This window comes from Poromitra crassiceps, assembly GCF_964638095.1.
Source record: "Poromitra crassiceps genome assembly, chromosome: 4".
Classification (NCBI taxonomy): domain Eukaryota; kingdom Metazoa; phylum Chordata; class Actinopteri; order Beryciformes; family Melamphaidae; genus Poromitra; species Poromitra crassiceps.
The window spans coordinates 33,207,054-33,337,822 of record NC_139626.1 but is presented as its reverse complement, the minus strand read 5'-3'; the positions used below and the strand labels follow the sequence as shown (position 1 = coordinate 33,337,822).

General features: G+C 45.0%; 5 protein-coding genes and 1 long non-coding RNA gene across 7 annotated transcripts in view; 4 read left to right on the top strand and 2 right to left on the bottom strand.

Moving 5' to 3' along the window:
• Positions 1 to 6,278, top strand: part of LOC310775754 (butyrophilin subfamily 1 member A1) — a gene marked incomplete at its 3' end in the record, with an annotated part of 6,776 nt that extends 498 nt beyond the window's left edge. The window contains exons 3-9 of the mRNA XM_083635891.1: positions 29 to 136; positions 229 to 381; positions 1,040 to 1,180; positions 2,451 to 2,502; positions 2,851 to 2,877; positions 2,990 to 3,016; positions 5,707 to 6,278. Of these exons, the coding sequence (XP_083492017.1) occupies positions 29 to 136; positions 229 to 381; positions 1,040 to 1,180; positions 2,451 to 2,502; positions 2,851 to 2,877; positions 2,990 to 3,016; positions 5,707 to 6,278 (1,080 nt within the window). The remainder of the gene's footprint in view (positions 1 to 28; positions 137 to 228; positions 382 to 1,039; positions 1,181 to 2,450; positions 2,503 to 2,850; positions 2,878 to 2,989; positions 3,017 to 5,706) is intronic.
• A 3,021-nt stretch (positions 6,279 to 9,299) lies between these two features.
• Positions 9,300 to 55,258, bottom strand: itgb4 (integrin, beta 4). Of its 2 annotated transcripts, XM_083635565.1 has the most exons (41): positions 55,020 to 55,258; positions 49,524 to 49,603; positions 46,805 to 46,887; positions 45,301 to 45,399; positions 43,276 to 43,480; positions 41,412 to 41,508; positions 41,155 to 41,326; positions 38,754 to 39,017; positions 38,137 to 38,226; positions 37,816 to 37,938; positions 35,273 to 35,440; positions 34,766 to 34,842; positions 34,412 to 34,623; positions 33,399 to 33,502; positions 33,060 to 33,288; positions 32,779 to 32,904; positions 32,527 to 32,633; positions 31,162 to 31,195; positions 30,731 to 30,925; positions 30,525 to 30,628; positions 30,102 to 30,160; positions 29,707 to 29,730; positions 29,460 to 29,608; positions 27,356 to 27,535; positions 27,114 to 27,262; positions 24,878 to 25,085; positions 24,449 to 24,766; positions 23,116 to 23,399; positions 22,816 to 22,996; positions 22,536 to 22,673; positions 20,660 to 20,842; positions 20,067 to 20,195; positions 18,677 to 18,847; positions 18,043 to 18,228; positions 17,392 to 17,526; positions 16,576 to 16,725; positions 16,278 to 16,466; positions 14,212 to 14,367; positions 13,599 to 13,763; positions 12,258 to 12,377; positions 9,300 to 10,383 (listed from the first exon to the last, which is right to left on the bottom strand). In XM_083635565.1, exons 2-41 carry the CDS (start codon positions 49,594 to 49,596, stop codon positions 10,247 to 10,249), a joined length of 5,973 nt encoding a protein of 1,990 aa, XP_083491691.1. In that variant the 5' UTR covers positions 49,597 to 49,603; positions 55,020 to 55,258; the 3' UTR covers positions 9,300 to 10,246. The 2 variants fall into 2 exon arrangements, with proteins under 2 accessions (XP_083491691.1, XP_083491690.1); XM_083635564.1 differs by lacking the exon at positions 17,392 to 17,526 and having other exon boundaries at positions 55,020 to 55,138.
• Positions 55,259 to 63,949: 8,691 nt separating this feature from the next.
• sap30bp (SAP30 binding protein) lies at positions 63,950 to 85,531 on the bottom strand. The gene is made up of 10 exons (XM_083634643.1): positions 85,421 to 85,531; positions 82,629 to 82,747; positions 80,653 to 80,697; positions 78,800 to 78,842; positions 71,559 to 71,647; positions 68,568 to 68,659; positions 68,238 to 68,350; positions 67,789 to 67,847; positions 65,564 to 65,651; positions 63,950 to 64,849 (listed from the first exon to the last, which is right to left on the bottom strand). Exons 1-10 carry the CDS (start codon positions 85,509 to 85,511, stop codon positions 64,671 to 64,673), a joined length of 918 nt encoding a protein of 305 aa, XP_083490769.1. The 5' UTR covers positions 85,512 to 85,531; the 3' UTR covers positions 63,950 to 64,670.
• Positions 85,532 to 87,361: 1,830 nt separating this feature from the next.
• Positions 87,362 to 93,565, top strand: mrpl58 (mitochondrial ribosomal protein L58). Its single transcript, XM_083634656.1, has 6 exons — positions 87,362 to 87,546; positions 87,625 to 87,649; positions 87,752 to 87,811; positions 88,340 to 88,422; positions 90,926 to 91,095; positions 93,423 to 93,565. Exons 1-6 carry the CDS (start codon positions 87,367 to 87,369, stop codon positions 93,505 to 93,507), a joined length of 603 nt encoding a protein of 200 aa, XP_083490782.1. The 5' UTR covers positions 87,362 to 87,366; the 3' UTR covers positions 93,508 to 93,565.
• Positions 93,566 to 95,664: 2,099 nt separating this feature from the next.
• cdr2l (cerebellar degeneration-related protein 2-like) lies at positions 95,665 to 123,177 on the top strand (the record flags this gene model as incomplete). Its single annotated transcript, XM_083634470.1, has 6 exons — positions 95,665 to 95,793; positions 107,302 to 107,414; positions 114,655 to 114,803; positions 115,957 to 116,121; positions 120,029 to 120,236; positions 122,377 to 123,177. Exons 1-6 carry the CDS (start codon positions 95,718 to 95,720, stop codon positions 123,175 to 123,177), a joined length of 1,512 nt encoding a protein of 503 aa, XP_083490596.1. The 5' UTR covers positions 95,665 to 95,717.
• Positions 123,178 to 130,684: 7,507 nt separating this feature from the next.
• The window catches only part of LOC310775967, a 5,632-nt gene continuing 5,547 nt past the window's right edge, over positions 130,685 to 130,769 (top strand). Inside the window, exon 1 of the long non-coding RNA XR_014552683.1 lies at positions 130,685 to 130,769. This exon is cut by the window's right edge and continues 192 nt beyond it. This is a non-coding gene — a long non-coding RNA (uncharacterized lncRNA).

The following is a 130,769-nucleotide window of genomic DNA, read 5'->3' as shown; positions in this document are numbered from 1 at the left end:
CACTCATGTAGAACTATTTTGACCCCAGAGGTCGAGCGTTCTCGGCCACATCTGGACCAGCAAGGATACCTGGCCTCCCAGCGTGTGTCGCGACTTCATCGTGGAATGGGCCGCCGTGCTAGAGAAGAGAGTACAGGTACGTCTTCTCAAAGTCAACCCACAGTACCTTTGACTTTCTAGCTACTACATGTACATGTACACATTCTCCCTCCCTGTGTCCTTCTGCAGCCCAGGATCACCCCGACCGAGTACGAGAAGCCGGAGAAGCGGGACTGGAAGGGTCACCTCCTCTGCATGCTGGAGTCCGGGGGCGAGTGTGACATGGGACCCCACAAACGAGTCATCATGGAGTGGACGCGGGATGTGAAGAGCAGGCCCGAGGTGTGTAAGGGCTGTAAGGGCTGTAAGGGCTTTGTAAGGGGTGCCATAGTAGCCTATGTAAACCCAGCCCCCACGTGACCTGCTCTCTCAGTTCCCAGTCACTAGTGACTGAGAACAGGTCTGAGAGCAGGTCACGTGGGGGATGGGTTTACCCAGGCTAGTGCCATAGGTGTTGCCTTTTTAGGGGATACCTTGGTGATTAAAGGCGTACCCAGCTCACTTGCATCTGACGGAGATGATTAAGCCAAGCCCCACCCCTTCATACAAATGTCTTGTCATATTCATGCTGCAGCTATGATAATGATAATAAGGAATAGACACTTGGAAAAGGAGTATCACTGAATGTGACAGATTGCAATGATGACGACAAATTCTCACCAACGATATAGTTCCCCATGTCCCAAGTGTTTTCCTTTGTCGTGCCAAGGGTTATAAAATTAAGAAATTATCTCTTTTGCAATTATCCTCATTATTTGACCTGCTCTGTGCCCTAGCCTAGATTATAACCATGACTCTGCATTATTTGACCTGCTCTGTGCCCTAGCCTAGATTATAACCAATCCAGTCCTTTTTACCAGTTTAAAGCACTTTTTGGCACCTCCGCTGTCTGCCTCAGTCTTGTGAATGGTCCTTCTGCTTGCCTTGTCCTCTCTGCCAGCCCACTGTGTGGCCAGGAGAGCCTGTGCTGATGATGCTGGATGACCTGGAGTTCCAGTGGAAGAGGGGCTGCCTGCCCAGCTTGCTCCCAGCCATGGAGCTTGTCATGCTGGCCGTGTTGAACTCCGACAGCCCCGATCAGGTCTGGTTGCTCTGTTGCAATATTTCAATCAATCGCATTGGATCAACTTGTTTTTTTGCAGCTTTATTTGAATGGGTATACACCAGAGATGGAGGGTGGGTCTGCTTCCAGGGTCTAAGGAGAAACGGGTTTGTCTAAGGAGAAACTGCTTTATCTAAGGAGAAACTGGTTTGTCTAAGGAGAAACTGGTTTGTCTAAGGAGAAACTGGTTTGTCTAAGGAGAAACTGGTTTGTTTAAGGAGAAACTGGTTTGGCTCCATTGCTTGAATTCATCATCAGTCATAGGATAAGCACTGAGAGGATTAACTTCCTATGATTGAGTCTGCTGTCCTTGTGAGAAGCAGTTTGATATGTACACCTTTGGAGTGACTTATTTGCAAAGTGAGAACATTTCGGCCAGTTCTCACATCTCCACGGGGCTATTGTAGGCTTACAACTTGAGTTTAGGGCTATCTGACTGACCTGCTCCTCCCCCATCGCCCCTCCCGAACCCTCCGATCCCTCTTCCACTGCTACCCTCACCATCCCACCATCCAGACCCAAAAGCTTTGGTGACCGAGCATTCTCCAGAGCAGCACCCTGACTTTGGAACTCCCTCCCCCAGACTGTCAGAGACTCACCCTCACTCTCCACTTTCAAATCATGACTACAAACCTACCTGTTCTCCCAAGCTTACAACCTGCCCTACCCTCAACCACCTCCTCCACCCTCACCACCTCCATCTCTCCTTCCCTCTCTCCCCTGTCCCTCCCTCACGCTCCCTCCCTCCCCTCTGTTTTCCATATATCCTGACTAGACATCTCAATAGTCACTTGTATCTGTTGCCTGTTGCCTGTTCTATCGACTCTTACTGTAAGCGGCTTTGGGTCATTGAAAAGCGCTATAAAATAAATTAATTATTATTATTCTGATTAAATTGGGATGAGGTTATGGGGAAAAGGTTAATCATACATCTGGTATGGTATAGTATAGTATGGTCTGGTATAGTATAGTATACAGTAGTATAGTAGTATGGTATGGTTATGGTATGGTATGGTATGGTATAGTATAGTATACAGTAGTATAGTAGTATGGTATGGTATGGTATACTATGGTATGGTATAGTATTGTATACAGTAGTATAGTGGTATGGTATGGTATACAGTAGTATAGTGGTATGGTATGGTATGGTATACAGTAGTATAGTGGTATGGAATGGTATGGTATGGTATGGTTATGGTATGGTATGGTATGGTTATGGTATGGTATAGTAATGCAAATGTGTTTGTAGGAGGATGTGACCAAACAATGGCTGGTGAGGAAGCAGAGGAGCCAGAGGACTGGTGAGTGACTATTGTTTGAATGTCCTTTGATTGGGGAATCAAGTGTTCATAGTTTTCAGCAACAAAACAATTCAAATGAAAATAGCCACCCTTTGAAATGTGTGAATTGGCATTGGTTGTAACAGGATATGTGCATAGCAGACAGTACAGAGTGATCCTTGGTTTAAGCAATCAATCAGCAGACAAATTAATCAATCGATGTCTTAGTGAAAACTTGATGATCACAGCTAATTGGTGCTGATAAGTGATTGTAGGAGAGTGCATACAGGCAGGCTGGCAGAGGGCCATGTGACAGGATGTGTGTGATGAATGAAACCTTGTAACCACAGTGTTCACCACTTCTTCCAGATGCAATCCGCTACATCCCCCACAGCGGTAGGTGGAAATACGGACTACTGATTGATAATCTGGTATTATTTAATAATTTAACACGCTCTGGTAATGTTTTTTGATGTTTTCCAAATGTTTCTCCTTCCTTTATTTTCAGTGTGGAATTGGATTTGCGATGCTGCAGGTATGAAAATCATTCACCCCTAAACCACCTCCTTTTGCATTTGTAATTGTAATCTACATTGTGTTATTAACATTCATGTTGCATTTACTAACATACATTATATATATATACAATATATATATATATATATATATATATATACAATATATATATATATATATATATATATATATATATATATATATATATATATATATATATATATACATATATACATATATACATACATACATACGATACGATACGAAATACTTTATTAATCCCCCAGGGGGGAAACTGAGTGCCACCATACTGTACATGCAAGACAAACAGACAATGGTAAACAGTAAAGACAATCACAGTAGACAAAAAAATAAAAATGAATACATGTCTCAGCAGTACAAAAAAGAGGAGAGCACATTGCCAAATGAGGCCAACCAGGTTAATAAGTCCAATATTCCATGATGCCACCCACTGCAGCAATCTGCAGGCTAGAGTGCAGCAACAACATAGCAACAACAAGCAGCTCAACGACAATAATCGTTAAAAAACCTCACAGCAGCAGGTACAAATGATTTTCTAAATCTCTCTGAAGAGCACCTAGGCATAATAAGCCTGTCACTAAAGGAGCTCTTCAGGTCACTAAAGACAGCCTGCATTGGGTGATCCTCATTGTTCATGATCCTCCTGAGCTTCCGACCCATTCTCTTCTCCAGGATCGTCTCAAGGGAGTCTGGCATCACGCCAATGATGGATCCGGCTTTCCTGATCAGTTTGTTGATCTTGTTTTTATCCTCGGTTTTTAGACCGCTCCCCCAACAAACAACAGCATAAAACAACACACTTGCTAAAATACTTTGATAAAACACATGGAGGAGGGACCTGCTTACATTAAAAGAACGGAGCTTCCTAAGAAAAAACAGCCTGGACTGTGCCTTTTTAAAAATGGCACTGGAGTTCTCACTCCAGTCCAGCTTACTGTCCACCAGGACACCGAGGTACTTGTAGGAGGAGACCACCTCAATTGCCTCACCATTGATAAGAACAGGAGTTACTGGGGCCTTTTTCCTTCTAAAATCAATAATAAGCTCCTTGGTCTTGCTTATGTTTAAAATAAGGTGGTTGTCTCCACACCATTTCACAAAATGGTCTACCTCCTGTTGGTAGGCTAGGTGGTTGTCGTTGGTGATGTAGCCAACAAGTGCAGAGTCATCTGAGAATTTTTGGAGGTGGCAACCGGATGCTGGACTAAGCCTACAGTCTGAGGTGTAAAGTGAGAAGAAAAAAGGGGGAAAGACTGTGCCTTGGGGCGCACCAGTATCGGTGATAATGGTTTTCGAGATATCGCCACCGATTCTCACAAACTGGGGTCTAGATGTGAGGTAATCTACAACCCAGGCAACCATGCTGTTGTTTATACTAAAATCAATCAACTTGTTGGCTAAAATATGAGGCTGGATTGTGTTAAAAGCACTAGAGAAATCAAAAAACATAATTCTAACAGATGCACCAGCTGTCTCTAGGTGACTGTATACTCTGTGGAGCATATAGAGTAAGGCATCGTCCACTCCGGCGTTTTCCCTATAGGCAAATTGCAGAGGATCCTGGAATGCAGAAACCTGCTGACTAAAATGCCCAAGAACAACTCTCTCGAAACATTTCATAATCTGGGAGGTGTAGTGTAGAGGTAAAAGCACTCACCACCAAGGTTGCGTACCATCAAGGAGACCTGGGTTCATTTCACAGCAGCGGTACTTCCGGCTTGGTCAGACATTCCTACAGACACAATTGGCCATGTCTGCGCCTCCTCTATTCATGGGGGAGGAGAACTGGGAGGAATAGTGTGATCCTCTGACGTGCTACGTCCTGCCGGTGAAACCCCTCACTGTCAGGTGAAAAGAAGCGGCTGGCGACTGCACATGTATCGGAGGAAGCATGTGCTAGTCTCCAACTCTCCCCAGATCGGCAGAGGGATTGGAGCAACGACCAGGACAGCAGGGGGAATTGCCCAAGTACAATTGGTGGGAAAAGAGGGGGGGGGGGGAACTTGATTAAAAAAAAAAATAGAAAAAAGAACATTATTGCAGTTGTTCTTGTTCCTTTAACATGAACTAGGCTCTCTCTGTTAACGTTATTATTCATGTTTAATTCAATTAAATGCATTCGTTAATTAAGCAATATCACACTTGAGGTCGTGCTGTTGTTGGCTAATATCGGCACTGCTGTGATTCGGTCAAAGATAATCACAGCAGTGCCGATATTAGCCAACAACAGCACGACCTCGAGTGTGATATTGCTTTTATACAACAGTTCTATTAAACAAAGCTGATTAAAAAAATGACAAAAAGCTGAGAAAATATATGATTTCTCTATTTATTCCTCCGCCAACAAAAAATAGTCCCCACAGCTTTCTGCTTTGCCGAAAATGTAGCCTAATCAGCCTAATTAACTGCAGGCTGTCTACTTTACTACTGTCTACTCTACAGCTGTGAAGCGTTTTGTTGATTAGAGCAGCTGTGAAGCGGAGTGATCTACACACAGTGAAGCGCCAGTGCGTTATCATGAAATATTGGCACTGGTAGGATCCCTCTTGTCCAATCAAATTGCTCGGCCGGAACTACCTGTTATATAACATGAGTTAGTTAGTGTATTCTCATGTCAAGTGTTTCATCTCTTTCTGTATTTTCTGTTCTGTCACGGTCACCCCACAGAGGAGGTCAGCCTGGACTCGGACACGGCCAACGCAGACCTGATCATCTCTGGCGACGAGAAGCGCGTCCGCTGCAGCGTGGAGCGCCGGGACGTGCCGCGGTGCCCGCGCCCGTGCCCGCGCCGCTTCGACGGCTGGTGGTGCGCTCTGGGCCGCGGCGGCTACGCCTCCGGACGCCACTACTGGGAAGTGGAGGTGGGTGAGCGGGACTGGCGGCTGGGTGTGGCCAAAGCCTCCGCGCAGAGGAAGGGCTTCCGCTCCCTCAACACAGACACGGGCTACCTCACCCTCCGTCTGGAGAGGGGCACGGAGCTGAAGGCCCTGACAGTGCCCGCCACCCCGTTGGCGCGGAACCTGCTTCCCAGGAAGGTGGGGGTGTACCTGGACTATGAACAGGGCCAGCTGTCCTTCTACAACGTGGAGAAGCGCTCACACCTGTACACCTACAACGAGAAGTTCACAGAGGAGCTGTACCCGGTGTTCGGGACCGTGGAGGTGGTGAACGACCTGGTGATCAGGCCGGCAGAGGCCCGGCAGCCCTGCCTCTGCCCCGGGCCCTGCCTCTGGAACTGAACGCCTATAGCTCCATAGCTCTTCAGCCCTGAATCCCCAGCTACCCAGCCAGGCCCTGCTCTGCCTCTGCTCCATTGCTAGCAACTGTCTAAAGCCCAGTTTACACCAATGATTCGCAATGAGATAAACCCATTTTAGAACGTTGCAGGGAAAGGTTGCAGTGTGCGGTGTAAACTGGACTGTCTCATCTCCACTCCAGCTGGCTGATGGCGTCGCAAGCAATTCATCTTGTCAAGTGGCAGGGGCTGGTCGCAAGTGTTATGTTCAATACACTGCGGACCACGACACAACAGCAGGTCGTTGCAAGTTTCAACTCGTCTCATCGTGAATCTTTGGTCTAAACTGGGCTTAACTCTCCCGGTGGGTTGCCTTGTCAGACTAGGAATAAGAACAGTCATCGTTCTGCATTACACTTTGAGGCCATTTACAACTGGCATTAACATGTGTTTTCTGCCATCAGATTACAATCAGATTGCACTCGACCACATTAGCCTGATTCCATTTACACCTGGCGTTAACATGCGATTTCTGCCATCAGATTGCAATCTGATGGCAGAAATGGGTGTCCTCTCAAGTTGCTCTATCCAGATTGAGAGGACACATTGCATTTACACTTGTGTTCAATGTGTACACAATGCATCCCTGACCGCCTCCGGAGGTGGTTTGGCCGATCAGATTGCAATCCTTCTTCAATGCATTTTGGGGGTGTTTACACCTGTACTTTCAAGTGATAAAATACAATCTGATTGCAATCTGATCAGAGAAAACACATGTTAGCGCCAGGTGTAAATGGCCTCTTTGTTACTCTGCCTTCATGGGGACGTGTGATTATTTGTGCTGGGTGTAAAGATGAATATTGTCGCTGTCAGGTAGGAACTAAGAGAAGCAGCCTTGTTTTCAGTGGGATGACAATGCATTTGTTGATTGATAGAGAATGGAATTTTAACCATTCTACATCCGCTAAATGTAAAGATAACAGCTGATATAGCCTAAACCAAATGAACTTGAAGCCAGGAGTCCAGGAAGATGTCTTATAGAAATATATTTAATCATTATTTTTATTGCTTTGTTACTTTTCAGATCACTTGCAAATGTAAACGTCTGAAGTTGAAAGTGTGAAGGTTCTGTGAAAGAATGTGCGAGCAGCTACTCAAAGTCTGCATACAGTTCAACAGTGTGTTGAGGATGAGGGCCTGCTGTGCTAACATATACAGGCACAAGAGCACAGACGAGGCAGACAGCATGTGAACAGCTAATTCTCCATCAGGCTTGCTGCAAACAGTTCTGTCATGTACTAGCTTGGTTTTTGCAGTTGTGTTTATGTTCATATTGATATGTGCGATATGGCAATGGTTTTCCCCCCCAAACATCAATAAATGAACAGTAAATGGCCAGTCGATCTTGTCTTCAGTGACACACAAATCAATTTATTTCAAATGTTTATTAAGTGCAATAAAATTGACATACCAGATAAAAAACAAGACAATGAAAACTGTTAAAAAGAGTAACTGATACATGTTGATCGAAAGTACAGAAATACTTTGCTGTCTGTTTTTGTTTTTGGCGAAAAGTTCATCCAGTTATCCGCTACAGGTTTTTCCCCCACAAAAAATATGCCTCACCATATTTGACATGTAAGGTCAGTTTTTTTTAACAAAGCACAGCATTTTGAGTTAAAATACAGTCTGAGTTGACCATAATACACAATCTTTCTGTCTTAACATACAGTACCATTTCTCACAATACTCTCGGCTTACAGACTGAAGAAATGCATGTGAAAAGTATCCAATGTAAGATTGTTGAAGCAGCAGTGTACCACATTTTGAGTATAAAATATGGCAATATGAAATGTAAAAACATTTGACATCTAATAATAATTTGTGTATTCTAAAATCATGCCCCGTGTTTGTCAGTAGGAAATGTGCGTAGAATATAAACGAGTTAGACGAGCACAAACTTGTGTGCAAATATATTTGGCATCAAATTCAATCAGTCTGCTTAGGTAACAAAAAAGCAGCAAAATCTTAAGTATTTATACACCAGTTTATGTCGACTTTATAATACAAATCTATGAACAAAAATCTCCAAATAAAATCACTTACACGCATCTCTTGATCGCTTAGGAATAAATCGATGCTGAACATGATAATCAAACCATGTTTAGGTGAGTGAGTCATAGAATTGGTACTGGAACGTTACAATGTGATCCTGCCCTCTGTGGGTCCCACAATCTAGTCAGTCTCTCCTGCACACAGCTAATCTATGAAGGATGAAGGGAGGTCTGATTGGTCCAGATCTCTTACGATGGGTGCATCTTCCGAAGTCTGAGACATCCGACTCCCCTTCCTCATCATCAACTCTTCTTCACGCACGCACATACACACACATCGCTCCCATACAGGAGGAAAGGAGAAGGGCAGGGGAGGTCACTTTGGATTACCAGTCAGATTACGGCACTGGTCCTATTTAAAACCTCAGTGTGTGTGTGTGTGTGTGTGTGTGGGTGGGTGTGAGAGCAGATATTAACCAGCAGAGGCAGTGGAGTGTAACCAGGGTCCCCACATTTGCCTGGGTCCAGACTGTTTATCAAATCTGCCGACTCCACCGAGTTGGTTGCTTTTGGTCTGGTATCGTGACATGCAACAGCGAATTCCTACAGTAAATTAAAAAAGAAAGAGACTTGTCCAATGAGCACCGAGGGGGACTAATGAGTAGTCAATCAGCGTCAATAAACGGGCGGGATAACGCCGTTGTCAAGTGCGTCGGACCTAACAACAATGGAGACCGCGATAGACGCTGCTATCAAGGCTGTTTTAATTCAAAAATTACTAATTACTTTGAAATCCAAACAGCATTCTGCTTCAAAGATATTTTATTCAAAGGAGAGATGTTTTTTTTTCCATTCTCCCCACTGGATTATTCAGGCGAATACATTGTTGGTCTCTAGTGATTGGTTAGGACATGTTGGTTTCTAGTGATTGGTTAGGACACGTTGTTGGTTTCTAGTGATTGGTTAGGACATGTTGTTGGTTTCTAGTGATTGGTTAGGACATGTTGTTGGTCTCTAGTGATTGGTTAGGACATGTTGTTGGTTTCTAGTGATTGGTTAGGACATGTTGTTGGTTTCTAGTGATTGGTTAGGAAGGACATGTTGTTGGTTTCTAGTGATTGGTTTGGGAAAATCAAATTCCCCTAGGGGATTTCCTCGATGGACATCGGTTAGAGTGGAGGCAATGTCAGACTGAAGATGGAAATGGAGTGTAAGGAGTTGACAAGTGATTCTGATATCAGGCTATTCCCAAAATCTCCAAACTGATCAATGACTTTTCAAGGATACATAATAGAATTTCCATGTAATGTGAGGCGGTGACTCTGAATCAATACCAGAAATGATTACTACACTGGACAAATAGGACACACCTCTTTACATTGAAATAAAACATGAACGTTCCATAAAAATAGAAATATTAATATAAAATGCAGCACTAAAAAGCAGCACTAAAATCCAATATAAATGTATTACGTGGAAGGTTATGCACGGGAGATTACTCTAACAATTTCATTACAGACAACAAAATTCCATTACTTTTCGCAGACATTCAAGGATTTGACTAACTCCATGACTTTTCCAGGTTTTCCATGACTGTGGGAACCGTGTGTAACGCTGTATGATTTGGGTAGTGGTGGTAGGGTGACTGTTGAATGCAGTAAAACAGAAGCAACAGATACCAATAACAGACAAAAACAACATAATGTTTGAAATAAGCCTCATGTAAGGAGGCGGGACAGCGGCGGACCGTTTGTAACAGACTTGACCTAACAGCCACCTCTCCACCTCTTCCTCACATGGGAGCACTCTTTATTTTGCCGCAGGATCTCCCACCGTCCCACCGTCCCACGCACGCTGACGCCCACAGCTTTACCCGACACTCCGGGAAGATGGTCCCTTGTGCGGACGCGGGTAGCTCTTAGGATTCGTAAAAGTGCTCCATCTTCTTGGTGACAGTGGTTCCTCCCACCACGCTCCTCTGCACCACCTCCCGGGTCACCTGGCGCGTCACCATGCCACTGGTCTCCGTGTGCTGCGTGCTCATCATCATCCCGTCTGTCACAGGGGGAAGAGAGGTGCAGTTTGAGTGCCTAGTTTTGTCTAGGTTAGTGGTTCTCAACGTGGGGGTCCGGAGACCACCAGGGGTCCTTGAGGGGGTTCAGGGGGGTCCCCAGCAAACTGATGAACTTTTAAACTTCACTATTATTTCAATTACAACAAGTTAATATGATCATAGGATGTAGAAGAATGACTCTTTCGGTCATAGTTTCACTGTTATCTCTCTACCTATAATATAGATAGTCATGGAATTCTGGACAAAATCACATCTGACAATAGAATTTGTAGTCCCAAGAGTGAAAATCTGAATTAAAAAAATCTGAAAAATGGGGGTCTGTGGCTCTAATGCATACTAAATTAGGGTCCTTGATAGGGTGGGAATTTCATCATTTTAGGGGCAAGGCCATTTGCCCTTCGGCATCACAATTTTGTGAAGAGCGGTTTCTCTGAAATGTGTTAAAATGAGCTAATTACACATCATTTGCATAAAATGAGACCACTGACACTTTTAAAGCAACTGACAGTAGCAGGCTGGTAGCAGTGCAGCCATGGCCTCCATTGCCTCTGTGAAATTCCCAGCCTGGTCCTTGATCTGAAAAGTGAGAATCCCTGGTCTACTGTAGGTGTGTGTAGGTGAAGAGTCAAAGCATCTGGTCCAGGTGTGTGTAGGTGAAGAGTCAAAGCATCTGGTCCAGGTGTGTGTAGGTGAAGAGTCAAAGCATCTGGTCCAGGTGTGTGTAGGTGAAGAGTCAAAGCATCTGGTCCAGGTGTGTGTAGGTGAAGAGTCAAAGCATCTGGTCTATAGGTGTGTGTAGGTGAAGAGTCAAAGCATCTGGTCTAGGTGTGTGTAGGTGAAGAGTCAAAGCATCTGGTCCAGGTGTGTGTAGGTGAAGAGTCAAAGCATCTGGTCTAGGTGTGTGTAGGTGAAGAGTCAAAGCATCTGGTCTAGGTGTGTGTAGGTGAAGAGTCAAAGCATCTGGTCTAGGTGTGTGTAGGTGAAGAGTCAAAGCATCTGGTCTAGGTGTGTGTAGGTGAAGAGTTAAAGCATCTGGTCTATAGGTGTGTGTAGGTGAAGAGTTAAAGCATCTGGTCTAGGTGTGTGTAGGTGAAGAGTCAAAGCATCTGGTCCAGGTGTGTGTAGGTGAAGAGTTAAAGCATCTGGTCTAGGTGTGTGTAGGTGAAGAGTCAAAGCATCTGGTCTAGGTGTGTGTAGGTGAAGAGTCAAAGCATCTGGTCTAGGTGTGTGTAGGTGAAGAGTTAAAGCATCTGGTCTATAGGTGTGTGTAGGTGAAGAGTTAAAGCATCTGGTCTAGGTGTGTGTAGGTGAAGAGTCAAAGCATCTGGTCTAGGTGTGTGTAGGTGAAGAGTTAAAGCATCTGGTCTAGGTGTGTGTAGGTGAAGAGTTAAAGCATCTGGTCTAGGTGTGTGTAGGTGAAGAGTCAAAGCATCTGGTCTAGGTGTGTGTAGGTGAAGAGTTAAAGCATCTGGTCTATAGGTGTGTGTAGGTGAAGAGTTAAAGCATCTGGTCTAGGTGTGTGTAGGTGAAGAGTCAAAGCATCTGGTCTAGGTGTGTGTAGGTGAAGAGTTAAAGCATCTGGTCTAGGTGTGTGTAGGTGAAGAGTCAAAGCATCTGGTCCAGGTGTGTGTAGGTGAAGAGTCAAAGCATCTGGTCTATAGGTGTGTGTAGGTGAAGAGTTAAAGCATCTGGTCTAGGTGTGTGTAGGTGAAGAGTCAAAGCATCTGGTCCAGGTGTGTGTAGGTGAAGAGTCAAAGCATCTGGTCCAGGTGTGTGTAGGTCAAGAGTCAAAGTATCTGGGATTCAATACAACTTTGCAAATACAAATGCATGCCATTTAGATGATGTGAAAGACCTGAGAAGTAGGGGTCGTTGAACATGGTGTGGGAGACATTGGTTCGGGTGTTGACCTCTGTCGGCATGTGGTACTCATCTCTCCTCGTCATTGATTGGTTGCTGTATTGAGACAAAGCACCTAATGGGAGGAGGAGAAAGGAAAACAAGATTTTAGCATTGACTCTAAGAGGTTGTGGATCTGAGATGACGCTAACACGGGAATCCCACTGGTTGCATTTGCGTTGCGTTGCGGCTGTGCTCCGGTTTTGCTACGTGCTCTGTGCTCCGGCAAACACTAACCGGCTGCGTGCAGAGCACGTCACGGCTCCGCTCCGCCAGACAGCTAGAGTGACGAGACCGACAAGTTCTCGCGGTGAAATCGCGCGAGACAATTTGTATGTGGGATAAATACAACAACAAACAGGCAGAAGATCATTGTTCCCAACTGGCGAAGCAGAGGAGGGGTGGACTTGCTTGGTGTTGTCCTTGTAAAAAGGATGTCGTGTCATATATTATTTTGTGGTTTTCCACTTCAATGATTAACTTTTCCTCATACATGTTTGTCCTCTGGCTTGATATTGAATGCTATAAAACACCTCTGCCCTGTTGATTCCATGCCTGGCTCCGCCCAACTTGCTGCAGCTTTGCTCCGACATCCGTGGAAAATAGAAGCCTTGCGTATCTTTTTCGGAGAGCTCCGGATCGTCGGAGCTGGGACGGAGCGGAGTAGGTGGGAGTTGACACAATGATTAGAGTGGAAACATATCGGCTCCGAAGCCATACCGCACCGCAGACGGACCGAACACGGACTCGTGGAATGTGGCCGTAAGTGTTAGCCTGGTAAACCAGCCAGTCATGTGAACTCACATTTCATTTTGTTCTACCAGTCCATCTAGCCTCAAGCCCTGGGAGGGTGTTTTCAGGAATTACAAAGTGCTCTAGCCTATCAGCGAGCCGCCTCCTAGTTGACATCGTAACCGGCCAATCAGGAGCGCCGCTGGCAAAACAGTAATGGCTGCCTCCGTGGATGTCCGCATTGAGCAGTAATGTCAATGTGTGTTGAGTTTAAACAGCCATAACATGCAGTTATTGCAGAAATAGACTCAATAACAACAATTAAGCAAGTACAGGAGTACGCAACAGCTGAGATTCTCAGCAGAAAATGTGTTTTTGCCGTTCCCCCGAGTGGATTTGGATTTGACTGGATCCAACGCTGATTCGCTGAAGGAGTTGTCTGTCAAGGCAAATAGGCAAGTGAAAGTTGGAGGCCAGACGGTCTGGTAGAACGAAATTAAATTTCACGTGAGCGGCTGGTTTACCACACTAGCCAAGTGTGTTTCCTCAGTGGAATTCTTCTTACTTCCGTCCTGAGACTCAATGGTGATGATGCCCTCCCTCTCCGGGCCGAAGCCCTGCGTGGTTCTGGCCTGAACTTTGAACTTGTAGGGCACGTTCTCCGTCAGATTGGGGACCGTCAAGCTGGTCTCGCCGCTGTCTCCATTCACCTGGAAGGAGCGCACGTCTCCTGGAGGGAACAGGGAAGAAAAATGCTTTGGACCTTTCAAGGACTTTCCAGGTCCAACTCCTTCAGATTCAAGGAGGCATCACAGCAAAGTTTGAGACATGGACAAAGTTATATTACTCCAACAGAACTAGCAGGCTTTACAGAAACTCACAGACACCCATTAAAAAGAGAGAGAGGCTTGAATGTGTGAACACTTCTCAACTGTGCTGTTATGTAAAAAGCTGTTATATAAAATATATATTTCTCTGCTTGCACAAAATATATAAACTCAAGCACTTTCAATGACCCATGTCTATTTATGTTGATTTTCAAACATTTTCAAGGCCTTGATTTCAAGGACCAGTGAAAACCCTGCACTATTTTTGTAAACATCAAATTCAGAAATTGTACAATTGTAGACTTTTGCCCAAACAGCAATGTGTCTGTTGAAATATGTCTCATGTCTCACCTCCACCATGCAGCTGTTGGCAGGTGACCACGTAGCCCAGGATGTCTCCGTTGGGTTTGCGGGGTTTCTCCCAGCTGAGCTGCAGCGCGTCGGGACTCAGGGCGGTGAAGACCAGCGGGCCTGGAGCGCTGGGCGTGCTCAGAGTGAACGGAGAGCCTGTGTGAAGAAAGGGTGTATAGGATAGGATGGATAGTATATTAAAAACTATAAACTGATTACATATTATGCTATTTGGTGGCTACTTTTATCCAAAGTGATAAACTGTATTTTCCCATCCTTATATAAAAGGGAGTAAGTGGGTTCTGCAATTTTGGTCACGTTTTGGTGGTCATGTTCTTCTTCTTCTTTGGTGTTTTATGGCAGTTGGCATCCTTTCTGTTGCATTACCGCCTCCTTCTGGACATCCATTGTTTCCCTAAATTCTGTCCTTCTGGTCCTCTTAGGTCTCTTCTTCTTCCTCCTCTTCTTCTCATTGTCTTATGGCAGCAGCATCCAGCTTAGTGGAGCATTACCACCACATTCTGCTCCCAGTATGGATCAGACAATCAATTTATAATCTAAACCCCTAACACACTCACACACACACACACACACACACACACACACACACACACACACACACACCTAAACTACTTGATACGCTAGTTAAAAAAACTGGGTTCGGGTTAGATACAGTATATGTAAAAGAGCAGGCGAGGCCACGCAGCAGCCAAGCTGCGGGCGAGGCCACGTAGCGGCCAAGTTGCGTATTTCATTTATATATTTTCTTACTGCATACAGCTTCAAATCTTTAAGATATTTTAATATCGCATGTAAAATACATATATAATTCAGAGTACCTCATTCATTTTCATACTATGTTCTAGTGTTGAAATGGTTGGTTGCATTATATTTAGTGCACCCAACTTGTTAAATTCCTATTTGCACCCATTTATCTTTGCTTTATCCTATATCGACCCTTTTCACAGGAACCGTTTTGAGGTGCTAAAGCAGTAAGTAAAGCAGGGGTAACCAGTAACATTAATGATGGTTCCATTCCATTTAGGTGTTCCAGTGCCAGGGCCCTCATTAATGTTATTGGTTACACCTGCTTTACCACCTCAAAACGGTTGCTGTGAAAATGGCCTATTATTTGCTGCTGCATCAATATTACTCTATCCACCTTATTTCTAGCTGCCATGATGTCTATGGGTGCTTCTAATAGACGGTTTTAACTTGACCAAAAAAAAACGTCTATGAGGGTTTTACAGCAGAGCCATTCTGCTCTACAGCCGTAAGGGTTAATGTGTCACTTTTATAAGTTTAGAAAAAAAAATTGACGGTCAAAGTAACCATTTAGGTTACTCTTGTGTGCAAGCGCGCGGGAAGTGGGGAGCTGCCGGGGCTGCAGCCCCTTCTGGTGGTGGCCTCAGCCCCTGCACCTTCCTGACGCAGCCCTATTATCTATCTGCAAAACAAGTGCCAACTTCACGCGCAAAGCGCGCCGCAAGTCCGGGTATATGCGTCAGCCCCCCTTGTGGGAGATAGCTTCCCGCGCGCCTGCTTGTGTGCTCAGTTTATCAAAATAACGGCTATTTAGAAATCTGGTTTTCATTTTCAGCTTTATTTTATGCATTAAATGTCGTTCGGGTGCTGGGATAACATAATGCATTATGGGTAGGGGCTAATGCTAGCGGCTAACGTTAGTTACTTTACATGGCAGTAAAATGCCACTGAATGACCAAATTGATTTAACTTTCGAGTAACACTGTTTCCATACGGACCCCCAGCGTTGGTTAGTTGTTTATAAGGTGACTATATTTATAACGTTTATAACGTACTCCGGTTTCCGGTTTATAATTTGGGTCTGAATACAGCCGAATATAACAAAGGAAATGGCAAGCTGCAACAATCAAGTCATGTTAAACCGGACCTTGTACCCATAACTATTTTACAGTGGGGCATTCAAAAATAAGGTGGATAGGGATCATTGAAAGTTCTAATCCAATCTACAGAGCTACATATTGTTTTTATAGGTCACGAAACACTAAGGTGGAGTGAAAAGGCACAGGCAATCAACCTGGTACCTGGCATGGGGCTGAGGGGACTCTTGGGGTCGACGGCGGACTCGATGGTGATGACTCCCTCCCTCTCGGGGCCCCAGCCCTCCTGGCTCTGGGCCTTCACCTTGAACAGGTAGGAGTGGTTGGGCAGCAGGTCCTGGATGATCACAGAATTCTCTGCCGGGTTGCCCACGTTGATGCGCTTCACGTCGCCTGGGAGGGGAGGAGAGGACACATCAAACACACACACACAGAAAGGAGGAGATCCCAAGGCACTTTAGGGAATAGATGAAAACAAAGCGAAACATGCAGGTGAATGTACCTCCGTTGAGCAGCTGGTAGAGAACGCTGTAGCCCAGGATGTCCCTCTCACAGTGGGGCTCCTGCCAGCTCACCTTGAGGGCGGTGGGGCCCAGGGCGGAAAACACCAGCCTGGTGGGGGTTTCTGGGATGCCTGGGGAGAGCCTTGTATCTGGGGTGGGGGTGCATAGAGAGGAGAGGGGTGAAGAGACTGAGGGGTGTGGTCAGTATAAAGAGGTGGTGCAACTCTGGATGGAATCAGAAGAGGGACAGAGGAATACAGTACTGTCGAGAGCAAGGACAAGACAAACAGAGGGATGGAGAGGCAGAGAGGTACAAGTCTGAATGGTTTAGCATTAACGCATCACAGCGGTGTTGTGTCAAACAGTGAGTCAGATTGCAGACATTTAAACTTAAAAATCACTAAAAATCACTGGATTGGATGTATTCCAGGCCAGAGAGCAAGTAACATAATGCAGAGTCATAAGGATAATTTCAAAAGAGATATATAACCCATCCGTAAATCATGTTTATTATAGTCTAGTTTCCAACTATAGGCCTAAACAAGGATAGTAGACATACCAAAGACATATAAACATCGGTAACAATACTATATACTATGTACGTTGTTATATACAGTAGACGTACTTATATAAACTGGGCGATGCATCTTTAACAGGCTGCACTGCAGATTGCAATCACTTTTTGGCAAACACTTTTTGACAGAGAATCACTTTTTGGCAGCTAATCACTTGTCTTTTTGGCACAACACCTGCAAGGCAAGCCCATCCAGTGCCCTCCGTGCCTGCCCGTGTGTGCCTGTGTGCTGCCCACTCACCCTGCAGCACCCTGTCCAGGTTGAGCAGGGCTTCGTTGACGTCCGACGACTGGGTCCTGGCCCTCGGACCCTGAGACAGGCTGTAGCTGAACTGGCTATGAGAGCTGCTCTCAGTCCCACTGTAGCCAAAGCCACCTGAGGGCGCATTGAGCCCAGCGGATAGAAGTGGTGCAGAGGAGAGGAGAGGAGAGGAGAGGTAGAGCAGGTGGAGGAGAGGAGAGGAGAGGAGAGGTAGAGCAGGTGGAGGAGAGGAGAGGAGAGGTAGAGCAGGTGGAGGAGAGGAGAGGAGAGGAGAGCAGGTGGAGGAGAGGAGAGGAGAGGTAGAGCAGGTGGAGGAGGATCCAAAGATGGAAGAGGAGAGAAAGTGAAGAGTGAAGGTTGAGAGGAGGAGAAAAGGGCGACAGTCAGCATAGCGTTTGCAAAGTGTGTGTGGAAAAGCTGCTGTGCAGCCAACAGCCCCCGTCCCCTCTAACAGATGTAAAGCCTGCTGTGCAGCCAACAGCCCCCGTCCCCTCTAACAGATGTCCAAGCCATTGGCCACTCAGATAGCTTCTCCCCAAAGCCAAATCTCTCTTTGGCCAGAAACGACACGGCCGATAAAAAAAAATGTACACTTACTTTCGGAACAAATGAAAATGGTCCAAGCCTTACCGAGATCCGGGAACTTGCTGGCCACATCGCCCATGACGATCGAGTCCCGGATGTTCTCGTCGGTGTAACCCCTGTTCTCCGAGCGCTTCCTCATCACCACTTCCTTCGTGTGCACTCCACTCATCATGCCGCCCTCCATCATACCGCCTCCGATCATCATGTCCTGCCTGCGAGAGAGCGAGTTCCCTACATGGGAGGAGGAGAGAGGATGAAGATCGGTGGTGAAGGTGATGGGATGATACGACCACGATACAATGCAATAAATAAAAGTGCAATGACAATGACAGTGGCATTGTGCAGAATGATGTTTATTTCTGAGACACAAATCTTTCTAGCAATGGCATTAGCTTGCTAGATTGTAAAGAATTTTAAAATGTCATTGCAAAGGGGCAATAATGTAATTTCAATGGAGAGTTTTTATTTTTGTGTCTCATTTGTCCAGCAGAATAAAATGGAGCCAATAGGCCTATTGTGATTTATTTTTCTGACCCACATTGTTGTATTGCAATATACAGTATTAAACTTCAATATACATCATTATACTTCATATTACTACATATTAAACTTCAATATATCGTCTCATCCCTTTTAAAGATAGATAATGCCTGGATCTAACACCTGGCAACCATCTTACCTTGTCCCGACATGTAGGTGGTTGTTGTCTCCATGGTGGTCATGGAGCCTCCTGCCCCTCTGTAGTTGGAGCTCAGGGTGGACATGGGAGAAGACGACGTGGACAAGTTGCGCGACACCGAACCCCCCGGAAAAAGGAAATTCTGGTCCCACTTCCCGTTCAGGATGTGATCTGTAAAACAGCACAACGGGAGCCGGAGTGGTCAGCGGAGAAAAATCTGAAAATCAGGCCTAAATCAAGCATTCCCAAATGATTTAGACTAGAGGATACAAATGCAGCCACAAGGGAAGAGAAAAAAATCACAGCTGCAAGAAAAAGTGTCATCACACAACGCGCCCTGCAAAGACGGGGATGTATGTACTGTATGTATGTGTATATATACTGTAAAGTAGATCAACCTGCTACTTCAACAGCCGCACAGTAAATAAGCATTGACATGTACAGTACACCTCCCCAACAAGCCTCCAGATCGCCACCTCCCGAGTGGGACGGAGAGAGGACAGACAGAGCAGGCACCTGGGAAAGCCTGCCCGTGATCATCAACTGGAGGCGGGGCAGTTGATGAGTGTGCCCCCAGTGTGCCCCCTTTGTGGGCGGGTCGTGGGAGGACCCGGGTGCAAAGGCTCAGGGACAGACGGGACAGGGGACAGGGACGAAGACTGAATGATTAGCCAGCTGACGATGCTTCCCCACAGGATCAAAACGCGGAGGCAGAGAGAAACGGCGACCGCATGCCTGCTGGGCGGATGGGGGGTGGGTGTTGGCGTGGGCTTCACCTGGCTGGGGTGTTTGGGCACGGCCGGGGCGGGGGGCCTCGTCCGAGCTTGTCTCTGTATCGGTGCTGACCCGGCGGATGACGTCCACGGCCTTTCTCCAGGACACCGCGCGGAGATCCAGCTTGGACCCCACCAACTTGACATGTTTCCAGCCTTGTTATCGGGGTAGGAAGTGGGAGGGGGAGAAGCAGGCGGAGGACAGGTTGGTAGGCAAGATGGATCAATGGCGCGGTGAAAGGTTCTTTGATAAGAAATGACTTGAGCAGGAAGCTATGATATCCATATCATATATCCTGGAATAACTCGATCCACATTGACAGTGATGGCTCACACTCCATCTGAATCCTCCAGACAGACAGAGGCCTGGCAGTCACATGCATACAATATGTACACAGCCAACAGAAGGGTCCGAATGTTGCAGGATAATGAGTTTACACTATCTCAAGTCACTGTGTATGTGTACCGACTCAAGTCCAAGACCCAAGTCCTAGATCTGTGTACAAAAAGATTGAATGCAGGTATTGTATCGTTTGACTGGAGACGTTTCGATACTACTTGGTACTGGGTTATTTTTTGGAGTAGCGATACCCACCCCTAATTGGCTGTGTACCTACCATCCCCAGAGACGCTGGGAGTCTTGGAGCTTGGGGGAGATTTCAGCACCTCGCTGCTGTACATCAGATAGCTGTCATACTCATCTCCTGCCTCCGCATCCACAATAGGGATGTCGGGGATGATGGGAACTAGGGACAGAAAGAGGAGAAATAAATCAGCATCAATTAAGTTCAATACAGAAAGAATGTGTGGTGAGAATAGGATAACAGACTATGAGCCATGAGTGATTGGAATCCTTACTACACAGCAAGCATTTCATGGAATGAACCCAATGAACCCAAACATGAACTCAAACAAGCAATATGATTTTATGGCACAGTATTGTTTTAAACAGCTTTGCAAACTGTTTTGAACCGATATAAGAAAGATATATAGGTGCCGATTTCACAGAACGATGCAGGTAGCAGCTCTGCTCCAACTGTGGATGTTGTCTCAACTTTCATATCGGCGCTATATGGATTATGGACACAGGTTTTCAATGTCGGCGCAGGCTGTCGCATCGACATCTCTTCCAATATAAATGTTTGCTGGGTACTCTTTTGAGGAAGACCCAGACTCAACAAATCCCCTGGATGTTTGCCCCCACACTTACTAGACAGAGGCCTGGCAGGCTGTGAGGCCAGGTTGATGGTGGCGTCTCTGAAGGGGCCCCAGCCCACGTTGTTCTTGGCCCGGACCTTGTACTGGTAGGTCTGCGCACTCTGCAGGTTCTCGATCAGCAGCATTCGCTTCTTAGGGCTGTCGATCTTCACTTTCTTAGCTGCTCCCGCCGGTTCTGTGCAGAGGGGAGGGACAGCGAGAGGCCGAGTCAGGATGTCATGCAAGTCACATGATGCAAGTCACATGATGCTACAGGAGACCATCAGAACTGGAAATTGATGATGCTTAATTTATGCTTAATTGATTATGCTTAATTGATGCTTAATTAATGCTTAATTAATGATTAATTGGCCATGCTTAATTGATGCTTAATTGATACTTGATTGATTATGCTTAATTGCCACTACAGGATGATGATTAAGAGGTATGAGGTGGTGTGAAAGAAAAACCATTTCAGCAGACATCTGCGTAACATTCATTTGTATGTAACCATAGACTGTATACAAATATGGATGTAGCCACCGTGATGTTTCGAGTTTGGCATTTTCGCCTTTTCTTTTTTTTCTTTTTTGCCAGATAGAGCCGCAGCACCGCCTGCTATTAGTCTGTGATCGGTGACCTGCAAAATCACTGGACAGGCGACCTGCCAATCACGCCCCCAAGGCATAGTGTGCTTTATCGTCTATTTGACTCTAAATGGGACCATAATTAATCAAATAAACATCAGGCTGTATTGAAGAAGACTTGAAACTAGTGATTGAGAACATGAACTTACTAGGAAAGTGTTTACTGAGGTCATTAATCAAGTGAGAAGTAGGGTCATTTTCCCATTGACTTCTATACAATCAGACTTCTTTTTGCAGCCATAGACTGTATAGGCCACATGAGAAACCCAGATTGTTGCCGGGGGCCGAACAAATATTGTCATGGCGTAACCCATGGATGGGCAACTTTGATGATAGAGAGGGCCACAAAAAATTTCCTCGCTACCAGGTTTTGCTGAGGGCCGAACGGCGCCAGCGTGAAAGATTTGGTGCAATTGAAGCCAGGTTTAGAGGAATAACTCATTTTAAATTAACAGTTGTTAATATTATATCCTTTTCTATTTTATCCTTTTCTCACTCACTCCTATGTCACCACCTGCTCTCAGGGCTTGAAATTAACTTTTTTGACCACCTGCCAATATGGCTGCTAGATTTTAAAGTTACCAGCCAATTAGAATTTCCACTAGTCGAAATGTTTTTCTTGAAATAAACCAAAATATGAGTACGGTAAGTTAATTTAAGCATAAGTATCAGTAAGTGGCCCGGGATGATCAAAGCCTGTGTTGAGGGTCACACGAACAAAAATGCACTCTTGAAGCTAAATAAATCCAAAAGCAATGAGTTAATTATTTAAATTTCTACTTCAATGTAGCCTTTTAGTCATAAAGATTATTGAAAGATATTCCATATTCCAGACTGAAATGCTATAACAGAAGTGGAGTATTGGCCAGAATGACATGAACATTTGGACACTTATTCAGCGGGTATCATCATGTTGCGTTCAGGTGCACTGTAAAAAAAGACAAAAAAAAGAAATTGCAATTCCATCGCGGGCCACACAGGTGGCGCCCGAGGGCCACATGCGGCCGTATTTTGCCCATGTGTGGTATAAACATAGACTGTCTAAACATAGACTGTCTAAACGAGTGAGTTATATACAAATCCACCTCCCATACAGATGTAATGAACAGTGAAATTAGCTATAGAGACCAAAACCATTTTTTGAACCAGGCTGTAAACGTTTATTTCTGCTGTAACGTCGGGCATTTTAACATGGGGATTTACTCGCTTTTGCAGCAAGCCTCAAGTAACTCAGTAACTTACTCATGTCATCATCGATGGGCGTGTAGATGACCTCATAGGCTGTGATGTTGCCGTTGGTCTCCGCAGGCTCCGCCCAGCTGACCTGAGTGACGGTTCGACTGATGACGTTGAAGGCCAGGCGACCAGGCTCCCCGGGCGCTGGAGGAGGTCAGAAGATGGGGCTAAGTCAAACCTGTTTTCTCTATGGGATCAGTGTGTGCATACACTTCTGACTTGGACTGCCCTGTGTTAACCCGCAGACATCTGAGTGAACTGTCATTTGAGAGTCCACAATAATTACCATCTTCCAGAGTCTGACAGGGGATGATGTCGGTATCGCTGCCATCTCCCACAGCGTTGTAAGCACAGACACGCATTTCATAATCGCAATAGGGGTACAGGTTGGTCAGTTTAGCCTGAGTGGTCTTCACATCTATGACCTGGGCATCTGTGTCTGAGTCACCATAGATCCAGTACTTCACCTAGGAGGCACAAGCAGACAAGAGGACATGTGAGCAAGGACAAGGCCGATTTCAAATAACACGTTGAATCGCTCGAATTGATGTTGAACAAACCCCGCCTTGAGTTGACATGAACACACCTTGTAGCCCAGGGGGTTCCCAGAGGGTGGGTCCCAGTTGAGGCGGATGTCTCTGGGGCCGGTGGCGGTGGCCTTAGGGTTAGCTGGGGAGAAGAGAGGACCCCCGGGGGAGGTGGCAAAGCCAGGGGAGGTGGCTTTCTGGTTGACGAAGCCCATACCCATCTGAGGCATCTGGATTTCATCGTCCGTAAAGCCAAAGCCGGGGGAGCTGCTAAAGCCGGGGGAGGTGGCTTTCTGGTTGACAAAGCCCATGCCCATCTTCTGCATCTGGGCCATCTCTGGACCTGCAGGAGGTGGTGGTGAGAAAGACAATAGATACATAATTATAAAATGTAATTGTGAGAAAAATGGCAGTACGACATCAGCACACATAGATGAATGAATTAATTTATTAATTTATTTCCGACAGATGTTAAAAAACTACACAATGAACAGATAAAACAACAGACAACTGACAACAGACTGTGGCTGCTGAGTACAGACTGACAACAGACTGTGGCTGCTGAGTACAGACTGACAACAGACTGTGGCTGCTGAGTACAGACTGACAACAGACTGTGGCTGCTGAGTACAGACTGACAACAGACTGTGGCTGCTGAGTACAGAAAGGTGTTTTTCCCTGATGCAGTCTTAAACCTACAGGGGACAACATTGATCTCACCAGCTCTAGTCGATTACCCATGAGTATCACTGATGAGTTTAAAATAGTTTTTTTTATGTAGTTGGGGACAGAGCCAAACAATATTCTGTGGGTGAGACCCACCTTAATATGCCTTACACCCTGCTGTCAATTGACAACCATTTTAGTTCTGTCACATGGGAGCGGCCAACATGGGTACAAGACGCAACTCTTATCAATTTATTTTGAGATGTCTGTCATTTAGTTTTGATGTACTTGGGGGTACTGGTATACCACGCCGTACACGCGTAGTCATAGTGGGGTTGCACTAAAGTCATGGTCAACACTTTCAGGTTTTTTGTGTCCAGAAAAGAGTGCAGTGTGTAGTTGTATACCACTGCTGAGTGGAGAAATTACAAACCTACTGTATGTGCAGGACATGTGAAAATGGCTTGTTCACCTTGTTAACTGCTTTTACATGTCCTAATATATATACCTTGATAGAAATGCACAAAACCTTCATTTTCTCATATTTTTACATTAAAACCCCATTCATTTTCAACATATCTGCATTGCATCTACATCACATTGCCAGTAGGCATACATACAAATTCCAAACAAAAATATCATCACCACTCTCTCTCCCATCATATAAAACTTTAAATCTAGGTTTCTGCTTTTATGACACACAATAGTATCTCCATCCTCTCTTACCTCCGTCCGTGACATTGACCAGGGTGGTCTTCCTCTCCCCGACCGAGGCGTTGCTACTTGGGTCAAACAGCTCCACCTGGAAGGTCTCCGTCTGGACGGGTCCGGGGTGCGTCCGCGGGTCGATCACGATGTTCTTCTCTGACTCTCCGGGAGCGAACTTGAGAGGGCCGGAGAGCTCGAAGCGCTGGGCCTTCTTGGTGCGCCACTTCACTGTGACCGGGATGTCCTTGTTGCGAGTGCGGACCACGGGGATGTTGTAGGTGGGGTCGGACGTGGTGAAGTTCTGTGTGGCCTTCTTGAACATCATCACACTGGGCTCTGGAGAAAGAAAGATGATCCAGAGAAAGAGAGAGAACTTTAGCGATCATGGCTCTGGCTCAACACATCTCTCTAAAACACATCGGTGTAAGACCTCTTGCATCCTTTCACCTGGCTGATCTGTGATGGTGACAGTAGTTCTAGGGTAGCGTCCCAGCTTGGCACCCTGCCGTGGGTTACTGAGGTCCAAGACGAACTGCTTGACCTGCTTGTCCTCCAGGAGGCCATCTTTCTCCCCCAGCTCCAGCAGACGAACAGGCACTGTCTTCTGGGTCTCACCCGGACCGTAACTCAAGTCTCCTAACACAGTCACGTAGTCCTGTAACACATTAAGCCAGATTAGGGTTGGATTGCTGCTGACCGGTATTTTACCAACTAGGTAAAAATAAGGCAGAATTGCCTCTAAAGGATCGTTCATACCAGGTGTATTTGGAGTGGTTTATTTGAAGTGGAGTATACTACATACTCCTTAGGATGGTTTATTTGAGTATGTTCGGACAAAGTCATTTGAACTGTGGTGCGGTTCATTAGGAGTGGGCAATACAAAAAACAAGCCTAAAACACAAGGTTTTAGGAGGAGACAGATGCTTGGGCAGAATCGCCTAAGAAAACGAACCAAGGGCAGTCTGGACTGATGCTCATATTCAGCTATTTCCTCATGTGTTCTTAACTGGTATGAACATCAGAGAAGGCAGATTACTGCAAAGACCACAGACCATCATGTTTAGTCAAAGTTACAGGGAATCCATGTGGTTTTGTTTACAAGACCTGGTTTTCCTTCTAATTGGGAATTGTAAACTGAAACAAACCAAAAATGGTTCAGAAGGAAGAAAACAAACGGTAGGTGTGGTCACACTCTAGGTAGATGTGTGCAAGGGAGTTGTACCAAGCGGCAACCTCGGGCTTGGACAAATTAAGCCAATGCGGAAATGCAGTTCCTTGAAAGGCCACTTGAGGCTGGCTCCAAAAGGGAGTCAATTCCAATTCATTCCCATGTTAAAATGCCCGACTTTACAGCATAAATAAACATGTTTACAGCCTGTCCAAAGGTAAAGCATCAGCTTGCTTCAGGCACTGATCCCACACCGAGACAAGGTGCAAAGGTTCAAAAGCCTTTATTTTTCTAGGGCATGAGAAATTAAAATGAAATGCCGACCGGTTTCAGCCACACAGGGCCTCCTTCAGGGTGTGTTGGAAAGAAGTGTTTACAGCCTGGTTCTTCAGCCACGCAGGGCCTCCTTCATGGTGTGTTGGAAAGAAGTGTTTACAGCCTGGTTCTTCAGCCACGCAGGGCCTCCTTCAGGGTGTGTTGGAAAGAAGTGTTTACAGCCTGGTTCTTCAGCCACACAGGGCCTCCTTCAGGGTGTGTTGGAAAGAAGTGTTTACAGCCTGGTTCTTCAGCCACACAGGGCCTCCTTCAGGGTGTGTTGGAAAGAAGTGTTTACAGCCTGGTTCTTCAGCCACACATGGCCTCCTTCAGGGTGTGTTGGAAAGAAGTGTTTACAGCCTGGTTCTTCAGCCACACAGGGCCTCCTTCATGGTGTGTTGGAAAGAAGTGTTTACAGCCTGGTTCTTCAGCCACACAGGGCCTCCTTCAGGGCGTGTTGGAAAGAAGTGTTTACAGCCTGGTTCTTCAGCCACACAGGGCCTCCTTCAGGGTGTGTTGGAAAGAAGTGTTTACAACCTGGTTCTTCAGCCACACAGGGCCTCCTTCAGGGCGTGTTGGAAAGAAGTGTTTACAGCCTGGTTCTTCAGCCACACAGGGCCTCCTTCAGGGTGTGTTGGAAAGAAGTGTTTACAACCTGGTTCTTCAGCCACACAGGGCCTCCTTCAGGGTGTGTTGGAAAGAAGTGTTTACAGCCTGGTTCTTCAGCCACACAGGGCCTCCTTCATGGTGTGTTGGAAAGAAGTGTTTACAGCCTGGTTCTTCAGCCACACAGGGCCTCCTTCAGGGCGTGTTGGAAAGAAGTGTTTACAGCCTGGTTCTTCAGCCACACAGGGCCTCCTTCAGGGTGTGTTGGAAAGAAGTGTTTACAACCTGGTTCAAAAAACAGTTTGGGTCTCTATAGCTCATTTCAACTTTCAGGACAACTGTGTGAGGGGTGATTTTTTAAATAGAACTCACCCTTTTAGAGTCAAATAAACGATAAAAAAGAGTATGTTTTGAGCGTGATTGACAGGTTGCCTGTCTAGTGATCGCGCAGCTCCCTGATCACGGACCAATAGTAGGCAGCGCTGCGGCTGCAAGTCTACAAACCAATGGGCTACGTCCTTCTTGTCTATGGTTTGCACATGTGGGTGTAGCTCACCTTCTTGTCTATGGTTTGCACATGTGGTTGTAGCTCACCTTCTTGTCCTTGGCCGTGAGGTCCCGTGTGCAGTAGGTGACCTGTGTGCGTCCATCCTCTATGATCTCTCTGCCGATGGGGATGTTGGCCACCCCGTCCTGCCTACTGTATGTGTAGGCCGGCTGGAGGAAGGAGAACACACTGGTGGCTGTGGAGAGGAGGGAGGAGGGAACCCATGAGAGCCATCCATTGCAGATATCACACATACCATTATCTCCACAAGAAAGCTGAGATTTCTCACCGTGCTCTTTGATGATGGTGATGTTGACAATGCGTTTTCCGATCGCAGCGATGCCCAGTGGCACGTCCACTGCCTCCACCTTGAGCTGCTTCTTGTCATCGTCTTCGTCCTTGACGAAGAGCGGCACGTGGACGTCCACCGACTCCACGCCTTCCTGGAACTCCACTGCCCCCGCAGCCTCTGCAGAGGGGGCAGAGATACAGGCATGCAAGCCACGCATACGCACACACACACACACACACACACACACACACACACACACACACACACACACACACACACACAAACTCAGTAAACACTTTCCTAATGAGTTGATGGTCTCAATGGCCAGTTTGAAGTCTTCTTCAGTACAGCATGATGTTCACTTAGTCATTGTTCCATTTAGAGTTCATAAAGCAGAGTATAAAGCAGACTATGTTTTGGGGCGTGATTGAGTGGTCGCCTGTCCAGGCAGGACCAATAGCAAGTGGCGCCGCAGCTCTGTGGGAAACTGCTAGTCTCGTGCTAGCTGCTTCTGCGCGCTAGCTGCTTCTGGCTCCAAATAACCAAGATGGCGACAGTCAATATACCAAAGTCAAGGCTTCAAAACGGGAGTCCATAAATGAATGGGTGATGTGTCCATATTTCTATACGGTCTATATGATCTACTACACCCACAAACATAGCCACATACACTCACACACCTCTGTCTATATACAGTCTATATGATCTACACCCACAAACATAGTCACATACACTCACACACCTCTGTCTATATACAGTCTATATGATCTACACCCACAAACAGTCACATACACTCACACACCTCTGTCTATATACAGTCTATATGATCTACACCCACAAACATACTCACATACACTCACACACCTCTGTCTATATACAGTCTATATGATCTACACCCACAAACATAGTCACATACACTCACACACCTCTGTCTTATACAGTCTATATGATCTACACCCACAAACATAGCCACATACACTCACACACCTCTGTCTATATACAGTCTATATGATCTACACCCACAAACATAGTCACATACACTCACACACCTCTGTCTATATACAGTCTATATGATCTACACCCACAAACATAGTCACATACACTCACACACCTCTGTCTATATACAGTCTATATGATCTACACCCACAAACATAGTCACATACACTCACACACCTCTGTCTATATACAGTCTATATGATCTACACCCACAAACATAGCCACATACACTCATACACCTCTGTCTATATACAGTCTATATGATCTACACCCACAAACATAGTCACATACACTCACACACCTCTGTCTATATACAGTCTATATGATCTACACCCACAAACATAGTCACATACACTCACACACCTCTGTCTATATACAGTCTATATGATCTACACCCACAAACAGTCACATACACTCACACACCTCTGTCTATATACAGTCTATATGATCTACACCCACAAACATACTCACATACACTCACACACCTCTGTCTATATACAGTCTATATGATCTACACCCACAAACATAGTCACATACACTCACACACCTCTGTCTATATACAGTCTATATGCTCTACACACACAAACATAGTCACATACACTCACACACCTCTGTCTATATACAGTCTATATGCTCTACACACACAAACATAGTCACATACACTCACACACCTCTGTCTATATGCAGTCTATATGATCTACACACACAAACATAGTCACATACACTCACACACCTCTGTCTATATACAGTCTATATGATCTACACACACAAACATAGTCACATACACTCACACACCTCTGTCTATATACAGTCTATATGATCTACACACACAAACATAGTCACATACACTCACACACCTCTGTCTATATACAGTCTATATGATCTACACAGACAAACATAGTCACATACACTCACACACCTCTGTCTATATACAGTCTATATGATCTACACACACAAACATAGTCACATACACTCACACACCTCTGTCTATATACAGTCTATATGATCTACACACACAAACATAGTCACATACACTCACACACCTCTGTCTATATACAGTCTATATGATCTACACACACAAACATAGTCACATACACTCACACACCTCTGTCTGTGGCCACAGTGTAGTAGCCCGGCACCACTTTGAGGTCTTGGAACTTTCCGGACTGGACATTTTTCTCAGTCAGCTTGACAATATCAGGGTAGCTGGAGCGAGGAGCGGCCAGGACAGTGTCCACGATGGTGTGGTCCTGCCTGGGGAGCAGAGAAGAGAAAGACCTGTAAGTTTAGCGGACCAGAGAAGGACGATAAACTCTGTTGCTGTCTTAGTGTTGCATTAATCAGAATGTTACCTTTTGCCAGCATTTCTTTGTATTCTGCCAAAACAAAAATATGATTTTGGATGAGAGAAAGAATGGAGACTTCATTCTTATTCCTATTCTGATTAGTGAATGAAAATTCTGCAATAATTTAAACAAGATAAGATGAGAGAAGCTGAAACTTAAAATTATGTGTGTGGGCAAATTAGGCTGTTGCAGGATAAATTAATATAAACAACAATGAACAGAGCAAATGGGGGTTATATAAACATATAAATATGAAGAACTACAATATATAGAAATTACAGCATCTGTGCAGGATGTGCACAGATGCTGTGGTTGTGTCATACCCACACAAAGTCTATAGTAGAAGGTCATATATATGTTCATACACATTACATGTATGTAATTTGCATGTAACTTCTCACCTGAATGCGGTCTTCTGAACTTTCTGGGCCCCGGGAACCTGCTTGTACACCTCATTTAGCTGGATAGAAGAAGACAAACACACAAACACAAACAAACAGCTCATTTAGCTGGATAGAAGAAGACAAACACACAAACACAAACAAACAGCTCATTTAGCTGGATAGAAGAAGACAAACACAACATTCAGTGATCTCTGTCATCAGTTTTGAAGTGGCAGAGCATCAAAGGCCGACCTACTGTACCACCACCCACCCACCATCGCAGACACACTCACGTTATCGGACACACTCACCCAGGGGCGTGGGAAGTGGGGGTGCTTAGGGTGCTGCAGCACCCTCTAATGTTTTGCATTGGAATTGCAATGTCAATTAAAAAAAAGATTAAAATGTGTTTTATATGTCCACCATCGCAGACACACTCACGTTATCGGACACTTCCTTGCGGAGTATTTCGGTGTCTCTGGATTCAGGGCGGGTCAGGTTGTCTGAGAACTGCCTGTTTAGACGGAGGGAGACGGGGAACTGGACTGGAGTAAATGAAAATGGGAGACACAGAAACAGAGAACTTAGAGTTCACCATTCACATTCAAACTCATCGTGGAATCATGACTATTGGGAGGATCACTCACTGCTCTCTTTTGGGTTGGGCTGGATCTGAGCCTGCGGGTGTTTGGGTCCTCGGTGTACGTTGTCGGTGACCTTCCAGCGGACCACATCGGTGCCTTTGAGCGGGCCTGTCCTCACCATGGGCGTGTCCAGGTGGTCCGAGGTGAGCAGGGACTGGCGGAGCAGGTACTCATCCTCCTTGAAGCCAACCCTGCGTCCTACAGACAATATATCATTGGATGAATCCTGCTCAACAGTTAACAAAGGGCTAGATGGCAGGGTGGAAGATTTCAAATGTTATTGTCATAGTTGGAGTAGATTTTCTTCATTGCACATGCTATATGGGCTTGGTGCATCAATGTAAGACTCTAGGAACAGTAGTGCAAAAATAGGAATATACTGCATGTGGACATACATGTATTATGTGGTTCATATTGAGTATAGCAGGTCTTACCTCCCCCACAGCAAGGCAGCAGGGCAAGGCAGGCCTGTGACAAGAAAGACAAGACAGACGTCATTAATTTCCTCGTGACATAAAAATATGAATCATTTGTGTGTGTGTGTGTGTGTGTGTGTGTGTGTGTGTGTTAGGGATGGGAAAGTTGGAAAAAGTCTGACTGTGCAGAATTATGTTTACTTCTGAGCCACAAATCTTTCTAGTGATGCCATTTAATTGGCTCGCTAGAATGTAAACAACAATTTAAAGATGTGATTACAAAGTGCAAATAGAGAGATGACCACAGCACTGACAGCAGAATAACATGGAATTCATTTTGCTGTCCCACGATACGTATCGTCACTTTTTACCACGTGCACAGCACGCTGGTCAACAGACATTTCATGGTGCTTTAATATCCTAATACTGAAATACATTGTACTTTTTCCAAACGGTTCCAAAATACAGCGACAGCAATGCTGTTAAAAAAGTTGTATGTACAGCACAAGATGATATTATCCTACAAGAAACACACTGAAACACATTGATAGAGCACATAATAGGGCTGCATGATACATGGGCTGTCATGGTGATGTTCAAGTGTATTACACTTGAATATGGGGGGGGGGGATGTGTCCTTTATCTCACCCTGTTATATCTTTGTTTTCATCATGACACTATACAAGAACTAACACAAATTGAATGGAATAACTATTGTCACGATTTTGCGTCACTCCATTCGTGGCTGGACCCCATCTAGCCACAACCCAAGTAAGCCTGCCCCCACGGTTGCCACACGACGCACGTGGTCCTGGGCTGGATTTGCCCTTGTTTCTATTGCGATATATTGAATTTGGAAATATGGTACCATCCTGTGTGTGTATTTGTGTGTACCTTGCAGTACCACCCCATGTGTGTATTTGTGTGTACCTTGCAGTACCATCCCGTGTGTGTATTTGTGTGTACCTTGCAGTACCATCTCGTGTGTGTATTTGTGTGTACCTTGCAGTACCATCCCGTGTGTGTATTTGTGTGTACCTTGCAGTACCATCCCGTGTGTGTATTTGTGTGTACCTTGCAGTACCATCCCGTGTGTGTATTTGTGTGTACCTTGCAGTACCATCCCATGTGTGTATTTGTGTGTACCTTGCAGTACCACCCCGTGTGTGTATTTGTGTGTACCTTGCAGTACCATCTCGTGTGTGTATTTGTGTGTACCTTGCAGTACCATCCCATGTGTGTATTTGTGTGTACCTTGCAGTACCATCCCATGTGTGTATTTGTGTGTACCTTGCAGTACCATCCCATGTGTGTATTTGTGTGTACCTTGCAGTACCATCCCGTGTGTGTATTTGTGTGTACCGTGTGTGTATTTGTGTGTACCTTGCAGCAGGCGCAGTATTTCCAGCAGCAGAGCAGCAGGAGACCCAGCAGCAACATGAGGAACATGATGAGCGGGATCAGCCACAGGAAGCCAGCGGGGGGACAGTCTAAAGGGACGGACCAGCAAAACACTACTGTCAGGACACAACATTACACACGCCAGCTATCTCAAAGGATATAGCAACTTCCATGAGAATATACTGTACATATACTGTACGACACAAGGAAAATAAAACCTCTGTTGCCGCTCACCTTTCTTCTTGAGCACCTGAACCTCCAGTTCTTTGACGGTTGGGTCTTTAGGGTAGTCGACAGTGTAGTAGTATGTACAGTCATCATCCTCGTCACGGAAACTGCACGAGTCAATCACCTTGTCCGCTGCAAACACACACACACACACACATGCACACACACACACACACACACACACAGAAAATACATTAAGTCTAGAATAGATTTGTCATCACTGCCTATTCCAACGGAGGATGAGGTGTGTCTCTCAGCTCACGTTCCCCCTCCTCCTCTGTGCTTACATTCTTTCAGTTCGTCCACCTCGACGATCTTGAAGGTGCACTCTTTACACTTAGCTTCCTCCTTCCTCTCTCCTGTCTTCCAGGCCTGACACTGGACACAGCTCCTCTTGGCCTCGCAGATGCCGATCTGGGCCTGGAAGTTGGCCTCGCAGGTGGAGGTGAGCCCCATGCCGGAGTCCTGACATGCACAGCGGCCGCACACGCACTGACCTCGCCCGTTGCAGATGCCCTTGTGCGGATAAAGACACAGTCAGGCATCGATTGGAGACATCAAGACCTTTGAGAGACGATGACCTTCTTCTCTTTGTCATGGAGACCGGTGTGGCCTGCTCCACTCACCCCCTTGCTGTCCAGACAGGTCTGGTTACTCTTGGGACACTCACAAGCCAGGCCTTCCCAGCCCTCGGCACAGGAACACTGGCCCATGAGGCAGGAGCCGCGGTCTGATGAGATCAGATGAAGGTGAAGGAGATGAAAGGAAAACATTTGCAGCAGTCGAAATCAACCGTGGACAATTTGCCATCCGGCTAACACTGCTGCATTTACAGTAATGTGCATTGTCTCTCAAATAAGGAAATAAATTAAAATTAAAATTAAAATACAGAAAGAAAGAAAGAAAGAAAGAAAGAAAGAAAGAAAGAAAGAAAGAAAGAAAGAAAGAAAGAAAGAAAGAAAGAAAAAGAAAGAAATTAAGAAAGAAAGAAAGAAAGAAAGAAAGAAAGAAAGAAAAAGAAAGAAAGAAAGAAAGAAAGAAAGAAAGAAAGAAAGAAAGAAAGGTTTTTTCCCTTCCGTTTTCCTCCCCGTTTTCTCCTCAATTGTACTTGGCCAATTCCCTGTCCCGGCCGTTGCTCCACCCCAAGGATCACATGTTCCTCCGCAGGGTGAGACAATGGGCCCTTTTCACAGCAGCCATTTTGTGTCTAAAAGGCAGGGTAAACAACAGGTGCAACCAAAACATTAATGAGGGTCCCAGCACTGGATTGGAAGTTGGAAACCCTCATTCATATTTTGATTGCACCCATGGACTGCTGCACCTGTCTTTACCCTGCCTTTTAGACACAAAAACGGCTGCTGTGAAAACGGCCCATTCTATAATCCTTGGATTTAGAAAAACCTCTCAAAGCTAATTGGATGAACTCGTGGTGAAAAGCGGACATGTTGGAGATAAAAGTCTTCCATCCAAAAACAGCAACATGCAATAAATGAGAGGAGTATTAGAATGTGAAGAAAAGCAGTGAAAATACAGCGTGCGTGTATACAGGGATGTGCAGAAAACTAAGTGCTTGCAGTCACAATACAGGTGGAGATGGTTAGGTCATTTCACACACACACACTCTCAAACTCTGTCTCACCGTTGCAGAGAAATCCTCCGAATCTCTGGCACTGGGTCCTGTCATACTGGCAGTAGCGGCCCTCGAACTGCTCGGGGTCGTAGCACACGCAGGCTCCACACTGGCAGTCCCCACGGCCCGAACACGGCTCCGTCACGCCGGGGCCGGGAGCCAGACACAGGCCCGAGTCCCTGCTCGACACGCTGGCCGAGCAGTTACAGAATGTGCTCAGCCTGCAGGAGAGGGGGCATGGAGAGAGCGGGAGACAGGACGGTGGTCGTTAGTCCCGCAGGCTTCAGTGCGCTCGTGCCGTTATTTTGAAAATGGTAGTCATCATAGCCTCCAGATAAGAGGAATGGATCCTCATGGTCTCACCAGCCTTCGTAGCACCGACACTTTCCACACACCAGCTCTCCGTTGCCGTTGCATCTGGCTGCTTTAGGAGAGGGCGTCTGGAGGACAGACATTAAGAGGAAGTAAGTAAGTCAACTTGATTTATAAAACCAGAGTTACAAGGTGCTGTACAATCAAAACACAAACATTACGAGATGAAATGAAATTAGAAATCCTAGTTTTGAGCCTGGATTTTGGGACAGCCAGAAGGCCTCGGTCAGAAGACCTGAGAGAGCTCTGGCCTCTGTAGCCAAGGGACACAATCATTCAGGTCAAAGAGCGGCCAGACAGTGAAGTGCTTTATAGGTGATTCAAATCATGTTCAAATCAACACAGTCAACACAGGTGTGAATCCATCAGAAAGGAGTGTGTGTGTGTGTGTGTGTGTGTGTGTGTGTGTGTGTGTGTGTGTGTGTGTGTGTGTGTGTGTGTGTGTGTGTGTGTGTGTGTGCGTGAGTGTGTGTGTGTACATGCGCGCGTGCGTGCTACCTGCTCACAGGTGCAGATTGGACACAGGACTTCAGCCTTAACGTTCAGGGCGGTGCTGAAAGTGGAGGGCTTGACTCTCATGGTCCCCTCTTTATCATCATGCTGCATCTGACAGACAGGCTCCTCGTTCACCATCCGCTGGGCCTTGAACCGCACCTTGAACTTGCCCTGGGGAACACGCACACAAAACGTTAACGCACGTGTGTGTGTGTGTGTGTGTGTGTGTGTGTGTGTGTGTGTGTGTGTGTGTGTGTGTGTGTGTGTGTGTGTGTGTGTGTGTGTGTGTGTGTGTGTGTGAGTGTGTGCGTGTGCGTGTGTATGAGTCTTTGTGTAGTCATGAGTAGGGTTAGATCACACATGGGCAAAATGCGGCCCCAGGGCCGGACCTGGCCACTGGACCATCACAATCCGGCCCCCAAGGTCCTCAAAGAACTCCATAAAACTCAATAAAACTCAATAAAAGGCAGAATTATGTTAGTAAATCTCATCTGCTACGGCCATTGGATTTGTATCACTATTATATCATGAGATTAACGAGACATTACCACCAATCACAATGGGAGAGAGGGTTAAAAATAGTTAATTAATATAGTTAATAGTGTTGGCAGGTATGATCTGCAATGTGTGGCCCTTCACTTATTTTGATGTATGTCAGTATGGCCCTCAGGGAGAAAAAACATTGACCCACCTCTGGGTTAGAGCTATATTGTGGAGGTTGTTCCCTGACTGCCCACCTCTGGGTTAGAGCTATATTGTGGAGGTTGTTCCCTGACTACAGCTACATAAGAACAGGCTGTAACTCTGGGTTAGAGCTATATTGTGGAGGCTGTTCCCTGACTACAGCTCCATAAGAACAGGCTGTAACTCTGGGTTAGAGCTATATTGTGGAGGTTGTTCCCTGACTACAGCTACATAAGAACAGGCTGTAACTCTGGGTTAGAGCTATATTGTGGAGGTTGTTCCCTGACTACAGCTACATAAGAACAGGCTGTAACTCTGGGTTAGAGCTATATTGTGGAGGTTGTTCCCTGACTACAGCTACATAAGAACAGGCTGTAACTCTGGGTTAGAGCTATATTGTGGAGGTTGTTCCCTGACTACAGCTACATAAGAACAGGCTGTAACTCTGGGTTAGAGCTATATTGTGGAGGCTGTTCCCTGACTACAGCTACATAAGAACAGGCTGTAACTCTGGGTTAGAGCTATATTGCGGAGGTTGTTCCCTGACTACAGCTACATACAGGCTGTAACTCTGGGTTAGAGCTATATTGCGGAGGTTGTTCCCTGACTACAGCTACATACAGGCTGTAACTCTGGGTTAGAGCTATATTGTGGAGGCTGTTCCCTGACTACAGCTACATAAGAACAGGCTGTAACTCTGGGTTAGAGCTATATTGCGGAGGTTGTTCCCTGACTACAGCTACATACAGGCTGTAACTCTGGGTTAGAGCTATATTGTGGAGGTTGTTCCCTGACTACAGCTACATAAGAACAGGCTGTAACTCTGGGTTAGAGCTATATTGCGGAGGTTGTTCCCTGACTACAGCTACATACAGGCTGTAACTCTGGGTTAGAGCTATATTGTGGAGGTTGTTCCCTGACTACAGCTACATACAGGCTGTAACTCTGGGTTAGAGCTATATTGTGGAGGTTGTTCCCTGACTACAGCTACATAAGAACAGGCTGTAACTCTGGGTTAGAGCTATATTGCGGAGGTTGTTCCCTGACTACAGCTACATAAGAACAGGCTGTAACTCTGGGTTAGAACTATATTGTGGAGGTTGTTCCCTGACTACAGCTACATAAGAACAGGCTGTAACTCTGGGTTAGAGCTATATTGTGGAGGTTGTTCCCTGACTACAGCTACATAAGAACAGGCTGTAACTCTGGGTTAGAGCTATATTGTGGAGGCTGTTCCCTGACTACAGCTACATAAGAACAGGCTGTAACTCTGGGTTAGAGCTATATTGTGGAGGTTGTTCCCTGACTACAGCTACATAAGAACAGGCTGTAACTCTGGGTTAGAGCTATATTGTGGAGGTTGTTCCCTGACTACAGCTACATAAGAACAGGCTGTAAAACCTGCAATGACATTTTATAGAGTGGTGCAGGAATGAGTCCTAAAACCCGGAAACGTGTTCGCATCCTCGTCTCCAAGTCAATGAGTTTTTTGAATGGGGTTTTTGGTTGGAAGCCCTTTAGTAAGGTCTGTGGTGAACAAAAGTGTATGATACTTACACTTTTTGTTCAGCAAGATCATCTTCACGGAAAACGACTTCATGCATTTGTCACTTCTAGGCTGGATTATTGCCATTTTTTGCACTTTAGATTTTTTGTAATTTTATCTCTTGATTTGTCTTCGGATTATTGATGTGAGCGCTACTGCATACGTACAAGTCAAATTCCTCTTATCTGATTACATAATAATTCATTCTCATGAGTATGACTTTCAATGGAGTGTTTTGCATGAATGAACGATGGTCTAAAGAGCGGTTGAACCCTACTGTGTTTGTGACTGTACGAACAGCTGTTCCACATCTTACTATTTCTCCAGGCTTGATTTTAAAGGCTCCATACTCCACGACCTCACCGCTGCTGGACAGGAATTCAGCGTCGATGGCCTTGGGCCTGTCCTCCGCACGCATGCTCATCTTAGATCGGATGTTCTGGAAAAGGACACAGGATGTCGGCCACAGAAGTTGCATTTGTCAGGGTTTGATCACAGCAATCTGGAATGTGGATTCTCTCTGCTTTCAGTCATGCAGCTGAATCAATGGTTAGGGTTAGGTTTAGGTTTGGGGTTAGGGTTAGGTTTAGGGTTAGCTTTAGGGTTAGGGTGCAGCTGAATCAAGGTGGCATTTTACCTCGAAGGCCTTCTCCATGACATTCAGGATATTAGAGGAATCTTCTTGCAGCAGACCGACCTCAGCAATGGGGAAATACTGGTGGAGTTTCTGTGTCACATAACAATAATACAACAGAATTATAATAATTAATTATAATTAATTATAATACAACAGAACGTCCACGTCCTAAATAGTCAAGTGAACTTCTGACACTCAGGGTTCCCACACCTTCTTCTACATCCAATTCAAGGTCTTTTTTAAAAGGACTTTCCAGGGGCAATTCCCTCTAATTCATGGAACCACCATGGCATACAGTAGTTTGAGACACGGATCACGGTTAATTACTGTTACAATGCTTCTTTTTATCATGAGAGCTAGCAGGCTTTAACAGAAGCTCACAGACAATGAAAAAGAATAATCTGTGAACACGTCTCAACTTCCAAGCTTCAACTCTCTCTGATGAGTCACACATAGTCCACACATAAATCACACTTACACCTCACATCGTGCAAACAGACATGACCCATGTCTATTTATGTCTATTTTCAAGAAATTTCAAGGCCTGGATTTCTTTCTCAAATTCACAACCTTTCAAGGCTTTCGAAGACCCGTGTGGGTAACTAAACCCCACTGACCTCGTAGTAGGTATAGGAGTGGTTGGTGATGGCGAAGATGGGGATGATGTTGTGCTTGCCCAGCAGGCGGACCAGCGTGGGGACAGAGGGGTAGTCCTGCCTGGTGTCCTGGGTGTATCTCTCCTGGGCGTCCAGGTGGCAGCGTTCGTCGTTGCGCGGCAGGATGCCCGACAGCACGTTGGCGCCGTCCGCCTCGTAGTGGAAGGCCGACTCAGTGGAGAACACCAGGAGGTGCGTGCTGTGGTTACGCCAGCCGATCTTATCCTGGGAGAGAAGAGCGGAAAGACACACACGCGGAAAGACACACACACACACACACACACACAATTATCAGAATGGTCGCCAGAATAAAATGTCGGCATTGTTCGTTTCTGCAATCCACGGATACGTAAAATATCACGTTTCTGAAAAAAAAAATACGTTGCATATCCCGTTTCTCGATATGTGTATATCAACGTCATAGAGTCTGCTATGGAAATAGCGCGGTGGCCAGTAAGAGTATTACGCCTTGGGGTAGGGGTGTGTGCGTGTGTGTGTGTGTGTGTCGAGGGCGTAAACACTTGCCTTTCATACCGGAGGGCCGTCTCCATTTCAACAGCAAGTCACATTGAACCTTTTTGTTACTTGCCTAAACAAAACCAAAGTTGTTCTAAAATATCTGGGACCTGTTTTTGGCTACTTTGATGAGGTTAAGAATGACAAGTGACTGAGGTTAGAGGTGACGGGGGGCTCGCCCGTCTGGTCTCTCATGAGTCGTGTTTCCATTACCCTCAGAAATGCGCAAAATCTAAATATCGCAATAGAAATTGGGTAATGGAAACACGTAAATTTCGAAAAACCACCCAAATATCGCAAAAAGTTTTTGCGCTCTCATGAGGTGGTTTTTCAGATGTGTCGATATAGCAGTTTATCGCAAAAGTGTAATGGAAACACATTTTCCGCATTTGCACGTCATGTGACCCATTCTCCTTTGGAAAAGCAGCGGAAAATGAAGGAGAAACGGTTCGATAAGCCATGGCAAAACCTCCGCAGCAAGTGGAAAACTTTGAAGCAACGCTAGCAGAAAGACGAGTGTTATGCAAAATAAATATAAAATAGATAATGTTTAATGGCAGAAATCGGTCCATGGTGACAGGCTGCCTGTGAGCGCGCATTTGGCACAGCGGCGAGATGAGGTGATGAAAAGCACACACCGGTGCGGTATGTGCTCCTGACTGAAGTGAATACAGTGACTGTGAGTAATACATTACACACGTTTCAGGTGCAATGTTATAATTATAATACAGAACATTCTGATTATTGAACCAAATCAGCCTTTTCCCCCCTCCATCTCTAAATCGGACCAGTTGTAGGGTATTAGGCTACATTTTTTCCTCTGCCTGTCGCGCTCACTGCATTCACCGCAGCCAGCAACATTTTGCGACTCTTTTCTTTTGAATTGATAATCAGGCTCGTTTATATGCGTTGTAACTTCATGTTGTGATTTGCATTGACCATTGGTTGGATTTGAGCATGCAGGGGACGGGATATGGGGCAGATCCCGTGCGTAATCACTGTGGCAGCTGCTGGTAACGGGAAGTGCGTTCAGGTGTGTGCGCCGTCACTCAACTCAACTTCAATGGAAACGCCTACAAGTCGCAATTGTACATTGTTGAAGTTGTAGAAATATCGCAATTATTTTGCGAAAAACTGTAATGGAAACACAGCTATGGACCCCTTGTGTGGGATCCCATGCACAATATCTTTTACAAACACAAGCACTTTATGCAGCTGGTAGCACCATGTTGTAATGTTGAATTTCAATGATGTATGTATTTTTGTTTATTTGTTTTTCTTTTCTTTTACTTCCTGTGTCTGGGTTTGTTTTTCTTGTCCGTGTATTATTGTTCTATAAAAATGTATAATAAAATATTGAGGGGAAAAAAAACTTTACCAAAGTTGAAGTTGTTTTATTTGCGTTTAACATTGTAAAGGCGGTGTGGTTTTCAAATTAATTGCCGCTTTGCTTCAAATTCATGTTGAGAGAAGAGAAAAAGGCCGACGTTTTGTTTCAAATTTACGTGGAGGTTGTATGCATCCACGCAGATTTTATTTATTCATTTTATTTATTTATTTATTTGATTATTTATTCTGCCGATTGGGTTGCCATTATAGATCCTACTAACCCAGACCTGGGCATTATGCGGCCCAGGGGCCAGGAGCGGCCCTCATGATGGTTCTGCCTGGTCCAGGAGGTCTAAGACGGAGTGATTTTCAATAATAAATACTGAAGAATAAGTGCACAGTATGTTTTCTATCATTTCTTGTCTATAATTTAATCTAGTTACAAAATTTGAGGTTACGGCATGACAATACTTCTTTTGGCCCCCCAGGATAAATGATTCCCCAGCCGTGTACTAACCCCACACACTCCGGCCTGCAGTATGGCATCAAATCCGCCTTCAGGAGCGTCCAGGTTGCCAGAGATCCTCTCCTTCTGCAGCTCGCTGGTGAAGAAGTCCGTGTCGGAGGTCAGCCTGATGACGTTTTCGAAGGAGAAGGGCGGGTCGCTGTCGGGCCACGGCTGGCGGAGCCTGAGACAGGCAGAGAAAAGTAATGGGAGCAACATGCTGGATGAAAGCACATTTGCAGGCGTTTGCATCAGGTTGTCCTTCTTACTTCTCGGGTCTCATGTCAGTCTGGGGCTCAATCACTTTGTCCACGAACTTTCCGAAGCCGATGGTGTAGTCGTCTGACAGCTTCTCCACCAACGAAGCTACGAGGAAACACATCCACCATCAGCGTCACAGCATCTATAAGAGAGGCAAAGTGACCGCCTACTTCCTGCTTCAGCACTGTACCAGAGATTTTCATCCGCCATTTATTTTCCCATACACATTTCGTAAAATGCGTATATAAAATAGTTTTACTGGTTCAAACCAAACGGTACAGATATATTTAGAAACAGGAGAGATCGCATAACATTTCACTGGGACCAAAACATTTAAAAAAAAATGCGGGTTTAAAGAAAATATTTCTTCGATGTTGTTTTTTTAAGTTTTGGTCCAAGTGAAATGTTCTATGGTCTCTCCCGATTATAGCGTTAGCTGAACCGTTTGGTTCAACGAAGTACAACTATTTTATAAGCATTTTACGACATGTCTACGGGAAAATAAATGGCGGATGAAAATCTCTGGTACAGTGCTGAAGCAGGAAGTGACGTTCCACTTTGGCTCTCTATATGCAGGATTATATAGGTGAAGAAAATCTATCCTCAACAGTCATCAGAACAGGGTTCTTCTCACACCTTCTGAAACATCCAATTCAATTACTGTCAAAGGACTTTCCAGGCCCAATTCCCTCAGATTCCAGGACCCAACTCAGCAAAGTTTGATACATGGATCAAGGTGAATTACTGCTACAAAACTGAGAATGTTTATAATGAGAACTAGCAGCTCTACAGAAGCTCACAGACAACAACTAAAAAGAGTTTGGGCGAGACAGCGCATGAAACAAGGAGACACACATGCAGGCAGTGGAATGAAAGTAACCTATATTTAACAACAAAAAATCGAAATAACTTCCATTTCTATAAGGCTACATTCACACAGCCATCCTTAGTGCTTGAATCTAATCTTTTTTCCCCTAAGTGACTCAGGTCAGTCTTTTTCATGACTGTGTGAACAGTACAAGTCACATTGAAAGTGACTTTTTTAAAGACGACCTGGGCTACTTTCAAATGTGGAAAAACATCAGATTCGAATCTGATGTTTTGGAATGTGACTCCGGTGTGAACAGACATCTGGCCCATATCTGACTTAATGCTTCAATGTGACTTTTACGCTATCCCAGAGCGACATTCGTCACTATTCTGCGCTGGCGGGAGGAGGGAGGACCAAGCGGGCAGATTGTGATTACAAACATGGAGGACAGCTGCGAGGGAGCTAATCAGTGGAGGGACAGTGAGGTTTTAGACCTTATACAGTATGTATAAGCAAGAAGTAGCTGCTATTGCTCCACAAAATGCCATAATTAAAATTTTGGCTCTCTTTCTCCTCCTACTCGCTATCATCTGCTCCTGTATTCGCTGGCTTCCACTGCACAATAACTTGTAAATTAAACCGTAAACAACAGATGAAACAACATCGTCAGCTACCTCCATGTTTACTGCTGTCTTCTTCCGGGTTTACGTAGAACAGCAGTGTGCTGCATGTGACGTTATAGTTGTTCTTCTGTGTATGCGGGTCACTTCAGGTCTGCGACCTGTTCACACTGGAGTCTGATATGGGCCACTTTTAAAAAGTCTGTGTGAACAGGCACACACAAAAATCTGATTCAAGCACTAAGTCAGATTCAAGCACTAAGGGTGGCTGTGTGAACGTGGCCTAAGAGTTGTTTCTATTCTTGCACAGAATATATAAATTCAAGCACATCTCTATTTTCAAAAACTTTCAAGCCCTTGATTCCCCCCCTCAAATTCACAAAGTTTCAAGGATTTCAAGGACCTGTGGGAACCCTGTCAGAACCTCGTCCCGTCTCTCACCCAGCTCCTTGCCCATCCGCTTGAGGTTGTCCAAATCGTCCGCCATGGAGTTGGAGAAGTCCATGAGAATGTAGAGGTCCAGGGGGCCCTTGGTGGGAGCGAACACCTCCATGTCCACCACCTTCTCCTCCCCCGGCAGGAAGGACATGCTCATCTGCTGTGGAGCCATCTGGGACTGCTGGAGCTTAACGTCAATCTGCCTCGCCTGAGAATGCACGGGCAGGAGGTGTGGGGGAGAAAAAAGATACTTAATACAACATACACTAAAATACAATCAAACGTTTAGGCATACCTGATTGAATGTTCTGTTTTTCATCATCTGAAAACCATTTTGACCTAAAGGCGTATGTTTAAACTGGCAGTGTAAATGCAAAACCATAAAGAAAAATGGTTTCACTACAATGGAATGGCTACTATGGGGACTAACATCACACATGAATACAAATTGGGGCAATTGAATCCCCAAGAGTCTCAGCTTTCCAGTCACCCAAATTATGTCATTCCAAGAAGGTTTAGGGACCCCAGTATACAGAAACATTCAAATACAAAATAACACATTTATACTGCATGCAAAAAAAAAGCATGGTTTATTTTGCCAAAAACTGCATGGTATTAGCATAAAGTGTTCAGAGAAGGGAGAAGCCAGCACTCCAAATGTCTTTTCATATGATTTATTTTCCTCAAACCTGGGCAGCAGACAACAGACGTTTCAGTCAAAGACCTTCCTCAGCGTTGTTTATTAGCATAAAGTGGGCATGTGTGTAAAGGGGAGAGTTGTGGATACCAATAGAACACATTCTCATTCTCATTCAGATTTTTTTTTTACCTTTATTTATACAGGGGGAGTCTCACTGAGAGCAATGCTCTCTTTTTCAGGAGCGCCCTGTTCACATTCACAAAACACATTCACACCTGGAAGATGAGCAGTACAACCACAGTCTGATCTGCTGGCCACTGATCAGCTCCACTGGAGCAGTTGGGGTTAAGGGCCTTGCTCAAGGGCACCTCAGTGGTGGTAATGAGGGAGGAGCAAGCGCTGCCTTTTCACTTTGCCCACCCAGATCGATCCTGCCGGTCCCGGGGATTGAACCGATGACCTTCCGGTCACAAGCTCGCTTCTCTAACCTTTAGGCCACCACTCCCACCAAGGGACCTCTTTGAACATGGTCATGCCAATGTTTCCCTCAACAAAATGTAGCCTAAACTTGGATCCTTATTTAGCCCCCTTCAAGCCAGCATGACATGGTTGGCAGAACTTGGCAGCAATGGATGCCTCAGATCAGATCAGTCACTGTAGCAGTAAACATGAGCCCGGGACAGCCTCTGGAGGACACTTATGTCTGCCATGGACTTTAAGAGGGTAGACTCAATTGGGGCATGGTGGCACAGTGGTAAGCGCTGTCGCCTCACAGCTAGAAGGTCCTGGGTTTGATTCCCACCTGGGACGCTGTGAGCGCTGAAAGAGTGCGTGCCCGTCCGCATGTCCTCGAGTGCCCACCGCCCGGGTGGGGTTGTCAAAAGGGCCTTTCTGTGTGGAGTTTGCATGTTCTCCCCATGCCCCCCTGGGGGTTTCCTTCATATAGGAACCCCACACCAAAACATGCAATATCCTGGTCGCTGATGTGGTGCCTCCTCTGGTCGTTAAGGGCGCCTGTTCGGAGGGAGGGGAACTGGTTGGAATAGCGTGATCCTCCCACGTGCTATGTCCTACCGGTGAAGCTTCCCCTGTCAGGTGAAAAGAAGCGGCTGGCTAACTGCCCATGTCTCGGAGGAAGCATGGAGCCAGTTTCGGCTCTCCCCAGATTGGCAGATGGTGGAGCAGCAACCAGGATAAACAAATTAAAATTAGCACTAATGGGGGATAAAAATGGGATAAAAAAATCTTGAGGAAAAAAAAGAGGGTAGACTCAATGTAGTGACATCAATTATTTCAGCCACTAGGGTGAAATATGTCCTCGCCTACTTGCAGATTCCGCCTATGAAAGAAAGTAAAGCCATATAGGGTGTAAAGATGGAAGGACTTACGCTCTCGATCTTCAAGGTGCTTTCAGATGTGATCGCTGCTCCAGCACTGCAGCTACTTTTCATATTGTCATACAGGTCACAGCGGGGGCCATTGAAGGTCTGGGGAGACAGGACATTTCATCAGCCACATCTTCCTTCTTTCTCAACAAGACCTTGCAGGAAAAATACTTTGTAGAATCACTTTGAATTCAGCCTGTAAGTTTTCTTGTTTGATGTATATTAGTTTGAAGGACATGTTTTGTGTAAAAGCCTTACAACCCTTAAGGAGATTCTTGTCTCTGATTACGCAATAGGTTCGAGGTGCAACACAGCCATTATCACAGTGAAGAACGCCCTCTTATTACATCATAAGTCGAGGACCCTACCGCTGTAAGGGAAGCACCCCGGAGAAGCTTTGATTAAATATATTGCTTATATTTGAGCAAAGGTATTCAATATGATGAAGAATGTATGACCACGTGCATAATCATGTAATGGGAGCGATATGTAGATGGAATGTCTTAAATATATTTTTGTGGTTTTATTTTCATATTGTGTGTTTGACACACTGCTTCACTGTTTATACTGTATATAACGTACCTTTTAAAAAAGTAAATGGAAAATAACTAATGACAAGCTGCTGATTAAGACAATAAAACATTATGGGGCTGTTATCCTAGACTCTGCAACTCTTTATTTGAATATTATAATTCATTTTACAGATGTGAGATGTTTTTGCCACATAAAGGGCAACATTTCCATCCAAGGCCATCATTTTAGTATTTAAGTATTGTCCTCGGGTCAATTTGACCCGAAATAAAAGGTTTTTCCATCAGAAATGTGGTGTTCTTCCATCAAATTGCCCGAAAATCACATGGGTGGTTCAATACTATGCCCTTCACAAATAAACTTTATTTGACCTCATTTCATTGAATTCAAAATAGTTCCTCTTGTTGTCTGGGTCAAATTGACCCGGTCTGGTTTGACTGTTTATAAAAGCACCATGAAGTATAAATGTTCAATTGGAATTCATGGTCAATAGAGCTCGCTCTAAAATCATTTTGGTGTGATTTTGATGATATGGAAACATGGAATTGATGCCAAACATGGAAATGATGCCATCAAAATGACATCAGTTTTGTAATGACCAATAAAATCTTAAAATTGGAAGCCTTACCTACAAAAAACCCAGAGAAAGTAATGAAATGCATGCTTTTTGTAAAAAAAAAAAAAAAAAATAGCTGGAGGGCCAAAAATACTTTTTGGGCTTTATAATGGGGATTTTTTTTGGGGGGGGGGGGGGGGGGGGGCTTTATAATAGGGATTTTTTTTTCTGATAACGCACACAAAAATCAAAATTGATCAAACTCAATGTTGGTGCTAATCTTTTAGATATACCACACTGTACCACTAAAAAAAAAGATCACTTTGCATGACATGAGTTTGAGGACAATACGAGGGTTAAAGATCTGAAGTGACTTCTTCCATGTTCAGTTTTCTAGCTGTTCCCTGCTCTCGCTCTCACCTCGTCAGGACAGTAGGCGCAGCCTTTCCCGGCCTGGAGGCACACAGAGCAGGTGCTGGCCCGGGCTGCCAGGCAGTAGTTGGCTGTCGGGGGGAGCGGAGTCAGTAGAGTAGAGTCAGTAGTGTCACAGAGGCAGGAGAGTCAGAGTCAAACACATGATTCATAGCTGGAATACCTGCGGTAACACCCAACGTCTTACCCTCACTAGAGGTGGGAATAACCGACTCGCAATACGCGATACGCTGTCCACGACAATGATGGTACCACGATTCTGCGATACATTGCAAGACAATTCATCTACGATACATCACAATATCTGTGTAACTGATGAAAGAACATCCCTAAAAAAGGAAAAAAGTAGTCATTTAAAGCAGTATTTATTCACTGCATTGTAGTGTCAGTTTGACAGACTTTGACAACTGACAACTGACAAATTGTTTCATCAATTTACAACAAAGTGCATAGAGTCTTAGCTTAGTAGTGCCTCTTCCTCTCTCTCACGCACACACACACACACACACACATGCACACACACGCACTCACACGCACAAGCAGACGCACACGCACACACACACACACACACACACACACACACACACACACACACACACACACACAGCAACTTGTCCATGTGTGCCTTCATTCCAATGCAAAATAGTCATAAACTGGCAAAAGGCCGAACTGCCAGTAAGCATAACAGTTCTTGAGTTCAAAAGAAGGGGTATCCGGGTATTGTAGCGGTAGATTCCCTGCCTACCAATACGAGGGTCGCAGGGTCGCGCCCCCGTGTTACCTCCGGCTTAGTCGGGTGTCCATACAGGCACGATTGGCTGTGTCTGCGGGTGGGAAGCCGGAATGAGGGTATGTCTCCTGGTCACATGCTGCACTAGCCCCTCCTCTATTCGGTCAGGGCGCCTGTTTGGGGCAGAAGGGAACTGGAGGGAATAGTGTGATCCTCCCACATGCTACGTCCAGCCGGTGAAGCTCCCCGCTGTCAGGTGATAAGAAGCGGCTAACAACTGCATGTGTATTGGAGGAAGCATGTGTGTCTCTCTGGCTCTCCCCAGACCGGCAGAGGGGGTAGGGCAGCGAAAGGGGCAGCAGGGGGAATTGGCAAAGTACAATTGGGGAGAAAATGTGGGGAAATCAGAAAAAATAAATGTTTAAAGGAAGGATACAACTAAAACCTTTTCAATCTGTGCAAATTAAGTTTACAAAAAAATAATAAGTGAATGAAAAAAATACTCATTTACCATAATCAACTTGTTTTCCGTAAGCCTGGACACATTTCAGTGCTTACCAACTTGTTTTATGTATCGATATTAATAATGTATTTGAAGAGGAAGTATTGATATTCTGTCCCGCCCCTAATTCTCACACACCCCTGACTTGTCATTTAGCCTTCAGTAGTCTCGCTTGCCAGACTCTCTCCCTGCAAAGGGGTGGGGGAGAGTCTGGCTGGTAATAGCTTCACTGTGGACTAGTGGGGGAAAAGGCTCTGTTTAATACCTTTACAGCCATCCACCGAAAGTACCATGCAGGTTGGCTTCATTGCACAACATCAATCGTTTTCAGCGTGTAGCAACAAGCTAGCGGCTAGCGCTGCTGTTGTTATTGTTTCAAAGCGGCCGGCGCAGGCATTTGAGATCGGCAGATTCGACACGCACAGCAGCAGAGGCATTTGAGATCCACAGATTCGACACGGAGGGAGCCGAAAGGAAATCCATAAATGGTCGCAGCCGGTCAGGCAGAGCGGGTCGGAGCCAATTGGAGAGCTTGCAGGGAGCAGAATGGGATTACCATCCGGCACCGACTGAAATGGTCGGCACCAATGGGAGAGCTAAGTCCACCAGGCTGCTTCAAGCCAGTCAGACTAAGGGGCACTTTACACGAGGACGGTTTCCTATGGTGACGGGGAATTATTTTATCGTTAGTGCCTCCCTTTTAGACGGCGACAGCGAATTTGCGCTTAGGAAACGACACATTTTGAAACCACCCTCCAGAGTGGAATTCTTGGTGACGCTCCCCGCTGAGCGCTCCATGTAATCGCTTTGACCCGGCTCATTTCAGGAACTCTGACGTGCCTGCACACGCGACACACGTGATTACGTCATTGCCGTGCGCGAGTTACACAACAGCATCAGTCAGGAAAACAACACGAAGAGACAAAGTAGTCGGACTTGCTTTTTGCTTTCGCCATGGCTGTGATTCTGTTCAAAGTTTACCGCTGCTGTGAGAGAAGTGTTTAAAAGGAAGTCGCGGAAGTATTTATAGGCTGACCCGGCACTCTCCAAGTTGTGGAGCGACGAGCAACGCCCCGTTGACCATCACACTGCCACCTAGCGACCTGGCATGTACATTACGGCGTTTTAAAAATTCAACAGCGCTCATGTAAACAGGGAGAAGGTGTGAAGGAAAAGGTGTGAAGGAAACGATTGTGTCGTTTCTTCCAGAAACTGTTCTCGTGTAAAGGGCTTCTAAGCCTTCAGTAATGTCTGGTCTGAGCTTACCCTCCTCTACATGTCTGCTTCCTAAATAACAATGACTCACTCTCAACATGTCTTTAAAGTGTAAACAAGCCTGCTGACCTTGGCGAGAAGACTGTCAAACTAAATTGAGTATATTACCAAATCACCACATCTCTCTAGCTATTGCTGCACTGAAGAACATCTCATGTATGAACTGTAATGAGAAAGGGTTCGTGATGATTCCTTCTCACCATTGTCAGCACAACAGCTACTCAGGAGGACGGCAAGAAGCCCCACTGAGAGATGTAACGTCCATCTCCCCATCGCCTTCCTGCAAAACAAACACACATGAATTTACACTTACATTATTAACACATTACAGCAATAGCAAAAACAAGTTTAATGCATAATAAGTTCAAATCTACTTCTTCGTTGCAGAGAGAGAGGGAGAGAGAGAGAGAGAGAGAGAGAGGGAGAGAGGGAGAGGGAGAGAGGGGGAGAGGGAGAGGGAGAGAGACTATTATTCCTCAGTGACCTAAAAAAAAAAAGAAACAATGAGAAGCTTAGCCGCAGACAAACTACCCCCACTAAACACAAAGACCACTACAAACTACCCCCACTAAACACAAAGACCACTACAAACTACCCCCACTAAACACAAAGACCACTACAAACTACCCCCACTAAACACAAAGACCACTACAAACTACCCCCACTAAACACAAAGACCACTACAAACTACCCCCACTAAACACAAAGACCACCACAGTATGCAACATGAAATGTCTCAGTAATTGTCTCTGTGGGCAGATAATGGCATATGCGCCATCGTGCTTACCAGGCTACCATCATGCTTACCAGGCTACCATCGTGCTTACCAGGCTACCATCGAGCTTACCAGGCTACCATCGTGCTTACCAGGCTACCATCATGCTTACCAGGCTACCATCGTGCTTACCAGGCTACCATCGAGCTTACCAGGCTACCATCGTGCTTACCAGGCTACCATCGAGCTTACCAGGCTACCATCGTGCTTACCAGGCTACCATCGAGCTTTAAAGGCTACCATCGTGCTTACCAGGCTACCATCAAGCTTACCAGGCTACCATCGTGCTTACCAGGCTACCATCGTGTACCATCGAGCTTACCGGGCTACCATCGTGCTTACCAGGCTACCATCATGCTTAACAGGATACCATCGTGCTTACCAGGCTACCATCGTGCTTACCAGGCTACCATCGTGCTTACCAGGCTACCATCATGCTTACCAGGCTACCATCGTGCTTACCAGGCTACCATCGTGCTTACCAGGCTACCATCATGCTTACCAGGCTACCATCATGCTTAACAGGATACCATCATGCTTACCAGGCTACCATCATGCTTACCAGGCTACCATCGTGCTTACCAGGCTACCATCATGCTTACCAGGCTACCATCATGCTTACCAGGCTACCATCGTGCTTACCAGGCTACCATCGTGCTTACCAGGCTACCATCGTGCTTACCAGGCTACCATCATGCTTACCAGGCTACCATCATGCTTAACAGGATACCATCGTGCTTACCAGGCTACCATCGTGCTTACCAGGCTACCATCGTGCTTACCAGGCTACCACCGAGCTTACCAGGCTACCATCGAGCTTACGAGGCTACCATCGAGCTTACCAGGCTACCATCGTGCTTACCAGGCTACCATCATGCATGAAAATGTGGTGTTTTGTGCCTATAACTCAGAGAAGGAATTTCTCCTTGAGGCGAGAGTGACCTCCCCTTCTAGGCACCAAAAACACATGGGAACAGTAACGTAGCACCTCGCCGTGAACTTGAGCAGGTGTGTTTGCATGCATGTGAGGGTGTATGTGTGTGTGTGTGTGTGTGTGTATGTGTATGTGTATGTGTGTGTGTGTGTGTGTGTGTGTGTGTGTGTGTGTGTGTGTGTGTGTGTGTGTTCATACCATAAGCTGTCACATAAATCACTGGCCAGGTTGGGTCAGTGAAGAAAACAACAGAACAGACTTGACCTGTGAGCCGAGTTGAGAAAAGACCAGAGCCAAGAGCGAACACTAACACTGACACTGACACTAACACTGACACTGACACTAACTAACACTGACACTAACACTGACACTGACACTGACTAACACTAACTAACACTGACACTAACACTAACACTGACACTGACACTAACATGGACACTGACACTAACACTGACACTGACACTAACACTAACACTGACACTGACACTAACACTGACATTGAACTGGAAGGGAGGCAACTGTGACACAGCAGATTCATGTTACTTTTTACTCAGTGATTTTCAATCTTTTTCGTATCAAACACCCTTAATTGAATTTCATCCACAATCCAAATTACAGCCACAGGGTCCCATTTGATGAGATTTTGTCTCTCGAACCAAAATCAGGGAATATTTATATTATATATTTATATATATTTTCATTGTCAGATTTGATTTAGTCTAGAATGACATGACTATCTGTAGATTGTAGGTAGAGAGATAACAGACTGTATTGTAGGTAGAGAGATAACAGACTATCTGTATATTGTAGGTAGAGAGATAACAGACTGTATTGTAGGTAGAGATAACAGACTGTCTCTATTGAAGGTAGAGAGATAACAGACTATCTGTAGATTGTAGGTAGAGAGATAACAGACTATCTGTAGATTGTAGGTAGAGAGATAACAGACTATCTGTAGATTGTAGGTAGAGAGATAACAGACTATCTGTAGATTGTAGGTAGAGAGATAAGACTATCTGTAGATTGTAGGTAGAGAGATAACAGACTGTATTGTAGGTAGAGAGATAACAGACTATCTGTAGATTGTAGGTAGAGAGATAACAGACTGTATTGTAGGTAGAGAGATAACAGACTATCTGTAGATTATAGGTAGAGAGATAACAGACTGTATTGTAGGTAGAGAGATAACAGACTATCTGTAGATTGTAGGTAGAGATAACAGACTGTATTGTAGGTAGAGAGATAACAGACTATCTGTATATTGTAGGTAGAGAGATAACAGACTATCTGTATATTGTAGGTAGAGATAACAGACTGTATTGTAGGTAGAGAGATAACAGACTATCTGTAGATTGTAGGTAGAGAGATAACAGACTGTATTGTAGGTAGATAGATAACAGACTATCTGTAGATTGTAGGTAGAGAGATAACAGACTATCTGTATATTGTAGGTAGAGAGATAACAGACTATCTGTATATTGTAGGTAGAGAGATAAGACTATCTGTAGATTGTAGGTAGAGAGATAACATACTGTCTCTATTGTAGGTAGAGAGATAACAGACTATCTGTATTGTAGGTAGAGATAACAGACTGTACTGTAGGTAGAGAGATAACATACTGTATTGTAGGTAGAGAGATAACAGACTGTCTCTATTGTAGGTAGAGAGATAACAGACTATCTGTATTGTAGGTAGAGAGATAACAGACTGTCTCTATTGTAGGTAGAGATAACAGACTGTCTCTATTGAAGGTAGAGAGATAACAGACTATCTGTATATTGTAGGTAGAGAGATAACAGACTATCTGTAGATTGTAGGTAGAGAGATAACAGACTATCTGTAGATTGTAGGTAGAGAGATAACATGGGCAAAACCAACATGGGCAAATGTTCTTTTAGGTTTAGTGGAGCTGTAAACTGGAACATGTTAGCCCTCCCGATCAAGACTACTACCAGCCAGCTTTCTTTTAAAATGAAGGTCAAATCCTGGCTTTTAGATAATGTCACAGCATAGATGCACTTTGTCTTGGTTTTCTTTCATTTAATTTTATATTATTTTATGTATTTTTATTACTTTTAGTATTTGAGCATTGTTTTGTATTTTAGTATTGTATAGTAGTCTATAGTCTATGTCTCTCTTTTATCATTCTTTGTACTTATGCTTGTTTCGTGTTGTTTGTATTGTCTGTCCTAGACCAAGGACCACAATGGAAACAAGTCTTTGACTTTATTGTGTTTTAATCCTTGATGATGTTTTCCGAGATGCATGTCCTCTGTTCCATGTTTTCTTTGTTACAATACATCAAATAAAATCAATCAATCAATCAATCAACAGACTATCTGTATTGTAGGTAGAGAGATAACAGACTATCTGTATTGTAGGTAGAGATAACAGACTGTACTGTAGGTAGAGAGATAACATACTGTATTGTAGGTAGAGAGATAACAGACTGTCTCTATTGTAGGTAGAGAGATAACAGACTATCTGTATTGTAGGTAGAGAGATAACAGACTGTCTCTATTGTAGGTAGAGATAACAGACTGTCTCTATTGAAGGTAGAGAGATAACAGACTATCTGTATATTGTAGGTAGAGAGATAACAGACTATCTGTAGATTGTAGGTAGAGAGATAACAGACTATCTGTAGATTGTAGGTAGAGAGATAACAGACTATCTGTATCATAGGTAGAGAGATAACAGACTATCTGTATTGTAGGTAGAGAGATAACAGACTATCTGTATCATAGGTAGAGAGATAACAGACTATCTGTATTGTAGGTAGAGAGATAACAGACTATCTGTATTGTAGGTAGAGAGATAACAGACTATCTGTATCGTAGGTAGAGAGATAACAGACTATCTGTATTGTAGGTAGAGAGATAACAGACTATCTGTATCATAGGTAGAGAGATAACAGACTATCTGTATTGTAGGTAGAGAGATAACAGACTATCTGTATCGTAGGTAGAGAGATAACAGACTATCTGTATCGTAGGTAGAGAGATAACAGACTATCTGTATCGTAGGTAGAGAGATAACAGACTATCTGTATCGTAGGTAGAGAGATAACAGACTATCTGTATCGTAGGTAGAGAGATAACAGAGATACTATGATCACAACAGTCATTCTTCTACATTAACTTCTCGTGAACAAAATAATGCTCCAGTCTGACGATTCATCAATTTGCTGGGGACCCCTCCCCCCCCTCAAGACCCCTGGTGGTCCACGGGCCCCACGTTGAGAACCTGCTCTGGATGGATCTGAGGTGGAGGGCGAGGAAGTTCAAAAGAGTTGCTTCTCTGTGAATAACAGCAAGCTGAGCCTGCCAGGTGAACATACCTGCCAGGTGAACATACCACCACGGGGCGTGGGGCTGACCCCCACGTGACATCATCAGGTTGGGGTGGGATCAGAGGTTTGGGGCCATGCTCATGGCCCTCCCTTTGACAGCAATGTAAATCACATCTGTGCAACACACCTGGATCACCACAGCTTTGAACCCCAACCAAGCTGTTCCTCCACCAACGCCAACATAAACTACTGTACAGCTCCATGGGTTCAACATGTCCAGGTAGCGGTGCTTATCTAAACCTGAGGGGGAATGCTCTCTCTCAGTGTGAATACTCTTTGATCTGATCTCGTTTCTTTCACCTTACATTCTGCTCTTTGCTTTGATGTGGCTAATCATGGAGACACACACACACACACACACACACACACACACACACACACACACACACACACACACACACACACACGAGAGAGAGCATTAACATCAAGTAAGATACAACCAAATCTGTCAGCCTCGCATGCAACTATAAAGCCACCAGGTGAGGTGTCATTTTAGATGACACACCTCTAACCACTCAACTCACTCTCTGACGCCAGACACATTGAAAGCAGCAGTATAGTCGGGCACATTTGGAGACACACTGAAAAGAGGTTTATGACTAGGTGCAAAAGAGATGAGTACTGATCAAACAAACCTCTTGCTGCTCTCTTGCCCGATCCAAGTCCAAAAGTCCAACAATGAAATAAGGAAACCACTGAATCCTCCCCTCTCGCTTTGCTCCACGGGTCTCTGAAAAGTTTTTAATCCACCTGTGTCGAGTCCCAAAGCTCTCTGAGGGGAGAGACACACTGCTGTCTTCTCTTCGCTCTCCCTCTTTCTTTCGATCTTTATATGTCTTCCTTCCCTCTTACGGTTCAGTCCGCTCAAATATTGACTTCTTTCCCCTTGAACTCAGCCGAGCCGTGTGTGTGTGTGTGCGTCCCTGTGTGCTGTGTGTGTATGCAGTGTGTGCTGTGTGTAGTGTGTGTGGTGTTTTTTAAGTGTGTGTGCAGTAGGGAGGGAGGGAGGGAGATATGAGAGCGAGTGAGAGTCAGCGAGCGAGTGAATGTGATTGTGTGTGCTGTGACTTGATCCCTCCTTACACACACACACACACACACACACACACACACACACACTCTCTCTCTCTCTCTCTCTCTCTCTCTCTCTCTCTCTCTCTCTCTCTCTCTCTCTCTCTCTCTCTCTCTCTCTCTCTCTCTCTCTCTCTCTCTCTCTCTCTCTCTCTCTCTCTCTCTCTCTCTCTCTCTCTCTCTCTCTCTCTCTCTCTCTCTCTCTCTACCCTACCCAGGTGAGTTAGCCGTGACGAAGAGAGTTGACTCCCTTCCTGTATTTCTACCCCACCCTTTAAGAAAGTTAAAAAGTACCACCACACCTCTGTGTGTCAGACCCCCCCCCCCCCCCCCCCCCTGTGTGTCAGACCCCCCCCCCCTGCATTCCTCCCGGGCAGCAGTTCACCTGTGTGGGCTTGAGGCTAGCGAGCCAGGCCCCTCCCTCCATGGCCCCTCCCTCTCCCGCCATGGCCGACTACCAACAAACCCGATGGGAGTGGCAGGCACACCAAGCAGGAACACTGCCTGCAGGCTATGGGAAACAGAAATGCCTGCTCATAGTTCTGGGGAAATGTTTCGACTGATCAAATAGCAGATATTACCACATCTCTTCACATGGTCAATTTGGTTACTGGTGGCACAGACACTTCTCAGGGCTCTGTCTCATAATGTCTGCCTGGCACAGTGCTCTCTGCCTGGTACTGACCTCTCTAAGTGTTAATGTCTACATGGCACAGTACTCTCTGCCTGGTACTGACCTCTCTAAGTGTTAATGTCTACATGGCACAGTGCTCTCTGCCTGGTACTGACCTCTCTAAGTGTTAATGTCTACATGGCACAGTTCCCTCTGCCTGGTACTGACCTCTCTAAGTGTTAATGTCTACATGGCACAGTGCCCTCTGCCTGGTACTGACCTCTCTAAGTGTTAATGTCTACATGGCACAGTGCTCTCTGCCTGGTACTTACCTCTCTAAGTGTTAATGTCTACATGGCACAGTGCTCTCTGCCTGGTACTCACCTCTCTAAGTGTTAATGTCTACATGGCACAGTGCTCTCTGCCTGGCACTCACCTCTCTAAGTGTTAATGTCTACATGGCACAGTGCTCTCTGCCTGGTACTCACCTCTCTAAGTGTTAATGTCTACATGGCACAGTGCTCTCTGCCTGGTACTCACCTCTCTAAGTGTTAATGTCTACATGGCACAGTGCTCTCTGCCTGGTACTCATCTCTCTAAGTGTTAATGTCTACATGGCACAGTGCTCTCTGCCTGGTACTGACCTCTCTAAGTGTTAATGTCTACATGGCACAGTGCTCTCTGCCTGGTACTCACCTCTCTAAGTGTTAATGTCTACATGGCACAGTGCTTTCTGCCTGGTACTCACCTCTCTAAGTGTTAATGTTAAGGCTATATATATATATATATAATTAAGGCTATGTGTGCACTAGTGCCTCCTCTGGTCGGTCGGGGCGCCTGTTCAGGGGGGAGGGGAACTGGGGAGAATAGCTCTCCCCACGTGCTACGTCCTGCCGGTGATGTAATTTAACTTTTTGCTTCCCGCCCATCATTTTGATGGCTTTAATATTATTCTATAATGTGTCTATAAAATAGTCAGAAGAAATTTAAAAAAGTGGTGTGTTCAAACGTTTGCTGTGTGATGCATGCATCTCATGTACACAGTGTGCCTCATGTACACAGTGTGCCTCATGTACACAGTGTGCCTCATGTACACAGTGTGCCTCATGTACACAGTGCGCCTCATGTACACAGTGCGCCTCATGTACACAGTGCGCCTCATGTACACAGTGTGCCTCATGTACACAGTGTGCCTCAGAAAATGTTCAGCACATTTCCAGACAGGGCCGGTGTGACATGCCCCAGCACGTTCACCTGACTGGAAAGATTACCAGCCTTTAGGCCCGGGCAGACCACAAGCCAGGTGTTACATTCTCTCCTCGGCCACTGTTACACACCTTACAGTACAACCCAATTACACCAATAATGCTGTACTCAGACTCTGTGTTACACACCTTACAGTACAACCCAATTACACTAATAATGCTGTACTCACACTGTGTTACACACCTTACAGTACAACCCAATTACACCAATAATGCTGTACTCACACTGTGTTACACACATTACAGTACAACCCAATTACATCAATAATGCTGTACTCAGACTCTGTGTTACAAACCTTACAGTACAACCCAATTACACTAATAATGCTGTACTCAGACTCTGTGTTACAAACCTTACAGTACAACCCAATTACACTAATAATGCTGTACTCACACTGTGTTACAAACCTTACAGTACAACCCAATGACACCAATAATGCTGTACTCAGACTCTGTGTTACACACCTTATAGTACAACCCAATTACACCAATAATGCTGTACTCAGACTCTGTGTTACACACCATGGGTGGTAGAGCCGCTCGAGAGACTGAGAGAGGAGCCATTTGTCTCTCCACTGTACATCACACTGTGCAATCTGAATGGGGACATACTCAGTCACGCTCCTAGCAACTGAATCTGGCTCCACATAATGGCTTGATTCTCTCGCCATAAAATTGTTGCAAAAGCAACCCTCCCAACACCCACCTCTCCCTCCGGGCTCCTCCCTTCTTGGCTGACACTTTGGCAGTGATGCCAGTCCAAACAGCCCTTTCCCATTCTGAAGGAGGGGCTGGAAGGGTGTGGCCCGCCTAGAATTTTTATGGCTTGTGCACGATTACCAGAATGCCAGCAATGCACTTTCACTGTGCACGGCAGGTACCAGAGTGCCAGCAATGTACTTTCACTGTGCACGGGTACCAGAGTGCCAGCAATGTACTTTCACTGTGCACGCCGGGTACCAGAGTGTCAGCAATGTACTTTCACTGTGCACGGGTACCAGAGTGCCAGCAATGTACTTTCACTGTGCACGCCGGGTACCAGAGTGTCAGCAATGTACTTTCACTGTGCACGGGTACCAGAGTGCCAGCAATGCCCTTTCACTGTGCACGCCAGGTACCGGAGTGCCAGCAATGTACTTTCACTGTGCACGCCGGGTACCAGAGTGCCAGCAATGCCCTTTCACTGTGCACGCCGGGTACCAGAGTGCCAGCAATGCCCTTTCACTGTGCACGCCGGGTACCAGAGTGTCAGCAATGTACTTTCACTGTGCATGCCGGGTACCAGAGTGCCAGCAATGCCCTTTCACTGTGCACGCCAGGTACCGGAGTGCCAGCAATGTACTTTCACTGTGCACGCCGGGTACCAGAGTGCCAGCAATGTACTTTCACTGTGCACGCCGGGTACCAGAGTGCCAGCAATGTACTTTCACTGTGCACGCCGGGTACCAGAGTGCCAGCAATGCACTTTCACTGTGCACGGGTACCAGAATGCCAGCAATGCACTTTCACTGTGCACGCCGGGTACCGGAGTGCCAGCAATCCACTTTCACTGTGCACGCCGGGTACTGGAGTGCCAGCAATGCACTTTCACTGTGCACGGGTACCAGAGTGCCAGCAATGCACTTTCACTGTGCACGGGTACCAGTGTGCCAGCAATGCACTTTCACTGTGCACGCCGGGTACCGGAGTGCCAGCAATGCACTTTCACTGTGCACGCCGGGTACCGGAGTGCCAGCAATGCACTTTCACTGTGCACGCCGGGTACCAGAGTGCCAGCAATGCACTTTCACTGTGCACGCCGGGTACCGGAGTGCCAGCAATGCACTTTCACTGTGCACGCCGGGTACCGGAGTGCCAGCAATGCACTTTCACTGTGCACGCCGGGTACCGGAGTGCCAGCAATGCACTTTCACTCTGCACGAGTACCAGAGTGCCAGCAATGCACTTTCACTCTGCACGAGTACCAGAGTGCCAGCAATGCACTTTCACTCTGCACGAGTACCGGAGTGCCAGCAATGCACTTTCACTCTGCACGGGTACCAGAGTGCCAGCAATGCACTTTCACTGTGCACGGGTACCAGAGTGCCAGCAATGCACTTTCACTGTGCACGGGTACCAGAATGCCCGCAATGCACTTTCACTGTTGAGTTTGAGCTTTCAGTGGGCGCTAGTCATTTCTCTGTGTGTCTAAGTCATTCGATTGTGTCTAATAGGTAACATGTCTGGTGAGAATCCTCGCAAACAGTTGTAGTAGGGGTTTGATTTGTGCCACACCTGTATTTCAGATTGAAATGAGAATGACACATCCTGTAAGTCAGTGGTTCTTAACCTTTTTCATATTAAGGACGGCTAATTCAGTCCACATTAGAGCCACAGACCCCCCATTTGATGGGATTGCCTCTTGAACCCAAATCTGAGAATATTTCTTATTGTGAGATGTGATTTTGTGCTGAATTCCATGACTATCTGTATTGAGAGATAACAGTTAAAGTATGATCAAAATAGTCCTCCTTGTACATTATCTAATTGTGTTAACTTCTTGTAGGCCTAAATTGAATAATAGTGAAATCTACTTGGGACCCTCTGGAACCCTCTCACGGACCCCTGGTGGCCTCCAGACCGCACATTGAGAACCAACCCCTGCTGTAAGTCATAATCCTATAACATGCATAGAGCAGGGGATGGTACACTTCTTCATGTCAAGGACCCCAAAATAGATCTATACATTAGACCACAGACCATCATTTGATTGTCCTCCAACGAGATTTTGTCCCATCTGAGAAGATTTTGTGTTGTTAGTTATGCTTTTATAGGCTATTGACAGAACTGAGTCTATAGGCTACTGCAGGTGGGTGGGTGCAGGTAACAGTGATCTGATTGAATTGTGACTAGTGAGTGTAATAGTGAAAGTATACTATATTGCTCATTTCACTAATGGAACAGCTGGGAACCCTCCTCAAAGACCCCTGCATTTCATGGCACATTGCAATATTTGATTTTAATCACTCGTTAATTGATTACAATCACCTCACTGTAATTGTCCTATATACCAATATACAGAATTGACAATAGAACTATATTTTACACTTTTTTACACAGCCCGTCACTTATTTGCTCTCCTCGGCTAGTCCTCGTCAAAGTTTGTCCACCATGCAAACAGGTAATCAAGACTTACTGTGAAGCAGATGGTCGAGTGGGTCGAATGGATTCATCAGCGACTCAAATGACAGAGCCGCACTTTCCAAACAGGCTACTAGCCTACAAACAAACAATTAAAAAGCAGAAGTTTTCAGTGTGAGTGGGTAATGCCGGCACACAAAGCCCAGCCCAGCCCAGCACCCACCCACCCCCCCGCTGCGCACTGTCTTCACCCCGGGTTCAGTGTGTGTGTGCCAAATGTATGGCCTATTTGCATGACAAAAGCTGCGCTCTTGGTTCAATGCGTTCATTCACTACAAGATGTCTCTCTTTTTTTTGTCACCAATAAAACTGCTTCTGAGATATAGGCCTATAGGGGCTAGAACACACATGGGCAAAATGCGGTCCCAGGGCCGGACCTGGCCCCTGACCCATCTCAATCCGGCCCCCAACGTCCTTGAAGAAAAACAAAACAACCCCCACAAAATCAAGAAAAGGCAGAATTATGTTAGTCTCATCTGCTACGGCCATTGGATTTGTATCACTATTAGGGCCTACGTATATCGGGAGAGAAATTACCAATAACAGTGGGAGAGAGGGTTAAAAATAGGGAGACTCCCACGAAAATCGGGAGTGTTGGCAGCCTGGCAGGTATGATCTCCAATGTGTGGCTTTTCGCTTACTTTGTGTAAGTCAGTATGGCCCTCTGGAAAATCATGTTGCCCACCCCTGGGCTAGAAGAGCATGGGGCATCGCCAAAAGATTCGGTGAAGAAAGTGAAACTCTTGCCGTATTATGGTCGGTAACCCTAGGATACATTTTAAAACTATACAAATATCACAGCCAAAAAAGACAGATGCCATACATGTACAGACAGACACACTTAAAGTGCATACAGTCAATATAAACTCATCGAGTAGGCCTACCACAGACACGCATAGGGAACATTAGGCTATAGCCACCAGGTAGGCTATAATAATCATAATAATAATAAAAACCAACTACTACTGCCTATTGGTGTGTCAAATCTGTGTGATGACAGTGGATTGGGTGCAGGGTTTGTTGGGGAAAAGTTTCAGCCTGTTTAGCACAAGTTGAACGTGTGTCTCGGCTCACCTGCAAATACAGACAGACAGAGACAGACAGACATCTGACTGAGTGAGAAATGCAGTGGAAAACATCGGCCCTTTAACACAGTTATCTTTAAGTTAGCCCTAGGCTACATATTTATCTTTTTATCTATTTTTCTATTAGGCTACTGACTTAACTTCCTATCAGTGCAAGCAGTCCGACTAGGTTTCAATTTAAATTTGTATATACTGCTTTTTTTTACATGATCGGTTCTAAATTGGCCCTTGACCTGCTTTTCTGCCAAGTTTCATGCAAATCCGCTCATAACTTTTTGAGATATTAATAATAATAATAACTTGGTTTTATATATAGCGCCTTTCAAGGAACCCCAGGACGCTTTACAATAGTGAGACAGAATGAAAAAAAAACAGAACAGAAGAGAACAGAACAGAGAGAACAGAGTAGACTATAGGACAAAGGCTTTGTTAAACAGGTGAGTTTTGAAGGTTTTCTTGAAGGAGTCCAGGGATGGGGCGTTGCGGATCTCTGCCGGGAGAGAGTTCCAAAGGTTGGCAGGCGGGTGTGGGGGATGGAGACCTCAGATGCCAGGACGGAGTGTACGGGTGGAGGAGATCAGATAGGTACTGGAGGGCAAGTGCATGGAGGGATTTATACGTGAGGAGCAGGATTTTGTAGGTGATGCGGGACTTGACCGGGAGCCAGTGGAGATGGATTAGGGTGGGGTTGATGTGCTGCCAGGGCTTGGTGCAGGTAAGAACCCTGGCAGCTGAGTTCTGCACATATTGGAGCCTGTCCAGGGCTTTTAAGTAATCCAGACGGGAGGTGATAAAGGCATGGATGAGGATAGGATAGATATCCTGCAGACAAACGGACATGGGGGCGAAAACATAAACTCCCGGCCAACTCTGTGGGCGGAGCTAACCAGTGTGACAGGCTGCGATTGCTTTGATTTACTACAATATTTACCCAATTTATATCCCTAATTTATTTATTGGTAATTCACCTCCCTATAGAGCTGAACAGTCACGTGACTGTTAAGGGTCTGTTGGTAATTCACCTCTCTATACATGTATATACAGACAGAGATATAGGGTGACCTCTCTATACATGTATATACAGACAGAGATATAGGGTGACCTCTCTATACATGTATATACAGACAGAGATATAGGGTGACCTCTCTATACATGTATATACAGACAGAGATATAGGGTGACCTCTCTATACATGTATATACAGACAGAGATATAGGGTGACCTCTCTATACATGTATATACAGACAGAGATATAGGGTGACATCTCTTTCCCCCCTGGGGGCACACAGCAAGCCTAACAACCATTTTCTGGCCCAGTTCCACATCAATTGGCTTTGAATAGATTAGTCTCAGATGACATGCTTTCTAAAAAGCTTACAGTAGCAGACTGCAAAAATGGCTCCGACTCTGAATTGTCTGCAACCATTGGGAATTACAGCAACCCTAAAAATACATGATCAGTTGTAGAATCTGACCTTATCAAAACAGTGGTGTCACACATTACCTGAACATACAGTAATATACTCACCCATGATCTTAACCACACAAACCAATCAGGTCCAGGTCCAGTTAGAAGCTTTAGTTTCACTTAAAAACTTTGATCAAATCAGTTGTTTGTCTCTCACAGTATCAGGTTTCCATGTTCCTTTGTCCTGCAGCCTCAAAACAAGGCTCTGAGTCACTTTGTGATGGAAACCTGCAGCACTGCTCACTGGTGTATTGTGACCTACCCACACGGTCAACTTTGACCCCGAGCGAGCGGTGCTTCAGAAGTACACCGACCTCTTGCCGCCTTTGTGGATGGAAGTCAGATGTGGAGATTGAGGAAAGGGCGTAAATCAAAAACTCCACCTGCAACACACATGCATTCCCTGAAAGAGGAGAATGAGAGAGAGAGGGCATGTGTGTGTGTGTCAGAGAGAGAGAGAGCGAGCGAGCCAGAGAGATTCTTCTGACCAGATGCAGGCCAATGCCTGCAGTCAATAGAGCTTGTTCCCAATAAAAGAGGAGTGTCCTTTCATTTCCATGGTAACACACAAAGGTATGAGAACAGAGAAGAGCGATGGGCAGTATGAGATGTTCTTTTTCCACAAAGCATGGCAACTGCCCTCATCTGGGCTGAATAGTAAACTGGATGCCGTGTTGGATCTGTTTCAGATTCCCTGCATAGCAAAAAGAAAAGAAAATGAAAGTCTACTAAAGCAGGTGGCTGTGCTCGACGCCCATGTGGAAATGAAAAAACTGAAAAGAACTTGAGTGAAAAGGCAGCATCCAACCCATTTATTTATCAGTCATATACAGTATGTACAACCATAAAAAATAATCTTAACACTCCCAATGACTTTTTCAATGAGTCAGAAAGACAACAAAAAACAACAAATAAAGAGCTATTCTATGTAACTGCATAAGCCTTTTGAAAATGCTGCACCAGAACAGACAATTTCTTGACATTTCTAAAATGTCCGTTTGGCTTTCTAGTCATTCAACCAATGGTGGGCTCTGATTCTCTATTCACTCAACAGTTTGAAGCAAACAATCCGTGCTCAGATTTAAAAAAAAAAAAAGTTAAATGCAGATCAGACTTCAACAGAAGTCACCTGTGGAGCGGCGTGGCGAGTCTGGCGACAGGTGACCGGCGTGGACTCCCACTTTACCAGATGATGCGTTCAAAGTCCTGCTTTATAAACATAAACATGACTGCATGCATTGACTTTACCAGATGATGCGTTCAAAGTCCTGCTTTATAGAAACACGAGATCTGCATGTATTGCGCGCTGCTTAGCGTGCAAACCATTGCCATTAATCAAAGAGTTCCATAAGGGCCCACAAGCGTTTTTTTCACCAACCTCTGGATTTGGCTCGTTAAAGGTGCAGTGGATAGAATTCCAGAGATAGAAGGCAGTAGGTACTAGAGCAGTTTGAATGGTTCTCATAAAAACGTACAGAGTTTCCAATCGGTTCAATTGTCCTTTCTTTCGCTCCCTCGCCCACTTTTGACATTTATAATGAGCGTGGAAACACACACATTGGTTCTCATTCACTCACACACTCGTTCCGGCACATTCTTGGTGTTCACTGCTTGGCTTTCTTCAGGATGGTGCCCACTGCGGAGATGACGGTGGTCTTGGTGCCGCTGGCGGTGGTGGTGACGGAGACGACCCCCGGCAGGGAGGCGGTGGTGGTGAGGATGGCGGGCTGGGCCAGGGTCACGGGGACCGCAGAGTCCCACTTGCTTTTCCTCTTCTGGGCCTCTGCGGACGAGGGGAAACACAGGGGAGGAGTGAACCACAGACACTGAACAGGAGACACTAAGATTGAAATGGCCCTAACAGCATAGACAGACTACTTAACGGCACAGACTACCTGACAGTCATCCGCTGCTGTTCTGTTCAGATTACACAACTTGCTGTCTTGTAATCGGAGGTCTTTAGCCATGTTCGGAATGGTTCACTCATTCACTCGCTCACTATTCCCCACGTGGTGTTGATCATATAGTGAACTATATGTAGTGTTTTATCATATAGTGAACTATATGATAAACACTACATATAGTGAACTATATGTAGTGTTTTATCATATAGTGAACTATATGATAAACACTACATATAGTGAACTATATGTAGTGTTTATCATATAGTTCACTATATGATAAAACACTACATATATCTGTGCGGCCCTGGTCTCGAACCCTTTTGCGTGAGAAAGATGGCAACGGAGACACTCTCATACTCCAGGCTTCAAAAGAGGAGAAACAGGCTTCCAAAAACCAATGGGTGACGTCATGGTGACTCTGTCCATACTTTTTATAGGGTCTATGGTGTTTACCTGTGGCTGTGCTGGTGCTGGTCTATGGTGTTTACCTGTGGCTGTGCTGGTGCTGGTCTATGGTGTTTACCTGTGGCTGTGGTGGTGCTGGTCTATGGTGTTTACCTGTGGCTGTGGTGGTGCTGGTCTATGGTGTTTACCTGTGGCTGTGGTGGTGGTGGTGCTGGCGGTGGAGGCTGCTGTGTTGGAGGGGTTGGTGCCCTTCTTCGTACCGACCACAAACTCAATCTGGAGAAGGCAAACAGTCAATAAATAAATGAATCAATCAATACCGAATTTGTTTTTATTGATCATGTTTGAAGCTGTAGGGCTGGACGATGTTGACAAAATCAAATATCACAATATTTTAGATCGAATATCTCGATATCAATAACATGACATCATTTGGGGATGAGTATTTGTGCTTTCATCAACTATTTACACACAAGAAAAATTTGTAAAATTAGTAACGATCATTAGCAATCAGTATATTTGTAATCAGTATTAAGTAATATGAATACAATGAACAGGGAAAGTAAGTTTTACTCAGCCAGAAGTGGCCAACAAGTTCAGAAAATATTATCACTTCACTGTAAATGCAGGCTTTAAGACCAGGAATAAGTAATTTTCAAGTTATTTCACAAGAATACAGATACAAATATCAATTTAATACCAATATACTGTACCATAGCCCTATTTGAAACATGACTGCTTTTAACCTGGTGCCACCTCCAGCTCTTGACAAAACTCTGACAGGTGTCTTCATGGAAAACACTATTTTCTAACAAGTGTTGCACTCTGTGGATTTCTGTCATTTGGAATTGAGGCATTACGCCGACGTGTTTAATGTTACGTGTTTAATGTTAAATATTCTTTAATAAAGTTATTTGTTCAAAAAAGCAGCCTAAGTTCTGAGTACCTTTGCACAGTCAAATCGGTGCACAATCAACATAGAAAAGGTCTATTTTCATTTCAACTTAAAAAATAAATAAATCATTATATTGACCAGTAAGCAGTGAATTTTTCCTCACTAAAATCGGTGTCAGTGTCAAAAACCCCATGTCGGTCGGGCTCTAGTACCTCCGCCTCATTTTGAGCCAGGAAACACCCTGGATACATCTTCAATCAAGTCAACAGCGTTGTTTCCAAGGACTTTCATGGCCCCGTTCCCCAAATTCAAGGACCCAACACAGCATAGTTTGAGACATGGATCAAGGTTATTTACAGTTACAGTTACAGCACTGAGAATTAAGAATGTTTATAATGAGAACTAGCAGAAGCTCACAGACAATTAATCAAAAGAGAGGGTTGAATGTGTGAACACTTCTCAACTGTGCTGTGTTAGTTGCAATTGCAAATGACAGAAATCCACTGACGACAACGCTTGGTAGAAAATATTTTTTCACTTGAGTGCTGGAGGCGGAGTGAAGGCGGCCGCCTCATAATTCTCTATGCAGGAAAAACCCTCAATTCAAGCACTTTGAATGACCCATGTCTATTTTCAAAAACCTTTAATGCACTGATTTTTACTTGTCAAATTCACAAACTTTCAAGGACCCGTGGGAACCCTGAGTCAAGCTTCTGAAGTCGGGCCTATGCACAGCAGTTGATGCTGATGATGACGATGACAGCACCATGTATCATTTGGTTTTGTTACCACTGGACCCGCCCAGCACCGGCACTACTTGCCCCCAGAAAGCTGCACTAGGCTGGGCTCGAACTGCAGTGATGAGGGCTGAAGTTGGCAAAGCTGATTTCTGTGTCTGTGTGTGTATGCTTAGAGCAGGGGTGCCCAAATTCTTTCCCATGAAGGGCCAAAACTCATTCTGGGTGGAGGGCCGAGGGCCAAAAATAAATGTTGTGGAATTACATTAAAATGTATTGTGTTTTATAGAAAATTAACATTCTAAATCTAAAATAACATTTCAATATAGAGCGAAGCTCTTAGGGGGGCCCCGCATCCCCCCAAAAAAATGTTTTTAATTAAGGCCGGCGGCGATTTTTTTTGTTGCCTTTTTTGCATGTTTGAATCTGTTTTAGCCATATTTAGTGGAATATCTCATTTTAAACACACCAATGTTATTGTCTATTGATTGAATTGCTCTCACACTCAGGCCTGGCCTGGCCTGGCATTTTTCCTTTTTTTTGCATTTTTTCCCCCAAATCCGTGGCGGGCCAAAACAAACAGAGCGCGGGCCAAACTTGGCCCGCAGGCCCCAAATTGGGCACCACTGGCTTAGAGGATAGAAAAGCATCAGTTAAATGCAGCTGGTGGAGACTCGCCAGAGAAGACAGAGAAGAGCAATAACAGCAGAAGAATCCACTCCTCTCTCAGGGAGAGAAGCTTGGTTAGAAGTTAGTTTGTTCTTGTTGTTTTTGCTCTCACCTTGGTGCGCTCTTTCTTGGCTTTCTCCAGTTTGTCCATCTCCGCTTTCTGGGCTTTGGCTGGAGGGGTGAGAGAGCCACATACACACACATGAGTGCTGAGCTGGAACCACATACACACACATGAGTGCTGAGCTGGAACCACATCACATAATGTACATGAGTGCTGAGCTGGAACCACATCACATACATGAGTGCTGAGCTGGAACCACACCACATACATGAGTGCTGAGCTGGAACCACATCACATACATGAGTGCTGAGCTGGAACCACATCACATACATGAGTGCTGAGCTGGAACGACATCACATACATGAGTGCTGAGCTGGAACCACATCACATACAGTACATGAGTGCTGAGCTGGAACCACATCACATACAGTACATGAGTGCTGAGCTGGAACCACAATGTACAGAATGGTGACGAAAAGACACAAAGCTTGGCTCACCTAAAGCCTCGTAATAAGAGTCTTCTGACCAGCCGTGAGGGTCGAACATGTCCTTTGGGTAGTTGGTTCCCAGTTCGTCTATACTGCAGAACTGAATGAGCTTCTCGTATATACTGAAAGGCACAGAAAATGCAAACCAAAGTCAACACGATGACACCAGCAAAACCTACATGCACTTGGAAACATCTGCCATTAATTTGTGGGTAGAGAAAATTAATAAGGAGCTTCTAAGTGTGTGAGCCAAAAATCTCAAATATGCTTATAGCACTGTGTGAAATGACACTCCTCGTGTTTGTTTGTTCGGGTGTATCTTTCTGTTTAGTGGCATACCTTGGGTTTCTGAATTCTTTCTTTTTCTGGATGTGGTTGTTTGTGTCGAAATCTCCATGGAGCTTCCTCTCGTACAGCTTGCAGATCTTCTCCTGTTCCAAAACAAATAATGTAAATGGACGGTCAGGCAGGAGGTCACCTCTGTCAGGAGACCAAGGCCTCTGCCCCAGGCCCAACTCAGCGCTCAGGCAGGAGGTCACCTCTGTCAGGAGACCAAGGCCTCTGCCCCAGGCCCAACTCAGCGCTCAGGCAGGAGGTCACCTCTGTAAGGAGAAGACCAAGGCCTCTGCCCCAGGCCCAACTCAGCGCTCAGGCAGGAGGTCACCTCTGTAACGAGGAGACCAAGGCCTCTGCCCCAGGCCCAACTCAGCGCTCAGGCAGGAGGTCACCTCTGTAAGGAGAAGACCAAGGCCTCTGCCCCAGGCCCAACTCAGCGCTCAGGCAGGAGGTCACCTCTGTAACGAGGAGACCAAGGCCTCTGCCCCAGGCCCAACTCAAAGCTCAGGCAGGAGGTCACCTCTGTAAGGAGGAGACCAAGGCCTCTGCCCCAGGCCCAACTCAGCGCTCAGGCAGGAGGTCACCTCTGTAAGGAGACCAAGGCCTCTGCCCCAGGCCCAACTCAGCGCTCAGGCAGGAGGTCACCTCTGTCAGGAGGAGACCAAGGCCTCTGCCCCAGGCCCAACTCAAAGCTCAGGCAGGAGGTCACCTCTGTCAGGAGACCAAGGCCTCTGCCCCAGGCCCAACTCAAAGCTCAGGCAGGAGGTCACCTCTGTCAGGAGACCAAGGCCTCTGCCCCAGGCCCAACTCAGCGCTCAGGCAGGAGGTCACCTCTGTCAGGAGACCAAGGCCTCTGCCCCAGGCCCAACTCAGTGCTCAGGCAGGAGGTCACCTCTGTCAGGAGACCAAGGCCTCTGCCCCAGGCCCAACTCAGCGCTCAGGCAGGAGGTCACCTCTGTCAGGAGACCAAGACCTCTGCCCCAGGCCCAACTCAAAGCTCAGGCAGGAGGTCACCTCTGTCAGGAGACCAAGGCCTCTGCCCCAGGCCCAACTCAGCGCTCAGGCAGGAGGTCACCTCTGTCAGGAGGAGACCAAGGCCTCTGCCCCAGTACAGGACATCTCAGATTCCTCCACACTCCCATATAAATAATGCCTCGGAACACTGGAGTTGAACTTGGCAGGACCCAGTGTCAATGTCTTCAGATAAACACAACCTACACATAATGACTGACTCTGCTCAAGTAAGGGCCAGTGTGAATGCATCCATTGTAAGTACACAGTTTCTCATACCTCTGGGAAATATTTGACAACCAGACTCAACAAGGCCACAAGGAGCTTGGCAAGAGATGCTACTGTCAACTGGAGCCAGGGAATCCACAGTGATAAATTAGGCTTTACAAGGAACAAGATGGAGGAAGGGAATGTTGCTCAAAATAAGATATTACTGGAGGAACTGGGCATGTCTCGTCTTCCTGGGCTTCAGCGGAAGGCCTTCGGAAATGATGGGGACATGATTGCAAAAGGAATTTGTAAAATGTTCAGAGAATGGACCCATTGCAGCAATGTGGAAATGACAGAAGCCAATGGGAGAAAAGAAGAAAGTTGTCCTCTGATTACACCACTCGCTTCACGTCCCTACAGTATTATGCTCCTGCAGCCATGCATGTCCTGGGGCCAGGGATATCCAGGCTGTTGTGGTGAATCAGGAGTTGCTCATAGACGGGGGAGTGCTCACTCTGGGTCTGACTCAGCCTTGGGACACTCCCTCCTGTCCTCTCCCGACACCTCGCTCGGAGGGCAAGCCTCTCTGTGGCTTGACGGCTTGAAACGCACAGTAGCAATGCAGGGGGGAGAAAGAGAAAAACCCAAATTGCAGTGGTTCTGATGTTTAATTACAGGGGGGCGAATCTCAGAATTTATGTAGTCAACAGAATGTTTCTTTTCAAACCCAGAGGGAATGTGTGAAGCTGCTAAGCATTTATTTGATATGACGCAGTTCATTTTAACGGCTCTAGAACATTCTTGAATTCTTGAACAGTCACCAAAGGGAGAGTTCAGTGCAGACTGTGTCTGGCAGAGAAACCAACCTCTTCCTTTCAGGGCCAATGACAAGCCTCTGTCTGTCTGTCTGTCTGTCTGTCTGTCTGTCTGTCTGTCTGTCAGGAGGGTGAATTTACTGCCTGGAAACTAGTGTTTATCCAAGACGTGGTACAAAACACACACTAATGTGCTCCAAGTCAAAGACACAAGAACCATCTACTACTCTGCATCTATTACAGAAAAGTGTGGGGAAATTAAAATACTCTCACAAAACCCCAAAGCCAGATACATTATCCACAAAAACCCTGTCTTCTAGTCTGATTAGCAGAGATAACTGTGGCCTCTGTGGTGATATAAACAGGTGTGTAAAGTATTATTGACTTTTGGTATGAGTTGATAGCAGGGAGAGGTTTGTGACTTGAGCCCCTTTTAGATTGGCCAAAAATCCCACTAATATCCTCAAACTACTGTCATTTTCTGCAGTCTAAAAATTGCCAAGCCATCCCGTTTAGCCGATAGTGACCCTGCAAGTGAGGTGGGTTATTAACGTGACGGCATTAATTTCTCCTCCAAGGTGCATCTAAGGCTATTTACTTGTTTAAATGACATTATTTTTACATTTTTACCCGGAGGTTTCCATTTTGTTTTGGCTGGCGTGACACTGGGCCTGGGCAGCCGTCTGAGAAGGGAGGAGGGAGAAGGGAGCAGAGAGCCTGCAGACGTGGAGGAACTGAACGGGTTGAGAGTGCGGTCTAAATAAAAGTTTAAAAGGCAATGCTGCTGCTAGCCCCCGCTGCTTTCCTGGGTAACAAAAAAACGTGTATTAGTGGGACTTTTGATGTAAAAAAGGGTAATAGTGTTTAAATAAGTACTGGTATAAGAAAATGTTTGTGGTAAACGGCAAATAAGAAATAAAATAATGTTATAATAGTGAAACGGGGGGTGTGTGTGTACCTGTAGATGACTAGGACAGCGTCCCGGGGGCTCAGGTGGGATCCTGATCTCGTCAGGTGACATGTTCCTCACCTTCTCTGAGAAGAGAGCTGGGGAGAAGACACAAACATCAATATAAGCCTAAATATATATTCACATTTTACATGTTTTTTTTTGTTCTTTTTAATAACCAGGAGTCTTATTGAGAGGTCCATCTCTTTGGTATGGGAGCCCTGGTCAAGTCAGCAACAGATATCACAATATAAAATACAATACAAAACACAATAAGGTAGACATTAAACATTCTCAAGTAAAACAGCTGCACCTCAGTTTTGAAGGATTGCAGAAGATTTTTTAAATCACCCAGAGGGATGAAAAGATCCAGATTTGCGCGTCTTTCTGGAGCTGATTCCAGGACCATGGAGCATAATCACTAAATGCCAACTTCCCAAATTGTGTGGAAGAGCGAGGGACAGTGAAAAATAACTTGTGTTGCAAAGAAAAAGTCGATTTATGGCCAGGGAGTTGCCCTACGATGGCTCTGTAAATAAAAATGTGCCAATGAATCTACCTACAGTACAGTAATGTAATTAGTTAATTAGTTCAGAACTGAACCTTTCTCGGTCTTATATCAATGCAGAATTAGTATGAATTCAAGTCACAACAATTGATAATATACTGCAATACATCACAGAACATTAGAGCTGTCACTTTTTCCCAAAATAAAGTTCGAACAAACTTTAATTGCCCGCAAAATGTTCGAATATATTCTAAGTTAATTGGTTAATTTTGGTTAATAAAAAAAAGGCCAGGCCAGGCCACCGGGCATCGGCCCGACGTGCCCGATTATGCAGTCCCCGCCTGCCAGTTACATTGTATAAATATATATAATATAATATAAAATATTAACACATTCACTGCCAGCCGTTTTTTTTTTTACTGTAGGTAGCTTCTGCCAGAGGGTTTTTTTGAGGATTCTGGCTCATTTTACAAGAGCCGAGGATTATTTTCTGCTTGGACTTTGTGAACACAAAGTTCACAAAAGTACTAATAGAATGTGTGCTTTCTCTGTCTAAAAGAGTTAGTTTGTAGAGTTAGTAGTTATGTAGATATTAGCCGTTGAGTACAGCATGGTTTCAGCGTCTGAGACTGAAAGCTGAGATAATCGCAGTTTTGTGAAATTCAATCAAACAGGCAGAACAGTCACTTTAACCATTTATTTTTGGCATCAGTGAGAGATCAGACATCTAAACAATATAGTTCTGAACGCCCTCTCCTTCAAACTCCTCCCTCCGTGGGCGTGTCTGGTGGCTTTCAGCAGCGTTTGTCACAAGCGAGTTTCTACTGCCTGTCTGAGCAGTGAGCAGCCTCCCTCCCTGGCGGCCCCCTCGTCGGCGAGTGTGGATGGGGCTCACTCGTTTCTTGGGTTTGAGAGCTTTGATGAAGCTTTGTGCGATTCTAGGCTTTATGCTGCGTGTTTCAAAGTGTGTTTTCCACCCAGTCTATTTTTGGAACCCCCCACCGTTGGGCGCCCGTGTGCACCAGCGTGAAAGCGTTTTCGCCTACAGTATGAGAATGAGGCTCGTTCGTTTCTGGGTTTTCGGTTGAGCTCAGCTGGAATGAAGCTGCGTGCGATTCTGCGCTTTCTGCTGGTGTTTCAAAGTGTGTTTCACCCATAATCTATTATGCAAATTTGCAATCCCCCACCGCCAGCTCCCAGCGCGATAATGCGCGAAAGCGAAAGCGTTTTCGCCAATCCATTTTACAGTATGAGAGAATGGTTTCCTCACGCGTTCCCCTGCAGTTTTGGCTCGGCTTTTTCTAGTCTGGAGAGCACTGTCGCCACTTAGTGGGTCGGTGGAATGGGTTGTACACGTTCGGTGGCTCCAATATTTTTATAGGAGATGTGGGGGGCGTTGATCCACGTCCCACCGTCAAATTCTTTTTTTTTTTTTTTAAGACGAGATATCTCGTCATTGGCAGTCAACCGTTGGATTTTGTAAGACGAGATATCTCGTCAATGGCAGTGAACGTGTTAAAAGAATATAAAAAATAAAATCCTCAGCTGTCCTCATGGTCCAGTCAGTCAGCTCCTCATCGCTGCTGTGTTAGCTTGGATGCTCACAGTCACAACACTGCCTCACAAACTTGGCTGCATCCAACTCGAGACAACTTTTCAGACCCTCCTGGAGACAATCTTTCTCAGAAGAGACTAACGCGACAAATCTGGAGACTTTTTCTGACATGGGATTAACATTACCAGCAAGCAGCAGTAAGCAGGCAATGACGATAGCTGGGTAAGTCCCGCTAGCATCGATGCTAAGTTAGAAAACAATAATGTAATTTATTTTTATTTTTATTAAAACATTTTAATAATTCGAACAGGTCAATTACATTCGAACCACATTCAAAGTTAAATTAGAATTTCGAATAAAAAGTGACAGCTCTACAGAACATATCGTTTGCATGTTGTCGTTTTTAATCTTCAATTCTTTGTTGACCTCAGTCTGAACACTAAATCAACTGGAGAAAGTTAACAAATAAGGAGGCAGATGGGATACACCTGGATAAAAGAGAAAGAAAACAGTTACTCAAACAAAGTTTCAGTGCTTGTTGGATAAACATCTGGGGTGAATTCCTGAGAATATCATCATAACCTCCAGTGTGTGCAGCCAGCGGGGGAGGTGGGGTTGTACGTGGCCTGGGAGTGTGCCTCCTGGGCAGGGAGTGGCAGTTGTTGGGGCTTGTATGGAGAAGGGAGGCTCCTCACCTCTCCCCGCCCCTTGACTCCCTCTCCCTGCTCCACTCTCCCGCTGTCAGAGCGCTCTGTGACCGCGGGCCAGGCATTTTTTTGTGTCACTCTCTATCCCCAATCAGCCAGAGTGTTTTCAGAGTTATTCAACGCTGTCATTCATCAGACTCAGGCTAAGTGGTGCAGCAAAGGTGTGTCTGTGCGAGACTGTTGAAACTCTGTGTAGATCGTGGACGAGTCAAAACCTGACTGGACATGAAAAAAACTCATTTTTGTGAAGTGATGTTTTTAGCTTTACCTTGTTCAACATGTTCTCATCTTGAGAACCACCCACAGATTCACTTACACTGTATTGGCAATAGATGTTCAAAGCATTACCGGAGTTTTGCAACTTAGTTTTTTGGTGAACCTGCCTTGTCTACATCCACTTCAGTTAATAAGTGATTTACTACATTCTCCAGAATGACTCTCATTGAACTGCAAGGTGGTTAAAAAACAAACAGAAAACCACGTTGAAGTGTTTGAGGCTATATTTGTCCTTTAAAGCGGACGGATCAGATCAGGCTCAGAAGTGGCATGTGGTCCATCTACTCAGCCCTGGTATACATGTTGCTGGTCAATAGCAAGCAATCTTTGCCTTTGGGACCATGCCAGTGCCAACCTTTGAGGATCTGTGTGGAGAGAAGATCTATGTATTGATTGATTGATTGATTGATATATATGCAGACACACTTTCCAAATGCCCCTAACTTGCTCTTTCCCCAGATCTGCTGATTACTTGGGACAACAAAGTCACATGTGTGCCTATGGACACACCTCCCTGCTCTCCCTTATCTCCAGACAGTTCAGAGGAGGAGCTCAGAGCATACTTATCTATATGCCTCCTCCCCCAGCTTGCTCCATGGCCGACAGTGTTAATGACACACCTCCACCACCAGGGGCAAGGAGGAGCAAGGAGGGGCAGGGCGTTTCCCTTGTGGCTTGGCTACACACCTAAGTAAGTACAGCTAAGCATGCATGCACACACGCTTACATTTGACACAAGAATATGAACATGATGCACATAGTCGCACACACATACATCTCAATCAATCAATCAATTTATATTTATATAGCGTAAAACCATAACAAGAGTTATCTCAAGGCTCACCTCAATCTATTCTCAATTGATCTCAATCTCATCCTTGTACACACTAGAGAGAACAGTCAAAAAAGGCCTCTAGCAATAAGAAAACCTGAACAGGCAAGTCAAGTCAGATGAGTCATAGGCAGCATATAGTGTGGTAACTAGGGCTGACCTCCCAAAAAAATCAACGCTTCAAAGCTTCCATCGTTGCCATGGTAATCAACGCTCAAATCAGCAATGGATGCTTGGTCTTCCCCCCCTCCTCCCCTCTCTATTATGCACAGCCACCGTCAGCCAGTCAGGTGTAGCTTCGCTCTGTCGTTTGATGGCTGGACGGGGCCCTTCGGGCCAACACTGTTTTTAACATGAGGAACTTTACTCCACAAACAATGACACATGGCAGTTGTGACAGGGTCTTTGGGAGATTTAGTTGGTAATTTTGTATTCTTGTTGAAGGATCTTTGGATTAAACAGAAAAATGTATAAATAAAGTACAACAGATAATCCCATTTGTAAATAGGCTAAAGATAAATTGTAGGGAACTGTAGGGCCAATGTGTAGTAGATCATTTTCACGTGCAGCAGCTGCTGCTGTCAGGAAGGAGAAGGACATACGGAGAGAGGACCAGGCAGACACAGTCAAGATTAGATTCTGCCTCAAAATGACCATCTGTGCTAAAAAAAGACAGAAGTCACAGTCTGTCTGTGCCCTGAGGTCTTTTGGACGGACAGACAATGTGCGTCCCTTTAGTGAGCGGACAAAGAGCTGTCTCAGGCTGACATTTACTGGCAGACATGACAGAGGAGCCAAGCTCCACTGCAGGAATGTCAAGTGTCCAGTCCCACTCAGCCAGACTGGACTACAGTGTTGTGACGGTGGTTCGTGGTGGTTTGGACTACAGTGTTGTGACGGTGGTGGTAACGGATACAATACTCATTTGCAACAGGTATCGATAATTATCAATACTAAAAATGTGAAACGGATACAATACTCATTTGCAACTGTATGAATATCAGCAGTGCTTTCTCTTAATGAAAAATCAAACATACCACTGATTTCTCCCTCCCTGTCATTGGTGGGTATCTTTTGCTTGAACCAGTTCAAAGTATCTGCTGTGTTATGATAGGCTGATGACTAGAGCAGGGGTAATCTGCTGTGTTATGATAGGCTGATGACTAGAGCAGGGGTAATCTGCTGTGTTATGATAGGCTGATGACTAGAGCAGGTGTAATCTGCTGTGTTATGATAGGCTGATGACTAGAGCAGGTGTAATCTGCTGTGTTATGATAGGCTGATGACTAGAGCAGGTGTAATCTGCTGTGTTATGATAGGCTGATGACTAGAGCAGGTGTAATCTGCTGTGTAAGGTCAAGGTTTTTAATTTATCAGGCCTAGATTATGGAGAAGCGTGCATCTGTCCGTCCATCTATCTTTGTTTATTTTTTATGTCTCTTGATGTGTTGTTGTCGTCATCCCACTGCGTGGTATCAAAAATGGTATCGAGTATCGATATTTTCCTGGGTATCGGTATCGAAGTAGAAATTCTAGTATCGTGACATCCCTAGTTTGGACTACAGTGTTGTGACGGTGGTGGTTTGGACTACAGTGTTGTGACGGTGGTGGTTTGGACTACAGTGTTGTGACGGTGGTGGTTTTCAAAACTAAAAATTGCCCATTTCATAAACTTTGATGCAAACAAGGAAAGTGGAAATGGTGTTGTTGGCAACACCAAACTGTAGAAGTGACGCAGTCAAGAATTCCCTCCGGGGGGAAAAAAATCAACAAATAAATAAATAAATGAATAAAATAAGAGAGAGAAAATCAATCAGATTTATTGGGACAAATCAGCCCAGGAAATTCATTTCAAAATCAAATCTTGACACATGTATTATGATAATACACAATCTGATAATGATGCACAATCTGATATCGCCAAGTAACAGTTGTTCCTGGATCATGATCCCTCAGGGGTGCAGGGCGGCCAACTGAACCCCTACCTACCTACCAGCTCCTACCTACCTACCTACCAGCTCCTACCTACCTACCAGCTCCTACCTACCTACCAGCTCCTACCTACCTACCAGCTCCTACCTAGCAGCTCCTACCTACCTACCAGCTCCTACCTACCTACCAGCTCCTACCTACCTACCAGCTCCTACCTACCAGCTCCTACCTACCTACCAGCTCCTACCTACCTACCAGCTCCTACCTACCTACCAGCTCCTACCTACCAGCTCCTACCTACCTACCAGCTCCTACCTACCTACCTACCAGCTCCTACCTACCAGCTCCTACCTACCTACCAGCTCCTACCTACCAGCTCCTACCTACCTACCTACCAGCTCCTACCTACCTACCAGCTCCTACCTACCTACCAGCTCCAGAGGGCTGCTGTTCTGTACCTGAGCCTGACCTCTGGCCTCCCTGTGGAGCAGGGCAGCCGCTCAGCCTCTCCTGCGGCTCATTGCACAATCTGTGTGATTGTCTGTATCCGGCTGTCGGCTCAGAAAACAACCCTCAGTAGAAAGAGTTTGGTCGGTGCCAGCCCGGTTTATGGCTTGATAGAGTGGTGTATAAAATGCCACTCCCTGTATCACTCATATCCTGTCTGATGGAACACTCACCGTGTTCCATCAGACACACAAGCGTACAGGTCAGTCATGACTCACAAACCCACCGATAGCTTCCTGTGTCATACCTTTTCAGGTGTATTCACTCACAGACATGGTAGACATGGTAAAGGCTTTACCATGTCTGTGAATCAGTCAGTGGACAAAGAAAAGAGTCTATCAAACCTTGTATTGTGTCTAAATGACTGATTCATACCAGACCTTAGATCGGACCGGAAAAAAAGAGAAGCCTGACTCTACCCTGAGCCTGTTCTGTCAAAGCCCAGCACAGGCCCGTCCCAATGGCTGCAATTATGGACCCAGAGTCTGGTTTAAAACCGGCCTCGCACGCCCAACTGGCAGTTGAGCAAATGTGCGCCGTGTGGAACCGCCAGCCGCCTTATTATAATAGTGAGATATTTTTGTTTTCGAACACAGTTACCGGTATGTCTGTACTGGTACCGTTTACTGTTGTCATACTGTCTGTCAACTTTTGTTACTGTAACTTTCTGTCTGGATGCTGCTTGAACAGGTCGCACTTGAAAATGAGAGGTCTCAAGGTGATTCACCTGTATAAAGGTTAAATAAAATAAATAAATAAAGGTGCAAATGGAATACAGATTTCTAACTTGGCGTGTGTTGTGTGGTGTGGAGTGGTGTGGTGTGTGTGTGTGTGTGTGTGTGTGTGTGTGTGTGTGTGTGTGTGTGTGTGTGTGTGTGTGTGTGTGTGTGTGTGTACGTGTGTACGTGTGTACGTGTGTGTGTGCGTACTCACCAACTAGCTCATTGGGGTCCCTCCTTTCTGCTTCTGGGATCTCCTGTAAAAGAGAAGAGGAAAGAGGATGAAAAGAGGGGGAAAAACAGAGAAGTGGCATACATAAGTCTCCTTAGGACAGTAGAACCCATTCAGACAGACAGAGAGGCAGGCAGACAGACAGAGAGACAGGCAGACAGACAGGCAGACAGACAGACAGACAGGCAGGCAGGCAGACAGACAGGCAGACAGACAGACAGACAGACAGAGAGACAGACAGACAGGCAGACAGACAGGCAGACAGACAGAGAGACAGACAGACAGAGAGACAGGCAGACAGACAGACAGACAGAGAGACAGGCAGACAGAGAGACAGAGAGACAGGCAGACAGGCAGAGAGACAGACAGACAGACAGACAGACAGACAGACAGACAGGCAGACAGACAGACAGACAGACAGACAGACAGACAGGCAGACAGACAGGCAGACAGACAGACAGACAGACAGGCAGACAGACAGACAGGCAGAGAGACAGACAGGCAGACAGACAGGCAGACAGACAGACAGACAGACAGGCAGACAGACAGACAGGCAGACAGACAGGCAGACAGACAGACAGACAGACAGGCAGACAGACAGGCAGACAGACAGACAGACAGACAGGCAGACAGACAGACAGGCAGAGAGACAGACAGGCATTGACAAGAGGTAAATATTATAAACATCACCACCGGTAGCCATTATTACACGGTGTTCATAACTGGGGTACTGTTAATTAATGACAGTCAACGTTATGTAGAGCCAGAAACTCTAATCCAACAGAATGCACCAGAATGCACAGAGCGGGAGTTGGCGGGGAGAATCATTTGTGAGAATGAAAAAGAAAACAAGATCATAAATCTAGGCAGTTTGGAGAGAAAGCCTGGGCTGGGGGCGGAGCCGTCTTGTACACGCTCTAAAATATGGCCCCTGCTGTGCCAGCAGTGGCTGTGCCAGCACAGCACTGTGGGCATAACACAGGTTCAGCAGAAAGGAAGAGAGAACTGTGTTGAAACAGGCCAAACTGCACGGGCACATCAGAGAAGTGTGTTGAAACAGGCCAAACTGCACGGACACATCAGAGAAGTGTGTTGAAACAGGCCAAACTGCACGGGCACATCAGAGAACTGTCTTGAAGCCAGGAGATATTGGCTCATAATAAGTGTCCGCAAATGCAGATAGACGGAGCGTGCATGATGTCTGTGTTTCAATAACGAAAGCCACTCCTTAACCAAAATGACATGCAGGCCTGTTGAATGCCGACCAATCAGTGGCCGGTAGATATTCTATATGGCCGGAATTCTGGAAGGTTACCGGCCGGATTGGCCATCAGAAAGAAAGTCTAGCGGAATCCCTGATGCTCTCTCTCATATTGTTTCTGCTTGTTTGAGTTGTGACTCACTCTCACCTCAGTGACCTAAACCAATCAGCACAGCAGGAAGCTGGCATGCTGTCCAGTTCTCTCACACACACACACACTTCAGAGGAGACTTTTGGATAAAGAAACTCAAGCAAATCAAGGCATGTCCATACTTCAAGTATGACTTACTCACTAGGTTTGACCTACACAGAAAGTGCCACCATAGTAATGTGTCCATTCCTTCAAACATACAGAAATCCACAGCGCCATCTAGCGAACATGCCTCTTTACAGCATGTGGTGGCAGCATTCACAGTGTCCGCAAACAAGAAGCGACATGTTTTTTCATGCCTTCTTGGCATTTGGTTAGTCACAAAAACACAGAACAAACAAATGGCAAACTCATCCTCCACAAGTAGTAAGGCTATGGTCCTTTCCCATGTCCTAACAGCCCCACAACAGAGTGTTCAAATACCTTCACATCATCTGTGTCCCTCCCCTCGTCAGAGTCGTCCATTTCCTATAAAAACAGAAATGCAGGAAGTTAACACTGTAGGGGTCCAAACTCAAAAGGGGCTCGAGACTAGGAGGGGGAACCAAATAGCAGAATAGACTAGATTAGATGACACTCTCAAACGACCTGCAGCCTCTAATCTAGTATCTACATCATCACAGTACATTCCCAGTCACCAAAACACTATGGTTATGGACTACGAGTGCATTTACTGATTACACACGCATTCCAAGAACATGTGATTTGGACTAGGATGCGCTGCAGCCACAGTCAGCAGGTGATGCGCTGCAGCCACCGTCAGCAGGTGATGCGCTGCAGCCACTGTCAGCAGGCGATGCGCTGCAGCCACCGTCAGCAGGTGATGTGCTGCAGCCACCGTCAGCAGGTGATGCGCTGCAGCCACCGTCAGCAGGTGATGTGCTGCAGCCACCGTCAGCAGGTGATGTGCTGCAGCCACCGTCAGCAGGTGATGTGCTGCAGCCACTGTCAGCAGGTGATGTGCTGCAGCCACTGTCAGCAGGTGATGTGCTGCAGCCACTGTCAGCAGGTGATGTGCTGCAGCCACTGTCAGCAGGTGATGTGCTGCAGCCACTGTCAGCAGGTGATGTGCTGCAGCCACTGTCAGCAGGTGATGTGCTGCAGCCACTGTCAGCAGGTGATGCGCTGCAGCCACTGTCAGCAGGTGATGCGCTGCAGCCACCGTCAGCAGGTGATGTGCTGCAGCCACCGTCAGCAGGTGATGTGCTATCTATCCTAAGCGCTTTTCTCAGCCTCTTATTATGGGCCCAAGCAGTGTAGGGATTTGAGGGAGGATCCAGGGGCAAAAATGTCCCAAGAAACCTTATCGATAAGCAATACCGGTAAAATCCTAAAGATACCCATCCCTATTTCCTACACTGCAGCCAAGCCTCCTCCCTCCTCTCCAAACATCCAGTGAAGATTCAGCATAACTCGCTGCATCCATTCATCAACATCAAAGAGGAAAAGCAGCACTCTTGCTTGCTCACACCCAGTGTTTTGCTCTCTCTGTGTTTTCCACTAACACTCCCAAAGCTGCAGTGGTCCACTAACACTCCCAAAGCTGCAGTGGTCCACTAACACTCCCAAAGCTGCAGTGGTCCACTAACACTCCCAAAGCTGCAGTGGTCCACTAACAGTCCCAGAGCTGCAGTGGTCCACTAACAGTCCCAGAGCTGCAGTGGTCCACTAACAGTCCCAGAGCTGCAGTGGTCCACTAACACTACCAGAGCTGCAGTGGTCCACTAACACTCCCAGAGCTGCAGTGGTCCACTAACACTCCCAGAGCTGCAGTGGACTAACACTCCCAGAGCTGCAGTGGTCCACTAACACTACCAGAGCTGCAGTGGTCCACTAACACTCCCAGAGCTGCAGTGGTCCACTAACACTCCCAGAGCTGCAGTGGTCCACTAACACTACCAGAGCTGCAGTGGTCCACTAACACTCCCAGAGCTGCAGTGGTCCACTAACACTACCAGAGCTGCAGTGGTCCACTAACACTCCCAGAGCTGCAGTGGTCCACTAACACTCCCAGAGCTGCAGTGGACTAACACTCCCAGAGCTGCAGTGGTCCACTAACACTACCAGAGCTGCAGTGGTCCACTAACACTCTCAGAGCTGCAGTGGTCCACTAACACTCCCAGAGCTGCAGTGGTCCACTAACACTACCAGAGCTGCAGTGGTCCACTAACACTCCCAGAGCTGCAGTGGTCCACTAACACTCCCAGAGCTGCAGTGGACTAACACTCCCAGAGCTGCAGTGGTCCACTAACACTCCCAGAGCTACAGTGGACTAACACTCCCAGAGCTGCAGTGGTCCACTAACACTCCCAGAGTTTTGTGGTGCACTCATTGGGAATAAAGGTTTAAGCTCTGAGCACATTTTTGAGCCCTGGAAAAAGGCAAACTGAAACACTGACCGAGATGCGGGAGCTCTCTCCGCTGTCTTCATATCCATACCGCTTCTGCCCGGGGTCCTCCACCCGGCTCAAGTCGTCGTCCCCATAGCTGGCTGACACTAGACCACCTGCACGGCTGCCTGAGAGAGGAGCAGAGGGATACCACACAGACACATCACAGATTAGAGAGAAGAGATTAGTAAACCGAAGTGACAGTGGAAGGTGAGCTAACGTTACTGGTCTATAAACACTCATTCCACTACCGTTAATTTAACGCTAGTTTCACCGTCGCTTTGGCAGTGTTCTTTGTCTGTTTTCAGGAGGACTGATAGCTCAAAGATATGCTGTAGAAAATGGGTGTTTAATACTGCGAATCTGCGATCTCTCGCAGCCTAGGCAAGGCTGCAGCTGGTTGCCAGGCATTTCTGATTGGCTGAGTACCGCACTGCCCCACCCAAAGGCTTCCTCGGATTGGATTGGGTGCCGCTGACATCACTCAACAGAAGTGGACCCCAAATCGGCATGCAGATGGGCACGCAGATTGGACTGGACAAAGCCAGATGTAGGGCCTGCGCAAGCGGTGGCCAAAAATAAATTGGAACTGAAGTCCATAGGTGCAGACTCGACTCTTCTCTCACTGATTTCATCAGTGATGCGAAGTTGAGCAAATAGTACACTGAGTGATGTCACTCAAGCACTCCATGATGTGATGAGTGATGGTCACTCGAGCAATTGTGATGTCATCAGTGATGCGAAGTTGAGCATTTGTGCACTGTGCATGCCAACAGGGCAGGCGGGGCCTCGCAGCAGCCGAGCTGCATATGCGTGCCGGCTGCAGGGTGGGCGAGGCCGCACAGAAGCTGAGCTGGCGAGCCCGCGATTTAGCGATTGTTGTTGTTTGAGCCGTGTGTGAACTTATTATAGCCAAAGGTTATGACAAATTCCACAGCAGCTGCAGGTGTGCTGCTCGCAGAGATGGGCAGTATTTGAAATACATGTATTTAAAATAACGTATTTTAAATACATTTGTGTATTTTGTCATTTGTATTTGGCTGGACCAAGAAAAATAAGATGTAATTTGTATCAAGATACTTTCAGACCTTGTATTTTGTGTATTTTAAATACATAAAATACTTTTTTCTCTAATGTTATGTCATTTTATTCTCAAATTGACACATTCTTACCATTGACACAGGTTTAAACTGTGGAGAAACAAAATTTGACATGTCACTTCTACTCTACCTCTGATTGGCTTTCTCTCAGAACAAACTCAACCACAAATCAGAGGCAGAGTAGGGTGGGTCTTGAGTCAGACTTCACATCACTTATTCATCTAAACTAGTATGAAGCCTTGTATTGGTGGAAATTCCCCCAGAGATAAATTACTAATATAAATTGATGATTAGATATTGCATGCACTGGCCTATCTGCAAATGAAACAGTGTACTGCATATTCAAACCAGTGTATCATATTAGAAAGACACAATTATCTTCTTAATTAAAATTGGCAAAGTGGGTGGCAGTGTGTGTGGTGGCAGTGTGCGTCGATTGTGATGTCATCAGTGATGTCACTTGAGCAATTGTGATGTAATCAGTGATGTCACTCGATCAAGTGTGATGTCATCAGTGATGTCACTCAACTGTGATGTCACTCAGGCAGTTGTGATGTCATCAGTGATGTCACTCGAGCAACTGATGTAGTATGAGCGCACAGTTGCACGATGGCGCCGAGGTGGGTGGGCGGTGTCTGTCTGTCAGTCAGTCATGATTTTGGGAGGCCATGGAGCCGGCGATTTCCATAACTGCAGCCATGGCACATCATCTCCAGGGATACTGTTATGATGTCAGATAGCTAGGGCTAACATGGTCAAAGTTCCAAAACTCGAGGTTAACATGTAGAAATGCTGCCTGTAAGTCAAAAGCCCTCACAGAAGGTGATTAACAGCTGCAAGTGAGGGAGAAATTAGCTGTGCTGAAAAACAGCTAAAACTGAAAGAACTGTAGTGTGTTAGAGGGTACACAAAGGAGAACACTGTCACAGAGGGCTAAAGAGACGATTTACCATCTAGGAAACCAGAACATTTCACATTTGAGAACCTGGAATCAGAGAATTAGGACATTTTCCTTACAGAAATGGCTCAAAATGATGAATAGATTATCAAAATAGGCAATTAATGTAATATTTGGCAATGAATTGATGGATTGACTAATTGTTGCAGCTCTTTATCAGTTTTTATAAAATGTATTTTTATGTATTTTCAAAATACAAAATACGTATTTGTATCTCAAATACATTTTTCAGACCAGTATTTTGTATTTGTATTGTGATACATTTTTTGAGCAAGTATTTGTAATTTGTATCAAAATACTTTATGATGTATTTTCGCCCATCTCGCCATAGCGTAACATGAGAGTTGCTGCTTGCCGTTCTCTCTTATATGGAAAAGCATCATGCTAAATTCCATTCAGAAATCTGGCAATTTAATGTGGCTTGCTGAACATAGCGTTACCTCACTAAAGAGGTGACTGCAGACCTCGTCTGAATTGTCTAAATTATGCATCCAATCCACAACTCAACATTTGGAATTGGTCCTCACTGCAGTGTTTCTGGTGACTCTACAAACATATTAGTAACTACTGATTGGGGGATTGAATGTATGCCGAATTGAAGCGTGGATCCTGTACCTGTAGCTAGCAGCAAGCTAATGTTAGCTAACGTTAACACAATGAAGTTTGGGATGTAAATTGACTGTGATGTCAACATAATTCCAGCCCTTTAAACATATAAGATTGATAAATGCGTTATTACTGACCTGTCTCTTCTATTTCAGTCTCGGAATCTGCAGAATCGTCCCCATAATCTGCCAAAGAGGAAAGAGGGGCACTCTTTTTACCGCTCGCCATTGCTAGCCGCTAGTCGCATAAACGCACGAACGGACGCACCGTAAAAGCGTCATAGAAACTGCGCACGCGTCACTTATTCTGGCAAACAATTTATGGTGCATTACCGCCACCTTCTGAAATAGATTAATAATAATAATAATAATAATAATAATAATAATAATAATAATAATAATAATAATAATAATAATAATAATAATAATAATAATAATAATAATAATAATAATAATAATAATGGAAATGCAATGGAAAAGTGTAGTTGGACCATCAAAGACCAGCAACCATCACAGCAGCATTTTTCAGCAGGGTGGGAGATATTATTATTATGAAGCTTGTCTTTAACAGAGGGCTGCTCTCTGTGGAGTAGCAGGTTAAAGGTGGTTAAGACTAATAGGTTTACAGTAATCCCAAAGAATACAGTTCGATTGTATTGGTGGCTTCAAATGGAAGTCGTGCTGTTTGTATGTGTAGCAGTTAGCTAACTGCTCGCCAGTAGCATGTGTTTATAAAACTAATGACCCGTTCATTAATTCATACAGAAAGAGCATGCTCTGCCTCTTTGAACAGCTGCGCTCTCGTTTTCGTGCAGAGGTCAGATTGTGATGTCATCGGTGAAGATGTCATCAGTGAGTGATGTCATCAGTGATGTTACCAGTGATGATGTCATCAGTGGTGATGTAATCTCTCGAGCCAGACTTTTGACTTGCATCGAAAATCTGTCAGCAGGCTCTGTCAAAAGGGGTGTAACAGCGCTCGCACGCATGCTGCGCTTTACCGGATCAAAATGAAGTGGACGTGACTGGTGTGTAGGCAAAACTTACCATTTTCAGCGTATAGCAAGTTGCTACTTGCTACTAGCAACGAGCTAGAGTTGTTATTGTTGTTTCATAGCGCGAACGGAAAATAAAGCCATTAATGGGCAGAGCCGGTCGGTTGGAGCCAATGGCAGAGCTTGCAGGGAGCGCAAAGGGATTTTTCTTCCGCTGCCGACGAACCAAACCATCAAAACATGCAGCATCTGAGCTGCGCATTTATTAGACAAGGATCCCACATATGACTTACAATAGGTTCCATGGTGTAATGGTTAGCACTCTGGACTCTGAATCCAGCGATCCGAGTTCAAATCTCGGTGGAACCTTCGATTTTTCTGATATCTTCATGAAAACAGCCAATAAGACAAAAAAGAAAAGCCATGTGCTCTGTGCGTCGGCGAAAGGTTCGTTCCTATCTAGTTGATGTTATGCAGAGGGTGGAAGGAAAGAGTCGACATGTGATCCATTTTTGGAAACAGCCGCTAGAGGCACTGCGGTAGCGCAAAAGCAGCGCCGCCGTCATCTTGCCCCCTATATTCAGGCAGCCTTGGGTCAACAACAGCAGCATGATGCATTTTGACCGGGAAGAAGAATTTAAATCTATGTTCTCCAATTGCCTGCAGAAATTCTGACAGTAAACAACATGCCTTTGACGGCCCGGCCACATCTACGCGTCGTTTGACGCGGGGCTGACGCTGCTGCCCATCCACTTTGTATTGGAACATGCTGCTCGACGCCTCGCAAAGCATGCTGGGAGACCAGACGACGCGTGCAGCATGTTCCAATACAAAGCGTCGCTTGGTCTCCCAGCATGCTTTGCGAGGCGTCGAGCAGCATGTTCCAATACAAAGTGGATGGGCAGCAGCGTCAGCCCCGCGTCAAACGACGCGTAGATGTGGCCGGGCCGTGACTGGAAGGGTCAGGAATCAGCGTGACGTCACGCACTGAGAAGATAATACAATCCAGTAGATGGCGGTAATGCAACAATTCTTTGGATGCCAACCGCCATTAAACACTAAAGAAGAAGAAGAAAACGCTAGTTCAACATGGCGGCGGCCTTCATTGCACGCCGTTGTTATTTACTTGGTCGTAGTTCTGGAATAAACCTATTGATCCCCAGGCATGTCAAGCTAAAGGATGTCATGTGCCATAGAAACCGTTTTCTCCTCACATACTGCATCCAGCTAAGTGTTGCTTACGGAACCAGACCGACATATAATATACAGGTGAGTGAACTGAGGGAGGACTGGGGCTTATTTTTAATGAATCCCCTTGATTAACCCTGTTTCTTTTGACTGTTTCAGGATGTCCAAGTGCATATTCCAGTTGGTAAATATAAACACACGTTCTGTCAAAGCTAAATAATAAATAGGAACATGTCGTCTTTGTCATCGTCTTATTCTTGCTCATGTCTCTCCTCTCGGGTGGCAGACCGGCTGACAGTGTCTTACAGCCGGAGCAGCGGTCCTGGTGGTCAGCATGTTAACAAAGGTGACAGTCGACCTTTTCACGCCCAGTCTTGTGGTGGTTAGCACCGAGCAATGTGTCGTGACCAGCTACACTCATCTTGTCGTTCACTAAGTTTTCAGCATTGTGTTAACTGTCTTGTGTTGAAAACGGCCTGCTAATCAAAATTCACATTCAAAAATCTGACAGGTTAATGCTGCCTACAGCAACAGCATCTATCTACCTAACCTAACGCCTTGACGTTAGATCAGGACTGTGGTGCTAAACATTACATTTTATTATTGAAGAAATTGCTGGCTGGTGTGCCGAATTGAAGAGCCTCCTTGTGATTTGAAAAATGTTTTCAATAATGTTCTATCAAGTATGTTTCTTTGCCGATAAACAATTCCACATTAAACTGCAAGATTCAATACCTTCTCTCCATGGAAGAGCATGGAACATTAGAGCTCTGTAGCTTTAACAAGTGAAAAAGTTGCTCGTAGTTGCTTTAAGGCATACCAACTGGCTGATATCTTATTTTGACTCTGAGTCTTTCTCTATTTCTCTCCCCAGTCAGCACAAAAGCAGAGGTCCGATTCCATGTGCGAACAGCAGACTGGATCCCAGAAGATGTTCGGCAAAAAATTATTGAAAACGTTTGTGTTAAAATATGTCTTTGATGTAGCAAAATGCCTAAAAAAAAGATCAAGTATGAGTATATTTTTTTCATAATTGCATTTGCACAACACATAAAACACATCTGCAAAAAACAGTAGCCATACACTGACCTAAGGCGGTGTGCACACGCAACACGTGTGAACGCTTTTGAAATCATGTCAGCGCTTCCATTGCGCACAAAACACAGCGCACGGAGCGTTTTCTTGTGCTTTATTATTGTTTTCCCCTGCAGTCGTGTGCCTTACAGTTCAGGACGCAACGATCACACGGACGGTAGTCAGCTAGTTTAGTCTGTTTGATGTTGATTGTTCACACTGTAAACATGAAAGTCAGATTATTGGCAATTCTGAATGCAGCGGAGGTTGAAGATCCCCCTGGGAGGAGAAGAGATAAGAGTGACATTGACGAGCAGCGCGCTTTTCCCCCAAATGTTGAACTGTTTTCAGCTTGAGACGCCCAGAACGCTCCGCCAAAAAACACTAGACGCCAAAAGTGATTAAACGCGAGGTGCATTCCTGGCAGCACTGGCAGCTCAAATAAGTACGTTGGGTCTGCACGGCCGCTAAGTTGTTTTTACAACTATTAGCGGCCATGCAGACCGAACGCACGCTTATTTGAGCTGCCAGCGCCTTTCTGCAATTCATTCTCTATGGTAAGGATGTGCTAAGCGCGCTACTCTTTCAAGGAACGCACCTCGCGTTTAAGCGCTCTTAGTGTCTAGTGTTTTTTGGCGGGGCGCTCTAGACGTCTCAAACTGAAAAAAGGTCAACACTTGGAGGAAAAGCGCGCTGCTCGTCAATGTCACTCCTCCTACCTCTTCTCCTCCCAGGGGGATCTTCAACCTCCGCTGCATTCAGAATTGCCAATAATCTGGCTTTCATGTTTACAGTCAACAGCATCAAACAGACGAAACCAGCTGGCTACTGTCCGTGTGATCGTTGTGTCCTGAACTGCACTGCATGTGACTGCAGGGGAAAACAAAACAAAGCACACAAAAACGCTCCGTGCGCGGTGTTTTGTGTGCAATGGAAGCGCTGTCGACATGATTTCCAAAGCATTCACACATGTTTGGTGTGCATTCCGCCTTATAAGGGTTTAATGACTTATACAATATGTCACAAATAAGGTATATGAAACTTTATTGATCTTTGTGGGGAAATTAGGTTATTGCAGCAGTAACTGTAATATGATTCAGTTGTTAGAAATAAAATATAAGCATGCAGATAGAGTATTTAACATAGGTAATACAAAACAGAGGAATCTATAACAACTCTAAATTTAGCAAGTAAATGTTACTGCTGTTATTTTTCTACACCAGGGATACTCAACTTGCTTTGCCTGGGGGTCACTTTTGCAAACTGACAGGAGGCCAGGGGCCAGTTAATAAACAAACATTAATACCGGTATACATTTTTCTCTAGCTGATTGTAGGTTTTTGGGGCCAGAGACAATTTTGTGCACACAGGATAGTTAAGTTACTATCCAACGCCCAAGTTACGCCCAACATACAAGTAGTTGGGCGGCAAGCAGGCAGCGATATTTGACAATTTAGCTGGTGCTCATTCAAACTTTATTTAATGTTAGTTTTCACTGTGAATTAGAAAATGGTTGGGGGGCCACTCTGCACCTTATCGCGTGCCGCATCTGGCCCCCGGGCCGCAAGTTGAGTATCACTGTTACTACACTCTTAATGTTTTAACTCTGATTTTGTGTCATACTCTATATATTTCCACTTACCTGTATTTAGGCTACTTGACACAACCGGTATTTACTTGACACATTGGAATTGCCGGTTGCATTATGTTTAATATTTGTCTTTAGCTACTAGGCCTGCACGATATGAGGAAAATCTGCGATGTGCGATAAGATTGTTCAATATAGCGATGACGATACGACTTGCGATAAATAAACAAATATTAAAGTATGCATATTAGCTATACAGTTCCTATGTCTTTCTGCTTTAATAATGCTAACATAGACCCAAAACATAGCCTATGCCTACTGAATAAAGAAATGAAATACACACTGACTCTAGCTGAAACTACACACAGTGTGTTTGGGGTTTGGCAGAGGGGCAGAGTGCACTGTTGCAAGGGAAAGGTGTATGCTGGATTTACAACACAAAATGATCAGATGCTGAGTGGGAATGCACGACGCATGTAAATGACGATGAAAATACGATTAATTGTGCAGCCCTATTGGCTACATTCTTATTTGTATTATGTTTTTTTTACATTGCTATATCCTATTTGCCCATGTCCAGACCTTTGAAACCGCCCAGCTTCTGAAGAAGGAAATATATAAGAGTTGACAATTCAGTCTAATATCAGGCTAATAAACTATTTTTCGAGGAGGAGAGAGAGGCACTGAGATGATACAGAACATTATACTGGGTCAGTCTTTCACCCTGAACTGTCAACTGGAGAGCTCTTGACAGGCTGGTACATAACTGCAGTATTGATTCTCTGCTTCGTGGCACAGAACAAGAATCGCATCAACAAGGCCGGGGAGCTGCTGGTGACCTCAGAGCTGAGCAGGAGCCAGCAGAGGAACCTTGCTGACTGTGTGCACAAGATCTCTGCCCTCATAGCAGAGGCCAGGGAGAAGCCCTATGAGCCAAAGGCAGAGGACGTGGCCCTTAGAGCAGCCAGGTATTACAAGGCTAGTAGGCTAGTACAACATTACTGTTAAGCCAGACTACATTTTACAGGCTAGTACAACACAACATTACTGTTAAACCAGACTATGTCTTACAGGCTAGTACAACACAACATTACTGTTAAACCAGACTACATTTTACAGGTTATTACAACACAACATTACTGTTAAACCAGACTATGTCTTACAGGCTAGTACAACACAACATTACTGTTAAACCAGACTGTCTTACAGGCTAGTACAACAGAACATTACTGTTAAACAGACTGTCTTACAGGCTACTACAACAGAACATTACTGTTAAACCAGTAAACCTGCAGGTTACATGTATGATGATGTGGTGTCCTGCAGGTTACATGTATGATGATGATGTGGTGTCCTGCAGGTTACATGTATGATAATGATGTGGTGTCCTGCAGGTTACATGTATGATAATGATGTGGTGTCCTGCAGGTTACATGTATGATAATGATGTGGTGTCCTGCAGGTTACATGTATGATGATGTGGTGTCCTGCAGGTTACATGTATGATGATGTGGTGTCCTGCAGGTTACATGTATGATGATGTGGTGTCCTGCAGGTTACATGTATGATAATGATGTGATGTCCTGCAGGTTACATGTATGATGATGTGGTGTCCTGCAGGTTACATGTATGATAATGATGTGATGTCCTGCAGGTTACATGTATGATAATGATGTGGTGTCCTGCAGGTTACATGTATGATGATGTGGTGTCCTGCAGGTTACATGTATGATAATGATGTGGTGTCCTGCAGGTTACATGTATGATGATGTGGTGTCCTGCAGGTTACATGTATGATAATGATGTGGTGTCCTGCAGGTTACATGTATGATGATGTGGTGTCCTGCAGGTTACATGTATGATAATGATGTGGTGTCCTGCAGGTTACATGTATGATGATGTGGTGTCCTGCAGGTTACATGTATGATGATGTGGTGTCCTGCAGGTTACATGTATGATAATGATGTGGTGTCCTGCAGGTTACATGTATGATGATGTGGTGTCCTGCAGGTTACATGTATGATAATGATGTGGTGTCCTGCAGGTTACATGTATGATGATGTGGTGTCCTGCAGGTTACATGTATGATAATGATGTGGTGTCCTGCAGGTTACATGTATGATGATGTGGTGTCCTGCAGGTTACATGTATGATAATGATGTGGTGTCCTGCAGGTTACATGTATGATGATGTGGTGTCCTGCAGGTTACATGTATGATAATGATGTGGTGTCCTGCAGGTTACATGTATGATGATGTGGTGTCCTGCAGGTTACATGTATGATGATGTGGTGTCCTGCAGGTTACATGTATGATGATGATGTGGTGTCCTGCAGGTTACATGTATGATAATGATGTGGTGTCCTGCAGGTTACATGTATGATGATGTGGTGTCCTGCAGGTTACATGTATGATGATAATGTGGTGTCCTGCAGCTTACATGTATGATAATGATGTGGTGTCCTGCAGGTTACATGTATGATGATGTGGTGTCATGCAGGTTACATGTATGATAATGATGTGGTGTCCTGCAGGTTACATGTATGATGATGTGGTGTCCTGCAGGTTACATGTATGATAATGATGTGGTGTCCTGCAGGTTACATGTATGATGATGTGGTGTCCTGCAGGTTACATGTATGATGATAATGTGGTGTCCTGCAGCTTACATGTATGATAATGATGTGGTGTCCTGCAGGTTACATGTATGATGATAATGTGGTGTCCTGCAGCTTACATGTATGATGATAATGTGGTGTCCTGCAGCTTACATGTATGATAATGATGTGGTGTCCTGCAGGTTACATGTATGATGATGTGGTGTCATGCAGGTTACATGTATGATGATGTGGTGTCCTGCAGGTTACATGTACAGTATGATAATGATGTGGTGTCCTGCAGGTTACATGTATGATGATAATGTGGTGTCCTGCAGGTTACATGTATGATGATAATGTGGTGTCCTGCAGGTTACATGTACAGTATGATAATGATGTGGTGTCCTGCAGGTTACATGTATGATAATGATGTGATGTCCTGCAGGTTACATGTATGATGATGTGGTGTCCTGCAGGTTACATGTATGATGATGTGGTGTCCTGCAGGTTACATGTATGATGATGTGGTGTACTGCAGGTTACATGTATGATGATGTGGTGTCCTGCAGGTTACATGTATGATAATGATGTGGTGTCCTGCAGATTACATGTATGATGATGTGGTGTCCTGCAGGTTACATGTATGATGATGATGTGATGTCCTGCAGATTACATGTATGATGATGTGGTGTCCTGCAGGTTAGAGAAGAGCAACAAAGAGCGACTCAAACAGAAGAAGATCCAGTCAGCAACCAAGCAGAGCAGACGAGTGGATTTTGACTGATTGATGAACTGTCTAACTCTTTAATGTATTGGAAAGTAATGTGTGGTGTGGTGTAATGTCTTGGTAATATAATGTGTTTATGAAGTTGTGTTTATATCTTTAATTGCTACATATATCAGAATTTCTCAGAATTTGCTTAATTCCAGAAGTAGTAATATTTTCTCAAGTGGAAGTAGCATTAGTGCTACTTTAATTAGGCTATATGGTTATAGCGGGGCAGCTTAGCTAAAAATTCCACAACAATTGTGCATTTTGTGATAATGATAAAAGCATATAATTTGGAACCCTTACACCCAGGAAGCTTCTGAGCAATTCATTCTAAAGTTCCAATTTTAAATTCCTCATAAGAAATGTATGATTTGACATCAAGATCATCCATATCGGATTGGTCTACTGTGCACACAACTGTAAACCCAGCCGTCAACGTGACGTCACAGGCTATGCCTGTAAACAAACCTTAATATCTCAAAAACTATACATCACATCGCTTATATTTTGACATTCTGAGTGAGAGCAGAAGTAGCTCAAGAGTTTGATGTATAATATGTGCATGTCGTGTTAAAGTTGTGTGAACTGTCAGTTTTTGAAATGTAAACAGCACAGCTGCGGCGGCTGGAGTGAGACGCTCAAGCTCAGTTTGCGGTTTGTTTACCAAAATGCTGATCGGCTGATCCCTCGTATTGTAGTTACAATTAAAAAAAAAAAAATTGTAAACGGCCAAACCTAGCTTGGAATAGACACCACACCGACATGGATGTGCTCACTGCTTTGTTACGTTGAGACAGTCCATGCATGTTCAGCAGTCGTGGATAATGGAAAGAACCGCAAAACACATAGCAGAGGATGGTTTCGATCCATCGACCTCTGGGTTATGGGCCCAGCACGCTTCCGCTGCGCCACTCTGCTGTCTGTTTCGAGTAGTAACATGCCGCTATATAAAGATGACGTCACCGCTATGGGGCTTGTTGAGGTGCCTGATAGTCATTCTAAACTCACTTCGGACTTTCTCACAATCGTCTTGACGTTTGTTTGCGATGTTAAATTCGCAAAACTACTTGTTCGAACCGGATAAATTGTCGTCAACGTTAGTTCCTCAAGCCCGCAAAAGACGACCACGAAGGGACTCGAACCCTCAATCTTCTGATCCGAAGTCAGACGCCTTATCCATTAGGCCACGCGGTCAGATTAAATAGCACGGCTACAGTTTATGATTTTATTTATGTGCAAGGATGATAGAGGGGCTTAAGAAAGTAAAAACTTTTCGTTCTGTTTTTACGGCGTGGCCGATGGGTCTATAAAGGTTCTGTCCATGTATATGTAACCAGGTCGCCCTCGAGACTCGAGGTAACCTAGCGTCAATAGGTAAAAGCCTTTTACCTATTGACGCGAGGTGGATGTCATTCCTTTGACATCCATACACTGGTGACGGTCATCGTTCGGTCTCAAGGCTACATAGATCCATAGTTATACTAGTCATCATAACTTACGTTCTGCAGCTCTATAATAAATCATAACCGGCCAAAACAATCTTCTCAGCTCAGGTCAAAATTCCACAGAAGTGAGGGTCATTTGTCTCCTGCATATCTATTTGAGAGCACTTGATAATAAAATCGTGATAATGATAATATAAATCAATCAATCAATCAATCAACCAACCAATCAACCAACCATTCAATCAATCAATCAATCGATCAATCAATCAATCAGTAAATAAATAAATAAATAAATAAATAACAATTCGGCTACGTCATCAGGTGGAGGATAGTTTTGGTGGGGGATGCTGCAGGCAGACAGGATGTTTTGGCCTCGCAAGTTTCATTTAGACCAAAAGCAATTTGAATGCGTGAACTGTGAAGCGCACTTTACGAGCAGCGCCTGAAGGCAGCATCAGCGTACTGCTAGAAAACGGGGAGAAAGAAATGGGAGAAAGGAAGTTGATTGCAACATCGCTGCCTGCCTGCCACGTCTGAGGCGAGGAGAGGAGAGGAGCCCTCTGCTGCAGCGGCTGTCTGGACCGCGGGGGGATGAGAGAGAGAGAGAGAGAGAGAGGTGGGAGTGACCGAGGGAGGAAGGGGGGAGGAAGGGGGGAGGAAGGAAACAGGAAACAGAACGCTCCCTTCAGCTGACCACCAGGCTGTGGAGGGCTGGAAGCTGCCTGCTGTATGAGTGACTGCTGCTCTTTTGTTTAGACCGTTGCTGCTCTTCATGTAATGCTGAGCCTGAGAATGGAGGAATTCGTGACCGAAGAGGAGGAACCGTGGTACGACCAGCAGGACCTGGAGCAGGGTAAGACACCATCCTTCCACCCACCCGCTGCAGCATCCCATCCCCAATGACAATGTCAGCTGCTGTCAGCCGGCCCGGTCAGCTGGCATCCACTGCACTGACAAAGGCTCTTTCTCATGTAGGGGGACGGATGTCGTTTTCATGTCAAAGACTGGCTCTCCCCGAAGTAAATGCAGTCAGTTCAACCTTGAAGGGGTTTCCAAATCTAATGTGCAGCCTGTGCTACTTTGACAACAATGCATTGAAAGCATGCCAAACAGGGCCTTTTTCTTGCTGCGAACTCAATCTGCTGTCATTGACATTGCATCAACCAGTCTAGACCGATATATACAATCCATATATATACATATACATATACAGTCTAGATCCTCTCTGTCAAAATATGATAAGGCTGTAATCATGGTTGTATTGAAGAAACTCTTTTTTTTTTATAGACAAAGCTTTCTGAATGTACTCATCCAAAACTGCATCCATAGTTTCCTTCTTATTTGAGGTCTGAATTTCGTGTAATAGAACCATTATTTATTGGCTCTCCAGGCCATTCCCATTAACGTTTGCACTTTGCAATGGAAGACAAGCTTTCACTAATGCTGCAGGAGGCTTCAACATTCAGGCTTTGTCGAATAACCTAATTTAGGGACTGATAATTAACTCCTATCCTTCCATTAAGACCAGCTGCTCTACATTGTTAGCATATCTACATGGATCGCAGCTGTGTAAATGAATCTATCTGGTCCACTTTTACAGCTGTGACCTTCACTAGAGCTCCAGATCAGCTGTGTAAATGAATCTATCTGGTCCACTTTTACAGCTGTGACCTTCACTAGAGCTCCAGATTTTTATATTTTTCTTGTTCCATTAAATGATTTTGAGAGACTTCCAGCAGTGTTTTGAGTCACTCACCTCGTGCACAGATCAAAATAGGCATGTGTTGGTTCTTCCTAAAGGGTTATGCAACATCTCCCTTCTAAAGGTGAGGATATTGAGTCAACATTTTCAAATATATTTTGATCTTGATATAAAAAGAATTTCACTGTTATCAATGCCAAATTGATCCAGGTAATTTGCATACAGACCTGTTTTGTTATGTTGCAATTCAGTTGGACAGATAACAGATTGCCAATCAATCACATACGTAAGATGCATTTTTGATTTAGTGAGATGCGTTCATTATGCACTGAATCAAAGTATATTGGTTGAGCCCTCTTGTCTGGAAAGAACTTGCCAGTCAGTGTTTTAGCCACAAATTTACATTCAGGTCTGACTCCTTCCTGCACTACTTACTGTATTTCCTCATTTCATTCCTCATTTCCTGTCTCCTAATCTCTCCATCACTTGTCTTTGTGCCAAAGCAATTATTACATTTCTGCCAATGGAGGCCAAACACTGCGATGCAGAGACTTCACTTGGCTCCTGATTGGACTACACACACTCACATGCATGCATGCTAGTGCATGCCACCACAATGTCAAGGGCCTATAAGGCGACTTCTCTCCTTCCCTCTGCACGACCCCCCCCCCCCCCCCACACACACACACACACATACATGAGTGGACCTAAAAAAAAAAAAAATCTATAATATTTGCTTGCTCTTGATTTTGGGAGATGGCGAGGAGGAGAGAGTACAAAGAGAGAGACCCAAACAAACAGCAGTAGAAAGGACAACATTTAAAGAGAATTTCCTTTGTTTCCATCCGTCCCAACGTGTTTTTGTGTGACCTCTGTGTTTGACAGCTCTGTGTGTATCTCTTAAAGTGCTGACTGCCTGAGCTCATTTCAGACGTGTGATACTGCCAGGTACCATCAGAGAGTGACACCACTGGTGTTGTATTACCACCTAGTCACACAGGAACCACTGGCAGCCAGGTGTATTACCACCTAGTCACACAGGAACCACTGCCAGCCAGGTGTATTACCACCTAGTCACACAGGAACCACTGGCAGCCAGGTGTATTACCACCTAGTCACACAGGAACCACTGGCAGCCAGATGTATTACCACCTAGTCACACAGGAACCACTGCCAGCCAGATGTATTACCACCTAGTCACACAGGAACCACTGCCAGCCAGGTGTATTACCACCTAGTCACACAGGAACCACTGGCAGCCAGGTGTATTACCACCTAGTCACACAGGAACCAATGGCAGCCAGATGTATTACCACCTAGTCACACAGGAACCACTGCCAGCCAGATGTATTACCACCTAGTCACACAGGAACCACTGGCAGCCAGGTGTATTACCACCTAGTCACACAGGAACCACTGGCAGCCAGATGTATTACCACCTAGTCACACAGGAACCACTGGCAGCCAGATGTATTACCACCTAGTCACACAGGAACCACTGGCAGCCAGATGTATTACCACCTAGTCACACAGGAACCACTGCCAGCCAGATGTATTACCACCTAGTCACACAGGAACCACTGCCAGCCAGATGTATTACCACCTAGTCACACAGGAACCACTGGCAACCAGATGTATTACCACCTAGTCACACAGGAACCACTGCCAGCCAGATGTATTACCACCTAGTCACACAGGAACCACTGCCAGCCAGGTGTATTACCACCTAGTCACACAGGAACCACTGGCAGCCAGATGTATTACCACCTAGTCACATAGGAACCACTGGCTGATGTATTACCACCTAGTCACACAGGAACCACTGCCAGCCAGATGTATTACCACCTAGTCACACAGGAACCACTGGAAGCCAGATGAGATCCAGATGTTTCCTTTAGGTCACTATCTGACCTGGGGGGGGCGGGGGGGGTGCAGGGGGACAAAGAGTGCTAAGACATCCTGCTCGAGTAGTAGACTTGAGTAGTGGCATTTGGTACTGTAGCTTTGCTGACATTTGACTTTGAAGTAAAATGACAAAGTTGAGTAAAAGTAACAAAGTAGCTTATTTAAAAATGTCAAGTTGAGATAAAAGTGACGTACGGACAGACAGACCCTGGCATGCCATAAAAACAAAAGTTATGATTTACATGCCAAAAGGACATGCAAAAACAGGATAAAAAATGTTTACATGGCAATTTCTGCTATGCTATAAATTCTATAGCATTATTTTTTGGTGCTGCAACACCCTTGTCATAAAACCCTTGTAGACCTGTGTAAGGTCTGCCTGGAGTCCTCAGGGTGGATCTGCAACACAGATCAGCTAGCAGAGGAAGAGGAGAGGTCTCGTTTTCCACATTCCACTGAATCTCATGGGTGATATCTACACGGTACGGTACACCTACCAGAACACTGCGTTTCTCCTGGACACATGCACAACTCACGGACTGGCCTGCCTACCTATCCACAGCAGATCCCTAAAGGCTGAAAAGGTCTTAAAAAGTAACAACTGAATTTAAGGCCTAAAAATGATCAAAATGTCTTATGTATAGTTATTAAAAATCAGATCCCCGCCCACCAATGACAGGTTTATTTGCATGAAGTTGCTGTTGTATGTACACTGTAAATACGTGTGCAAAATGCATTTTTCAGCTATTGAAAATGCACTCAACACACTCACATGCACAGCTGGCTGCAGCTGGTCTATGCAGGAAGTGGATTGTGCACAGTGCTTATGCGTGAGTCAGCCTCCGAGATAGTGAACCATTCATTTGTGTGTGTGTGGGTCAAGACTCGCCTCTGTGTGACTGCAGCAAACGGACAGAGTATTGACCCGCTAAGTCCTTCATAATGAGGGGGAAATGTTGTAGTTGGCCTTCTTCCCCTCTCTCACTTTGTCTCTCCCTCTCTTCTTCTTCTCCTCCTCCTCCCCTCTCTCACATCTCTCCCTCTCTTCTTCTTCTCCTCCTCCCTCCTCGTCCTTGTCCTCCTCCTCCTCCCCTCTCTTCTTCTTCTTCTTCTTCTCCTCCCCTCTTCTTCTCCTCCTCCTCCCCTCTCTTCTTCTTCTCCTCCTCCCCTCTCTTCTTCTCCTCCTCCTCCCCTCTCTTCTCCTCCTCCTCCTCCCCTCTCTTCTTCTCCTCCTCCCCTCTCTTCTTCTCCTCCTCCTCCCATCTCTTCTTCTTCTCCTCCTCCTCCCCTCTCTTCTTCTTCTCCTCCTCCTCCCCTCTCTTCTTCTCCTCCTCCTCCTCCTCCTCCCCTCTCTTCTTCTTCTCCTCCTCCTCCCTCTCTTCTTCTTCTCCTCCTCCTCCCCTCTCTCACTTTGTCTCTCCCTCTCTTCTTCTCCTCCTCCTCTTCCTCCCCTCTCTTCTTCTCCTCCTCCTCCTCCCCTCTCTCACTTTGTCTCTCCCTCTCTTCTTCTCCTCCTCCTCCCCTCTCTCACTTTGTCTCTCCCTCTCTTCTTCTTCTTCTCCTCCTCATCCTCTCTCACTTTGTCTCTCCCTCTCTTCTTCTTCTCCTCCTCCTCCTCCCCCCTCTCACTTTGTCTCTCCCTCTCTTCTTCTCCTCCTCCAGAGTCAGAGTCAGTTTATTTACCATTTGCAGTCGAAACTACATTGGAATTGGGGTGCAAGAGCTTAAAACATAGACACAAATATGACAAGTCATGACAACATAAAATAGCATATAAATAGACAGACAGTAAAAAGGTTTAAAAAAGTAAATAAGATAAAATAAGAGAATAAAACAATAAAAGGAGACAGGTACATCTGTGGATAAAGGCCCGAGTCATCCAGCTCACTTATTGAAGTGCAGGAACAAACAAAGTGCACAATCAGACATAAAGTGCACAGTAGTAAAGTGCCTAAGCAAGGATTAATTGCATGAGAAGACCAGTATAAGACATCTTATACAAAAGAAAATAACAGAAAAAATAGAGGTCTAGGTGTGTCTAGGTGGTCTAGACAACAGAGATCTACCGTTTAGATTTGTGATCGTTCAAACTACGCACAGCACTCGGGTAAAAGCTTCTCGCAAAGCGAGTGGTGGAGCATTTAATGGAGCGGTAGCGTCTACCCAAAGGGAGTAACTCAAAAAGACTGGCGGCCGGGTGACCTGCAGGGTCCCTGATAATGCTGGAGGCCCGGGACAGAAGTCTGGAGCTATAGAGCTCTTCTAGAGCCGGCAGGTTGGCACCAGTTGTCTTGCGGGCAAGGCGCACTACCCTATTTAAGGATTTTCGCTCCTTAACAGTAAGGTTACCAAACCATACAGTGAAGGAACTAGTGAGAATGCTCTCAATAATACAGCGATAAAGGTTAACAAGGATCTGGCTGTTGTGGGTGAACTCCTTAAGTCTTCTTAGGAAGAAAAGACGTTGCTGAGACTTTTTAACAATCGCTTTGGTATTTGAGTGCCAGCTAAGATCATCCGAGATAGTGACACCTAGAAATTTGATACTTTTTACCATCTCAACCTCTGTACCATTGATTATTATAGGATGGTGAGGTGCCTTTTTACGGCGGAAGTCAACGACAAGCTCTTTTGTCTTGGAGGCATTGAGAATTAGGTTGTTGGCCTCGCTCCACCTGACAAGTTCTTCTACCTCAGATCTGAAGTTAGACTCGTCATTTGAGCTAATGAGCCCAATGACAGTGGTGTCATCCGCGTATTTAACTATGAGATTGTTGAGGTAGTGAGCGATACAGTCGTGGGTAAAAAGAGTAAACAAGAAGGAGCTAAGAATGCATCCTTGCGGTGAGCCAGTGCTCAGAACAAGTATATCAGACAGATTATTTCCGATCCTGACTCTTTGAGGCCTCAGGATTAAAAAGCTAAAAATCCACTCACAAAGAGCATCACACAGACCAAGATTTTGCAGTTTACAGATCAGAAGTGAGGGAATGATCGTATTAAAAGCAGAGCTATAGTCTATGAAAAGCATTCTGACATAAGCTCCACTTTTATCCAGGTGTTCATATACAGAGTTCAGAGCTATAGAAACTGCATCCTCAACTGATCTGTTTTCCCTATAAGCAAACTGCCAAGGATCAAGAGTAGGAGGAATCTGACATTTAATGTGGTCCAGCACCAAACGCTCCAGACATTTCATAAACACTGATGTTAGTGCAATGGGTCTGTAATCATTATGACATGTAACAGGAGATTTCTTTGGGTCTGGGACTACAATGGACTCCTTGAAACTTTTTGGAACAATGCGACGCTGCAGTGACATATTAAAAATATCTGTCATCACAGGGGCAAGCTGCTCAGAGCAGGACCTGGCAACTCGGGGAGGAATGCCGTCCGGTCCAGCGGCCTTCCCCACCTTGGTCCTGAACAGAACCTTTCGAACCTCGTGTTCAGATACAGTCAGCCCAGTACAGTTAACCTCGTGTTCAAGTACAGTTAGCCCAGTACGGTTAACCTCGTGTTCAAGTACAGTTAGCTCAGTACGGTTAACCTCGTGTTCAAGTACAGTTAGCTCAGTACAGTTAACCTCGTGTTCAAGTATATTTAGCCCAGTACAGTTAACCTCGTGTTCAAGTACAGTTAGCCCAGACAGGTCACTGGGGTTTGAGGGCATAAAAACAGGTGACTCATTGTTCATGGCATCGAACCTCGAATAAAAGTTATTGAGCACATCAGGAAGTGAGGGGTCATCACAAGCTGCAGTAGCCAGGCTCCTGGGTTTGTATGAAGTAACATTACTAAGACCCTGCCACATACGTCATGGGTCGTTCTCCTTGAAATGACCCTCGATCAGTTCTCCATATGAGCGCTTTGCGGCTTTTATTGACCGCTCCAGCGAGTATCTGGACAGCTTGTAGCGTGTGGCATCTCCTGATTTGAAAGCATTGGTTCGTTCAGTTAATTTGACTCTGACATCAGTGTTGAGCCATGGTTTCTGGTTAGAGTATTGTTTAAACACCTTACGCAGAACGCAAGAGTCAATACAAAAGTGTATATATCCAGTTACAGAGTCACAGTATTCATTTAAATCATCTGATTTAAAAACCTCCTCCTCCCCTCTCTCACTTTGTCTCTCCCTCTCTTCTTCTCCTCCTCCTCTCCTCCCCTCTCTTGTTGTTCTCTTGAGGCTCACAGCCATGGAGTTTGTCCTTTCCCTCTCTGGTGGTCACTGATAGCCAAAGAGAGATGAAGTTCCGTTGCTGCTGCTGGAAAAGTCAAACACATCACTCCCTGTTTACCAGAGGATCTTCCCCTCAACGAGCTACTCGTCGACACCCAGTGTTTAGAACAGCAACTGTAAAAGCTGTTGTCACCAACAACGGCGATAGAAAGTAGCCAAAAAGATAGATGGGATAAATAAAGATAACTTAACTTAACGTAACAGACATTTGTTTATGAAAATGTCATTGAGGTTTTGAAGCATTACTGTTGCCTCCCTCCCACTAAACCACCTGAGGCCATATAGGCTGCGAAACAGAGGGAGACACACTTGTTTTCCATGTCTGAAATGTCTTGTCATGTCATAGTGTCGCCTGTAGGAGGTGCCAGTGTTCCCTGGTGTGTGTACTGTATATACGAGGGTGTATCTCATGGAGGTGCTAAATCAGACAAAGAGAAAAATGAAATGATCATTGATCATAATAAAGATATGTTGAATTTGTGAAATCAGCAGTGGGCTATTCCCACAGCTTGTGTCTAGCAGATAAACTGGGCTGAGCAGACTCCATAACTCACTTGAACGCCGAGGAGGGATCCATTCAGTTGTACCTGAGCTGTTGATGCCATGGCACACACAATGTGTGCCATGGCACACACACTGTGTAGGCCATGTGTGTGTGCCATGGCACACACACATGGCCTACACAGGACCTAATGAAGCTGCCAGCAGCACAGAGGAAATAGTGTGAATTGCTCCTGGTGATGGAGCTGTGGCAAGGCAACAGCATGCTTAGCTTAGCTTAGCTTAGCTTGTCACTCATGAGTCTAATTGAGGGAAGAGACGATAAGATGGGATGGCCAAATAGAAGAGAGGAGCATAGGGGGGAAATGTGCACTGGCTAAACAAAAGCATTGTGTGCAGAAAGCTTCTTGTGGATCTTGTTGAGTGTTGGTGTTGATGCTGAGTGTTGATGTTGAGTGTTGATGTTGAGTGTTGGTGTTGAGTGTTGGTGTTGAGTGTTGATGTTGAGTGTTGATGTTGATGTTGAGTGTTGATGTTGAGTGTTGGTGTTGAGTGTTGAGTGTTGATGCTGAGTGTTGATGTTGAGTGTTGGTGTTGAGTGTTGATGTTGAGTGTTGATGTTGAGTGTTGATGCTGAGTGTTGATGTTGAGTGTTGATGTTGAGTGTTGGTGTTGAGCGTTGATGTTGAGCACTGATGTTGAGTGTTGATGCTGAGTGTTGATGTTGAGTGTTGATGTTGATGTTGAGTGTTGATGCTGAGTGTTGATGTTGAGTGTTGATGCTGAGTGTTGATGTTGAGTGTTGATGCTGAGTGTTGATGCTGAGTGTTGATGTTGAGTGTTGATGTTGATGTTGAGTGTTGATGTTGATGCTGAGTGTTGATGTTGAGTGTTGATGTTGAGTGTTGATGTTGAGTGTTGATGTTGAGTGTTGATGTTGATGTTGAGTGTTGATGTTGAGTGTTGATGTTGATGTTGAGTGTTGATGTTGATGCTGAGTGTTGATGTTGATGTTGCATCAAATAACTTATATATGGATAAGAACTGAAGGCTAATAGAGAGCCAAAGTCACGCCCTCTTCCGTTTTTAGCATACGCACGCAAGGGATTTCATGCGCCATTCATTTTTCCATAGACATTTTCATAAAATGCCTATAAAAATAGTTTTTGTTTTGGTCAAACCAAGTGATTCAGCTATATTTAGAATCACGAGAAACTATAACCTTTCACTCACACAAAAAAACTAAAAAAATGCAGATTCTTCTATGCTTTCTTTCATAAAAAGTAGGCTAGTAGCCTGCGTTCTTACCTTGCAGTCTCGCAAGCATTTTGGACTTCCGTCGGCGGCACCACTCCCTCTTTAAATATCTCTCTGCTCTTTAAATCGATGTTTCTCATCTCCTCCTGATCAGAAATGTGGGCTTTTCTTTTTGCATACCAGAGATGCTGGATTATATGATTATATCGCCTCTTCTAGCGCTTTCTAGCACACATCAGTTGACCACAAACAGGCGAGATGCGTCACATACTGCAGTAAAAACCCTGATGAGACGTATATTCCGAATGCGCTGTATACATGATCAAAGAATCCTCCTAAAACCCGAATAATACTGGAGTAACCCACATGTCTTAATTGGAAAATGCTAAATTCAGAAAATGCAACTGGAATATGCTGTTTACATTACCCTGATCAAATTCAGAATATTGTCATTTTCCGAATAATAGTGGAATATTGTGTGTATGCAAACGTATGCCCTGACTTCACTTTGGCCTCCAGACACATCTATTAAACATAAATGAGTTACTAGCTTTAGGGCGTCATTTCTCTCTTTAGTCCATGTTCCTGATGACACAATTACATTCAGGGGTGAAAGGTCACAGTGGTTGCAGAAAGGAGCTAGCCTAGTGCCCGTGAAGACAAACGAACCCTGGACTATCAAAGATGACCTTGTGGGCTGTTTGCAGTGTCCCTCTTTCTTCCTCAGGAGTCCCGCACTACATCTCGCTGACTCAGCCTTGGCAATATTAGGCCACGAATAGTGCCGAGTCACAGCTCAGTCAGAAGGGAGAACACACTTTGCGTTTTTATGACCAAGAACACTGCGCCCGCCGCTCCATACCGCTGGAAAATGAATCTCAACCCATGACCCGTCGTTGCCTCTCACACTTTCTGACCGAATCTCAGTGGAGAGAGGAGTCTCTCCAAATAATGTTGGCACAAACTCTGACCTTCATATTGGATCAGTGTCTCTGTCTCCCTCCTCTCTCCACAGTTCAACTAGTTTACTGCAGACAGAGACAGTGTCTAGCACTTTCTAGCACACATCAGTTGACCACAAACAGGCGAGATGCGTCGCAAACTGCAGTAAAAACCCTGATGAGACGCATATTCCGAATGCGCTGTATACATGATCAAAGAATCCTCCTAAAACCCGAATAATACTGGAGTAACCCACATGTCTTAATCAGAAAATGCTAAATTCAGAAAATGCAACTGGAATATGCTGTTTACATTACCCTGATCAAATTCAGAATATTGTCATTGTCTGTCTCTGTCTCCCTCCTCTCTCCACAGTTGAACTGGTTTACTGCAGACAGAGACTAAAGTGTCTGTGGCTCTAATTCAGTCCCAGACCCAGTTCGAATCTTGCTTAAAATAGAACAATGTGCTCCGTTAATCGTGACAGCAGGTCATCCAAATTGCGCACGGCTGCCACAGTACTTCTACTTCGTTCCCCTCAGAGCTGTGTAGATAGAAGAGTCCCGACATTCACTCCAGTGGACCAGTTTTTTACTCTCAAGAGTTCCAGGAAGTAAGGTCCTGGATTAAGCAGCACTGTCGAGTTGCAGCGAAATAGACAGTTTGTGTTGTACTCTGAAAGGGTTTTTCCCCCCTTGAATCAAATTGTACATTATCAGCTTTATTTTAGCATGCAAAAGTAGCGCGAGACCCATTCCCGGCTTTTCATCGGCTAATGAGTCTCGCATTTTGGCCCTCCACTGACGCCACTCTCTCTCTAGAGGACACTAGTTCCCCTGCGCCACCATTTCAATTATGACCCCTCTGACCTCTGACCCCATCCCTCATCATCCTTCCCTCTTTTCCTGACTCTCTTTCTCTCCTGTTCTCTCCTCTCTCATCTCAGCCCAATCGCCAGAATAAAATGTCGGCATTCTACGTTTCTGCCATCCACGGATACGTACAATCTCAACGTGACTTTAAAAGAAAACATCAGCCTTTTTTTTACGCTTTTAAAATGTGGCATTGTACCTTTCACATAACTATAGGTCGTAAAAGCTACTTGTACAAATGACCTACAGTATGTGGTGGTTGTTTTTTCCCGAGAGGACAGGCTCGTAAACAGTGACTTGCTTGCTATGGCAAATGAGCCATTGAAAAGCTTGTGTTCATTTTTTTTATTGACTCATTTTATACAAACAATATGGCATGGTACAAAATTGGACATTTCCAATCCAGACAACAGACAAGCCTCATTTAACATGAGGAAACAGAAAATTAAAATCAATAAAAGGAACAAAGTTGGGGTAGAGTCCTACTGTATGAGTTATCTGCAAGTTTAAGTTCTCCACTTCTGTAGTACAGGAAGTCCCACCTCAAACACCATATTGTACACAAATCATATATATAGTATATACATATTTGTCAGCTTTCATTGGATGTTTTCAGGGAACAAAATGGTGGTTGTATGACCGAGATTTTAAGCCTTAAACAAAACATTTAAAATGTGAATTCTGAATGGACGCAATCATTTTTTCTGCCTTTGTATCCCTCCTCCATCTGTGTGCCTCTGCTTCCCTCTCCCCTGTCTCTTCCTCCGTCTCTCTTTCCTCTCCCCTGTCTCTTCCCTGTCTCTCTTTCCTCTCCCCTGTCTCTTCCTCCGTCTCTCTTCCCTCTCCCCTGTCTCTTCCTCCATCTCTCTTCCCTCTCCCCTGTCTCTTCCTCCATCTCTCTTCCCTCTCCCCTGTCTCTTCCTCCGTCTCTCTTGCCTATAGACCTCCACTTGGCGGCGGAGCTCGGGAAGACACTGCTGGAGAGGAACAAGGAGCTGGAGGACTCCCTGCAGCAGATGTACATCACTAATGAAGAGCAAGTGCAGGAGATCGAGGTATGAACGGCCGAGTCCTGCCAGCTTCGTCCAGAGCTTATGGTGGGAAACCGCCATCCAGTGGAATCTAACAAAGCGTGGAGAGAGTCTGATTCAGATTGCAGACTCTAGTCTTGGTCTGGATCTGAAAAGACACCATGTGTTAAAGTCGAGCTGAACCCAAAAATGACTTTTCTTTTCTTTTAGTTCAAATACCTGGGTATGCAGTGCACCTATTTAATAATGTATGCCAAACAAATCACAAAAATCTAATTTCTTTAGTTTTTCACACTTTTTCACATCAAAAGTTCATTTTTCAAGATTTCATTGATAACAGTAATCTACAGTTTTCTGATGTCACCAGCTAGTACTATCAAATTTCTACCCCATTTCAAACAATCATATCACAACATGGCAGCTGTCAATCAAATCTTCATTTCAGGATCATTTTCTCTTCCAAATGAAGTAGAAAATGGCGCCTAGTGCCTGTCATCTGGCAGAATTCCTATCCCATAAACTAACTACTAACTTGCCCAATTGCATGAAACATGAACAAAAAACAAAAACTATAATCTCTAAGAATGCAAAGAAATGTAACTGGCTCGTTAAAATGCGCATTCCAGGAATATCGTATTTACAGAAATAGCGTAAAAGGCGCGCGCTTGAGAGCGTGGTAGTCAGGGGTCTCCCCTCGGAGATTCCAGGCGGGCGGGCAGCACCCATGCATCGGATTGTCTGCTCGCTCCGAACGAAGCAGGTGGCTGCCTGGTACTCCGCGGATCCCACTCGCATAGCACGACAACACGCTGAATAGCTTAGGTAGGCGATAGATTAGTGTTGGAGAAAAATATAAGTTAACATGACATCTGACACATTAATCAATAAGCTATAGGCCATGCCATTTGACACATAGACTCACACTGACATTTCACCCATATAGAATAGCAGGGACTGCTCCAGTTGCTGAAACCTTGGACAGTGCATCAAGTTCCATAACAAACTGATACAGACAGGCAGCCCTGTAGGCTCCAAGTCAAGTCATCACCCCCTCCTCTCTGCCTTTTCCTCCTCCTCTTCCTTTACAGTATAAAGCATATGTTGACTGTCGGCCATGGGCTGAATATTTGACTCTGTACATCGATCAGACATGTGTACATTGAGATTCTTGCCCTCTGTCAATATACATATTGCAGAGAATGTATGGTATTAAATATACTTTTATGTTAAATCTTCCAAGACTCATGGCTTCAATTCATTTGGTAGATAAGCTGTTATAAATAATCACATTTAGCGGATGTATAGAATTTATTCTCTATCAATTAGCTACAGCCGAACTATAGGCTGACCTGTTATAGTGTTCAGGCAAAGATCAGACTAGAGCAGAATAGGACAGGCTAGGCTGTAGATTAGCTAGATCCCCTATGTCCCAGTTAGCTCTGGTTAATGTCTAGAGTAGTCAGCTTGTCTGATCTTCTCCCCCCCCCCCTCTTTCTCTTTCCCCCTTCCCCCGCTCCTTCCCCTCTTCTCCCTTCCTGTTCTCTCCTCTCCCACATTTCCCATTCCCCCCCACCTCCTCTCTTTCCATGCTCTTTCCTCCCCCACATCCCACCGCTTTCCCCCCTCCCTTCTCCTGCTCTCTCCTCTTTCTCCCCTCCTCTGCTCCTTCTCCTTCTCCCCAATTTTTCCCCATTCCCTGCCACTTCCTGCTCTCCCCTCTCTCACATTCCCCCTGCTCTCCCTCCCCTGCACCCTCCCACCTCTCCTTCTCTGTTCTCTCCTCCCCCACATTTTCCATTTTCTCCCCACCTCCTCCCTCTCCCTGCCCTCTCCTCCCCCACATCCCCTGCTCTCCCTCCCTCCTCCACTCTCCTGCTCTCTCCTCTTCCCCCCTTCCCCCACTACTCTAAAGCATAGTACACATTCTACTCCAAAGCATGGCACCCATTCTATCCCCTCCAATATTCCGCCACTATTTAAAGCATGGCACCCATTCTTCCCTAAAGCGAGGCACCCATAAGCTCTATTTGTGAACATGTGTTTATTTGGGAAAGGGACTCACTACTAAAGGCTTGCAGCCAATTAAATTAGGCATAGTTTGGTTGCTAAGAAATCGACATATGTCCGTTTGCAAGATGTGTGTCTATAGGCTCTTTCATACACAGATTGCGCAAAAGTTGCCGTTTAGGAGTCCCGTAAAGGCAGCCGCCTCGCCACAGAAATTGCTTTCACACGAGCCAAGCAGCACGGCCACATTACCGTGCTGCTCTGTACTTTCAGGTGAAATCCCCCGCTCCCGCATTGAAAGGCGAGCGGAGGGATTTCCTGCTCCTCCTAGCCCAAATGAATATTTTCATAGGTTAGTGTATGATGAACGAATTCATTCAACAAGACTTCCCTCCTAGTCCGCTGAGCAGGGAGGATAGGTGCACTCGCATGGTGGGCGGGCAGATAGATATGGTGTCCTACTAAAATTGGAACGATACACGACCGCCCGCATATCAAACAGCTGCAGTCTGCATAACGTTCGTCGGGGGAATAGTATAGGCTATAAATGCACATGACTACTTAACGTTAACTAATGTCAACATCGTTTGAGCATAAAGCCTAACCGCACGGAGCATTCCTCCTGGCGTCCCTGCAGTCATGATTGTATAGGCTACTTTTTTTACTTTCACTACTGCACTTTCTTGATCACATGAGGTGATTTCCCCTGTCATTTTTTTATGAATGAGCAGACCATTCGCATCTTTTCCGGCTCGCTGCGACGACCTTTCAAGTGGAGGCGGGTTGCCAGGTAACCCGGCGCTGTTACTACCTCCCGTCGCGGGACAAAAGGCGTAAAACAATTGTCCACCAAAGCGCATTCACGACTTCCACATCGGAGGCGCTAATCCTATTTTCCGTGCATTTTTCGGCTTTCATGGCCGGTGTGAAAGAGCCTTATATTTCTCTATCATATAATTGTTCGATGTGTTATTATTACTACCGTAAATTCCGGACTATAAGCCGCGGCTTTTTTCCCGTTTTTTGGCCTTTTTTGGCCCCTGCGGCTTAAATAACGGTGCGTCTTATCTATGGATTTTTTCCCAAAAAAAAAAAAAATCTCTCTTTTTTAGCACTCTTTCTAACTATAAATCCACTTCTGTTTTAATTTCCTCTCTTGCCCTCTTTTAACAACATAACATAACATAACATAACATAACACAACACAGGTAAGCAGAAAGAAAAAGACGAAAGAAAGAAAGAAGCAATCACCGCCATGAATGAGGAAATGACTCACCTGCTGGAGGCTGGAGATTCACGGCTTGGGCTAAACTTTTACTCCGTGAAACACTATCGATTAAGTCCGACATCGCTCAGAGGTTTGAGCAGCTTGAAAACAAGTTTGAAAACGTGCAGAAGTCCATCCACTCACTCACTAAAGAAAATAATGCAACCGTGAACAGAGTTTCTAAAAAAAGCGCATCAGCGCACTGGAGGACAAAAACAACACAGTGAGTCCGAAAGTGGATAAAATGCAAAAACATCGAAACGCTGCACACGCAGGTTGATGACTTAATCAGCAGGAGTAAAAGAAATAACATTCGCCTGATCAATGTAAAAGAGGGAGCTGAGATTGGTGACATGGACGCTTTCGTGGCAAAATCCTGTGTTACATCCTGGACCTGAAGGAAGGCGAGAAACCACCAGAGGTGGACAGGGCACACCGGGCGCCTCGGCCACGTCCAGACCCCGGCCTGCCACCGAGGGCCATCTTCATCTGCCTACTCCGCTGGCCCGACCGTCAACTCATCCTCCAGGCTGCGGGGAAGAAGCCCCTCACCTGGGAGGGTACGCGCTTTTTCGTCCGGCAGGACCTCTCCGCGTTGGTGCAACAGAAACGCGCAACATACAACAGCATCATCGAGTCAATGGATATCGCTTTGGCGTACTGTACCCAGCGAGACTCGTCATAACCATTGCTGGACAGCGGCGGAACAAGAGCTCAAAGTGAAACTGCCGAATATCTTTTGAGTTGGACTGGTCAATAGTACTGTGAGTAACTAAAATAAAAAAATAAAAAACGGAATTCTCTCTTCTTTAGCACTCTTTCTAACTATAAATCCACTTCTGTTTTAATTTCCTCTCTTGCCCTCTTTTCACCACACCGCGGACACTGTGTGCACTGTAAAAAAAACAAAAAATACCACAATGTGTGATTTTGTCTGGGGATTAGTGACCTGACTTTTGTTTTGTTGAAATGTTAATAAATGGGAGCTTCCCCAAACAGCCATCTCTTTCCCGACAATCCCCTCTGTGCACGAAGCCTTACATATGGTAATTAAACATCAAAACACCCGCGGCTTATAGACCGGTGCGGCTTATAGAAGAAAAAAATAGTCACCTTTGAAGGTGCGCCTTATAGACCGGTGCGCCTTATAGTCCGGAATTTACGGTACTGTAATTTGTTAATGTTGTGTCAGCTAGCCCTCCTTTCCCTGTTCTCTCCATATAGTCTCCCATACTCCTCTATACTCCCATACTCTTCCATACGCTCTCTCCTCTCCCACATTTCCCATTCTCTCCCCACCTCCTCCCTCCCCCTGCTCTCTTCTCCCCCACACACACCCCCGCTCCCCCCCCCCTTTCCCCTCTCCTGCTCTCTTCTCTTGCTCCTTCCCCACCTCCTATACCCTCCAACATTTCCCATTCCCTCCCCACCCCATCACTCTCTCACATTCCCCCTGCTCTCCTCCCTTCTCCTGCTCTCTCCTCTGCTCTATCCTTCATTTCTATATTTTCTATATTTCTCTATCAATTGTTCAAAATGTTATCTTTATTCTGTATATTCTTGCTATTGGCCTGCATTTATATAAATGGCCTGCATTTATATAGCGCTTTTATCCAAAGCGCTTTACAATCAGTAGATAGTCTACATTCACCCATTCATACACCGATGGCGGCAGGCTGCCACCACCATCGGGAGCAAGGAGGGTTAAGTGTCTTGCCCAGGGACACAGCGGCAGCTGGGAGGGAGCGGGGATCGAACCGCCAACCCTTGCGTCATTGGCCGACCCGCTCTACCTCCTGAGCTAAAGCCGCCCCAATTGTTGTGTCAGCTAGAATTAGCTAGACATATTTTCTGTGAAGCCCTCTGAGACATGCTTGTGAATTAGGGCTATATAAATAAACTTGACTTGACTTGACTTGACTTGAATCCCACTCGATTTGGGGGTGGAACACGCCATGATTGGCCAATGCCAATCAATGCCCTTTGAGATAAAGTGCCCAGGGAATCAATCACTTAAATCTGGTCTGAATGAGTTCTGGAGTGGACAAAGAGGATCATTCTAGTGAAAAAGAATTGAATCAAGGCAGCCAAGAAACTAATCCTGCCCAACTTAAACCATTCACTTTAACAACTTAAACCATTCACTTTAACAATACACCTAATTAAACATAATTAAACGTTCACTTTAACAATACTCTTAAGTGAAACGGCAGGTGGGGGTGTCAGTTTAATCAAAGGGAGTGAGATATTTTGAATCCATCCATCGTGTGTGTGTGTGTGTGTGTGTGTGTGTGTGTGTGTGTGTGTTGGATTAAGGTCATGGCTTTAGGCTTTAGGCTGAGGTCTAATGCTTGAGGAGGCTTATCTCACGGTTTTGCCTCAGTTCCCTTATGGCCAAGTGAGGCTCCTGTAAAACTTCCAATACGCCTGCCTATTTCACATGCCACCCAAATCAGCCATTTTGTGTCTAAAATGCAGGAAGTAACACAATATAAAAAACTGATATAAATGTATGTTTCCCTGCTGTGGAGGAACAGCAAACTGGATCTTTTTTGTTTTACTTTCTGCCTTTTAGACACAAAATGGCTGATTTGGGTGGCATGTGAAATAGGGTAATAATGGTAGGGACTCGGGACCTTTATTTATCTCAACAAAAGAGAGTACCAGGGGCCGGTTTAAATACAAAAGAAAAGAAAACCAAAGAAATGATCTTTGACCCGAGAACAGTGAGAGCACATGACCCTGTGGTCATAGGTGACAGGGAAATTGAGCAGGTAAGCTCGTACAAGTATCTGGGGATACAAATGGATAACATGTTAAAATGGGACGTCCATGTTGATTATCTGTGTGCAAAACTGGCACAACGTTTGCACTTCCTACGTAGGCTCAGACTTTTTGGAGTGTGCACCAAAATCATGTCAACATTCTACAATGCTGTGCTGGAAAGCCTGATCAGATATGGCATGGCGGCATGGTTTGGGTCTCTCGCAGTCAAGCTTAAATCTAGAATTTTAAAAATGGTGAACACAGCCATGAAAGTGATCGGCAAGAAAGAATCACTGACGCTCCAGTCCATCTTCGAGAAAAAGGTCATCAGCCTGGCTCATAGAGCTCTGACCGACCCTTCTCACATTTTATTTTCTGAATATGAGTTGTTACCTTCTGGGAGAAGATTCAGAGCCAGCAGATACAGGAGCAACCGCTACAAGCTCTCCTTCCTCCCCACCTCGACTTGCACTTCTTAACAAACAGCCTGCTCTTCCCCCAGGCTGTAGTAACCCATAGTTTGCAGGTGGAGGCACTTTAAGTAGGAACGGTAATCTTAGCCCCATGTTTTACCTTCCTATTTTATTTCTTTTACTTTTCATTTAATCTTATTTTAATGTTTTATTCTTTTATTCTTTTACTCTTTTATTCTTTTATCCATTGGTATCATTGCTGCTGGTTTTGTTTATTGTTGATTTTATATTATTTTACCTACGGGTATGTTTGATTTAAACAAATTGTGCAATAGGGCTGTGCAATTACATGTCTCAGTTGGCATCTCCCCACTGTGTCTTAGTGCAATGCTGTGTCTGTCCTGTTTGTGTTTACTTGTGTTTTTTGTAATGCCGGATGTGGCTATGCGCAAGACAAATTTCCCTTCTGGGACAATAAAGTTGATCTCATCTCTCATCTCATCTCAAAACACCTTGAGTTAAGATGTTCCTTAAAGTCTGTGTTAAGGTTTCCATCAAATAAAATTGGTTGCACAAAACACCCTTAAGTCTTCTCTTTAAGGTGAAACATTTGAAGGAAAACGTAAGGACAAGACTTAAGGGTGTTTTGTGCAACACATTTTATTTTATGGAAACCTTAACTCGGGCTCTAAGGAAAATCTTACCTAAAGCTGTTTTGTGCGACCGGCCCCAGGCCTTGCTTAGCAGGCTAAAACCACTGTGTATTGTTGTTGTGAAAAAAGCATGTGGTGTCCATGTTTGTCCCACGCAGTACCTGTCTAAGCAGCTGGAGGTGCTGCGGGACATGAACGAGCAGCATGCTCGAGTGTACGAGCAGCTGGACGGGACGGCCAGAGAGCTGGAGCTCACCAACCACACGCTGCTGCTCGACAGCCAGGCCTCACAGCACAAGATCCACAGGTGAGACAGGCACCCTCACCTTCATCCCATACCTGCCATACATGCAACATATGGCTGTGAAAAAGAAGGTACAGTGGAGCTCTAAAAGGCATCCATATAGCATATATAGCTCATATAGCTAATTTATCTGAATGAAAATTGGTTCATTCGGCACCCACGGGTCTCCCCTTTACAGATAAGGTAGCATTTTTCACAGCCTAGCATTAATAGCTGGTGGATTGATTTCTTCTGTTGTTGCTCATCACATTTTGTCTAAAAAAGTGTTATGCATGTAAATACTTCTGATGAGTAAGGGGAGGAGAACATGTTGGCAATCTGCTTTTGGGTATTTTGCCAAAATGTTTTTGTATGTGGATGGATTATTAATTTCCCTTATGCCCAAGTTCACATGCTCTGTTAATAAAATAAAAATATATAATATAAAAAACATATAGGGAAATACATCATCTTATTCTCATGTGTTTTGTGCATTTATTGTACATTATTGTATGATAAACGTACATTTGTTACCTCTCACAAAGAGGACTATGTAATCCATCTAGAAATAACAGACTGAAATGCAGTATGAAATGTAAAAAAAAAAAAAAAAAATTACCAAAGTAGTTTGTTTGTTTACCATGGTCATTTTCCAGTAACTAAAAAAAGGTTTCTATAGCAGATAAGCAAACAAGCATCAGTGTCAAGATTTCTAGATGATGTCACTTGGTTTATATAAAATAGCTCGTAAATAGCTAGTAGATCTACAAGTTTGCTCTTGTGGTTAGCAGTTATAAAGGGGACGGTCTCGCACAAGTGGACTGAAATTTAGAAGCGTATTCCTTTTTCTTGGGAGCCGTTTCATCCATGTTCAGCTGCAAACTGAGCCGAGGGCTTGAGCGAGCGCAGTGACGAGTGACGCCGTCAGGCGAGGCTCGCTTGCTTATGCTCACCTCTGACTCTGGGTTGGGTTGCCAGATACCACAACACACATTCCACACAGAAACTGAGAAACACCCATTTGAGTTGTACGACTATGAAATCGGGAGAGTAACAGGATAAATTAGTAATCGGGGTTAAAAAATAGGGAGACTTCCTCGAAAATTGGGAGTCTTGGCAGGCATGCTTCATCCTCTTCGCTTCCTCCATAACCTTTGTGCCACCCCCACCCCCCCAGGCTGACGGGGACCATCGATGCTCTGCAGACCCAGGTGGAGAACCTCTCTGGGCAGGTGGAGCAGCTTCGCTCCATGGAGCAGCTCCGGGTCAAACGGGAGAAGAGGGAGCGACGCAAGACCATCCACTCCTTCCCCTGCCTGAAGGAGCTCTGCAGCGCGCCCAGGTCAGTCTTACCATCCACTCCTTCCCCTGCCTGAAGGAGCTCTGCAGCGCACCCAGGTCAGGCCAAAAGACCCACTTCAATTCTAAATTTAACCCCAGCTCACTTCCTGTTGCAGTGTTTGCTAGTAGCAGTCCTGTCAGTCCTGTTCTAGCAGGACTGACAATTCCATGAAAACCGTCTATACAGTTAGGCCTACAGTACATGTCTACATACATCTGTATACAGTTAGGCCTACATGTCTACATACATCTGTATACACTTAGGCCTACATGTCTACATACATCTGTATACAGTTAGGCCTACATGTCTACATATATACATCTGTATACACGTAGGCCTACATGTCTACATACATCTGTATACAGTTAGGCCTACATGTCTACATATATACATCTGTATACACTTAGGCCTACATGTCTACATACATCTGTATACAGTTAGGCCTACATGTCTACATACATCTGTATACAGTTAGGCCTACATGTCTACATACATCTGTATACAATTAGGCCTACATGTCTACATACATCTGTATACAATTAGGCCTACATGTCTACATACATCTGTATACAGTTAGGCCTACATGTCTACATACATCTGTATACAGTTAGGCCTACATGTCTACATATATACATCTGTATACACTTAGGCCTACATGTCTACATACATCTGTATACAGTTAGGCCTACATGTCTACATACATCTGTATACAGTTAGGCCTACATGTCTACATATATACATCTGTATACAGTTAGGTCTACATGTCTACATACATCTGTATACACTTAGGCCTACATGTCTACATATATACATCTGTATACAGTTAGGCCTACATGTCTACATACATCTGTATACACTTAGGCCTACATGTCTACATATATACATCTGTATACAGTTAGGCCTACATGTCTACATATATACATCTGTATACACTTAGGCCTACATGTCTACATACATCTGTATACAGTTAGGCCTACATGTCTACATACATCTGTATACAGTTAGGCCTACATGTCTACATACATCTGTATACACTTAGGCCTACATGTCTACTAGAGATGCAGCGGTATGATTTTTTGACGGTATGATAACCTTGGAGAAAATTACCACGGTTTCACGGTATCACGGTATCGCGGACCTTTATGTATTCTTGTCAAATATGGCACAAAAAAAACATTTTTTTTTTTACCATGAACAAAATGATAGTTGAATGGGGACCATGATGACAAAAATATATTTGGCAATGAAGTATGCCACAGCATAATTTAATTATTTGGCATGTTTGGATTTGGGTGCATAGGCAAATGCATGTTGAATTGTTGGCTGGTCTCTGCAGCTGTTGATGTGGATACCCCTCCGCTGGTGCCAGTACTACTGCTAGCCTAAAAAAAGAAAAAATACATGTTAATGTAACCTACATCTGTAATGACAGTTAACTGTTGCGAATGTGTGTGTGCTTGGATATATAACAGTACCATTCTTACTTATCATAAATGACGATTTATTTAATCTAATTTTATGTAAAACTAAAACACATAATATCAAATAGATGCTTATCTTTTGTAAAAATCGGATGGACACTGACTGCACTGGACACAAATGATTGTTTCACGTTGATGGCGCACACCCCCACTCACACACACCCCTCTCACACATTAGCCTCTGCCCCTGTGCTGAGCGCTTGTCTTTTCCCCCTCTCTCACACACACACACACACACTGTTTGTGCCTCAATTCACTGGCAGGTTGGAGGAGTCTTAGTTTCTACATTATTGAACGTTACTTCTCTTCAGTTCAATATGTTTTTGATAACGAGGCGCTGGCCAGCCTGGCCTACACAAGACGTGATCACTCAGTCAAGAAGTAACGTTACGTTAACGTTAGTCAGCTGATGCTAATTAGCCATGTTAACGATAGCCTATGATGAGTCATGAGTGTTTATCTTACGTTAATGTTAGCTACTCCTCAAACCTGCCGGTGGAAATGGTTTAGCGTTATGTCCGATGTGATGTATGATGAAGCAAGACAACGTTAAAGTACCTTGAATTTTGCAAATGAGGACGGCTGGTGTTGATGGGCTATCATGTTTGAGGTAGGCTATTGCCTCCTAGTGCAGCCACTCTTCGCCTGCATGTCTTGCATGTTGGCTGTCCTTCCTCCTGTAAGCCCTGGCCATCCGTTTTTCTGATAACCAAAATAGTCCCACACTACCGATTTTGTCCTTTTTTGACTGGGGAAAAAGTTCGGGGGGTTCTTCACCTCTCTGGCAGCCATTGTCACGCGGCACGCCACTCAAAACAATGATGACTCCTTGATGATGATAGCTGCGGTCTGCCAGCTACTGATTGCTCTACACACACATGCAGCAGGGGGGAGGGGCCGCGTAACTGCACTCTGTCTCTGCAAGGGACCTGGGCACTTTCTCTCAGGGAAACAGCTGATACCGTGGAGAAGGTATGACGGCAAAATTTAGTGGTTTTGATACCGTGGCTTTTTCAAACCGCGGTATACCTTCAAACCGGAAACCGCTGCATCCCTAATGTCTACATACATATATCTGAATACATTCTAGAGAACAGTATTACCCACTTAAACTCAGTTTACCCACATTTGAATTTGAAGAAAAGAGTTTGCCCATATTAATGTCTGAAAAATATTTTAAGTTGCAAATTCATAATATACAGATAATAGTATAGCTCAGTGGTTCCCAACCTTTTCCAACTCAGGGCCCACTTTTATGTCTCAAAAATGTTCGCGGCCCACCTCCGACCCCATAAATACAAAGGCCATATAATGCGTTCTCAGAGCACTTTTTTATTGAAAATTGAACATAAAGGACTGAACTGAATACAGGAGAAACATGTTGGAAGCTCCACAGTCACTAACACAGCACCTGTAACATGTTGCAACACCTTCAGTATTACAGTTTTCAAGGAGCTGTCCACACACACACACACACATACACACACACACGCACACACACACACACACACACACACACACACACACACACACACACACACACACACACACACCAATCATTCAAGGAGCTGTCCATCAGCACCACACAGATGTCAGAAATGACAAGCAAGGGGCTGTCTGTAACAGGCTTATTAACAAATGATTAATAAATAACGGTATCCTTCAACAATGGAAAAATGCATTCTCATAACAATTTGACATCCAATATCAGATCCAAACAAAATCCAAATATCAGAAGAAAGCCCATTAAATCGATAGGGTTACAAATAAACACAAACCCAATGTAAAGATGATGTAAAGATGAAACTTCAATTCAAGCAAAAGCAATAACATCAAAGAAACAAAAATCATACTTTTTCAAGTATGATTTTTCAAAATCTTTAAAAAAAAAAATGATTTTTTTTTTTTTTTTTTTTTCCAAAAATCATACTTTTTTGGAAATGATTTGGCGGCCCACTTGCAATACCTTCGCGGCCCACCAGGGGGCCGCGGACCACAGGTTGGGAATCACAGCTTATATAATGTTTTTTTGTTTTTTGTGGGGGGACAGCGTAAATGAACTACTTTTCTGAAAAGATAATCGTTTATTTTTTTTTAGATTTTCCTGTTTTCCTTAGGATGATGAAACATAGCACTATATTGATTTCAGGAAGGACGACCATAAAGGGACTTAACTTATCCTTTGGCTATCATTAAGCCAAGTGTAATGTAAGAAAACAATGCATGCGAAGGAGCACTGCCAGAACTTCACCCCAAGCTGCTGATTTAGGCTTTTACATTTTGTCAGATTGTTATAACCATCAGGCCTCAAGAATTCATTAGCCTAAAATCTTCTAAATTATGATGTCCACACATACTGGCATAATGATGTCAGAATGATGTCTCCACCTACTGGCAGTGACTGTGTGTGCATGTCTCTTGGTCAGGTATGAGGATGGCTTTGTGGTGGGCAGAGCAGAGAGCTTTACGGTGGAGGGGAAGCGACAGCCGCTGGAGGAGGAGAACGAGCACCTGCGGGAGGCGCTGTCGGCCCTGCGCTCGGCCGTCCGCACCGAGCGGGGCCGCAGGGAGGGGGCGGAGAGAGAGTGCCACCTCCTGCTGGGGGAGTTCTCCCGCCTGGAGACGCGGGTGCAGGTGGGGTGCAAAACATGACACAGAACTCTTTTCCCAAAAGGACCAAGAGAAGCTCATACATGCTTGTATTTCCAGTCAGATCGACTGTTGTAATGGTCTCTTAACACGTTCACTGCCAATGACGTGTTGATACGTCAAAAAAAATCCAACGGTTGACTGCCAATGACGTGTTAATACGTCAAAAAAAAAAAAATTGACGGTGGGACGTTGATCTAACCCTTTTACATCTCTTATATAAATATTGAAGCCACCGAACGTGTACAACCCATTCCACCGACCCACTAAGTGGCGACAGTGCTCTCCATTCTAGAAAAAGCCGAGCCAAAACTGCAGGGGAACGCGCGATGAAACCATTCTCATACTGTAAAATGGATTGGCGAAAACGCTTTCGCTTTCGCGCTGATTGCTGGCGGTGGGGGATTGCAAATTTGCATAATAGATTATGGGTGCAACACACTTTGAAACACGCAGCATAAATAAGACCAGAATCGCAAAAGAAACCCCGTTTCTTGGGGTTTCTCAACCGAAACCCCAAGAAACGAGCGAGCCCATCCAGACTTGCCCAGCGGCCGCCAGCAGACAGGAGCAGCAGCAAAGCAGCAGCAGAAACGAGCTTGTGACACGCCCGCTGCAGCCAAGAAGAACACACACGGAGGGAGGAGTTTGAAGTAGAGGGGGGTTTCCTGCTGTTATGGAGGAAATTACTGTTCAAAACTATTGTTTAGATGTCTGACGTCTTACTGATGCCAAAAATGAATGGTTAAAGTGACTGTTCTATCGAATTTCACAAAAAGCTATTTATCTCAGCTTAAATTTTCAGATGCTGAAACCATGCTGTATTCAAGTGCTAATGCCTACATAACTACTAACTCTACAAACTAACTCTTTTAGACAGAGAAAGCACACATTCTATTAGTTCTTTTGAGATATTTTGTGTTCACAAAATCTTAGCAGAAAAGAATCCTCGGGTCTTGAAAGATGAGCCAGAATCCTCAAAAAAAAACTCTGGCAGAAGCTACCTACAGTAAAAAAAAAATGGCTGGCAGTGAATGTGTTAAGTGGTCTTCCCAAAAAGACAAATGGACAGCTGCAGCTCAATCAGAATGCTGCTGAGTTTGATCCAGGACCAAGAGAACAGAGCACATTACTCCAGTTCTGAAATGTTTACACTGGCCTCCAGAATAGATTTTCAAGTGCTGCTACTAGTCTATAAAAAACTAAATGGTTTAGGCCCAGAATATATCTCTGATATGCTTAAGGCAGTGGTTCTTAAATGGGGGTCCGGGGACCCCCAGGGGTCCGTGGCACTTTGCCAGGGGGTCCGCGAAAAGTTTTCAGGAAAATTAAAATAAAACCTTTTTTTGTTGTTGCAAAAGCTTCATGGTTCAACTACATAGTTCAAGTTTATATTTTAAATCTAAAATGGTTCATGGATTGCATTCTAATCTAACAAACCTATAAATTTAAAAGTCAAGCATGTTACCATGGAAACAATTAAGCTTAGCCCAAAATCACAAATCAGAATGAGGGGGTCCCCGGTGTATTTTCTATATTGTAAGGGGTCCTTGACTGAAAAACATTTGAGAACCTCTGGCTTAAGGAATATAAACCAAGTTGGGCCCCCATGGACTCAGGTCAACTAGTAGAGCCCAGAGTTCAAACTACACAGATCCATGGACTCGGGTGAGCTACAGTAGTACAGCCCAGAGTCCAAACTAAACACTGCTCTGTGGTATGTTTTTATTCTATTTCATGTACTATGTATTTTATTTTTATTACTTATCTCTTAACTATATTACTCTCTTTTTAATTACTATTTTACATACTTTGTATTGTATTTTCTTTGAATTATTATTATTTTTCCTTTTTGGTTTTATTTATATAAACCATACTGTGTGTATACTGTGTGTATAAAATGTGCTACAGTAAATAAACTTGATATTGCTATAATCAACTTTTTAGCTTAACTGCTGAGGTCTGGCACGTAACATAAAAGCATTTTATGGCTAAAATAATAACCTTATACAGATTTCTCAAATGTATCAATTCACCAAAGAGCAGTATTTGGCACTTCATGTGTGTTCATTGTGGACCTTGCATTATTGTTCATGTGTATGGACACTTGTGATCGATGTCACAGGATGCTGAGAGCTGCCAGGCGAGGGTGCGCGAGCTGGAGGCGGAGCTTCAGGAGCTGCAGCAGCTGCGGCGTGCGCGGACATTGCTGCTGAGCAGCGAGGACGACGGCGCGGCTCTCACCCAGACCCTCCTCAACAGAACCCCAGAGACGGACACCTTCCTGGAGGAGGAGGCGGGAGAGACGGGGGGCGGCGTGAGGGAGCAGAGCGAGGGGGGAGGCGGCGTGGGCGGAGAGGCCCTGCCCACCTCCAGCCCGGTGAGGAAGAGCTGCAGCGACACAGCGCTCGATGCCATCGTGGCCCGGGACGCCTCCGGCCGCCGCAGAGGGAGCTATGCGCTGCACGCCAACAGCGTGAGGAAGAGGGGCATGTCCATCCTCAGGGAGGTGGACGAGCAGTACCACGCCTTGCTGGAGAAGTACGAGGAGCTGCTGGGGAAGTGCCGGCGCCACGAGGAGAGCCTGTGCCATGCCGGCGTGCAGACGTCTCGCCCCGTGTCCCGGGACCCGTCCGTGTCGTCTCGCCCCGTGTCCCGGGACCCGTCCGTGAAAGACTGTGCCGTGGGCCCCACCCCGGCGCCGCCCCCGACCCCCACCCGGTCGCCCTCCACCCCCGAGGCCATCGAGAGTATCGGCAAACAGGTGGAGGCCGTGGACAAGCGGCTGGGACAGAACACACCCGAGTACAAGGCGCTTTTTAAAGAGATCTTCTCTCGCATCCAGAAGACCAAGACGGACATTAAAACCACCAAAGCTGCAAAAGCCAGCAAACCTGGGAAGTCTGGCAAATCTAGTAAACAGTAATTGCAGTGGATTGAGAGAGTATGTGCTTTTTTCAGTGTTCAGTGCTTCAGATTGCGAGATGGGGTTCAGCTCTGATATGAAGTGCTCTTATGGAGGGATCTGTTACTAAAATGTAAAGTCGGGGCATCCGGGTAGTGTAGCGGTAGATTCCCTGCCTACCGTACCAACACGAGGGTCGCAGGTTTGCGCCCCCTGTGTTCCCTCCGGCTTGGTCGGGTGTCCATACAGGCACGATTGGCTGTGTCTGCGGGTGGGAAGACAAATTAAGGGTATGTGTCCTGGTTTATGCTCTAGTGCCTCCTCTGGTCAGTCAGGGTGCCTGTTTGGGATGGAAGGGAACTGGTGGGAATAGCGTGATCCTCCCACGTGCTACGTCCTGCCGGTGAAGCTCCCCGCTGTCAGGTGAAAAGAAGCGGCTGGCAACTTGCCATGTGTTGGAAGAAGCATCGTGCTAGTCTACGGCTCTCCCCAGATCAGCAGAGGGTGGAGCAGCGACCGGGGCAGCAGGAGGAAATTGGCCAAGTACAATTGGGGAGAAAAAAGGCAGGGGGGGCAGGAAAAAAAGTAAAAATAAATTAAACGTAAAGTCCAGGTCAAACTTGGGGTCAGATTAGAAGGCAAACTTTTCATCCATAATTGAAACCTTCCGGCATACAGACAAATCTGATTTGCATGAAGCTCATTTTAATTTAACTCAGTGGAATTAAGTCATCCTGTATGTATAAAACATGAATGAGTCTGTTTGTGAACTATATTTAGGTTTCTCCTCACCCACTTATATATTGTCATACTCAGTACTGTCTCCAATGTCTGCCTAACATTACCTAAGACACCTAAGACATATAAACACCTTAGTTATCAGCTGTTTCTTGCTGCATAAAGCACAGCTGTCACGTTAAGCTAGAACAGCAGCAGTTTGGATTCAACTGACCAAAAAGCAAAACATGCCTCCATTAGCTTCACACTATTGTACTAATGACATATATGACAACAACAATATGGCCTGTGGAGTTCAGTAGAATGGACTACTAGCTATTGTGCAATTAGGCTACACCTCCATTCTGTGTGTCTCAAGAAAGAACTTGAGATGCTAATAATTCTCTTAGCGGTATATCGCTATACAAATTATTGTTCTACTTTGAATTTGTGATAAGCCTTTTGCCTGGAGGACGTTGCGTCTATCTTGCACTGCTCTGTGTGTGTGCGTGCGTGCGACCTTAGTACTGTAATTTATACTCCCAGTTGGGACATAAGACTCTGATTGAACCCTTGTGCGTACATGCTTTGTGCTCAGATTCCATTGGAGATCAAGTAACAGGGATCCAGACTCATGTTTATGTAGTAATTATAAATCCACTAATCACGCAAATAACTGCTGTTATAGTGAAAAGATGCTAAACACAGTCCTCCACATATTGTCGTCTTTTCCCTTCCCTGGGCATTATGAACACTCCATACGCTATCTGAAACTGCTAAAGGCTGTGAAATAGACGTGTTGGTCAGTTCAACTAAAATGTAATATTTTTGAATGTTTTTATACCACATACAGTATAAGCATTTTTTGCTTGTTGGAGGGGGGAAGCATTTCTCTAACAAACCAGGAAAGGAAAAACAACAACATGTAACATGCATAACTGTGATTGTGATACAAATAGTCCAAACTAAGAGCTATGTGCCAGCTTGAGAAATAGTCCAAACTAAGAGCTATGTGCCAGCTTGAGACATAGTCCCAACTAAGAGCCATGGGCCAGCTTGAGAAATAGTCCAAATTTAGAGCTATGGGCCAGCTTGAGAAATAGTCCAAACTAAGAGCTATGGGCCATCTTGAGGAAATAGTCCAAACTAAGAGCTATGTGCCAGCTTGAGAAATAGTCCACACTAAGAGCTATGGGCCAGCTTAAGAAATAGTCCAAACTAATTGCTATGGGCCAGTTTAAGAAATAGTCCAAACGAATTGCTATGGGCCAGCTTGATAGTCCAAACTAAGAGCTATGGACCAGCTTGAGAAATAGTCCAAACTAATTGCTATGGGCCAGTTTAAGAAATAGTCCAAACGAATTGCTATGGGCCAGCTTGATAGTCCAAACTAAGAGCTATGGACCAGCTTGAGAAATAGTCCAAACTAAGAGCTATGGGCCAGCTTGATAGTCCAAACTAAGAGCTATGGACCAGCTTGAGAAATAGTCCAAACTAAGAGCTATGGACCAGCTTGAGAAATAGTCCAAACTAAGAGCTATGGGCCATCTTGAGAAATAGTCCAAACTAAGAGCTATGGGCCATCTTGAGAAATAGTCCAAACTAAGAGCTATGGGCCAGCTTGAGAAATAGTCCAAACTAAGAGCTATGGGCCATCTTGAGAAATAGTCCAAACTAAGAGCTATGTGCCAGCTTGAGAAATAGTCCAAACTAATTGCTATGGGCCAGTTTAAGAAATAGTCCAAACAAATTGCTATGGGCCAGCTTGATAGTCCAAACTAAGAGCTATGGACCAGCTTGAGAAATAGTCCAAACTAAGAGCTATGGGCCAGCTTGATAGTCCAAACTAAGAGCTATGGACCAGCTTGAGAAATAGTCCAAACTAAGAGCTATGGACCAGCTTGAGAAATAGTCCAAACTAAGAGCTATGGGCCATCTTGAGAAATAGTCCAAACTAAGAGCTATGGGCCATCTTGAGAAATAGTCCAAACTAAGAGCTATGGGCCAGCTTGAGAAATAGTCCAAACTAAGAGCTATGGGCCATCTTGAGAAATAGTCCAAACTAAGAGCTATGTGCCAGCTTGAGAAATAGTCCAAACTAAGAGCTATGGACCAGCTTGAGAAATAGTCCAAACTAAGAGCTATGGACCAGCTTGAGAAATAGTCCAAACTAAGAGATATGTGCCAGCTTGAGAAATAGTCCAAACTAAGAGCTATGGGCCATCTTGAGAAATAGTCCAAACTAAGAGCTATGGAGCCAGCTTGAGAAATAGTCCAAACTAAGAGCTATGGGCCATCTTGAGAAATAGTCCAAACTAAAAGCTATGGACCATCTTGAGAAATAGTCCAAACTAAGAGCTAAGGAGCCAGCTTGAGAAATAGTCTAAACTAAGAGCTATGGGCCATCTTGAGAAATAGCCCAAACTAAGAGCTATGGGCCATCTTGAGGAAATAGTCCAAACTAAGAGCTATGGACCAGTTTAAGAAATAGTCCAAACTAATTGCTATGGGCCAGTGTGGTAGTCCAAACTAATTGCTATGGACCAGCTTGATAGTCCAAACTAAGAGCTATGGACCAGCTTGAGAAATAGTCCAAACTAAGAGCCAGCTTGAGAAATAGTCCAAACTAAGAGCTATGGACCAGCTTGAGAAATAGTCCAAACTAAGAGCTATGGACCAGTTTGAGAAATAGTCCAAACTAAGAGCTATGGGCCAGCTTGAGAAATAGTCCAAACTAATAGCTATGGACCAGCTTGAGAAATAGTCCAAACTAATTGCTATGGGCCAGCTTGAGAAATAGTCCAAACTAAGAGCTATGGACCAGCTTGAGAAATAGTCCAAACTAAGAGCTATGGGCCAGCTTGAGAAATAGTCCAAACTAAGAGCTATGGGCCAGCTTGAGAAATAGTCCAAACTAAGAGCTATGGACCAGCTTGAGAAATAGTCCAAACTAAGAGCTATGGACCAGCTTGAACCATCCATAAAAAACATACTGGGAGGTGGATCCTTGGAAAAGAACATGTTACAGTGATGGGGCGTATTTTCATTGTTCAGACTATTTTTCTTTAATTATAGCTAGACAGACATATACATATATATATATATACTGTACTAGAACTGTATCAGGCTTCAAACCAGGGCTTTGTCTTAACACCTACCAAACTATCAACCTAACAAACTTGCAGCCGTATTGCACCTTTCCCCCCACAATATACAATACCTATGCCTTTTTTGGGGGTAACTTCCTACATATAAACCTTTGTTATTATGAATGTTATTCTAGTATAGCCAGTATTTTATATGGGATTCTTCAGTAACTCGACAATTGAAGACCAAGATTGGTACGTGGCACCGACGACAGTACACTCGTGATCAATGTTGATGCTGTGTGGATGTTCACTTGAACTCCTGAACTGTAGTGTGAAAAGTGCATTTGATTGAATGATTCAAGCTGTTGACAGTAAGGAGGAAAATGTGTTCCGGTAGAGGAAACAATGCCAAACCAGAGCTTGCTATCAGTCTTGTGAAGGCTCACAAGGTTTCTGTACTGTAACATAATTGCACTTGAAAATGTTTGATGCCTCATTTTTTGCATAATTATAATAGCTAATATGAAATATGACTTGTCTATTTATTTGTGTGTGTGTGTGCGTTTCATAATAATGTCTATGACTTGTTTTAGTTCCTCTATGTGAATGTCATGTCATTGTCAGAGTAGACCTATTTAATTCGCTTTGCTTTTATCCATTTTAAACGTGTACTATTAGTTAATAGTGGCATGAAAGATTAGTCTGGTATTGGTTCATATCATTCATTACTGAACTAAAGTCTACTTAACATGTAAATAAAGCATTGATATAACGCCTCCGGTATTGTTATATGAGACTGCAGTAAGTGGTAGGAAACGTGCACATTACAAAATTAAAGTGGTTTCTTGTGTGAGAAAGAAGTCCATTTTATTCCAAAAAGCAAAAATAAGTAGGTGCCCTGCAGCAAGATTATCATATTCGGTGAACTTTATTTAAATTATGGTTATTTAATGATAAACTATGCATACAGTAAAAGCGGTTATCCTATCTGTTGACCTAAAACTAATATTATCGAAACAAACCCAGCTGAAAAGCGATGTTACATGTTACTTAGACCACTAGGGGGCAGACTGAGATTTTATAACATGACTGTAGCTCAGCCCAATAAGATCCAACTCTGGGGTGTAATCACATTCACCCCTTAAAGCAGGAGATTATATGTGTGTGTGTGTGTGTGTGTGTGTGTGTGTGTGTGTGTGTGTGTGTGTGTGTGTGTGTGTGTGTGTGTGTGTATATATATATACATATATATATATATATATATACAGTATATACCGGTATATATATATATATATATATATATACATACATATGCATATACATACAGTACACTCGTGATCAATGTTGATAGGAGTTGGGAGTGAACTATGACCAGTATGATCAAACAGCCATGATATAGTCAGTGTTATTCTGTTCTCCCATTGAGCCAAGCCCTAATAAATGAAGCAATAATGAAATGTAATTATTCCTGGTACAATTTACTAAGGGACTTCCAAATGAAAACCATTTCTATAGGAGCCTTGGGAGTAGGAAGGAGCAGTTGGAGGTGGTGTGTGTGTGGAGGAAGGGGGTGCAGGACTGCTCCCCGCGTGCTGGTGGAGGCGATGGTGAAGCTGGATGAGCAGGTGAAGAGGATCGGCTGAGCTGGGCATGACTCCAACACTACTGGGAGGCCCGCAGAGTGGCCTGACAGGTACACACACACACACACCACACACACACTGCTACAGTGTACCATCGCCTTCAATAACAGATCTAATTTTTGTGCAAGTTCCTCTTTTTTTTGACAGTTACATAAAAGTCATCCTTCCACACACACACACACACACACACACACACAAGGGAAACAGCCGTTAGGCGCATAATGAAGTGTGACATTCACATAAAGGAGAACACAGAAAAGACGGCTAAAAAGAGGCTTTCCATCATTTCCCCCAAATCTCTGGCCCACAGTTTGTAAGGATGGATTTCTCTCTGATTTCCAACATTGTGCTCACCACACCTCTCACCATATCAGATATGGTCTAGGTTTAGGATAATATCCTAAACCTATACTCACACACATGCTCTGTAATGGTCATCTATCTATCTATCTATCTATCTATCTATCTATCTATCTATCTATCTATCTACCTATCTATCTATCTATCTATCTATCTATCTATCTATCTATCTATTTATATCTATATATATATCATCAGTATATAAATGGGAGCTCAGTCTGTCCCGCTGATGACATCATCAGTGATGTCATAAATCCCACTGATGACATCATCAATGATGTCATAAATCACACTGATGACATCATCAGCGATGTCATAAATTCACTCTCTCACACACACACACACACAAAGTCACGAGAGAGACTGAGGGAAAGGGGTTTGGGCTAGGGGGAGTGGTTTGGGGGTGTGAGTGGTTTGGGGGTAGGCATGTACCATCACACTGGAAAAGCCAGGCGCGTACCATCACACTGGAAAAGCCAGGCATGTACCATCACACTGGAAAAGCCAGGCGCGTACCATCACACTGGAAAAGCCAGGCGCGTACCATCACACTGGAAAAGCCAGGCGCGTACCATCACACTGGAAAAGCCAGGCACGTACCATCACACTGGAAAAGCCAGGCATGTACCAGCACACTGGAAAAGCCAGGCGTGTACCATCGCACTGGAAAAGGGGCAGCAAATACATTAAATCGAGAGGAGAAGAAGAAGAAGAAGTTCTGTCCAAAATTTAGACCGAAGAAAAAGCAAGTAGTTTGTGGATATTAGTGTTAGGTATTAGGATATAGGATATTAGGATATTAGTGGCCTTTTTGGCCAATCTAAAAGGGGCTATATTGAAACCACACAATTGAGTCATTTTGCTGGGGGCTTCCCTGTGACCTCTTCGTCAAGTTGACGTATATACAGCAGGTCTAGCTGCCATCTGGAACGGTCCAAGTCGAGGCTGACGTTGGAGCACGTTCCCAGCTTAAGCTGTTTATCAGATGAACCGACGTGATGTGTTTCAAATGAACCGTGTCCCACGTGAGTTCCTACTACGCCATGTCGTCATTTGAAATGGACTTATTCTGTTGTTTTCGGTATGAGGACATGTTGAGAGGCCTCACACACTTCCTATCTGAGGAATATGGAGGAGAACGCAATGGTAACTTCATGACATCACAATGGAATCCACAGCAAATGCATAGATCCGTACGCGTGAGAAATATGGGTGTCAGCTGGAGGACCACCAGATGTCGACTCACCCACACACCCACACCCACTCTCCCCCCCCCCCCCCCCCCCCCCCCCCCCACACACACACACACACACACACACACACACACACCACCCCCTGCTCCTTTTCTGTAGGAGCTTCGTCTCCACGGTGACGGAAGACAAAAAAAGAATTGACGCCTAGTTATTAGCACTGTGTGTGTGTGTGTGCGTGTGTGTGTGTGTGTGTGTGTGTGTGTGTGTTTTTGTGTGTGTGTGTGTGTGTGTGTGTGTGTGTGTGTGTGTGTGTGTGTGTGTGTGTGTGTGTGTGTGTGTGTGTGAGAGAGAGAGAGAGAGAGAGAGAGAGAGAGAGAGGACAGGGTGAGGGGGGAGAGAGGCAGTGAAAGAGTTGATGGGGGAGAAGGGGGTGTAGCCTGGAAGGAGAGAGGGTAGGCTGAAGGCTGAAAGAGGAGAAGGAGGAGGTGCAGCAACTCACACAGGAGTTAGTTGGAGTGAGAGAAAGTGAACACGCACCAGACAAAACACAGTAGAAAGGGTCTCTCCTTCGCTGGGTCTCTTCTGTCAGGCTGAGCGGAGCAGCCAGAGAC

What these genes read in the sequence shown, in the direction of transcription:
- itgb4 (XM_083635565.1), bottom strand. Translation starts at nt 49,596, where the DNA reads ATGGGGAGATGGACGTTACATCTCTCAGTGGGGCTTCTTGCCGTCCTC. An exon ending in GGTCAATGTCACGGACGGAG is followed by an intron (nt 23,400 to 24,448) that starts GTAAGAGAGGAT and finishes CACCTCCTGCAG; the next exon opens with GTCCAGAGATGGCCCAGATG. An exon ending in GCCCATCGATGATGACATGA is followed by an intron (nt 20,843 to 22,535) that starts GTAAGTTACTGA and finishes CCCTCTGCACAG; the next exon opens with AACCGGCGGGAGCAGCTAAG.
- sap30bp (XM_083634643.1), bottom strand. Translation starts at nt 85,511, where the DNA reads ATGGCGAGCGGTAAAAAGAGTGCCCCTCTTTCCTCTTTGGCAGATTAT. An exon ending in GAGAGAGCTCCCGCATCTCG is followed by an intron (nt 80,698 to 82,628) that starts GTCAGTGTTTCA and finishes CTGTTTTTATAG; the next exon opens with GAAATGGACGACTCTGACGA. An exon ending in GGGACACAGATGATGTGAAG is followed by an intron (nt 78,843 to 80,652) that starts GTATTTGAACAC and finishes TCTCTTTTACAG; the next exon opens with GAGATCCCAGAAGCAGAAAG.
- mrpl58 (XM_083634656.1), top strand. Translation starts at nt 87,367, where the DNA reads ATGGCGGCGGCCTTCATTGCACGCCGTTGTTATTTACTTGGTCGTAGT. An exon ending in GACCGACATATAATATACAG is followed by an intron (nt 87,547 to 87,624) that starts GTGAGTGAACTG and finishes TGACTGTTTCAG; the next exon opens with GATGTCCAAGTGCATATTCC. An exon ending in TGGTCAGCATGTTAACAAAG is followed by an intron (nt 87,812 to 88,339) that starts GTGACAGTCGAC and finishes TTCTCTCCCCAG; the next exon opens with TCAGCACAAAAGCAGAGGTC.